Source organism: Rattus norvegicus, chromosome 1 (genome assembly GCF_036323735.1).
Source record: "Rattus norvegicus strain BN/NHsdMcwi chromosome 1, GRCr8, whole genome shotgun sequence".
NCBI classification, from domain to species: domain Eukaryota; kingdom Metazoa; phylum Chordata; class Mammalia; order Rodentia; family Muridae; genus Rattus; species Rattus norvegicus.
This window is the reverse complement of record NC_086019.1, coordinates 228,753,915-228,898,093: the sequence shown is the minus strand read 5'-3', so window position 1 is coordinate 228,898,093 and position 144,179 is coordinate 228,753,915. Positions and strand designations below refer to the sequence as shown.

The 144,179-nt window shown below is 43.2% G+C and overlaps 1 protein-coding gene and 1 pseudogene across 8 annotated transcripts; both read right to left on the bottom strand.

Annotated features, from left to right (window-relative positions):
* Window positions 1-63,780: 63,780 nt before the first annotated feature.
* On the bottom strand, window positions 63,781-141,268 carry Cemip2 (cell migration inducing hyaluronidase 2). Of its 8 annotated transcripts, none has more exons than XM_039080169.2 (25): window positions 140,195-140,334; window positions 133,143-133,280; window positions 125,340-125,682; window positions 120,748-120,888; window positions 119,799-120,360; window positions 116,014-116,183; window positions 112,095-112,283; window positions 109,766-109,935; window positions 109,070-109,279; window positions 108,607-108,812; window positions 108,404-108,473; window positions 105,217-105,345; window positions 101,981-102,069; window positions 96,274-96,405; window positions 95,087-95,122; window positions 93,977-94,132; window positions 90,400-90,577; window positions 88,414-88,629; window positions 84,941-85,149; window positions 79,274-79,456; window positions 76,701-76,920; window positions 73,877-73,975; window positions 70,014-70,168; window positions 66,743-66,846; window positions 64,180-66,335 (listed from the first exon to the last, which is right to left on the bottom strand). In XM_039080169.2, the coding sequence occupies exons 3-25, from the start codon at window positions 125,668-125,670 to the stop codon at window positions 66,139-66,141; spliced, it is 4,152 nt and encodes a 1,383-aa protein (XP_038936097.1). In that variant the 5' UTR covers window positions 125,671-125,682; window positions 133,143-133,280; window positions 140,195-140,334; the 3' UTR covers window positions 64,180-66,138. The 8 variants fall into 8 exon arrangements, with proteins under 8 accessions (NP_001101066.1, XP_038936097.1, XP_063120774.1 ...); XM_063264704.1 differs by lacking the exons at window positions 133,143-133,280; window positions 140,195-140,334 and adding exons at window positions 130,001-130,078; window positions 130,981-133,129; XM_006231166.5 differs by lacking the exons at window positions 133,143-133,280; window positions 140,195-140,334 and adding an exon at window positions 141,154-141,268.
* Window positions 79,463-84,934, bottom strand: Eif4a1-ps7 (eukaryotic translation initiation factor 4A1, pseudogene 7; annotated as a pseudogene).
* Window positions 141,269-144,179: the final 2,911 nt, after the last annotated feature.

The window sequence follows — 144,179 nt, the reverse complement described above, 5'->3', positions numbered from 1 at the left end:
CCCAATCATGACTTTACATATCATTTCAGCCATGGGGATGGGGGTTATGACAGACTTTCAGGTTCCTTGTTCAGGTCCCCTACTGTGGTTGACAGACACAGAGAAAATGTCTGACCAGAAATATTCTGAACTTCCCAACCAATGAGAACAGTATCTGTCACTGCTGCCACTACAGTGCCCCAGCTCAGGACAGAAAATTCCAGAGAACAGGCTAAGAGCTTGACACACATTATATCAAATGATATTCACAGAAACTCCATGATAGAAGCACAGTTTTTATTGTGTCATACAATGACATGTATGACGTAGGTATGACAGGTCCACACATCAACACAGATCTTCTTAAGACACAACATGAATTTTCTCATTTCACCTTAAGTAGGTCACCTGAATCCCCATGTTTAACTCCTAAAACTACCTGAACCAATTCAAGTTCAATTCAACTTCCCTGTGTTCTTGTAAAGTCACAGCCATGTAAGCACACAGGGGAGCTTGCATTTGCTCTTACTTCCTGTCCTGGGTGCCCTGCTTCCCTTTAGGCTCATCCTGACTTTAGCCAATGCTCTGTTAGGACAAACTCCTCCTTCATGTGTGAGCTCATCGCCTTGTCTGTGAGATGCTCCTCAGGAAACTACTCTTTCCACCTCAAGATAAGGGAAAACCAGACAATGTGGCTTAGCTACCCAACTCTTCTCTGGAAAAACACGATCCTCAAGCCAGGTCCTAGGCGTGCTCACAGTGAGCACCTTGGCACATGGCAGACCTTCAGTGTAAGTTCAGGAACAAATGACTGGAGGAACTGTGAGGGGTCTCTGTGAAAGGAGCAGAGTCAAACTAGAGTCCTCGTGACATGAAAATAAAGAAAAGCCAGCAGATTTCGAGTTGCTCCTTTCAGAGAGGATTTCTGTGACAAACTTACTTACCAAACCAATTTATCAAATAAAGAGGCCCTGGCTTTGCTCGACAGCAGAGGCTTGAGGTTGTTTGTCCTGTGGACCCCAGCATTGAAAAGTGAAGAGTGTGTGCTGGGCTATTCACACACAGCACTGTGCTAGCTGCTGCCAAGAGAGAAGGCTCAGTTTTTTTTATTAAGAGTGAAAAATACTCCGGGATCCAGTTTTATATGGCAGCCATTAAAGGGATAAAAAGCAGGAAAATGTCTCTTTCATCACAAAAGTTTGTGGTAATCACGGACATTACGTTTCTCTCTAGATTGGCTTCCTTTGGATGTGCCTATCATTTTCCTTCCTTTCCAGAAAGTACATCCACCCTCGTAGGAAAAGAAATGAAGAACCAGTGATGTGGAAGCCGCCAGGGCCACAAGTGCTAATGTTCTTTCTCATGGGCTGTTTTCTTTCTGTGAACTCCGAGACGCCACTAATGAGAATAGCCAATTATTACATCTGTTGACCAAAAGCGGGCTTTGCTGCCCAAAAACACAGCCTTCTCTGGCCGTTCACCCTAATGTGAAACTGGGTAATTGTGGGACTCTTTGTCAATAGTTGAGGACTTTCCAGCATAGGTTGAATTTACAGCTAGAAATGCATTTTTTTGATGTTTGAAGTCTAATTAGATTTATTTTATATATGAAGAAATTCTGGCTTTTTTCATGCCTTAAATTCTAATTATATTGTGTACATCAAAGAACCAGAGATCTAGATGGGGGCTCCATATATCATCTGCTTCAAGGCAGAAATAACTATATCCCACTCATTCTACAAAGTCAACCAGCCACCTTCTCTGGTGATTCTGAAATATTTCATCTCACTAATTCTTGGCACAGATTGTTTCCTGAGCCTCAGAAGCTATTGTCTTCCTTTCCTCTGTGCACAAAAAGAGGCTTAGCTTCTCCATCGTGGTCATTTCCCCTACAGTGGAAGGAGGATTTTAGTTGGTTTGCACTGTCTTCAGTTTCTGCATGGGCTTTTTCCAAGATTTTGTTTTGGTTTTTTTTATTATGTGTGTATGCAAGTGTGTATGTGTGTGTATGTGTGTGTGCATATATGCATATGTGTGTGAAAGTGCATGAGTGCTGGCTCTTAATTGCACACCCCACACTGCCTGTGTTGCTCTGTCTGCCTGGATCTCCTGCCCTTTCGCATGTTAGCTCCCAATACCTGAGGTCCTTTGTGATAACCTCCTTATCTCCACACTGACCACTCTCCTGAGGACCGCACATACCCCTCTAATGCTGTTTGGTGCATAAGGTGATCACGAGATAGAAGCACTCTCCATAAGTCGACTAAATATGAGCAACACAGGACCTCCTGCTGAACTACCTGAGACACAGCAATGGTCTGGCATCTGGGTTTTAATAAACATGAAGATACTGAGAAGTACTCCTCTAGCACAGTTTAATATTACACAAACCTTGAGTGCTGTGGGTGGGTTTAATACTCTTAGACCAGAAGAGATGTGATTTGATTTTATTGAATAGAATAGAACAGAATAGTGTGGAGGTGCAATCATAGGAGGGACAGCACCAGAGCCTTGTCTGTATCTAGCTATACCATAGGACTGTGCCAGAACATTGTCTGTATCTAGCTGTGCCATAGGACTGTGCCAGAGTCTTGTCTGAGTCTGGCTGAAATGGCCACCCTTCACTCCTAATTGCACTAGGGCTTGTAGAGCATAGGCAAGAAAGTTTTAAAGGTACAGGGACATCTCTGAAGACCAAGGTGAGCACTGCTGGTCTTTGTACATCATTTTGAAACTGCTTCTCTCTATGTTAGCTATGAAGTCAGGGTCTGTCTCTAATTCCCCTCAGAACTCTAGTATCAGGTCCAAACCCTGCAACATTCCGATCATTTTATATAGTTAAAATATAGGTAAATGTATGTTCACAATAGGCCACTTATTTCAGAAACTTCCCTGCCTATTGTAGATAATACAGTCATCAAAGTATTTTTTTTATTTGCTCGCTGAACTTGCTTTCAGAAGTGCTAATGTGTCTCAAAAATGCAGTTCTGAGCCAAACGGCCACACTGGTGTTACATTTAGTACACATGTGTGTGCATCCCATGTGTATCCAACAGATTTCTAGGCCTAGCCTACAAGATTTGGTTCTGATCTCTCATTTATGGGACTCAGGAGATTCTTAGGAAGGCCATGTAAGTAAAGTGTCTCATTATGCGATCACTGTATTTGACTTAACATTAGTCACTAACCACATAATAAGAAAAAAATTAATCCCTCTGCAAAAATTCAATGCTCAAAATTCAGTAGTGAAGGAGTTCTGGGGAGACATTGAAGCCACCACGCAACCCTAGGGAAATTTCATCATGCAAAGTTCCCAAGTCTTTGAGCGCCACTGGACATTTGAATGGAGATGCAGACATTTGCCCACAGTAGCCTTGGGGAACAGGGTAGAGGAGTCAGAGGGATTCTTCTATAAAACTACAACTTCCAGAAGGATCCAGCAAAGCCCACACCTGGGAATTCAAATCAAGGCATGAAAAGCAAGGAGAGGAAGGAAGGCCGACTGCTCCTGAGAAATCTATAAAGTAGAAAAAGGAGCTAACAATAGAGATACATATTCTTTCCCAAGCCTTTATCTCACTCCCTTTTTCCTGCTGCTAATGTGTCACCACCACCTAGAAGGTAAGTTATAAAGAGGTTCGTTTTAGACCAAACCGTGACCTAAAGCAGAGGGTCTGCACCTGACAATGGGCTTTTTTTTTCAGGTAGAGTCCTGGATTAGCACAGGGAATCATGACTTTGCAGGAGGCAGGGAATGCACAGGAAACCTAGTCAAAATGGCTTTTAAAATAATTAATAGCAAATTGTTCTTAAAATAATTCATTGGTCCAATGGCCACACTGTTATCCATTAATTAGTACACAAGGGCAGAGCTTTGATTACTTGCCCAAGGTTCCACCTAGTTCTACTTGAGGATGAATTACAGAAGCAACAAACCATACCAAAACCAATGCACTTCTTATCTTAAAGTGGGGTGAGGAAGGAAGGATAAATAATGCTAAAGATGATTGAGAAAAATCATAGGAAAATACTATTTTATGTTTACTTAAAAATAATTGTTATATATAAGTATATATGTATACATACATACATATGTATATGTATATATGTATATATATATCATTCTTTAAATGAAATAATACAATTTGAGGTGATGTCACTCAAAGGTTGCCATCTAATTGATATTAATAGGAGTGCTTGGTACTACCTAGCAACTGCAGTGCAGATAAATGCTATAGAAGAGGGAATCACAGAAAGGACTGAAAGAGCTTGAAGGGGCTCCAGACCCCATATGAACAACAACGCCAACCAACCAGAGCTTCCAGGGACTAAGCCACTACCCAAAGACTGTACACGGACTGACCCTGGGCTCCAACCTCATAGGTAGCAATGAATAGCCTAGTAAGGGCTAGTGGAAGGGGAAGCCCTTGGTCCTGCCAAGACTGAACCCCTAGTGAATGTGATTGTTGAGGGGAGGGCGGGAATGGGGGAAGGATGGGATGGGAAGCACCCATATAGAAGGGGAGAGGGAGGGGTTAGGGGGATGTTGGCCTGGAAAGGGGAATAACATTTAAAATGTAAATAAGAAATACCCAATTTAATAAAGATGGGAAAAAATTTTAAAAAAAGAAGAGGGAACCCACATGCTTCCAGGACACTTGCCTTGCCCTATATAAACCATAGATTAATTTAAAATAAGATTGGGGGTGAATATACTTAAAACATATTATTCATATATAAAACTGTCAAAGAATAAATGAAATGTATTCTTTTTAAAATAAATTTTTCTTGGAATAAATATTTCTTCCATATGCTATTAGTTTGGTGACACTGTAATGTTAATGGGAGGTTTGAAATGGGCAAAAGGCACATGCAGATGTATATAAAAACAGTTTTTATAACGATCTTTATAAAACCAGTGATCCTAAAACTGGGATTCTGGTAACTTAACATATATTATCATATTGAAACTATCAGCTAAAATAAGAAATATAAAGATTTATAAAGTAAATTGGAATTTAGAAAACTCAGAAATAATAACTTTTAATGTGATATTGAATGAGTATCTGAGACTTTTCTTGAATAAAACATTTTAAAAAGGAAGCCAAGGCAGTGGCGGCAGCTCCTCCGTGCTACATAGAAACGTCCAGAAACAGAGTTGGAACTAACTGGTCATCAAAAGGAAAGGAAGGCCCAGATAAACTAAGAAAAGCAATCTTCAAAATGAGTGACTGTGTTTAAAAACAATAAACAACAGATGGACAGAAACCGTGTTTAACCTACCTCTCCTTCCAAAAGTTAAGAGAAAGGAAATTCATATGAAAGTGAGTGTCAGAAGAGGGTTACGGTTGAATTCCACATAATGTTTTTGAAAGAAAATTAATAAGGCACAGGAAGTGCCCATAAATAATGAGAACATGCCCAGAATACACGAACCATAACCTGACTTTAATAATTTCCTTATTGAACAGCCATTCAGAGCCTGCCCCATATGTGCCCCATATATACACAGCCACCAAAACTAGATAAGATGGATGAAGCAAAGAAGTGCAGGCCGACAGGAACTGGATGTAGATCTCTCCTGAGAGACACAGCCAGAACATGTCAAATACAGAGGCGAATGCCAGCAGCAAACCACTGAACTGAGAACAGGACCCCCGTTGAAGGAATCAGAGAAAGAACTGGAAGAGTTTGAAGAGGCTTGAGACCCCATAAGAACAACAATGCCAAGCAACCAGAGCTTCCAGGGACTAAGTCACTACCTAAAGACTATATGTGGACTGACCCTGGGCTCTAGCTGCATATATAGCAGAGAATAGCCTTGTTGGGGCACCAATGGGAGGAGAAGCCTTGGTCCTGCCAAGGTTGGACCCCCAGTGTAGGGGGTTGTTGGTGAGGCAGTAATGGGGGGTGGATGGGGAGGGGAACACCCATATAGAAGGGGAAAGGGAGGGGTTAGGGGACTGATGGACAGGAAACCGGGAAAGGGGATAATATTTGAAATGTAAACAAGAAATACCCAATTTAATAAAAATGGAAGAAAAAATAAAAATAAAAATAAAAAATAGAAACCAAAAAAAAGAAAGAAAAAGAAAAAAATAATTTCCTTTTTCCCGTGTGTGTGCATGGACACCTGCATGCCATGGAGCACATGCGAGACTCAGAGGACAACTTTCCAGACTCAGTTCTTTCCTAACCACGGAGACTGGGAGTTGAACTCAGATCGCTCAGACTGTGCAGGAGTACTGGGCCATCGCTCCACTCCTGATTGGTATTTTAAAATAAATTAGTGAAAATTTTACACAGTACAGTATATGAAAAAAAAGATAAATCAGATATAGGGAAAAAAACTTGGGTATGAGATAGACTACAGTCAAAATTTGAAATCTTTTAAAAAATTTTTTTTCAAAAATCTAACATGAATCACTTCCCAGAAGAAAATATCTCTGTGTTCCAAAAACTCTGCAGACAGCTGCTCAGTGTCAACAGTCATCAGAGGCTAAAGGGAATATGTGGGTGGGTGGCTAGTAGCTATAATCCAACAATTGTCTACAGTCTAACAATTTGACCTCTAAACAGTTTTCTAGAGCAACATCACAAAGGTTTCCACATAAGCGTCTTAATCATAGCTTTAATTCACAACTGCCCAAACCTAGGAACAGCAGAAATGTCCACACAAAGAAGAAGACAAGTAATTTTGGTACACTTTCTAATTTCTGATACACTATATAATGGAATAATCTTGAAAAATATATGGAGAGAAAGAAACCAGATCTGCCCCATAGCTTTATGACCCTTTCGTTCTAAAGTTTTTAAATGGAGCAGAGGGTCGGGGGGACAACCTTGTGGACTGGTGATGTGGTTTAATGGTAAAATGCGTTAGCAAACATGAGACCAAGAATTTGAGCCCTGACACTAGATTTTTTTAAACAGATCTTTGAGCTAAATACAGTAGTGATTTCCTATGAACCCAGCACTCAGAAAGGAGAGTTATAAGGATGCATTTGAGTTCAGCCTGGGCTACATATTAAGACCCTGTCCTAATACCAGAAACTAAAACAAACTTCGAAAAATAAAGCAGAGTTTTAAGAAAAAAAAATCTATGCTAACACAATTCAAACTGATGGTTGATCTCTTGTGGAAGTAAGAAACTTTACTGGGACATAAAGGAACTTTCTAGAATGATGGAAATGTTCTCTATTAGATCTGCAAGGTGATCGCGCTGGTGTGTACTTGAACCAGTTGGGAGGTCACAGTAGTCCATTTTCTGTTGCCACATACCAGGTAAGTTTTGAAGAAATGAAGTTTATCCTAGCTCACAGATGAATCTAAGGTCAGGAGGCAACATCTTGTGATGGCCTCCTTGCTGGAGGATTCCTAGGTGGCACAGAATAACACATAGGGAAATGAAGGAACTTTGAGGGTAGAAATCTGTCCTTGTCCCATCTTCCAGTTCTAACAAAGCCACCAACAATTCACACTGGGGCTCCATGTTGACAATCTTACCTAAGCCGAGACACCTCCCAAGTCCTTACTTTCAAACGCTCTATTGGGATTATGTTTCTGCCCCTGTAATGTTTTGAAATGGCCACTGAATTCCAGCATGAGTTTCTGAAATGACAAACTACATTCAAACTATGTCAGGAATCATAAGACCACTGCTAGGTGTGGTATCTTACTAGGAAGACTCACAAGGTTCAATATACAGTCATACCAGAATACAGTCATACTAGTCACTATAATTTAGTACATCAAAAATACAAAGAAAATAAAGAGAAAAGTGAGTGAGCCAAATTTGCATAAACTAGATGAAAGGCTCTGAGTTTCTCGTCTCAGTGATGTATACAGGATGCTAATTCCTACAGCGAGGAATTGAAACATGCCTAGTGTGGGCTCCCCCAATACTAACGTTAGAATGCTGGCATAGTGAAACTCTAGATTGCCCTACATGCACACTTTATAACCTTACTGTAAGGAGGCTCTATATCAATTCTAAAAATTTAAGACTATACAATATGAATTGCCAATTCATAGGGTCTCGTTTATAACCAGGTTGCAGTAGGTAGATTACGAAGAAAGGCAAACTGACATTGAAAGCTGGCAGAGCAAATTAAAAGGGCTCTACTCTCCCAACATGTGCAGAATTCAGCCATCTCATGGCTATACCGCATCCTGTCCTCTGACAGTGTCACATAATAGAAAAAAGCAAGGGACTTGGCCTCTGACCAAATTGTCTTAGAGATGGCCATTAATCACTTGCTAGTTGGGTAATAGAATTAAGATCTTTGACAGCTTTGTGTTCCAGTTTCCTATCAAGATGCGGGTAGAAGTAACTCCTGGGGAGATTCTGTGTAAGTCAGGTGGAACGACGCAAACAGCAGCCACTCAAGAATGGCAAGTACTTTTCCTAAAGGAAGGACAGTCCCAGAAAATAAAATGTGCAAGCTTAGTCATGGAGCTAAACATGTGACATCCCAGCAATTCAGACGTGATGACAGGAGGAGCGGGAAGTCCAAGGCTAAGCTGGGCTACGTGTCACGTTCAAGGCCGACCTAAAGTAGACAGCTAGACCTTAACTCGGGGAGAAAAAATAATAAAGAAAACTGGCCCAGTGTCCCCACGAGACTACTGTGACCTGTGAGCCGAGCTACTGGACTACTACTATCTTAGCTGGCCATTGAATAGTTGTGAGGACTCACGATTTGGAGACGAAAAGAAGCAATTTAGGGCCAGGAAAGTTTAAGTAAGCTAGCTGGCTTTGACTTGGGTCTGTGCCTGCCTCTTTATACACTTAACACAGCTTGTCATAACTAGCCTGTTAGGGGCTTCGTCACAACCCCACACAAGTGGGTAACAGGCTGTTTATTCTCTTCCAGTCTAGACTTAAGGCAGATGCCATTTTTTCGCCACCTAGCAAAAAACAATGTGGCGCATGGGTGTGAGTCCCTAAGACAGAATCGAGGCTTCTACCATGAACAAGCACACATGCTTGCCTCTGCTCATTACAGTAAGTCAGACTCCCACACACCTCCCAGCTTCCGTCTATTCAACAGACCTTTCTTGAATACGTAGTCTCTGTCAGACCCTGTGCTACACCATAAATGAGAAATAAGGACTCTAAGCCTGAGGAGTTCACAGGCTGGTGAATGCGTAAACTGTGTGAATTACAGTGGCGAATAGTAACCCTGTAGGGTGAAAGGGAAACAGAGGGCTTCTGGATTACACAGGCAGGACTCAGTCTGAGTCTGGAGGGCCAGATTTCTATGTTGTGTACCCACTGCTGTCTGTAGAAACTAAAGGATGCTAGCTACTTTGTACAAGTGGCCAAATGCAAAACCACTAGGTTCTAGACTAGGTCAGAGTGCCCTCTACTGAAACAGGAAGCCAGAATTAGATGGGGAAAAACTAGTCTGAGCAGAAAAAAGAAAAACCTTCTATGTCATATTTGACTGTTTTTGTTTTAGTAGAAATTAACAACCAAAAAAAAAAAAAAAACCCTCCTCTTTCAACAACAATCCAGCAAAAACAAAATGGCATCATTAGATGCTTTTTTTAAAACTGGAAAGCAATAGAGGCGTATCCACCAAATGTGAATATCACATGACAAAACAGGTTCATAATGACGAGCATAAAAAATCATCCCAGGCACATCGGTAGACTGTCAACCTGACGTGTGTTAGCATGGGCCTGGGACAGCCTGCCCTCTTGGAAGCTAAGTTCTGTTTTCACTGTCTTCGAATAAGAAGAAATCCAGCCCTGAAAAGACCATGGGAGCTAAAAACCCATGTCACCGAGCAATGCACAGCTGCAAATGCTGTGTACACAGCTCCCAGTTCTATGACGCTCTGGAAACGGCAAAGGCAGGGACCTAAAGTGGGGCTGAGAGATGAGCAGGCAGAACACAGAGTCTTTATGGTGGTGAACTCTTCTATATGATACTATAATGGTGGCTGTGTTGTGTTTGCATATAGGATTTAAATGGTCGGAGGAGAGCAAAGGGAAAGTATTTTGGCTTTGGACAACCATGATGCATCACTGTAGGTCTGCCCTGGAGTAGAATGCTGACGAGGACTCCAGTGGTTGTGTTTGGGAATTTGGAACATGTGGGGACATTAAACCTTCTGCCCTGTTCTCCTATAAACTTTAACTCATCTGAAAAAAAAATCTACTTTTGAATGTTTTTAAATTCAAACCTAAGTTCATCATAAGCCAGGCTTAAATTTATTTTTTTAAAAAAGTTTGTCTTGACATCTAAAAAACATGGCTGTACATTAGACATGGTATTGATATAGACACAGTTGAGAGAGACACAGAAAGCCTATATGACAACACATACCCTCAGCCCAACCCTCCAAAAAGTAATGACCTAGACAGAAAGCCATCAAAAAGAACTCTTAACTTTGGGGAAAGGATGCTGACGTGTAGCTCTCCACAACTGATGGTTCCTGGTGGAGGTGAGGATGAGGGAGGAGTCAGTTTTCTTTAATGGGCTGGCCATGGGAAATTTGACCATGCTCCAGTGAGTACATGGGCAATACACATTGGACTTACATTTTTTCCTTTTCTTCTTTTGTTTTTTGAGAGTAGGGATGTCAGAAGTGTGGGGGTTGAGCCTAAGAGGACTGGGAAGTGAGTGATCAAGGTTCATGATGTGAAATACCTAAATAATCAATAAAAAATATTATGAAAAATAAAGAACATGAGTGCAAATGTGTGTGTATTTACACACATGTGCATGTGACTGCACACATACATGTGTATGTATATGTATGTGTGTGTGTGTGTGTGTGTGTGTGTGTGTGTGTGTGTGTGTGTGTGTGTGTGTACAACTCCAGGGCAAGGGGAGTCTTAGTGAAAGTCACTTTTTTTCCTTCTTCTTGCCAAATCTCTGTCTAAGCAACCATCTATGGAGATGGTGATGACTGTTCTTGTAGTAGCAACTGGTAGCTGAGATCTCAAGGAGATGGAAAGTCCCACTCCAAGTAGCAATGATCAAGCTCTTTTGGCTTGTTCATTTTTACTCATTAAGACAGGATCTCATCCTATATTCCTGGCTGGTCTGAAACTTGTGACGATTCTCTTGCTTCTGTCCATCCTCAGCTGCCGGGATATTAGCCATGACTCTTATTTTAACATGGCTCTTGAACTGCAGCACTCACACCATCATTAAAACTGAAGTAGGCCACAAAAGAGGTGATTTGCTTAAATTAAGTCTCTATCTCCCACAGCATGTGCTGTATCTGCTGATGGGCAATGATCAGAGGACAGGGACATTTCAGCTTTGGGAGAGGGAGAGGAGAAAGGAGTTTCATAGAAAGGTACTGAATTGGATCTCCCTTCAGAGAAGTTTTATGAACCCTGGGCAAGCAGACAGGCAACATGACAGAGCGGGTTTCTGAAGAAAGGGCTTCAGTTCTGCCAGGCACAGCCTTCAATCTATTCTGAAAGATTTCTGAGAGAAGGGGAGGTCCTGTACTGCAAGGAAGCAGGCTTAGTTAATCTGCGATCCATGCTATGTTGGGTAACAGGATACATGTAACCTAGACTAGAGGAATCACTTTTAATTGTATGATGATGGGGCTTGGTTAATGTGTGACCTATAATATGTGACCCAACTCGTAGGTGGTAAAAGAGCAGTTGAAGTGTATTTGCTGTGCTCATATAATCTATGATTAAAGTCAGGAAGACATGTATCTTCGTTAGGGTTTTACTGCTCTGAACAAAGTCCATGACCAAGGCAACTCTAAAAAGGACAACATTTAATTGGGCCTGGCTTATAGGTTCAGAGGTTCAGTTCATTATCATCAAGGCGGGAGGATGGCAGCATCCAGGCAGGCATGGTATAGGAGGAGCTGAGAGTTCTACATCTTCATTGGAAGGCTGCTAGGAAATGACTGGATTCCAGGCAGCCTGGAGGAGGATCTTAAATTACATGCCCATAGTGACACACCTACTCTCCATCAAGGCCACACCTCTTAATAGTGCCACTCCCTGGTCCAAGCATAGACCATCACGGTGAGGCTGTTCTACCAGAACAGTCTTCATGTGCTGTGTATAACAAACAAAAAAGCAATCCTTTGGTTTACATAAGCTGAGACTTTCCAGTAAACAAGTCTTTAGTAAATGAAGTTCATGGTAGTGATGAGGTTTACTTTGTTTTTTAAATGAAAACACCATGCAAAATGCTAGTATTTGTCCTTAGGATTGGGTTGTGGCATCGTAAGCCTTTTCCCCACTTTGAATTAGCTTCAAAGAATGGATCCCAGACTTTGAAACAATATATTTAATAAATCTCCAAAAACATCCCAGGAGGCACACTATAGGCATTTACTTCCTTAACCGGCTCTGAGAATAAAGTAATTAACAGTCTTGCATTCTTCCTAGCCCCTTTAATTATGAAGTGAGGCCTAAATATTTCATCATTCCTGCATGATTAGCATGCCAGGACGGACGCGAAGGGACGAGAGAGGTCTCTCGGGAACAGGTACTGAGCCGTTTACATGCACAATAAACATCCCCAGCCACCATGAGCCTGGACATCTGGCAGAAATTTTGTAGTCATGAACATCTGGAATGTAATTTGCTACGTGTAGTAGAAACTGCTTCCCTAAGACCATCTCTACTTTATTCAAAGCAATTTGCAGCCTTATAATCTGTTCACACCCTCCACCCAGAACCTTGGAAATTTCCACAATGCCTCTTGCAGCAACCCTTAGAAAGTCTCGGGTTTGAAAGATAACAAGTGGATGCATCGCAAACAGTTCCCCTCACCTCTTTCATCCCATGGATGAGCTCTGCCTTTATAATTCAAGAGGCCTTAGATGACTGTCCAGCTTCCCTAGTTAATGCTGTCATCTGTTCACAGCCTGTGGACCCCACAGATATAGGCAGGCACAGCAGGAAGCAGAGAGATGACCAAGCAGGGAGTTCACTTGTGTTCTGGGCACAGTGTTCCTTTCCTGAGTACATGTGCTTTTGTGATTACTTTTCTCACAGTTCCTGTGATTGTTGGGCCATTACGAATGGCTGCTATCAATAAATGCCCTAACCTTTCATTTGTGAGGCCCAGACTGCACTTTCAGGAGATAACAATGACTTAGATTTCAGCGCAATGAAAAACATATCCCAAGGCCCGTCTTGGTCAGTCAGGATATTTTAAAAAATGTGCAGTCAGACCTTAGATAAGATAGCATTTCCTTTTCTTTCTTTATTTATTTTCTCCATCCTTGAACACAGGGTTAGGAGGGAGCTATTAGATAATATCAATTCTTGGTTAGTCTAGGATGTGGCTATACTTGCTCTGTAAATGGTGGGGTACCCACAAGATGAGGCTGACATTTACCTCTGGGTGTGCCTTTCACAGTGCTTTCTAAGCTTGGGTTGAGTTTCATGGGTAATAGCAGGCCTCAAGCTCTTCTCAGAATGACTGTCTACCCTTGAAACATCCTGAGAGGAAATGTCAACTGGAACTACTCCGTCAGCATTTCCTACCATTGCCAGGACACATCTCAGTAAATGAAAACTCAGTCAGGACCTTTACGGTCACTTTACATCCCATTTTATTTCTTTCGTCTATTCTCTTTATAGCAAATTTCTCCTTTGGGTTTTATACTTTAGATTTAGCCTCCAAAAGCAGTTATTATTTGTCTAATAATTGAAATATACCTTTATTGCCTGTAAAAAACATGTTCATCCCAGAAAAAAAATACCTTTGTACGAGGACCTTCTGAAATGTAGAAGTTGCATATAGGGAGCATACAGTATGGAAATGGTTTTAGGGGTTGTCCTCAGTCAGAACCAGCTGAACTTCTGCTAATCATTGACCTCAGACAAATGAAACCTAAAGCTGAGGGAGCAAAAGAGGATGTGGAGTGGTCAGCATGGACGTATGCTTTTTCACAAGGAAGCTGGACACAGTGAATCCTTTGGACACAACAAAGGAAGGAAATCAATCTGGGTGTCCGTAACTTGTCACTTATCGTGACAGTGTCTCATCCACGCCTGATCTGGGTATCCTTGTTTGTATCAGGCCATTTCCTTTGATAGTACATTCCTATCTGACACACCATGCCTGGGAAATGACAGTATCCTTCACCCCCACCAGGCAGGCCCAAGATCAAGACGTCATCAGAAGCCTCTGTACTTCCGTTGCTGGGCATGGCGCCTACTGCAAGCTTTGCATTTTTCTCTGTTTACTTCCTGTCTCATTAAGGGAACTCTATAGAGTCCTAAGTTTTGGTTTCAAGATGAATTAACAAAGCTTAGAGAAAAGATAAGAATGAGAGAGAAATATGTTTCATAGCTCAATGCTTAGAATCAGAATTTTTAAAGCCTATAGAACTCACCTGTTCCTTGCCACCAGAAGAATGGAAAAAAGGCCTATGGTATGATTTACACTTTTAGACAATCAAATTGAGTCCTGTCTAGAAAGTGAAATGAGAGAAAAGATGATGCAGAAGGGTTGAAGTAGGAAGTCTGTTTAGGAGATGGCTATACAACAAGAGATGATGGTATCTTAAACTAGGCTCTCAACCCTCCTAATGCTGAGACCCTTTCAGAAAGTTCCTCATGTCGTAGTGACCCCAACAATAAAATTATTTTGTTGCTACTTCATAACTGTAGTTTTGCTACTGTTATGAATCAGCACATATTTATCTGGTATGCAACCCTCAAAGGAGTTGCAACCCAAACGTTGAGACTAGAAGAAAACAATGAGGGTATAGACAAATAGGAAACAGGGCATGCGTTGTGAGAGTGGATGGCATTTGCTAACAGACTAGAAGGGAGGGGTGAGGTGGGAAAACAACAGAAACATGAACAAATTCCAGCCTTTAGTTCACACAGTTGACTGGTTAGTTTTGTTCCATTCGAACAATAGAGTTAAAGTTAGCACAGCTTCCTGAGAGGGAGTGGGACGGAGGATCAGGCAAGTCGGATTTAAATGTCACATTAGAAGTATCTATTCAAAAGTCAGCATAGCAAAGTGTCTGTGTTTAGGCTAGAGTTCAGTGAGAAGATTTAGAAACATTCAGAAAAAATGAAGGCCAAGAATGGATGGGATCGCATAGAACAGTTAAGTCACCTTCAGGCCTCACTATGCCACCGTCACCCAAAAACCTTGAAGAAAAAATTATCATCAGCTCCCACCTCCAAAGCAAACCATCAAACATGAGGAAGAGTGTGGAATCAGAACAGTAGGAGAAGCGGACCTAGGGCTACATCTACGGATGTGTTGAAGCAGAGGTCAGAGAAAGAGTTCAATGAAGGAACTAGAGGCAGAAGTGGGAGAAAGGAAAGTCATGCTTGCTTTCCTAGAAGCTCAGACAGAAAGATCTTCTGATGGGTGGAGAGACCATTTAGCTGCTACACGACTAAGAAACATGAGGACCCCACCCTGGAACATCTAGCCTCAGCAGAACTAAGCTCATCCTCTCCCTTCCCTTCTCTGAGGAAAAGAAGAAGGGATAATGGGAGAGAAATTTGGAAGGGCGAGACTTGGAAGAGAGAAGGGAGGGCCTGCGATTGGGAAGTAAAGTGAGTAAAACAGTAAATGATGGAAAGAAAAAAAGATGAGAACCATGGAGGGGAAAGCTAAATCAGTTGCCATCTGTTTATTCTGACATAAGAAAGAAGTGATCATCTGGGTGAGCATAAGCATAGTAATGCTAAACGTCAGAGAAAAGTCGAAGATGTCATTTGTAGGAATCAGAGAGAAAATAGAACCTTTATTAACAGAGAAAAATAGAGACACCTCTACTTGCAATCATGAAAGCCCGTAGCCATCAGGGACTACCAGGTGAGTCTCCTAGCCCAATTTTCTGCCTGTCTGTGACCCCTCCAGGCAAACCTTGCAGCATCCAAGTCTTCCTGGTCCCCTCTGCATTCCATTCCTTGACCCACACCTCTGCCTGCATCCCTAGAGGCCTGCTGACATCCAGAAAGCCAGGTGAAAACCTCAAGCCCCAATCCCCTGCCCACTGGTCCCTGGCAAACCTTGCAGCCCTGAGGTCTGGTCTGTCCCCTCTGTGGTCCAGGTTCTGGCCCACTGCTCTACTTGCAATTCTTGAGGCCTGTAAATGTCAGGGTCCACCAGCTCTGCCTGAATATCCCTAGAGATCTGATGCCATCCAGGACATCCGGAGGCCTGAAGCCATCCAGGTCTATCAACTCTGCCTGCATCACTGGAAGCCTGATGTCACCAATGACAAACAGCTCTACCTGCAATCCCAGAGGCCTGCTGCCATGAGGATCTACAACTTTACTTGAAGTCCCAGAGGCCTGCTGCCAGCAGGAACTATTAGGCCTACCAACACCAGTGACAACCAAATGACTAAAGGCCAGCATAAGAACACAAGCAACAAAAGCCAGGGCAATATGACACCACCAGACCCCAGCTATCCTACTACAGCGAGCCCAAGCCCTGAGTATCCTAACATATCTGAAGAGCAAGAAAATGACCTTAAATATAATCTTATGAAAATGATAGAAGCCTTTAAAGAGGAAATGAGTAAACAAAGAAATACAGGAAAATTTTTACAATCAAACAAGTGAAGGAAATGAATAAAACTGTTCAAGTTCAAAAATTGCTTTCTTCTCCCTCCCAAGTGGAACTGAGGTGTCCTCACTTGGGTCCTTCAGCTTGTTAAACTTTTTAAATTCTGTGGACTGTATCTTGGGTATTCTGTCTTTTTTGGGGGGGGCTAATACCCACTTAATAGAAAGCAACCACAAGGAGGGAGGGAAGAACAGGAGAGGGAAAAGGGATGGGGGTGGGGGAGAGGGGAACATGATCTGGTATTAGGTGGGAGAAAAGAACTGAAGTCCTGAGAGCCAGCAGAAAGAATGGAAACAGGTGACCTCAGGAGGAAGGAAGTTGGGAAGACCCTTTAGAATGTACCAGAATCCTAGCAACTTAACAGCACACCTAAAAGCTCTAGAACAGAAAGAACAAACACACCCAAAACTTGGGGCTGAAATCAATAAATTAGAGACAAAAGGAACAATACAAAGAATCAATAACACCAGAAGCTGGTCCTTTGAGAAAATCAACAAGAAACCTGAACCAAACTAACTAAAAAGCAGAGACAATATCCAAAATAACAAAAATCAGAAATGAAAAACAGAGCATAACAAGAGACATTGAGGAAATTCAGAGAATCATTAGGTCTAACTTCAAAAGCTTGTATTCCACAAAATTGGAAAATCTAAATGAAACGGACAATTTTCTGGACAGATTCCTCTTATTAAAGTTAAAAAAAAGATCAAGTAAACCATCTAAATATTCCTACAACCCTGAGAAAGTAGAATCAGTTATTCAAATCTCTCAACCAAAAAGATCCCAGAGCCAGATGGTTTTAGTGCAGAATTCTACCAGACTCAAAGAAGAGTTACTATCAACACTCCTCAAGCTATTCCACAAAATAGATACAGAAGACACATAGCTAAATGTATTCTGTGAAGCCAGAGTCACCCTGATACCTAAACCACACAAAGACTAAACAAAGGAAAAGAATTTCAGACCCATTTCCCCTATGATTGATGGTAAGGTGGTCAATGATCACACTGATGCAAAAAGTCTCTATAAAATACTCCCAAACCAAATCCAAGAGCACATCAAAAACTTCATGTGACATGACCAAGTAGGCTTTATTCCTTGGCTGCAGGGATGGTTCAATATATGAAAATCCTGCAATACAATCCACCATATACACAAACTGAAAGAAAGAAACCACATCATAAATAACACTGAAATGAACATAGTGGAGCATGGGTCCTTGTATGTTAGAGCATCTTTTGGGTATATGCCCAGGAGTCGGTGACTGGGTCTTCAGGTAGTACTATGTCCAATTTTCTGAGGAACCACCAGACTGATTTCCAGAGTGGTTGTACCAGTTTGCAATCCCACCAACAATAGAAGAGTGTTCCTCTTTCTCCACATCCTTGCCAGCATTTGCTGTCACCTAAGTTTTCGATTTTAGCCATTCTGACTGAAAAGGTGGAATCTCAGGGTTGTTTTGATTCGCATTTCCTTGATGACTAAGGATGTTGAATATTTCTTTAGGGACTTCTTAGCCATTCGATATTCCTCAGCTAAGAATTCTTTGTTTAGCTCTGTACCCCATTTTAATAAGGCTATTTGGCTCTCTGAAGTGTAACTTCTTGAGTTCTTTATATATTTTAGATATTAGCCCTCTATCAGATGTAGGATTGGTAAAGTATTTTCCCAATCTGTTGGTTGCCAATTTGTCCTAATGGCAGTGTCCTTTAACTTGCAGAAGCTTTGCAGTTTTATGAGGTCCCATTTGTCTATTGTTGATCTTAGAGCATAAGAACCTAGAAGTCCTTCAACAGAGGAATAGACACAGATAATGTGGTACATTTACTTATCGGAGTACTACTCAGATGTTAAAAACAATGACTTCATGAAATTCTTAGGCAAATGGATGGAACTAGAAAATATCAACCTGAGTGTGGTAACCCAATCACAAAAGAACACACAGGATATGTACTCACTGACAAGTGGATATTAGCCCGAAAGCTCGGAATACCCAAGATACAATTTATAGACCACATGAAGCTCAAGAAGAAGGAAGACCAAAGTGTGGTTGCTTCACTCCTTCTTAGAAGGGGGAACAAAAAACTCACAGGAGGAAATTTAGAGACAATATGTGGAGCAGATACTGAAGGAAAGGCCATCCAGAAACTGCCCCACCTGGGGAATCCCTCCCATATACAGTCACCAAACCCAGACACTATTGTAAATGCCAAGAAGTGCACGCTGACAGGAGCCTGATATAGCTGTCACCTGAGAGGCTCTGGCAGAGCCTGACAAATACAGAGGCAGATGCTCATAGCCAACCATTGGAGTGAGAACAGGGCCCCCAATGGAGGAATTAGAGAAAGGTCTGAAGGAGCTGAAGGAGTTGGCAATCCCATAGGAAGAACAACAGTATCAACCAACCAGACACCCCAAAGCTCCCAGGGACTAAACTACCAACCAAAGAGTACACATGGAGGAACCCATAGCTCCAGTCACATATGTAGCAGAAGATGGTCTTGTTGGGCATCAATGGAAAGAGACTCCCCTGGTCATTCGAAGGCTCAATGCCCCTGTGTAGGTGAATGCCAGGGTGAGGAGGGAGGAATGAGTGAGTGGGTGGGGGAGCACCCTCATAGAAGCACAGGGGAGGGGGACAGGATGGGTGTTTCTGGAGGGAAAACTGGGAAAGTGGATAACATTTGAAAAGTAAATAAAGAAAGTATCCAATAAAAAAAGAAAGAAACCACATGATCATCTCATTAGATGCTGAAAAAGCCTTTGATAAAATCCAACAGCCCTTCATGTCAAAAGTCTTGGAAAGAACAGGAATTCCAGGAACATACCTAAACATAGTAAAAGCAAAATACAGGAAACCAATAGTTGACATGATATAAATGGGGAGAAACTTGAAGCAATCCCACTAAAATCAGGAATAAGACAAGGCTAACAGTTCTCTCCCTCTCTATTCAATATAGTACTTGAAGTTCTAGCTACAGCAATAAGACAACTAAAGGAGATTAAGGAAACTTGTGTCAGTTGGAAAGGAAGAAATCAGTCTCATTATTTGCAGATGATATGATATGAGCCCAAAAACTCTACTAGAGAACTCCTCCAACTGATAAACACCTTAGGCAAATTGTCTAGATACAAAATTAACTCAAAAAAATCAGTAGCCCTCCTTCATACACAAAATCTAATAAAAGAGAAAGTGTGAAATAGCCTTGAACTCATTGGTAAAGGAGACAACTTCCTGAACAGAACACCCCCGGCAGTGGGATCAACAACGAAGAAATGGGACCTCATGAAACTAAAAAGCTTCTGTAAGGCAAAGGACACAATCAATAGAACAAATAGGCAGTCTACAGATTGGGAATAGGTTTTCCCCAACCCTATATCTGACAGAGAGTTAATATCCAAAATATATAAAGAACCCAGAAAGTTAGTCACCAACAAATCCAATAACCCAATGAAAAATGGGGTACAGAGCTAAAGAAAATTTTCAACAGAGGAATCATGAATGGCCAAGAAGCACTTAAAGAAATGTTTCATGTCCTTAGTCATCAGGGAAATGCAAATCAAAACAACTCTGAGATTCTATCTCAGACCTATCAGAATGACTAAGATCAAAAACACAAACAACAGGACATGCTGTCAAGGATATTGAGCAAGGGGAATACTCCTCCATCACTGGTGGGAGTGCAAACATGTGCAACCACTCTGGAAATCAATTTGGTGGTTTCTCAGAAAACTGGAAATAGTTTTATCTGAAGACCCAGCTTTGCCACTCTTGGGCATATACCCAAAAGATGCTCAACTAATCCAAGGACACTTGCTCACCTATGTTCATATCAGCTTTATTCATAATAGCCAGAAACTGGAAACAACCCAGATAACCCTCAACTGGAGAATGGATAAATAAAATGTGGTTAATTTATACAATGAAATACTACTCAGCTATTAAAAACAAGTACATCATGAAATTTGTAGGCAAATGGAAACTATCATCCTGAGTGAGGTAACCCGGACTTAAAAGGGCATACATGATATGTGCTCACTTATAAGCAGATATTAGCCATAAAGTGTAGAATAACCCCACTACAATCCACAGACCCAAAGAAGCTAAATAATCACACTGAAGGGAGGTTGTGTGAGTCTCAGAAGGGGAAATAAAATAGTCATCAGAGATGAATGGAGGGAAGGAACTGAGACAGAGATGGGCTAGTGAGTGGGGGTGAAGAGGAAATCAGGTATAGGAAGAACTGAGGAGAAAGGGCCAGGAAAGTGAACAGAGATGGAAAACTGGCCAGGAGAGTGAATAGAAATCAGTGGCAGATTCAAGGACAGAGCACCTCTAGGCTGTGCCAGAGATTTGGGATGGAAGAGACTCCAGGGAGCCCATGACAATGACCCTATCTGAGACCCCTAACAGTGAGAAATAAGGAGCCTGAAGCCGCCACCTCCTATTTTGAGGCACGACTCTCAGTGGAGGCATAAGGACACCAACCCACCAACAAAATCTTCAACCCAAAATTTGTCCTGCCTACAAGAGGTTCAGAGACAAAGATGAAACAGAGACTGGGGAAATGGCAACCAACGACTTGCCCAGATTGAGACCCTGCCTATGGACAAGAACCAACCCCTGACACTATTAATGACACTCTGTTATGGTTACAGAGAGGAACCTAACATAACCATCCTCTGAGGGGCTCCACCCAGCAACTGACCAAAACAGATGCAGCAATCTACAGCCAAACATTAGATGGATCTTAGGGAGTCTTATAGAAGAGTTGGGGGAAGGTTTGAGGGACCCAGAGGTGATAGGGACTCAACTAGCCTGTACCCACGCGGGCTTCCAGAGAGCACACCAAAGAGCACACAGGGGCTGAACCTTGTTCTCCTACACATTTGTAGCAATTGTGAATCTTGATCCTCATGTGAGTTCTTTAACTATTGAAGCTGGGGCTGTCTCCGACTAGGTTGCCTCCCATTGAATTCACTTCCCCTACTTGGACTGCCTAGTTGGGCCTCAGTCCAACAGTATGGACTTGATCAAGCTGTGAGTGGATGTCCCAGGGCACAGTGGTACCCAAGGTGGGCTTCTGCTTCTCCTCCGGGTAGATGAGGGGAGGGATTTGTAAGGGTGGAACTGGGAGGAAAGAAGAGAGGGGGATGGGACCTGAATGTGGGGGAGAAAATAGAAAACCGAGAAGTATCAGTATCCCTTTAGTAATTGTGAACCTAAATTTCAAAGTGGGACTATTACATGGATTTGTATTGGTTCATCTGGCCCAGTTCAAACACTCTGAGAAAAGAGACTGTTGAACTTAATCTTAGTGGTGGTTTTGTTTAGGGATTTCTTTTTCTGGTTTTCCATTTGTTTGGTCAGTTAGGATGTGAAAAGGAGGCAGTAAACAAGGCCTCCCTGTTTTCCAGGAGACACCACAGAATGAAGTCTTCAGTAAGGACAGGCTCTCACCCTCTGCAGAGCACTGTCCTGACAAAAAGGCCCTTGTTCCAGGAGGTATAATGTGTAAATAAATAAACGAATAAATAATAAATACTAATCAGATTTTCACGATGAGGTTTCGTTTGAGGTGGACAGGAGAGAGTGAGGCCGAGCTCACCGAGCAGGAAATGAGGTAGTGCTCACATAATTGGGATCCAAGCAAGCACAGTGGTGACTGGAGTGGGCAGTCCAGTGGCCTGAGGCACTCCAGCTGAACGGCTTTCAACCTTCAGATTGTTCCTACATTCCCTGCGATTGCCACTAGCGGTTCCTCGGTGTAAATAATGTGAGCTTCAGCTGTGCGGGCCGTGCTTTTTGTTCTTTTTAATTTATGTTTCCAATTAAGTTTCCTAATGGCATTGTTTTGTTTAAGTTGTTCCCTCAGCTCTGAAAGCTCCTTTTTCATTTTGTTCCACAGTATATTTGGGGGTTTTGTTTTTAGCATCATCTCTTTGAATTCTTATTTTATACATTTTACTATTCTTTTTTTTTAACTTTTTTTTTATTAACTTGAGTATTTCTTATATACATTTCGAGTGTTATTCCCTTTCCCGGTATCCGGGCAAACATCCCCCTCCCCCCTCCCCTTCCTTATGGGTGTGCCCCTCCCAACCCTCCCCCCATTGCTGCCCTTCCCCCAACAGTCTAGTTCACTGGGGGTTCAGTCTTAGCAGGACCCAGGGCTTCCCCTTCCACTGGTGCTCTTACTAGGATATTCATTGCTACCTATGGGGTCAGAGTCCAGGGTCAGTCCATGTATAGTCTTTAGGTAGTGGCTTAGTCCCTGGAAGCTCTGGTTGCTTGGCATTGTTGTTCATGTGGGGTCTCGAGCCCCTTCAAGCTCTTCCAGTTCTTTCTCTGATTCCTTCAACGGGGGTCCTATTCTCAGTTCAGTGGTTTGCTGCTGGCATTCGCCTCTGTATTTGCTGTATTCTGGCTGTGTCTCTCAGGAGCGATCTACATCCGGCTCCTGTCAGTCTGCACTTCTTTGCTTCATCCATCTTGTCTAATTGGGTTGCTGTATATGTATGGGCCACATGTGGGGCAGACTCTGAATGGGTGTTCCTTCAGTCTCTGTTTTAATCTTTGCCTCTCTCTTCCCTGCCAAGGGTATTCTTGTTCCCCTTTTAAAGAAGGAGTGAAGCATTCACATTTTGATCATCCGTCTTGAGTTTCATTTGTTCTAGGCATCTAGAGTAATTCAAGCATTTGGGCTAATAGCCACTTATCAATGAGTGCATACCATATATGTCTTTCTGTGATTGGGTTACCTCACTCAGGATGATATTTTCCAGTTCCAACCATTTGCCTACGAATTTCATAAAGTCGTTGTTTTTGATAGCTGAGTAATATTCCATTGTGTAGATGTACCACATTTTCTGTATCCATTCCTCTGTTGAAGGGCATCTGGGTTCTTTCCAGCTTCTGGCTATTATAAATAAGGCTGCAATGAACATAGTGGAGCACGTGTCTTTTTTATATGTTGGGGCACCTTTTGGGTATATGCCCAAGAGAGGTATAGCTGGATCCTCAGGCAGTTCAATGTCCAATTCAAGGCCCATACCTGAACATAGTAAAAGCCATATACAGCAAACCAGTTGCTAACATTAAACTAAATGGAGAGAAACTTGAAGCAATCCCACTAAAATCAGGGACTAGACAAGGCTGCCCACTCTCTCCCTACTTATTCAATATAGTTCTTGAAGTTCTAGCCAGAGCAATCAGACAACAAAAGGAGGTCCAGGGGATACAGATCGGAAAAGAAGAAGTCAAAATATCACTATTTGCAGATGATATGATAGTATATTTAAATGATCCCAAAAGTTCCACCAGAGAACTACTAAAGCTGATAGACAACTTCAGCAAAGTGACTGGGTATAAAATTAACTCAAATAAATCAGTTGCCTTCCTCTATACAAAAGAGAAACAAGCCGAGAAAGAAATTAGGGAAACGACACCCTTCATAATAGACCCAAATAATATAAAGTACCTCGGTGTGACTTTAACAAAGCAAGTAAAAGATCTGTACAATAAGAACTTCAAGACACTGAAGAAGGAAATTGAAGAAGACCTCAGAAGATGGAAAGATCTCCCATGCTCATGGATTGGCAGGATTAATATAGTAAAAATGGCCATTTTACCAAAAGCAATCTACAGATTCAATGCAATCCCCATCAAAATACCAATCCAATTCTTCAAAGAGTTAGACAGAACAATTTGCAAATTCATCTGGAATAACAAAAAACCCAGGATAGCTAAAGCTATCCTCAACAATAAAAGGACTTCAGGGGGAATCACTATCCCTGAACTCAAGCAGTATTACAGAGCAATAGTGATAAAAACTGCACGGTATTGGTACAGAGACAGACAGATAGACCAATGGAATAGAATTGAAGATCCAGAAATGAACCCACACACCTATGGTCACTTGATTTTTGACAAAGGAGCCAAAACCATCCAATGGAAAAAAGATAGCATTTTCAGCAAATGGTGCTGGTTCAACTGGAGGGCAACATGTAGAAGAATGCAGATCGATCCATGCTTATCACCCTGTACAAAGCTTAAGTCCAAGTGGATCAAGGACCTCCACATCAAACCAGACACACTCAAACTAATAGAAGAAAAACTAGGGAAGCATCTGGAACACATGGGCACTGGAAAAAATTTCCTAAACAAAACACCAATGGCTTATGCTCTAAGATCAAGAATCGACAAATGGGATCTCATAAAACTGCAAAGCTTCTGTAAGGCAAAGGACACTGTGGTTAGGACAAAACGGCAACCAACAGATTGGGAAAAGATCTTTACCAATCCTACAACAGATAGAGGCCTTATATCCAAAATATACAAAGAACTCAAGAAGTTAGACCGCAGGGAAACAAATAACCCTATTAAAAAATGGGGTTCAGAGCTAAACAAAGAATTCACAGCTGAGGAATGCCGAATGGCTGAGAAACACCTAAAGAAATGTTCAACATCTTTAGTCATAAGGGAAATGCAAATCAAAACAACCCTGAGATTTCACCTCACACCAGTGAGAATGGCTAAGATCAAAAACTCAGGGGACAACAGATGCTGGCGAGGATGTGGAGAAAGAGGAACACTCCTCCATTGTTGGTGGGATTGCAGACTGGTACAACCATTCTGGAAATCAGTCTGGAGGATCCTCAGAAAATTGGACATTTTACTATTCTTTTTTTTTTTTTTTTTTTGGTTCTTTTTTTCGGAGCTGGGGACCGAACCCAGGGCCTTGCGCTTCCTAGGTAAGCGCTCTACCACTGAGCTAAATCCCCAGCCCCACTGAGCTAAATCCCCAGCCCCACATTTTACTATTCTTAACGAGAAATTCTTGTTCACAATTCATTTATGGCCAGAGGAGCCATGGACATGAACTAACTGTTTCTTTCCTGCTGTGCTCCCATGTCCTCCCTCTCTTCTTTAACTGCCCTTCTTCTCTCCCTATTCCTTCACCCCAACTCTCCTCTCCTTCTAGCCTTCCTTCCCCCTCCCTCCCTTCTCCAAACTTCTTTTCCAGATTCACTCCCCCATCACCCTCATCCCTCCCATTCTTTCTTCCATTTCCCTCCTTGTTCTCTGTTTACCCAGCACCATGATTCTTTTTTGCATATGCTAGAGACAGAAAATTCTGACCAGAAATTTTCCATGAGTAGGCAGGAGGCAAGTCAGTTGGGTCTTGTTGAAACTTCCACTAACTGGAACTGTACAATTTCAAGTGTCAATGATTTAAAAACCAGCTGGAAACTACTGGGTAATTTACAATGGGTTCTTTCTTATGAACCAGCAAAAGGGTAGCAAAGGCCATGCTCTTCGCCCAGGACCATTAGAGTTCTTACTCTGGAACTCAAGCTCTGCTTTTCATTTCCAGAGGCATATTAGGTGACTGAGCCTTTCTTGGTTTCCGTCTTTATGAGCAGATCAATAATCTCTAATGACACAAATTTGCTATAGCAAAATAAAATAATATTTAATTTATAAAAATCTTCTAAATTCACTAGGGACATCCATTTTGGAGGCAGTCCAAAAAAGCGAAGACAGATTGCTATACTTGACATGATGACATTCTGTTTCTCTACCTCCCTCTTGTGCGCACACACACGCACACACACACACACACACACACACACACACACACACACACATGCAGGAGGTAAGCTGCTTGAGTGTCTGATGGGAAACCTTCCATTTCTTGCTTTCACTCTATTCCTTGGGGCATTCTGACCAGTTATTCTGGCTCCTGGCCCTGCCACTTCCTCATTATGCAGAGGAAGTACATTCTTAGCACTCAAACCCACAAACCACGCAGGAAATGATAGGTGGGATTAAGTAAAAACCCTCCACAGCCTCTGGTCCACTATTGCATCTGCCCCTGTCATTCCTATTCCCCAAATACTCCTGATATAGAGAAACCATCAAAAAAAAAAAAAAAAAAACAGGAAGCCAGGGTGGAAGTGTACCTAAAGAGCCTATGTGGTACTATGGAGTTCACACACTGCCTGTGCATGGTCAGCAAAGTCAAGATCAGCATCCCACGAGAGAAGTGTCTTCATTGAAAGGAGAGAACATGCAGCTTCCATGGAGCTGATATGATAGACAGCTACAGTTTCCTCAGCAGCCAGATGTGCTCACTCTACATTTTCCACACCATTTATAGATTGAGATGATGCTTATGAAATACTCAGTTTTTCTCCTGAATGTTGGCTAAGCTACTCATTATGAAATATAGCTGCCTAAGGATTTCTTTCCAGATTTTTGAATCTTGACCTTCGGTGTTCTTAAAACATGTATCCTTCGGGAAACCTCAAGCTTAAATTTAAAGTTTGTCTCATCGAGAAGCTATTATTTGTTTATCAAAAACGTTTTTGTAATGCTCTACGCTACCTTACTCAATAGAAATGTTTTTTGTTCTTTACCCTTTTATTTTAGCTGTCAGTTTAGACCTTTACAAAAAGTCTTTATATGACATTCATGTGGTCAACAGACACTGAGTATTTGTTGAGAAATCTGTCTTCTTTCTACTACTTTCTTTCTCTTTATTTTTACTTGGGATGATAAGAAAGGAGTCTCAATTGCAGCCATCAACACAGTTCTTAGGGAAGTCTAGATGTATTCATTTACTCATGTGTGCGTGTGTGTGTGTGTGTGTGTATGTGAGTGTGTGTGTTGAGTGTATACTGTGTGCCTGGAAAGAAGCCCTACTCTGGAAGCTGAAAGTTAAAGTTTATACTCCCTGGCTAATAGATGTCAGCCACTACTGACAAGAATCAAATATATGGCAAGGCAAATTCTAGATCCAATTGTTTCTCTGATGCTCTGGGAACCTATGGGTCAGCAGAAACTATGTTAAGAAAAAAAGAAAACAGGGAAGCTGATTAAAAGTAACAGCTGAGTGACTGAGTCATTCAAGTACAGAGAAGAAAACAAATAAACAAAAAAACTCCATCCACTGAGATAATATAACCATAACCTTAGCCACTAGGGACATAGTCATGAGCACAAAACCCAAGAGAACCTGATCTGCTAGGAATTGTGTATGGTGTCATTGGTCAGAAACTGGGAAGAAGGAAGAAAGGTTACAAAGAAGAAGCCAAATGACAGTCAATCCGTTGATATGACATCCTGAAGTCAAAGAAGAAATGAGAGGATTTTAGATGAAGGAGTGAGGAGACTGGACTTGTGCTTTAAGAAGTCGATGGAGTGGTAGCATGGGAAAAGATTGAAGGGAGAACAAGCTTGAATGAAGAGGGGCCATTGGGGATGACAGCTGAATGCAAACACCGAGATGGCCCTAACTAAGAACACAGCAGCAGGAATTCAGGTGAGTAGATGCTTGTGAGAGTGGTGGAGTAGCAAAAATTATGACTTCCAGCTAGCACACAGATAGACCATGGACTATGCCTATAGCTTATAGACAAGGGGAAAAAAAGAGTCACTGACAACTCTCCAGTACTTGGATTGAGCATTTAGCGAGACCATGGTAGCATTCAATGACAGAACAAATAGGAGACAGAATAGATTTTATAATAAATATTATGATGGTTTGAATAAGAAGTGTTCCCTGTAGGCTCAGGTATTTGAGCACTTGGTTCCCAACTGGTGGCGCTGACTGGAGAAGTTATGGGGCAGTACACCCTTGTTGGAAGATGCCCCTCACTGGGGTCGGCTTTGAGCATTTAAAACCTTGACCCACACTCAGTTCCTTATCTGCTTCATGCTTTCAGATAGTGATGTGATCTCTCAACTTCTCATCATTGTTGCCATGCCTTCGTGCCAGATTCCTATCCCATTGGAACTACAAGCCAAGATAAATTCTTCCTTTTATAAGTTACCTTGGATGTGATATTTTATCATAAAAGTAACTAATTGGGATGTGTATCCATTTCAGATGTCTCAAATCAAATTGCTTTTGCAAAGTCTAGACAAAATGTTCAAGGGTGGTACAATAAATCTAGCCAGGGCTTGTATAGTCCATCAGAATGGGACACAGGGGGAGTCAACACCACTTACAGATGAAGAGAAAGAAGAGGTGAGAGAATAGAAAGAGGAAATACCACAGTGAACTGACTTTTTCACCTAAAACATTACTCTATGAAAATGACACTTTGATGTCATAATTCCAGGAGAAATCACGCTGAGCAATACTTGACCTAGTAGCTTCTTCATAGAACATAGCATAGAAGCTTGTGCTGCATTCGTGTGTTTACTTAAATCCATATAACTTGCCTTGAATATTCCATGAAAGAGGCTGAGGAGATGGAGCCTTGCGGACCCCTCTGTCATCTGCCTTCTGCATTATTTCTGCATTTCTACACACTCTCTTGCCTTTACTTGGTGCTAAATATGCTCTCGTGGTGAGCCTTTACCTCAGGTGCACTTCAGTTGACGTTAACGTGCGTCTGCAGCAGGCTAGAAACAGTGGAGGACAATCACACAAAAGACACTGTTGAACTAACAAATATTTGCTATATTAGCCACTTACTGACTCTCAACAGATCTTGCATTGCTTGAGTATGTTTGCTCTGAGGACTGGCAAATGGAGATCCGTGATAGACTCTTTGCTTTTCACGCGTGAGGCCTGGGTTCAACCCCTGGCACTACAAAAACAAAACTCATATATATTGATACATTCAAAATGAATTTACTACGGATGAGAACTGGCTGTCCTGAGTTCAAGTAGAATCCATTACGATTTTTCCATTTATGGAGACATATTTTCTTTACTTTAGAAACTCTTCTCTTAGCAACGGAATCGAGTGGGAACAGTTATGAGAGGGAAAGATGCAGTGAAATTTGGAGGATGGTCGATCGTGAAGAGTGGCTTCCCTGACAATGGATGCTCTGAGAAAGTAAGGAAAAGGAGACTCTGGAACACAGATTGCTGGATTAAGTGAACTGCAGGCCACTGCTTTATAGAAACTAAAGGGAATGGTAAGAATCTAGCAGGTTCCAGCTGATGAGTTGGGAGGAAGAAGGTACATCAACGTCTAAATTGGTAAATTAATTTGGCTATTATTTAATTATTTATCAAACAACAGCCTCAGTGATTCCATGACAGTATTTTTTTACATCTAGTAAACACTTAAAGGCAGCTGTAAATAAGGTCGGCTTCAAGTGGGTGAAGTCTTTTAGACTAAGGTGTCCAAAAAATGGTATCTCCCTCCATACCTTCAGGCATCACCACAACCCATAGGGATGTCCACACTGCCAGCCTGTTCTGCAAAACTAACACACACACACACACACACACACACACACACACACACACACACACACACACGAGAGAGAGAGAGAGAGAGAGAGAGAGAGAGAGAGAGAGGGAGAGGGAGAGAGAGAGAGAGAGAGAGAGAGAGAGAGAGAGAGAGAGAGAGAGAGAGGGAGAGAGAGAGAGTGACTATTGGTTCTGTTTCTCTGAAGCTGTTGCATTGGGCTTGGTAAGGAACGCCTATTAATCTCATACCATCAGCTGAATGTTTTGGGTGTTGCTGAGGGAGCATCAGAGGATTGGTCATGGTTTGTGGGATCATCACAGACAAGCAAGAAGTCACTAGAAATGTTCAGATATTTCTGGGACAGCAATATGCCACTGCTTCACTGCTATCACAGCACCACACTGCACATCCCTGTGTTTCCTATGGAAGCACAGTATTTGCATGATGATATAGGAGCAGCTTTGGTGTGGAAAATAAGGAGAGGGTCTGCTGTGATGAATATATATATATGAAATGAATATAGTTTTACAGATTTATTTATGCATCTTCCATAACCTCGTAAAGCTCTAATGATCTTCTGAAAATCTCAGTACCCATGCTAAATTCAACAAATAGCATTTGCATCCTATCGCCATTGGATCATGTGTTTTCAAAATTTGTCACATACCATCTAAGCCCCTTCCTTTCTCCTAATATCATCAGTATCACTTGCATTTCATAATCTATCACCGAACTATATTGTGCATAATAGACATTTATACTCACTAGACAATTCAGTTTCTGGCAAAAGAGTGAAGTGTGGAGTATCTTCAGGATGGTCTTCGTGGAATCCATTGTTTACATAAACAGCATCTTATTACACATAGTCTAGAAGTTGTGATTTATGGTCTAATTTTGACTATCTCATCATGTTACCACACATTCCCAGAAAATTAGTATATTCATTATAGTTTTTAAGTTACTGATTTTTCTTGTTAAACATTCCTAATTTCAGAGAACAGTTTTTAATCTTCTGGTTGAAACAAAAACAGAACAGATACCACTGTTAATTTTTCCAAGCAAATCTCAAACTCCCCCCCTCAGTAATTTGAGTAATTTCCTAAAATAAAGTACATATCACAAGCTTCACAAGTCATCAGCATTAAGACAATAAATAACTACTATAAAAATGCCTTCTGGTGATAAAGAAATGTCTTTGCATTTTAAGTAAACAGGCTTATAGAGATAATTCTGTGATGACAACAAACACAAAAAAGATGTATAGATTAATTTTAAAGTCATGATAACAGGAAGGAAAATATCCTCTAAGCTCTTGCATGGTTTTCCAAGTTAAACAATAGATCTTATCTAACCCAAATCCTGGATTCTCAAAGTCATCTATGACAAGATTTCACTAAAGGTTCATAGTAAATACCATTTCAAGAGAAGAGTATATTAAATATCCTATTTAAAGATTTTTATTGATTTTTATTTTATGTGCATTGGTGTTTTGCCTGCATTTACATCTGTGTGAGGGTGTCAGATCCCCTGGAAATAGAGTTACAGAGAGTTGTCAGCTGCCATGAGGGTGCCAGGAATTAAACTTGGCTCTTCTGGAAGAGCAGCCAGTGCTTTTAACTACTGAACCATCTCTTCAGCCCCTATATAAGTATCTTAAGACAGGTGGTTTATAGTTTCAATTATAGTTTTAACTAAATTGAGTTGATGTATTAGGAGTTGGGCCTGTAAAATTCTTCAGTAAGTAAAGTCAACCCAAACCTGACTACCTTAGTTCCATTCCAGGGACTCACATGGTATAGAGAGAAAAGTGATTCCTTCAAACACACACAGATACACAGACACAGACACATAGATACACACACACACACACACACACACACACACACCATATATATATATATACTTATATATAAGTATATATATATATATATATAACTTAAGCTTTTGTTTTATATATAAAACAAAATATATATAACTTAAACTTTTGTTTTATATATAAAACAAAATAAAAAGCTACAGTGAATAATCTTATATGATACAGAACATTAAAGAAACTATACATAGACTCTAGTCACTTTTCTTTTCTTTTCAATGTATAGTACTTTGAGTGAAAGTCCTGGATTAAATTCACTGCTTGGTTTAGGGGCAGATCAATGCATTTTTTTTCTAATCTTAACCAATGCTGTGGACAGTTACAGACAAACCTGACAGAACAGGTTTCTATAGCTTCCTCATAAGTGGGTTTGGGATGCTGGATAAACAAAATAGGTGTCTTTACTATGACAAGATACAAAGCCCATCTTTACAAAAGATCGTTGTATACTCACTGAGGAGCTCCAGCAGTCTACTCCTCAGGGCTTCTGTATGAGATTCCTATCTCGTCCCATTCACACGTTTCTCTTGAATGTGGTACAGTTTATACAGACATTCTTTTCCTCCTTGATTTGATTTATATAGTTTTGTATATTTTTTAAATATTTATCTTAATGTGTATGTGCGTTGCTCCAAATGTATGTTCGTATACTACATGTTAGGCTGGTACCTACAGTCACAAGAAAAGAACATCATGTCTCCTGGAACTGGAGTTAAGGCAGTTATGAGCTGCCATGCAGGAGATGGAAATTGAACCTCGGTCGTGCAGAACAGTCAATGGCCTTAACAACTGGGCCGTCTCTTCATCCCCTGGAGTTTGATTCCTTAGTGTTCACTCTTAGCTTTCTGACCTGATCCTTAGTTACATTGATTTCCTAACAGAGGGAGTAGATAGACCTCTGAGTGCAGACCCCTGAGCAGCAGTGCTGATCTCTTTGGGAATGGTGAAATTTGAATACTTCGAAGCATTTCCAAACCCAATGACTCAAACATTCTGAGGGTGAGGCCATACCTATGTGTTCTCAGTGACTCTAAAGCATGCCAGTTTGGGCAGGGCTCCTGTAGAATTACTCAGTCTACCACATAAACAAAAAGCCCGAGTTCCTAGCCAATGAAAAGACCCCACGCCACTCCACCTACCTTGACATCCTCATCTAGAACATTGCATTGTGTGGAAGGGGAAGGGGCAGGGAATGTTGTCAATAGTGAGTGAAACATCACAGCTTCTGGGGACCACTGGGCTCTTGGTTTTGTTCTTTTGCTTCTCAATTCCTGCCTATCGTTAATGGTTCTTTTATTAAAGGCGGTGATTTTTGCTTATGTTAGTTTGAACCCCTGATGTTTGCATCATCGTTATCTGGGTTCAGAGCTCAGGGTTTGCAGCTCCTTCCTGTCACCAGCTTGAAGCAGTGACTTTGCTGTCCTCTGGCATCTAGGACAGACATGATGTCTGTTGTTTGTCTAATGAGCACTTGTTAACAGGAATTCTGTCTTTCTCTATGTGGCTTTGAGAATTTTTTCCCCTTTGTGCAAAGTTACCATCTCCTCCACAACATGTACGTTTCTCACTACCCTTTTCCTTTTTGGTTATGTACTTTAAAAATGTAAGGATTTGTGAAATCCTTAAACTTTGCTTTTACAAAGCTGGCTCTAGAGATTTGAACCTGGGCATTCACACGTGTGTGTGAAGCCATTACCTGTTGAGCCATGCCACCCAGACTAAATCATCTGTCTTACAGGCAATACTTGAGCAGAACAGAGCATTCTGGCATGTTTAATAATAGATCTGTTACAAGGAAACTTTTTATGGAGGAAGCACTAGCAAAAGTGTTTGGTTGCAGCATAGATGCATCGCTGCAGGAATTTTAACTCCCAGATATTTCTACAACAAAGCGGCCTGTCAACTACATTTCTGGCTTTCCTACCCTTCCCCTTGGAGGCTGCTGCTCTCTGATTCCCATTCTTGCAAGGTGTTATTCTCTGTAACCACCCATCTGTATCTTCCGTTTCAGAGGCAGTAGTTGGCCCTGTATCCTCATTTCTCACTTTATTCACTTTCATTTTACTCATTCTTTTGGTTATTAGAATGGGGTAATAACCACCCATCTTATACATGCAACTAGAAACTAGGAATCAACAAAAACTCTTTATCCCTCTGGGGCTTTGAGTACAAATGAAAGACTTTTGCCAGATTGTGTGAGAGAGAAAATGTTATAAAGTTTTTCTTTGAGAGACGGGGATGAAGCCTGGTGATACAGGACTTGTCTGGCATATACAAGCCTCTGGGTTTGATTCCTAGCACCACATAGTGCTGTGACCTACATGGCTTTAGACTTGACCTCACTGGGGAGAAGAAAGAACTAAGAAATGACAGACACTCAGACACATGTTCAGAAAAGTTGGGATTGAATGGGATGTTCACTTTGATGGAGAAGCACTTCTGCAGAAGCCCCCAAACTCAATTCATTTGTTATGTACTGCTGAGTGAGGAGGTAGGATTGTTGTATATAGCTGAAGGGGGAGGGGACTAATGGTCCTAGTAGGTGGGCACTTTCAGATTGCAGTTATGGAGAAGGAAGATGTGATTGTTTCTGCATGCACTAGTTTGAGATAAAGATCAACTATTCTTAATATCCATATGTGGCTGCAAAATTTGTGAAGTCCTCCTTTTTAATAACTGAGTAGTATTCCATTGTGATAATATACCACATTTTCTGTATCCATTCTTCCATTGAGAGACATCTGGTTTTTTCCAGCTTCTGGCTATTATAAATAGGGCTGCTATGAACATAATAGAGCATATTGTGATATGGTGGAGCCTCTTTTGCTTATATGCCCAAGAGTGACATAGCTGATTCTTCAGGTAGAAATATTTCCAATTTTCTGAGAAACTGTGAGATTGATTTCTAAAGTGATTGTACCAGCTTGCAATCCCACTAGCAATGGAGGAGTGTGTCTCTTTCTCTATATCTGCTGTTGCCTGAGTTTTTGGCCTTAGCCATTTTAATTGGTGCAAGGTGGAATCTCAGAGTTGTTTCGATTTGATTTCACTGATGACTAAGGATGTTGAACATTTCTTTAGGTGCTTCTCAGCCATTTGGGGGTGGGTAACGGAGGGAAACCACTAGAAAGTCCCAGACACCAGGGAAGTGAGAGGCTCCCAGGACCCAATGGGGATGACATTAGCCAAAATGCCCAACAGTGGAGAGAGAGACCCCGAAGAGACCACCTCCAATAGATAGGCATGGCCTCTAGTTGAGGGTTGAGGCCACCCACCCATCTCAAAATTTTAATCCAGAATTGTTACTGTCTAAAGGAAATGCAGGAACAAAAAATGGAGCAGAGACTGAAGAAAAGACCAACCAGAGACCGGCCCAACTTGGGATCCATCTCAACCCTAGACACCAAACCCTGATACTATTGCTGATACCAAGATATGTTTGCAGACAGGAGTCTGATATGGCTGTCCTATGACAGGCTCCACCAGCATCTGACTAAGACAGATGCAGATACTCACAGCCAACCATTAGACTAAGCCTAGGGACCCCAATGGAAGAGTTAGGAGAAGTACTGAAGGAACTGAAGGGGATTGCAATCCCATAGGAAGAACAATAGTATCAACTAACTGGGCCCCTCAGAGCTCCCAGGGACTAAGCCACCAACCAAAGAATATATATGGACTAGTCCGTGGCTCCCACTACATATGTAGCAGAAGACTGACTTATCTGGCATCAGTGGGAGGGGATGTGCTTTGTCCTGTGGATGCTTCATGCCCTGGAGAAGGGGGGATGCTGGAGGGGTGAGGTGGAAGTGGGTGAGTGGGTGAGGGAGCACCCTCTTAGAGACAAAGGGGAGGGAGGAAGTGGTGGGAGGCTCACAGAGGGGTGACCAAGAAAGGGGACATTTGAAAAGTAAATAAATAAAATAATTAATAAAAATAAAATAAAACTCAATGTGTGGTCCAGAGGAAGGCTTTGCCAGTCTCTTGAGCCTGACCTGGAGAAGGCTCTGCCATTCCCAGCCTAAGGCATTGGGGTCCATGACTTGACTGTGCTCATGTAACAGCACAAAATCACTCAGGACTCTATCTTCTCCCTCCACCTTCCCATTTCTTATTTCTTAAATGCCCTGGTGATCCTGACTTCCAGTCCAGTAGTAGATCAGCATTGTCTTTGGAACATAACTGAAGAACAAAACACTGTACAGCCTCTGGCCTGGGTTATTCAGGTCATCCTGCTCAAAAAACGGGAAAAGCTAACAAACCAATACAGCCCTCCCCATGTAACGCGCATCTCTCAGGGATGCTGGTAAAGAACTGGGCCTCAGTGTCTGAGCGCAACTCTTTTGGGACCTTGTAAATTTCAGTTACAAGGTTTATTTATTTATTTATGTCCCATAGTGAGCAATTTTCTACATGTCTTTAAGGTGGCTATATAGGTTTGTTTGTAAGCTCTCAAAGGATGGAGTAATTTGTTGCTGGCCTCTTTATAATCCGGGGGGGGGGATGACTATAAGGCCAAACTCTCTCAGGATCCAAATTGACAGCTGCACATTTAGTGAAGAAACGGCCAAGGATCTATAGAATTATATACAAGACTCCTCAGGAGGCCTTAAGCAAAAATGGGAATGAATTCAGATTCCTAAACCTTTCTTCTGTTTCCTCTCAAGCACAAAAGCCATTGTCCCTTCTTCTGGAGACCGAGGACATATCTCCCAAACCTAGTCTAAAGGCAGCTAATGAGGCTACAAACTTCTCACCTCACCTTTGTGACTCCTCCAAATCTCCCCCAGACTACCGACACATAATTATCTATTTCCAGATTCTTCTTGTCCCGCGTAGAAATTTTCCTTCCCTTATCTTAAACTGCTGCTTCTGAACAGATTTTAAAATACACCATGCTCTGGACAAACTCAAAGAGCCAAAGACAAAAAGAATGTTTGGAAGTACTAAGTTAGAATTTTCCGAAAGTGGAGAAGAGGCACTGTTAAGAGGCAAAAGATAAGAGAGGCAAACATGGGAAAGTACAATACAGAGACGGCAAGATGCAGACACCCGGGTGCATTCATCAGGACGCTCGAAAGATAGGAAACAAAACAGATGAAGGCACTGTTCACCAAAAATAAAGACCCAAACCTCGCAGAGTTTTTAAAAAGATCCATAAATCTATGCACTTAAAAAGACACAAAACTGAAAATGGTAGACAAAAAGAAATGTCCGTGCGGAAGAGATGGTAGCTTTGCACAAAGGGAAAGATTCTCAAAGCCACATAGAGAAAGACAGAATTCCTGTTAACAAGTGCTCATTAGACAAACAACAGACATCATGTCTGTCCCAGATGCCAGAGCACAGCAAAGTCACTGCTTCAAGCTGCTGACAGGAAGGAGCTGCAAACCCTGAGCTCTGAACCCAGATAACAATGTTGCAAACATCAAGACTCTGGGAAGAAGGGTTCAAACTAACATAAGCAAAAATCACCGCCTTTAACAAAAGAACCATTAACGATAGGCAGGAATTGAGAAGCAAAAGAACAAAACCAAGAGCCCAGTGGTCCCCAGATGCTGTGATGTTTCACTCACTATTGACAACATTCCCTGCCCCTTCCCCTTACACACAATGCAGTGTTCTAGATGGGGATGTCAAGGAAGGTGGAGTGGCATGGGGTCTTTTCATTGGCTAGGAACTCTGGCTTTTTGTTTATGTGGTAGACTGAGTAATTCTACAGGAGCCCTGCCCAAACTCTTGCATGCTTTAGAGTTACTAAGAGCACATGAGCATAGCCAGTGACTAATATGCAAAGGTTTTCCACCAAAAAAAAAAAAAAATTAAAGCATGCAAGAACAAATGGCTAATGTGAACAAAGAAACATGAGGTCTAAGAATGAAAGGAAAATACTAGAAGCTAAGAGCTCTGTAGCAGAAACAAAGAATTCTTTTGATGGACATAGTCCTGGGCTTGGGGGATATGTCATGAGAACTTTTTTAAGTTCCACGAGAATGGAAGAGGTGTGGTAGACTATCCAAGACTGTGAGATAACCGCAAAAGGCCTATGGCAGGGAATGAGACCTAAGAAGAAGAATATTATATTAGCTACTGTTATTGCTACTGTAAGCAAATGCCTCACAAAAGTAGCTTATAGCAGGAGATGTTTATCTCGGGCCACAGTGTTGGAGGGATTTCAGTCAGCCATAGCAGGGTGCTCATAACAGGAACATGAGGCCATCTATGTCCATATGGCACAGACCAAGAATCAGAATAAGCAGACCAGCAAGGGGCCAATTGTTCAAACACATGATCCTGTGAGAGACATTGTAGACTCAAACATAACCGATACATAGTAATCAGGGAAGACAAAACAAATACTGCCATACATAACCCACACAGAGCAGTATCCTGAAAGTACCCCTGTGTGAGAGCAATATGGACATACTATATGCATTCAATATAGAGTGCTTTGAATAAAATTTAAAGAACTATTAGAGAACTGACAGCATATATGCCATGATTGATTGGTGTAAGTACCTGATGTTTACTTTCCACCCTGTTACATGAGAAGGGCTCATGAGCCTTCTCAGCATGATACATTTGGCACTTCCAATCTTTTGTAAATGGTGTAAGAAACAAAAGGAAATTCTGTTTAGCAATGTTTCTAAAGGTGTTTCTGGGGTAAATTTCTTCTGTTGAACATGAAAAAAAAAAGTGTCAAATAAATAGCAAAATTATATCAATTCTTGATCCAAACACAATGGAACACATCTATAATCCTTTCACATGGGAAGGAAAACAGAAGAATTATGAGTTCAAAGCCAGCCTGAACTGCGAAGTAAGTTTGAAGTTAACCACTGCAAACCAATGTGGCCACAGTTTGAACAATGGAGACTGTTGAATATCTCAGAATCTTGGCCTACCTTCTCTCCAGGATGGGTAGGGCAGACAGCAAAGAGGCAACAAGGGTTTCTTTTATTTGCCAGAATGGATAGTTTAAATGGTAGAGTAGAACACTGACTGTCCCAAGAAGAAGGATGCTGGCCAGTCAGGAGAGGTTGGCATTGTTACAAAATACTGCCATATTCTTAGCAGGCATCAGCTGCCCAGCCGAGAGAGTTGTTAGTAAACGTTACGGGATGCCAATCATGAACAGTCCCCGGCAGAGCTGTCTATCGAGAGAAGGCCACCCACAAATTGCAGCAGGAGCAGCACATCTTCTATCTTTGGCAGACCGGGAAGAGCCCCCTGCTTGCAGCTTAAGTAACAGATCTCATAGGCCAAGGCAGGAACAGAAAGGTGGCTCTCCAATTGGAACCAGAGGCCCCTTAAGGTGGAAACAAACACTTTGCCTGGGAAGCAGGAGCAGTGGGATCCAGAGTGCGTTTGCTTGTGTATGCTGAGTTTGTCTCGAGATATGTCTTCCTTCTCCCTAGAGCCTCTAGGAGCAAAGCCCCTAGCCAGAGCTGGGATCTAGCTGAGGACCCAACTCCAGCCGAAAACCTGACTGCAAGGCCTTGTCTTCAGGATTCGCCCTCCTAAAGAGTGCAGGGGGGTGGTGAGATTGGGAACGAACCCTGCATGAGACATGGGGCTAGACTGGCAAAAATTCTGTGTGCACTATGTTTACACAGAGCCAGATAGACCCTGACTGGGTAGTCATGTATTCAAATGAGATAGAGAATGGGACCAATCAGGAGCAAACTATCGACCCTGAGCGGTGACAGAGAAAGCCTGTCAAAACCTGAGTGTTCTTAATTCAGGCTGCTTTTCTGTGTCACCCCAACCCACCCACCACCCAAGTGTTAGAGCATATGTGGGGGAAGTGGAAAGAGAAAGCAAGAAAAGCTCTCTGTCGACCCATTCGGGCTCTACTTGCCACCAGGCCAAAAAAAACCAAACAAACAAACAAGCAAAAAACAGGCTTTTTAACTAGGCTCAGCATTAGGGAACCATCCACCATAGCCTTGATGATGGTCAGAAAAAGGGGGCTGGGGAGAGTACTTTATCACTAGCTTTTAAAAAATCAAAAATAAGTATTATAAATTATTTAACTAACAAAATAATATTCATGACAAGTCTATATTTTTTTCTAGACTTCTTAACATAAGAAAGGGAAACTCATAGAAAAATCGTACCTTGAAAAATGTACTCGGTATTTTCCAGGCTACATAGTTCACAGGAAGGCCAAGGGTCTGGGAAAGTGTGCCCAACAAAGCAATTAGCTTTAGTCAATGCTACAGGGTTGATGTGGTCCAAGATGGGGAGGGTTCTCCAGTTACTCCGAGATGGATCACATCTCCAAATTCAACTCACCAGTCCTCTCGCTGAACTTAAAACTTGGCCAGCAGAAAGGAAAGAAAGATGCTCTGTTTGTTTGAGAGCTTTTTTTTCTTCTTCGGTATTTTGTTTTGAAACTCTGGTGGAAAAGCTTTCTTGACACCTGGCCAGCCTTTACCCTGAGAAACTTTCCAAACAAAGGCTACAGGCCTTGGGGGTTTTCTCTCGATTCCTGTAAACTTTGTTCACATCAGGCTTTGTTCACATCACCTAAGCTTCCATTTCCACCCCTGCTCCCTGTGCCAGCTCTCTAGACCACAGCTTCTTGTTATCTGCTTCCCAGGTATATGCCCCTCTCTATCTGGAATTCGAGAGACACAAGAAGCGGTCATTGTCACTAGGCAACATCTGACAGAGACAGAAATGCAAAAGGGACATGATTGTCAGGAAAGGGAAAGCGAGCCGTTTATCCTCTCTCGTTCTTTCTACCATCCTTCTTTACTGCAACCCTGTGTCTGACAAAAAGAAAAAGAAAAAAAGAAAAAAGAAAAAGCCAGTGGAGGCCCCTAGCATCAAATACCAAGTTTCCCTTGAGGAACTATTAGCATTGTGGCCAGACATGGAGCTCCAATTCAAAGACTGCCAACATTCCTTAGGTTTGGCTGCGCTGCTAGCCACAGAACCAGCGACTGGAACACTCAATGGCTACCCCGCTAGCCACAGAATCAGCCGACACTCAACAGCTCCGATGTCACTCTCTGCCTCTGTCGTTTGTTCCTCTTCCTAGAATTCCTATGGACATTTTCCTATGAAATAGATCAGAGAAGATGCTTCCCCTTGAGCAATCATCTTCCACTCACTAGCCAAATCAAATGGAAAAAAAAATCGCTCTTAGATTGCACAACAAAATTTCGTTCTAAGGCTTATAAAAGCCAAGAGACGTGGGCAAGTATTCTTTGATTGGTTCAACTGTCTGATCTAAATGAAAGCGAATTCTTAGGATCCCCCCTTCAGCTAGCATCATGGAGCAAAGCCAGCCCTCAAACAAAAGCACTGCACAACCGGCCAACAGGGATTGTCACCAGGAATAAACATCTGTAGACTTAACTCACCCCAGAGCTCTGGGGAGCAGGAAATCCAGGCATTTGTTATTTTCATGGATCAAACCAACCTTGACACAACAAGAGACAATAACAAAGCAAAGTGACTGAAGGGAAGAGAAAGAAGTGTGACTGATGGAAGGCAGAGTGGAAATGGGACAAGGGCTTGCCCCTCAGGAATGTGAGGGGAAAGGAACACAGGACTGGCATTTACAACCACATCTTCTAAGCACCGGGTTTCACTTACTAGCAATCCCAGTGTGCTTACTTAACCCGGGTTTGATATTTTTCCCCCTTCCCAATGGAGAATAACTTGGGAAAGCTTGTTTGTCACAGTGTGGTTTTTATACGCTGACTGTTCAATCTGTAAGCATGCTATTCTAGAACTAGGCAATTTCTGGTCCTCCAGCCTTACAGATTTATGAACGATTGGGACCTACAGGATTTCACAAACTCATTCCTTTTCCTTTCTCTAGGGATTAAGAAATTAAGACTAGATAGCCCAAAGATCTAGGGTTAAACCAAATACCACAGGTCAAAACAAAGCAGAAGCAAAAAGAACAACAACAAACAAAACAAACAACAACCAAAAATAATAAAATTATTCCTAATAGAATTCTGCTGTACTTACAGGTCAGGGCCTTATTCAGACATCATCAGAGAAGCTTTCTCTAGCAGCAGATAGGAACAAATACAGAGACCCACAGTCAGACATTATGTGGAAAGAGTCTAAATTGGAGGTCTCCATCAAATCCTCCCCTCAGAAGAGGAGGCAGAAAGGTTGCATGAGTCCGAGGGGGTAGAGGACACCAGGAGAACACAGCAATCTGAATGGACTAAGCAAAGTGCATATGAGCTCACAGAGACAGAAGCAACAAGCACACAGGTCTGCCCCAGGTTCTATGCCCATGTTAGAGCTATGAGCTTAGGAGTTTTATGGGACTCCTGACTGTGAAAATGAGGGATCTCTGACTCTTCGGACAGCTCTTGGGACTCTTTTCCTCCTGTTGGGTTGCCATGTCCACGCTCAATATGAAAGCTTTTGCCTCATCTCATTATATTTTCTCATGTTTGGTTATTATCTCTTGGAAGCCTGTTCTTTTCTAATGAGAGACAGAAAGGGAATGGTCCAGCAGGGACGGAGGTAGGGGGGAACTGAGAGGAACAGAGGGAGGGAAAACTATAATCAGGATATAGTGTATGAAAAAAAGAACCTATTTTCAATTAAAAATAAATACTCTCGTGAAAAATAATAGGAAGTTAAACTTACAGGAATTAAATCAAATCCACTTTTGCCTAGGTGTAGGGATCTCCACTGCTTGCAGAGGAGACATATACCTGTGCAAAGCTAATTGGGGTCAAGAGATAAAGTGTTTATTTTCTCCCTTTCCCAGAGCATTATTCTCTTGGGTATTTCATGCTTCCTTTGGGAAAGATGAAAAAAAGTAAGAACATAAGATGAAAGAATATAAGAACATAAGAAAAGTTTAGACGCCTGTCAACCTTAATATGCCATGTATCAGAATCGTGAAGTAGAAAGTAGGACCTTGTCAAAATTATGATTTGGAGTTTATCAATTTCAATGACCACGTTTACATAAAAACTGTTTCGTATTTCAGCACTTCTAAAACACACATGTTTTTTGTTCAGAGATTTTAGTATCTCTGAATTTGGAGTTATTTTACAACTGGGGCTGTATTTTACCGTCTCTGTCCTCACGACGTGGTGAGAAAGTTGCCACCGATAGCGTGTGCAGACTATACTGAGCCATAGCCACTCACATGATGTCCCGAATGATAACCACTCAGACACAGTTTATAGCCAACTGGGACTCTTTATTCCAGCCAGCTGGGACTATATCCAAGTGTTCAGGGACCTAGGTGGAGCCCCGAGAGTCCAGAGCTCAAGGGTTTTGAAGGTCAAAATCATATCCCAGTATCTCACATCACAGAAGTGAGCAGTTTAACAGAATCTGAGGTGAGCAGTTAGCTGGAGAGTCTGCACAAACAGGCGGTTAAAAAAAGCTAAGTTAGCTAGGCCATCCGGACCTTGGGTTCCTAGAAAAAGTTGGATCGTTTTCCCTGGAATTCTCCATCAAGGAGATAAACTTCTAGTCAGCCCAGAAATGGCCTCAGCTAGAATACAAGATGGAGGGGCCTCTGTACCCTTGCCTGGTCACACTGAAGGTCAACGTCTCTTTGGAGGTTTTTCAAACTAATTCTTTGGTATTGACATTAACTGTTGCTTAGGTGTTTATGAAAATATTTCACTATGGTCTGGCATTTAATCAAAAGGTTCTGAATGTGTAGAAAGTCACAGAAATGGGGCAGAGAGTGATAATGTAATCTGGGAGGAAGGAACAGTCCAGCGTATATAGCAGAAGATCTGACACTGAGCAAAAAGGTAAGCAGTGTGGAAGAAAAAAGGAACTCACCTGCATGTTTTCTCATAACAGTCAGGAGCTTTACATGTAGGAAGTAGGAAACATGCGCACAAGTTTTCTGATTGAGGTATATGAAAAATGGCTGCCCATTACAAGCCTAGGCATCATTACCACACCACCAGCTCCGTAGTTGCAGACAAAGCTCCAAGTCCAGAGCTCAAGAACTGACTTTGCCTGGTGAGTTCCTGAAGTGGAAACTTAAGGGTTCTTTGGAATGTCATTTGAATGGTGTTTTGTTTGGGAAAAAAATTGAAGGAGCACACTCAGCTGATGTGGACATGGTTGAAAGGATGTCCTGCTAAAGCTAGCACACGAAGGGACACATGAAGGATTCTTTGCTGATGACACACATGCATTGCTCTGTCTTACATTGCATAGTCGAGCTGTATTTATTGAGACTCCAAAGAGAGAAATGCATCAAAAGAACTTCTGGTGGTATACTGCAGTTTCTCGCCACTTCTACAGACTGGGGCTGATTGGCAGAGTGATGTCAATTGAGACAGACACACATGCTGAGGCAAGATCCATAGAGAACACATGATGTTGGAGACAGGATAAATGGGACTCAGTAGACAGTGATGAAGGCTGAGTTTAGCTTGCTTATAGAGCTGGCTGTACAATGCTTAAGAGTTTGTGTCTTCACTGATCTTCCCTTTGCTGAGAGAGACACAGCCTAGAACTTTTTCTAGTGTTTCCGTTGGCCCTGGTCCCTCCTGCTGACTTGCACCAAGGCTGAGGCCTGGCTGTTCCTGCTAGGTCATGCCACTGCTGCTGATGACCTGAGTACCGAACTGGACTGCTGCTGTATGTGTGAAGTGTTTGCAAGTGGTTTGAGCTGCTGCTGCTAACCTGCAAACTGATCTGCCAATTTCCAGTCAACACAGATAGGACTTGATCCAAAGAACCTTTCTAATCAGGTCCAAGTCCTCCATATCCTTTCTTTTCTACTACCTCTAGTGAGTGATGGGCTACAAAAGAGGTTAAAGTTTTTAAGAACCACCATTAAAAATAGGCACTTGAAAAAATTAAAGTTGCAAGTTCCTCCTCCCTCCTCCCTTCTGCCATTTCTGCCATCTCCACATCCACAGGCTGGGATTCAAATATTTAATACCGGCTTTGCTTGGCCCATGTCCACCCAAGCAGCTTATGTACCAGCTTTCCTTGACCTTGCTACAGACTTGTGGTTCCTGCACTGACCCAATCTAAGTCAGACTAAAATACAACCAAAAACAAGTCCGTATGCCAAGGCCACATCATAGCAAAAACAAAAACAATGTTAAAGGTTAAGATGGCATATCTTCCATCAAATCTACCAGTTCTTTAGAAATGTTCTTTAACAAGAATTATCTAGAACCAAAAAGGAAACTCCCCGTGGCATATTATAGTTAAAATACCAAATATACACAACAAAGAAAGTATATTGCAGGACAGAAAAAGTACATACACCATATATAAAGAAAACCTACAAGAACAATAGCTGGGTTCCTAATGATCAGCCGGAAGAGCCTGAAATGATGCACTTCAAATTCTAAAAGATTATAAAAGCCAACACAGACCACAATACCCAGCAAAACTATCATAGTGGATGAAGATAGAAACATCCCTATGAAATAAACAAGCTATAAGAATTATATCCAATAAGTCATCCCTAAAAAGAATGCTGGAAGCAACACTGGACTGAAGGGAAGATTAAGTATAGCCAATGTTGCCACCTCTACCCACCACCTAATCCTAAATTCTCTCCTCTGGGCAAACTCTCCCTCCCCTATCCCACAAACGTCACCAATCGCATTCGTACTCAAGGGTCCCTGCTGTCAAAAACATTAATCTCCTCTCTAGGAAGCTAGGAAGAACTTCTAGAAGACAGGATTTTAATCTTGCTCCTGTTCTCACCACCTACTCAAAACTGCCTTTTGTGTGAATAAATCACAGTGGGGAAGCCATATTGGAATCTTCCGACCTCTGTTGAATTCTAATTCTGTTGGCTCGCTCAGCAGCGTTAGACATTACTGAAGACTCATGTGGAGCCCCTCTCCTTCCTGACATCCAAACACTGGTTTTTACTTGGTTTACTTCTGATAAACCAGAAAGGTTTTACTTATCTTCCTATAACCTTTGCCTAGATTCAGCCTTACATTTAAAATGGTCCTCTCTGCGCATACGTATTTTCCGTTGATCTTGTTTGGTTGTTTGATCGACACAGTATTTCACATATTTATGAAGTGTAAGGTGATGTTTTGTAACATGCACAGAACAGGTAATGAATGATCAAATCATCATATTAACACATCCATCACATCAAATGTTTATCACTTCTTTGTGTTAGGACACGTGGATGCTCTGGTTGTTTTGAAGTAAACACCACACAATTATTAACTGTGGTGTTTACTCTGTTGAGCTACAAAACATTCACACCTACGCTTCCTATCTGGCTCTAAGTTTCTCTTCATTGACTTACCTCTCACAGTCATTCCTGTCCTGCCTTCCCAGCCTATAGAAACCACTCGTCTATTCTACACTTCTCGGAAAACAGCTGTATCATTTGGCACACAGGTCAAATCAGTTTTTCAGTACCTGGCTTGTGTCATTTTATATAATATCTTCTAGACTCACTCATGGTGGTATAAAAGATAGATCGTTCTTTTATGACTGAGTAGCTGTCTATTGGGAATTGCAACAATGTATCTTCCTCATCTATTTACACATTCGTGGACATCTGCTTTGATTTCCCATCTTGGCTACTGTGAATATAGGATACAGCACTACAGTAAACATAGGCGTACAGATACCTTGGCATGTTTCTTCATTTCCTTGGATAGATGTTCATGGTGAGACTGCTAGATCACATGCTAGGTCTACTTCTCTTGTTTGAGGAAACTCCATAATGGCCATACTAATTTACATCCCCAGCAAGAGCATATAAATAAACCTCCCTATTTCCCCATACCCGTGCCAGCACTCTTGATTTTAGGTCTTATTTTTGTGCTCATCATCCTAATTGAGGTGAAGTAATTGCGTTCTTGTTGTGGTTTTAATTTGCATCGATGACCTGCCTCTTACATGTACTTGTTGGCTGTGTGCATTCATTTGATGTCCACTCAAGTTTTTTGCCTGTGTTTTAAATTCATTATTCATTGGCTTTGTTACTAAATTATTTTTTCTACATATTAATTACTTGCCAGAGACTTAGGTTGTAAATATTTCTCACCGATTTTGTAAGTTATATCTTCATTCTATTAATTATGTTCTTTAGTGTGCAAAAGACTTTTAGTTTAACGCAACTCAATGCAAGTAATTTTTTGCTGTTGTTACCTGTGCTTTTGAGTTCTTGCCTAGGAAAAATAGTATTGTGAAGTGTTTTGCAATTTCTACTAATTTCATTGTTGTAAATCTTACATGCGAATTTTCAGCCCATCTCATGCGTGTTTGCGTGTGTGCAGGTGTGTGTGTGTCTGTCTGTCTGTCTGTCTAGAGGAAGAGGTTCTCAATACAAAATGGAGTTCTTGCTTCAAAGAGAATAATGCTAGTTTATTCTTAAGCCAACTATGGGGGAAATGGCTTAGGAATTGCAGATTGCACCAGAAGACATGTTTCACTGTGGGCATCATATGTGATCTTCTTAGTCATGTTGCTCCTCTAGCAAATATCAACTGGAAATTTTATTTGTTACAGAACAAAGTAAGTCATCAATCACACTGACGAAATATATTTATTATGAGCAAGTGGGGAAACTTCTGTAGGTCCCAGGCATTGTGCCTGATCACATTCTGAGCTTTTGCCTTGGTGCAAAGCTGGTGCTCCAGGGGAATTCATTTTAAAAGTTTTCATAGTCACAAGGATGTGAGTTCACACAAGTGTGGGCAATGATTAGCTCTTAAGGGGACTGAAATAGCTCAAGATCATTTGGCCTTGGTCTACAGCGCCATAACTTTCCATAATCAAATAATTCCTTTGGCCTTATAAAATCTCTAACCCAGGCATGGCTTTTGTGTTTTCTGGGAAGTTCAGTTTCTAGGACCTGTTTTACTTTTGTTTTACGAGGAAGGATCCAATTTTCGCTGGAACTGTTTGTTGGCAAGTCAGCCTTTTCTTCAGCTTTAATCCTTGGTGCTTCCATTGAGAGATGATCACATACAAGTGAACAGACTGACTCTTGTTTGCTATGCTCAATTCAGTGAGGCTGTCTGGGAAGGGCAGTACCACACTGGTTGCTCTCCCGAAGTTTTGTGATATATTTTCAAGTCAGATAAGTGATTTCCCCCCCAGCTTTGTTATTTTTTCTTTCAAGATTGCTATTTCAGGGGTTGGGGGTGGGGAGAGTCTTTTGTTTCACATGAACTTTAGCACTGTTTTTTTTTTTCTGTTTCTGGGAAGAGCATTACCCATATTTGATAGGGATTACCTAAAACATGTAGATCATTTTGGACAATATGGACATTTTAATATTTATTCTTCTAATCTATGAGCATAGAAAGTAATCTTTTCATTTATTTATGTCCTCTTTTATTTCTCTCCCATGTGTTTGGTTTGGTTTGATCTTTGTTTGGGGACAGATGAAGAGCCTTGTGCGTGCTGAAGTTCTGAAGCCCTGCTTTACAGTTCTCTATGCACTAATCATTTACACTGTTGGTCACATTATTCCCAATTAAAATGTTTGTACCTATTTTAAATAGGATTAATTTCCTGATGAATTTTCAGATAGTGGCTTTTCTATACAGAACAGTAACAAAGTATTTCTAATTTTATCTATTTCTATTCATGTGTATATGTAGTGTCGGTGTGAATATAGATACCCCCAACATCCCACGGAGGGGTCAGATGCTCTGGAACTGGAGTTACAGGCAGCATTGAGCTCCCCGATACTGGTGCTGGGCACTGAACTCCAGGCCTCCGGAAGAACATCAGGTGCTCTTAACTGCTAAGTTCTCTCTCTACCCTTAAGGAAGGGATTTTTCAACAACCCACAGAATTTGTTTATTAGTCTGGATAGTTTTTGATGTAATCTAAATCTTTTATATCTATGATCATGTTATCTACAAATAGGGACAATTTGACACCCTACATTCCTATCTGATGTCCTCTATCTTAGCTAATGACTCTAGCCAGAACATCCAGTCCATTTAACATAGAAGTGGTAAAAGGGGCAATCTTGTTTTGTTCCGTCTCACAGCAGAGAGCGTCAGTTTCTCCTGCTCGATATGTTATTAAGTATGGTCGGCAGAGATTGAGATTTCCTAATCCTTCTCCCTCTACCTTGCCATGTCATTCCTTCTAGGTTTACCAATATGTTAACATATATGATAAAATTTAATAATCCTTTGTAATTCCTGTGGTTTCCGTTGTAATTGTTTTTTTCATTCCTGATTTGGGGCCTACTTTAGTTTATTGGGCTAGAGATTTAGTTTGGTTTGTTTTTTGTTTTGTTGGCTTTGTTTTTGATCCAGGGTCCTATATAACACAGGTTGCCCATCAACTCATTACGTAGCCTAGTCACTTCAACTTCTGGTTCCTATGTTCCTACCTCCAGGAGAGCTCAAAGAACATACCATGCCACTATGGCTGACTTATGTGGTATAGGCATCAAACTTAGGGCCTTATACATGCTAAGCAAGCGAGCTACATCCCCAACCCAGCATGTTGATTAAAAACAAAAACAAAACAAAAACAAAAACAAAAACAAAAACCAGTGTGATGTTGTAGTGCTATGTCCGAAGGATTACAAAGTTCCAAGCAAGTCTGACAGGACCCTGTCTCATTTCACATATTTTTGTTTTAAATGTCTATTTTATTTCATTTTATTCCAATCATGGACAGGGGTGTGGAGAGGTATATAAAGTCCTAAGTGAAGGGGGCCTTATTCACAAGGCCATGGCCATGTTAAGAACCCCAGTATCTTGGACCCATGGGAATGTCAAGTTATTCCCCAGGACAGTCTGGCAAATGACTTCCCCAAGTCAGGCTCAAGAGAATGGCAAAGCCTTCCCATGGTGACATGTGGATGTTGACAGTGTATATAGAAAATATCAGCTGCAGCTTCCTCCTCTCCAGTGTTTATACCCTGAGACTGTCCCCCATTAGAGACTTCCTACCAACGTTAGCTAAACCTACCTACCTCCTTACCGAGCTGTAACCAACAAACTCAACCCCTCCATTCAGATGTACGAAATACATGCGTTGAGTATCCTGGCTGCTGCTAGTATGACTTTATCAGAGCGTATAACTTACTTGATCCCAGCTTTTCTGTATGGGTGGCTACATATGTCTGTCATTTCCTTATTCCCTGTCACCCAGTTAGGTCTATCCCTAAGCTGTTCCAGTCATAGCACAAATGTTAGGAATGGCTAACAGAAAAGTCATATACCTTCCTTCCAAGTTTGAAACTGAGGCATAGACGTGAGAAAATATGATTTAGTTCTGCAACCCAATGAAGTTCCCCATTGACTACACATACACTCATGTGTATTCATAAGCATTAGCCTCATAAGAATTCAGCTTCATGATCCATCTAAAAGGAGTCTGCAAAGCAAGTGTGTTCATCTAGCAACATAAGTAACAGCATGCCGCCTTACAGCCAGCAAGCCTAAGAACATCGGGAGCATAAGTACCACTGACTAGGCTTCCGTGCCTAATGGAAAGGGACAATGGCTGCACACATCTGTAACCCAGCACTTGGCAAGTGAAAGCAGGAAGATCACGAGCTCAGAGTCATCTTCAGTTATGTAGTAAGGCCTGTGCCAATGTGACCTATGTAAGATAGAATCTCAAAAACAAAGAAGCAGAACAAGCTAAAAATACACCGTGAATGGTTCCAATGGACCCTGTGTTTAAACAAGGGGGTGTGTATCCCTGTCTGTAGATTAAAGTTTACACTGAATGTGGCATTCTTGGCCTCATTTATGACCCCAAATCTCCACCTTCAGCTTCATTTTTCCCTTCTTCCTTGCCGCGGGAACTCTAGCTGTACTGTATTTGACTAAGCAAAATGCTGCATCATGACCAAGCATCACACCCATGGTGTAGTGCAACTCGAAACCCTCAGAGATGCTTCCTTTTGCAGTATTTGATGACCAACACAGAGACCCACAGAGACCCACAGAGACCGGTACAGAGAACAGGAGACTTTGGAATGATCAGTCCAAATCTAAACTCTATATCATGTCCGCTCCCTCTAAGTCTCGGGGATCATTGCAGAAGAAAGGGTGAAGGATTGGAAGAGCTAGGGGTGGTGGATGACTACAAGGGAACAATGTCTTCTGGTCATAGCAGGCCAGCTGCACCTTTGAGTTCACAGCGGGAGTGACAGCACGCCCAAGAACTGCACAAGCTCAAGCCAGATAAAATTCCAACATAGAAAGGAGAGGGGGTCACGAAGCACTACCCAGGTGAGGAGTCACTGGTGATTGATAGCTGTGGGGAGAGGGAAAGCCGGTTTTCTTTCAGGGTGAGGACCCAGGACAGGTGACCATGTTCAGCAAAAGGCTACACATCCAAGAATATAAAAGCAGTACAAACTACTTGATGGGTTCAAAAAGTAAAAAAGACAACCAGGACATAAATTTAGGGGGCTAGAGAATGGGGGGTGTGGATGTAAGAGGAGTTGGGGGATGGGTGAATATGATCAAAACACACTGTGCAAAATCCTCAACAAACTAACAAAAAGATGGAGAAAATAAAATCTACCCTGCCATGCAATCCTCTTCCAGCTCACATTACTTCTGCCTGAAAAACCGCTCCTCCTCATTCTTCCAGTTTTTGCTTAAAGGTCGCTTCCTCTTTGAAGGCATTCCCTCGGTAGTATTAATCCCACCATCTGTGAGCACACAGCATTTTATGTAACTCAGTCCTTCTGGGATGGATTACCTCCAAAGCACACCAACTGCCTGTGATTGTGGGGCAGTGAGGGGCTCTGCGCAGCCCCTCACCCCCATCCTAAGAAGCACATGGAGGAGAGAGAGACAAGAGACAGGACTGCAGACGCCGCTGCAGGAGAAATGGGGTACTGTGGGAGTCCACAGCCCTGTGACAACTACCCAAGGATATAATCCAGTGTAGAGCTGAAGCCTGAGACAAGAAGAAAAAAATCAAAAAGCAAGCATGGGGACAAACGTGGCGTGCATGTAAATAAACTGATGACTCACTGATGACTGCTTTCCATAGTCACGATACTTCATCTGACAACATCAATGGAGAGTCTCTGCAAAGTGCGTTTGTGTCTGATGCATTCTCCTATGGCCAGGTTGCGCTTCACTATTCTCTAGGGATGCTATTCAAGTTGGCATTATGTAATATTGTTGTATCAATATTTATAGTTTATAATATTTATAACTGTATATATAACATATATAACTGTATATAACTGTAATATTTATAATATTATAATATATTAAATACTTTTTCTTTTTTTTCGGAGCTGGGGACTGAACCCAGGGCCTTGTGCTTCCTAGGCAAGCGCAATATATTAAATATTATAACATTTTTAATAATATAAATATAACTGTAGTAATTTTTATAGGTTGATTGAATCATTCTATATAATTTTATGGATAGAAGGAACGCAGACAATATTTTACTTCTCAATAGCACTCGAGGGTTTCATAACCAGTATTAGAAATTAATTTAACCCTTACCCATTTTCATAATTACTACTGTCTACCCTCTTCGTATTTTATCCTCTGCTTTTCTTGTTTCTAACACTATTGTGCGTTAGACAGATTGATTTCTTTTTTCCCAATATAGAAATTATGCAACTGATTTTATTCTTAGAATATACCCTTAGCTTTGTAATAAACTGGCAGAGTCAGATTAGTCACATCTTCTCTTCTGAAAAGGGCAGGGCCTTTAGCATGCTGTAAGTTCCTCCACACCTCTTCCTCCTGACTGCCCTGCTATTGTGGAGTATTTTGTTTCCAGTTTCCCTTGAACCATAATTAGCTCCGCCATCGTCTCTGTTCCTTCTCCTCAGCATTCTTTTACTTCATTGCTTCACCCTGAAGTCACTTTCCTTCCTACTCAGGAGTGAGCCGTCCTCACAGCGAGGTAGCATGCCATTCTCAAGCATCAGCATGCAGGGTCCCCGATTGATGACCCAGCATCCAATGATAACTGTAGCTGCCTCTCCATCTGTCTGTGATGTGAATAACCAAGCCCAGGCCCTTGCAAATGTTAGAAATGTGCTTGGCATTGTATCCCCAGTGTGTTACAGGATCTAAGCACCATGCCTGCTCCAAGGAATCAAGAGAGCTGAGATCCTTAAAAAGCATAGCAGCTGGGCGTGGACTTTTTCTTATTACGTTCCCAAGACTCTGAGAACTTCCTGCCCGGATGGCAAATGCTCTGGAAAGACTCTGGGTAAAGTTTTCTGGTTCCCATGGAGAGTCATCTCCTCATTACTACTTGGTAGTGGTTCCGTCCTACTTTCTAGTGTGCACAATGTTTCCTTTGCTCATTCTGAGGTCAGCTCTGTGAAAATGGGAGAACATATGTTAATATTAAAAATATCATAGCTAATAAATCTAGGCCCTAGACCGAACAATAGAAGGGTTGTTGAGAAGAAAAGTGATTTTTTTAATTCAGTACATTCACTGCCTTAATTTGACATGTAAACTATATATAAAATTAAATGTAATAAAAGTATTTGAATTATAATGATTGTCAAATTAAGATTACCTCATTATGGATTAAGTTACTCCTCTATGGTCTAAATCATACCTTGGACTACGATTAACTCTGACCTGGGACAAATCACTGTTCTTTTACTAGAAAATTTTTCTTTTATACAGTAGATTGGTATCGGTTGCACAGTGATTTCCTTCCAAAGACTTTAGCTCAGGAAAGGGAGAAGGGTTTGCCAAAACAGTGGCGTTGCCCTTGAGATCTGACTGGGTGTCCTCCACTAGCTGACATCATCAGGATATCATCTTAACCATCTATACACTTTGCCACGTGATGAGGCTGGCACTCTACTTCTTCCCTTCTCCAACCCAGTGGGGAACACTTGAAAAGCATCAGATGTCCATGAGGAACATTCTTACAGAATCACAACAGAGTATCTTCTAAACAGTCAAAGTTATAAGGAAACAAAATAAATTTAAAAATAATGCAGAGGAAAGCCTGACAAATTATTATAATTGAGAGACTCCTACATGAGTAAGAAGTTAGAAGTAGTTTCTTAGATGGAATCTAAGCAAAAGTCCATGAAACGCAGATAACGGGGCAGCCGATTGGGCAGTAGGTAGAGCACTTGTCTGGCGTGAGTGAGGCTCCGGGTTCCACTCCCAGAACTACACACATCAATGTGCTGGCACCACAGGCTGTTAATCCCAGCAGGGGTACTTCTAAGGGGTCCAGGAGCTGCCCTGTGCCTTCCATCACGTAAGAATGCAGTGAAGAGCTGCTTGCTGTCTATGTGCGCTGATGTGGATAATCCATCAGTACTTTGAGCTCAGACTTCCCAATCTCAGAACTCTGAGAAATAAGCTTCTCCCCCACTTAAGTTACCCAGTGCATTGTATCATATTATAGGAGCTCCTATAAATGGAGGCAGACTAGACCCTAGCAGAACTACCCTGTGTATAATTGATTATTTGTTTTATTTGAAATCTATTTTTAATTGTTGTATGTTTGTGTGTATGTCTGTGTGTGGGTATGTGAATGCATTGCCCATGGAGACCAAACAGGGCACTGGATCTCTCAGGGGCTGGAGTTACAGGACACTCAAGCCTCCCAGTGGTACTGGGAATTGAACTCAGGCCCTCTGTCAGAGCAGTACACTCTCTCAGTGTCTGAGTCATGTCTCCTCTGACTTGATTTTGAAGTATTTGAAACTGTTCTTCTCTGTCTCAATGTCCCAATGATATTCTCCTATATTATTTCCTGAAAGGCTTACAGTCCTAAATTTAATCTATATGGAGGCTATTTTTCCTCTGTGGTTTGAGACAAGGATTCATTTGTAAGAACCCAGTTGTTCTTACATCATTTACTGAACTGATCCACTCATTCACAAGGTCTTCCTCCTTACATCTGAAGGTTCTGTGAAACCTTTACTAGATAAGTTGTTTGTGTGAACACACACCACAGTTTTAACCCAAGATGCGAATACAATCCATCTAGAATATAGACTATTTCAGCTATAAACCTATGGATCTGGTGGAAATGGCACATAAACTTTACTTTAAGAAACAGGATACTGCACTGGGGCAATTTTTCTGAACAAAACACCAATGGTTTATGCTCTAACATCAAGAATTGACAAATGGGACCTCATAAAACTGCAAAGCTTCTGTAAGGCAAAGTACACTGTCAATAAGAAAAAATGACAACCAACAGATTGGGAAAAGATCTTTACCAATCCTATATCTGATAGAGGGCTAATATCCAATATATACAAAGAACTCAATAAGTTAGACTCCAGAGAACCAAATAACCCTATTAAAAATGGGGTACAGAGCTAAACAAAGAATTCTCAGCTGAGGAATATGGAATGTCTAAGAAGTACCTAAAGAAATGTTCAACATCCTTAGTCATCAGGGAAATGCAAATCAAAACAACCCTGAGATTCCACCTCATACCAGTCAAAATAGCTAAGATCAAAAACTCAGGTGACAGCAGATGCTGGCAAGGATGTGGAGAAAGAGGAACACTCTTTCATTGTTGGTGGGATTGCAGACAACCATTCTGGAAATCAGTCTGGAGGTTCCTCAGAAAATTGGACATTGAACTACCTGAGGACCCAGCTATACCTCTCCTGGGCATATACCCAAAAGATGCCCCAACATATAACAAACACATGTGCTCCACTATGTTCATAGCAGCCTTATTTATAATAGCCAGAAGCTGGAGAGAACCCAGATGTCCTTCAACAGAGGAATGGATACAGAAAATGTGGTACATCTACACAATGGAGTACTACTCAGCTATCAAAAACAATGACTTCATGAAATTCATAAGCAAATGGATGGAACTAGAAAATATCATGCTGAGTGAGGTAACCCAATCACAGAAAAACATACATGGTATGCACTCATTGATAAGTGGATATTAGCCCAAAAGCTTGAATTACCCAAGACACAATCCACAGACCACATGAAGGTCAAGAAGGATAACCAAAGTGCAGATGCTTCACTCCTTCTTAAAAGGGGGAACAAAAATATTCATAGGAGAGGATATGGAGGAAAAGTTTGGAGCAGAGAATTAAGGAACAGCCATTCAAAGCCTGCCCCACATGTGGCCCATATATATACAGCTACCAAAACTAGATAAGATTGATGAAGCTAAGAAGTGCAGGCTGACAGGAACCAGATATAGCTCTCCTGAGACACACAGCCAGAGCATGACAAATACAGAGGTCAATGCCAGCAGCAAAGCATTGAACTGAGAACAGGACCCCTGTTGGAGGAATTAGAGAAAGGATTGAAAGAGCTGAAGGGGCTTGAAACCCCATAAGAACAACAATGCCAACCAACCAGAGCTCCCAGGGACTAAGCCACTACCCAAAGACTATACATGGACTGACCCACAGCTCCAGCTGCTTATGTAGCAAAGAATGGCCTTATTGGGCACCAATGGAAGGAGAACCCGTTGGCCCTGCCAAGGTTGGACCCCCAGTGTAGGGGAATTTCAGAAGGGGGCAGGAAAGAGGAGGTGGATGGGGAGGGGAACAACCTTATAGAAGAAGGGGAAAGGTATAGGATAGGAGGCTTATGTCCAGGAAACTGGGAAAAAGAATAACATTTGAAATTTAAGTAAAATAAATAACCAATAAAAAATAGCTTAGGAAAGTTCAAATAATATGAGAAAAAGAAAGAAAGAAACATGATACTGGGTCTATGAGATGACTCAGCCAGGAAAGCACTTAATATGCCAACATGAAGAGACCAGTTAGGATCCTCAGTGCTTGTGTAAACACTGGAAGGCCCAGTGTCACCCAGGAAGCAGAGACGAGACCCCTGGAGCTAACTAAGGTTAAATAGACAACTTCAGAGAGCTATGGGTTCAAGTGAGAGACCTAAGATAATTAGCAATAGAAGAAGACACCTGACATCAACCTCTGTCATACACACGAGCACACACATGTGTGTGCATACCTGCATATGTAAACACACATACACATGCACATACCACATGCTGGGAAGAAACATCATCCCAGGCATTGGTAAACACTCTGCACTAAGAGTCCGGAGGAAAGTATTCTAGACTACAGAGATCAGAGATCGTTCCCCTTAGCAGCCCATTCTCTCCTATGCGGTGCCTGGCAATTTACTACCCCCTAGTCAACAGCTCATTTCTAGATGATTTGACTCATAGAAATCTAACCAAAGAGGCTAAACCAGCCTTCGCTCTAAACTTAGAACCTCACACTAAGTGGGTGGGTATATCTGAACAGGTAACTTTAGCATAGTAATTAACAACAGACTTGACTCTGCCCTTAAAACAGGACTCCCACACACAACAGTATACCCTGACCTCTGTGTTCCTCAACAAGCTAATGATATTGGAATAAGAAATAAATTGTTAGACATATGACCAACACACACACACACACACACACACACACACACACACACACACACACACACACAGAGGTTGGTGATCACAGGAGGCAGAATTTGCTCTTAAAAGACTCCTGTCACACTCTGCAAACTCCGAAATTAAACAATTAGTCCACTGGCTCCCACTTGCTAATTTAAAAGTAAAAATAACACCTACGAAGAAACTCCTTTTGCTAGAAAGGACTGACTCATTTGGGCCCCCAGGTGACAAAAAGCATGGTACTATCCTGGCACAAAGATAAAGTAATGAAGGTATATGTTACTGTCACCTTTTACCGTGTCCTTTTCCAGACATACAAAAGGTATTTGAAAGTCTCTAGTCACTGTCCTAAACGTTTAGTCACCTCGGATTCTGGGAACAGCAAATCCTTGTGATCGCCCTTGTGCCGGAGGAAAGGTCTCATGCAGACCAGCTTGCCCCACAAGCAGTGGTTTCTTCCTACTACCTTTCAAACCTAGAACTGAGATAATGCTCAACCAGACCACACCTTGACCAAGCTTGGTAATGTCCCCCACAGCCCAGTTCTTCCTTCTTCTATCTAAAGTTCATTCCAGTGGCTGCCTGAGACCCTAAACCTTGTGTTGCCAACACAGCCTTGTTGATTTCAATCCTGTCCTGAGATTCATTGTTATTTTTAGTTATGTGCATGTGAGCATGTGCACCTGAGTGCCGGTGCCTGCAGAGGCGGACGAGGGTGTCAGGATGCCTGCAGCTGGAGCTACAGCAGTTGTGAGTCCTCTCTACCCACATCACACATCACATGGGTGCTGGGAACCCAATTTGAGTCCTCTGCAAGAGCAGCAGGTAGCTTTAACCTAAGCCATGTCTATAGCCCCTCTATTTGCTTTCTTTGGGGCAAGTGGGACCCCATACTGTGGAACACCCTCCCTCTCCCCAGCAAAAGCTAAGAGTCATTGTTCTTTCGGTCATTCTTTACGCCCAATATTATGATTGGCTGGGGAGATGGCTCTGTGGGCAAAACACTTGCTGTGGAAGGATAGAGACCAGAGATTTGGTCCCCAGAACCCATGTTTAACTGAGCAGATTGAAGTCTGCAATTTGAATGCTTCTAAAATGAGATGGGAGGCAGAGACAGGATAATCCCTGGAATCTTGCAGACCAAGTAGCTTGGAGTACACACCACAATTTCAAACAACAAAAAGATCCTTTCTCAAAAAAGTTGAGAGGAAATAAACAATATGGAAGCTGTCTACTGATCTCTACCGCAGCACACCACACACACACACACCACACACCACACACATACACATGCAAATACCCCACACACATATACACACATATATGCACCGCACACACACTTACACATGCATACATACACACACACATGCACATGCACAAATATAAAAACATATACACCATACCATACATACCACACACATACATACCACACACATACATATCACACACACACATATCACACACACACACACACACACACACACACCTTATACACAAACACATCACACACATGTGAGGGCAGTTGGGAGGGAGGGAGATAGGGGAGAAGGAGAGAAAGAGAGAATATGAAAGAGTTAAAAGTTATTATCTTTTAACTCTTCAATTGGCTTGCTCTGTGTTACCCAAAGTGGCCAAGTGAAAGCAAGTAATCCTGTGTCATTTCCATCATGTAGGACACAACAACATATGCATTGAAGGGATCACTGAGAAGATCACTATCTAACATAGTTATCCAGAGACTTTGGGCTCAGTTCTTTTTACACTACATCGTTAATTGAATTAACAGCAAGCTGTTTCAAAGAATTTACAAGAGATGGAAAGCACAGATCATCAGTAAAGCAAACTCTCCTCTGGGATCATGTCATGTTTGTAACTGATCTCCCTCCACCCATGGGTAAAGTGAACAGGAGGTCCCTGGTTCTGCTGAGTCTCATCTTGCCTGTGTAGCATTTCTGCACTTGGATCCTTACTTAGCCTTATGTGTGTGTCTCCAAAGTGATGCTGCAACAGGGGAAAGATATAATTGCCAAATCTCTTCCTTTTAGCTATTGAAATATGGTGAGCTACAGACATGAAAGACACAACAAAGAAGACTTCCAGAAATATAACTAGGCAAATATGCTTGCTTGTGGCTAAATCCCTGGGCTCAAATTCAAAAGGAGTACACGCTTCAGAGCCTCACGGTGTTACTTGTCTGGTCTGTGTTCTGGGAACATTACCTAAAACAGGAGGAAAGCCGGCTATTATCTATACACGCCTGGCCAACAGAAAGGACTCCTTTCAAAGCCAAGTACTCACTTCCTGTTGCTGAGATTGACGCAATTACTCAGTGACTCATTCTGTAAGTCGTGGCTCTTCCACAATTATAATTCTCTCCACACTGAGATGGCTACACTTTTCACATTTAGGTCAGAACGTGGGTGGGTAAAATTGCCTTACAAATCAACCAGAGTTAGATCGTTAAAACCTTCAGGTACGCATTCTTTTTAGCACAGTAGGTACTGTGGCAGACATTTAAATGAAATTATTGCCCAAATGAGAATGCATTTGAGACACGAAACCTACTTCTGAATTAGGTTAGCAAGGACTCAAGATCCTCAGTGTTGAACAGGGAACTCATAAACAGGATGAGGAGTTACAGGAGGTCTGGGGATTCAGTCTTGCCAATAACACACACACACACACACACACACACACACACACACACCTTGGAACCTTGAGCAGAGAGCAAGAGGTGTTGGTGTAATGTGTGTCCATAAAGAAATGTGCAGAAACATGGGCAGGTTTGTTACCAACAGCATTGCTTCCAAGTCTACAATTCAGCTTCAGATTGTTATGTAAAAGCCAGCTCAAAACCACTCTGCTGTGTACTTGTGACTTTTCTCCTTGGGTAGGGAGTGAAAACATGGGTGGTTGAAAAGCTGAGGCTACTAGCCAAAAGTTGTTGTGTGGTTCCTAACCTTACTAATGCTACAACCCTTTAAGACAGTTCCTCATATTGTAGTAATACCCAACCATGAAACTATTTCCCTGGCTACTTCATAACTGTAATTTTGCTTTTGTTGTGAGTCATAGTGTAAATATCCATATTTTTCAAATGGTCTTAGGCAACCCCTGTGAACGGGTTGTCTGACTCTAAAGGGGTCGGCGGGTCCCATAGGTTGAGAAACCTGCTTCATGGTCAAGGGGGTTGGAAGAGACAGACTATTAGCTGGACTCAAGTTTCCCCTCAGGAGAATATCAAGAGCAGAACCCTATACAGCCCAACTGTAAAGTGGGTGTGGCCACTTTTTCACTGACGAAGAGTCATTTCCACATTTCAGAGTTCTGCTCTGTAACACCTGGGTCACTGAGCTTCTGCACCCTCGCAACCACCAGCAAAAATGCAATCCTCCTGTGGGTGTTCAAAGTGGTCCCCTAGGCAGGTGCTGCCTGACTCCAGGTGCTGTTGCCCAGAAACAAGACAGGGGCTGAGGCCTAGCGGCACCGGGCAATCTCAACATGCCCTCCGCCATCTTGGAAATGTGTTTAAAAACTGAGTTCCTAATTTGTTAACTGTTATAGAATACTAAAGAATTTACAAGTACGTGAAGCCCACCAGGTGTTTCAGATTGCCAGCTGTCGTGAACCAAGGCCACTTTCATTCAATACCTCCTATAATTACACAATGTGTTTATAGTCCTCCTTGATACCATTAAATTGCCTTTACTGGCATCAGACCAAAGTTGCTCTCCAAAATATCCATCATATCTGTAGCAAATAATTACCAAGTATTTCACTGCCTCCACCTATAACAGCTAAGAGCTATCTTCCTTCAAAGGTATATGTAGTATGTGTATATATGTATGTGTTTGTGTGTATGTATATATGCATTTTATATAAAATATTTTATTTAAAAAGTATTCTATATACTTAATACACATATATACATATATGTGTATGTAATATATATACATATATATAAAGTAATCAAAAAGATTTCTCTTCTCATGAGCCTTCGTTTACATCGGAACTTTCTTCTTTCCCATGTAGGGAGCTACTACTGACTCTCCCTACCTTCTGATACTAGTCCTCCTTCAGAAGCCTTCCTAGTCTAGGTGTCTCCCCCAGTAAGTAGGTGCTGATGGGCCAACACAAGAGAAACTTTGAGTATGCCCACGCAGGATCCACCCTTTCCTCGACAAGATCAATGTCCTTATCCCCAGTCACCTCCTGCCAACGTCCATGGAGGTCATGGAGTGGAAGGCATTGGCTCACAAAGCAAACGCTTGTCTCTGATCATTTGTCCAGCTTGAAATAACACATCTGGATTAAAGGAGCTTTGATACGTACAAAATAATTTTATTTCCAAAGCCGAGACACCTGTGCTGTCATTGTGCAGTCTAATCATAGCTAACGTATACTTTTCTTTCAAGTGACAGAAAAAAAAAAACCAAAAAAATTTAAAAAAGCAAAACCCAAAGGATGCCTAAGAGTTCTAAGTAGACAGTAACCATAGCCAAAGGAATAATCTTAACAGTGACAATTGCAGACATCATTAAGGGAAAGGGGAAACCTGATCCTGGGCTTCACATACAAGTTTGCCTCAGTGACTGCCACATACTCTGGAGGGCAGCAAATCTGCCTAGCAGTAATCTATCCTTGGAGGGGGGGAGACGATGGAGAAAGATGAAACCAGTAAGCTAAGAACATACAGTTCTCCAAGTGCAGCTGGATGTGGTCCTACTGGAGGAAGTGTGGAGAAGGAATAAGTGCCTTACTGGGTCCTGTGGGGCTTTCAAACTGCAGCCTTCCTAAGCTGCAGACGCCCCGAGAGCCCATGATGCAATGCTATTTCACTGCTGGCTCCACTGCTGGAGATGCCCCTGGGGTGGGGGAAGGGCAGAGCCTGTGCTTTCAAGTGGCTCATGTGACTGCTGCAGGGTTTTTTCATTATACTTTTTAAGTTCTCCAAATGTCCACGCATTCGCATTCCAGGAACAAGACCAGGAACCTGACCAGAGGGCCTTTCCCCAAGACCGAGGCTCAGCAAACTTTTCCAGTAAAGAGTTTAATAGTAGGAATCTGGGGTCCTTGTGGGCCAAAGGCTCCTTCAACATTACCAAGGCACACAACAGAACTCACTCCTCCACCCACAATGATGTATTAAATACCTCAAGGTAATGAGGAATTTGAATGTATTCTCCATAATGAAGGATGAACCTTCAAGGAGTAGATATGGTCTTAACTAATGGATACATGGGTATATTAAAACTTTCCAGTGTACCTTGTATGTGCAATTAGGACATTGGAAAAAAACTAGAAAATAAAAAAGCAAAAAGTCCCCATCCTTAACTCAAAATTGTAGGGAGGAGCTACCATTTCAATTCGGAAACTTTGATTATAAAACCATGACCAAAGCTACTGCCTTTTCTGGGGGAACCTTTAAATGCTTATGTAAGGCAATCATTCTGTCTACAAAGAACATTTTTTTAAAAAAAATCAGCCATGCACACTTCCTAACCTTCATAGCATTTTCAGCTAAAACATTTTCATCATGTAGCTCATGTTTGTAGAGCTCCTCTAGGGCACAGTGGCTCATTCAAAAGGCCCCAAGTGAGTATCTTTAAATCAGCTAGCTGCTTCCCACTGAAGCTAAAGAAAAGTGAAAAGAACCTTCTTTGCTGAATGGCTCCAATCGCCCACCCAGCAAACTGTGAGTAACATCACCTGTGAACAAGGAACCTGGGGTGGGATCTCCAGGACTTTTCTAAGGTTGAAATACATGGGGTCTAGACTCACATTTAGAGCATCTGCCTTGCATGTGTGAGGCCTGTATTCAACCCCCAGTATGGAGGGGGAAAGGACAAGATATGGTAAGAGGGAAACAGGTGGGAGAGGGAAAGGGGAGAGGGAGAGAGAAAAAGGAGGGGGTAGAGAGGAGAGAGAGAACACAGATTAGCTTCAGCCCAGTGTCTACTCCCATTTGTAGCAACCTGACATGGCTCATTACGAAGTCAGACTGACAGTACCATTACAATCTGCTACCCTAGTAAATGTCTTCACCCTAGAATTCTTCCGAGTTATTAAACATGGCTAAGTAAATACCTGAACCCTCAACAAGAATTCCAGAGGTCTGGCTTGAACAAGGCCCTAGAAGAAGCTGGGTGTTGGAACTACTGGTAACTACAGTACTTGGGAAGCTTCCTGAGCAAGAAGCTAGCCTGGGTCACCTCAAAACAATAAAGAAAAAGAATGGTAGAAGATGAAGTCCAATTCTGCGGAAAGGAGCTAATGAGTAAGTGTGGTACACTTGGTGAACAGAGGAGCCTGTCTCCACCCCAGAGTGAAAGCATCAGCTTGGAGGAAGCTTGAGAATTATCTGTCATGAGGCCATGCACCTGTCTTTCATCTTCTCCGACACGAAGTCTTCACCTTTCAAAATAATCTATGCAACACAGGCTCGGGTAGCCACTCATAGGCAGGACCTTCTGTCAGATAGAAAACAGCCATCGGTTGACATCTGAGAGCCGCTGTATTTCTCCTTAGCTGATGAGTGGAAACCCACATTTCTGGAACCCAGCCAAGTCCCTCACCTGAGAGAAAATGTCCCCCTTGCCCAGTTGTAAATTACCTTGGAATACAATTTCTCAGCACAAAGAGAATACAGTGAAACCTAGGCATTAGCTTGTGTGCCTAAAAGGCAAAGATTACAGACTGAAAGCTATCTTTAAAAAAGCCTTTTAAAAAGTACCAGCTAGTAAGATACTTTCAGACTGAGAATCCTGGGAGCCATGGAGGGGTCTCAAAAGAACATATGGATTCATGAAGGTGTTTTTTAATCACAACGATTTTGCAGATGAAAGCTGAACAGTGGGGTTATATGTCCAGTGTTTCCAACATGGCTGCATGTTGGAATCACCCAAGGAGTTTAAAAAATTAAATTAAATTAATAAAATATTAAAATGAAAGAAGACCTCACATGTTCCAGCTACACCCAAAATCAATGAACTCACAGCTGGGAGTAAGCCAGTAGCACCCAGACCTCTGTGGTTTTAAAGGACTGTAGGTGATTCCAACATGGAAACCTGGTATCTTCCTCGTGGTAAAACTTGTTCCCTTTTAAGTCGGCCTTACAAAATCTGCTGTGTGGACGTCAACCTTTACTTCTGCCAAGAACGTCTTTAAAGCTAGAATCGGAGACCTCAGCAATTGCAGAGATTCACAAATGCACATACACAGATTACATGCACACACATTTTTATTTATTTAACTTAGGCCCTAATTATTAGTACATAAAATCAGAAAAACTGAGTGCTTTGAAACTTGCATCCATTCTCCAAATATATATATATATATATATATATAAAAGGAACTCCAAAACAGCACACACCAAATATATTTAAGTCAAAACACACACACATATTCGTACACACAATCAATTCAATCACCTTCAGGAACCATGACCCACTAAATATATTTAATAGGTAAGATCTCACTGTACAAAAAAAAAAAAAAAAAACAGGACGAAAGAAAGAAAAAAGAAACAAACAAAAACACCCACATCTAAAAAACCCAGATAAACAAATAACCAAACTTTGATTGAGACACGTGCCCGTCCTGTGAGCACTACAGTCCGCATGGTTTGTCACAGCACTTTGAGGTAGCATGTTCTGTAAAGTATCACAAGTCACAGAGCTGTTCTAGAATGTCTCCTGGACACAACGCACAGGCATCAGCCTCGGCCCTCCATGGAGGAAGATGAACTTTTCTATACTCAGTTGCTACTGTTAGCCAGGAAGTGCCTGGCTACTCATCCACCTGCCTTCGCGCCCCACAGCAGCATTCTGATCCATCTTCCCTCTTGGCTGCAGAGCCAGCCTCCTTTGCCACATGTGTCCGCACTAGCTGAGGAAAAGCCCAGGGGAAGCAGAGCTGGGCGACCCGGAGTTCTTTCTCCTTGTCTTTGAAAGCTATATTCACTGAGAGAGACTCCCTCTTTTAAAGGCTACAAAGAAGCTCATATCCACAGACTCCATGATCCCTTTCCTTGGGTACAATATTTATGGAGTAGCAAGCAGTGAGCTCTCTGGGATTTTCTGGTAGGACAATGAGCAGAGACGCTTAAAAAAAAAAATTCCACACAACAAAACACAGGTACAAAACCAAAACCAAGGACAGGTTTCCTTTTGCAAGTTAATTTTTGTTGCAGGGCGATTTTGTTTTGTTTTGTTTTTGTTTTGTTTGTTTTGAGACAGGGTTTCTCTACTTAGCCCTGGCTGTCCCGGAACTCACTGTGTAGACCAGGCTAGCCTCAAACTCACAGAGATCCTCCTGCTTCTGGAGAGCTGTGATCAAAGGCGAGCACCACTACACCTAGCTTTCCTGTGCAAGTTCAAATGACAGGAGTTTACGGTTTTGGAAGTGGCTTGCTTCTTTTAAAGGAAAGTAAATCACTTCAGCTCTGCATTTTAAAGGTCAAGACAGGTTAAGGATTAAAGCTGCAGAAAAAGTCCCACCAACCTCAGACCTGGAAGCAAGTAATAGTTTTGTGCTGTTTCTTCCTTTCTTTCCTTTTCCTCAATGGTCACAGATCAAAAAGATTTCAAAAACTCTTTTGTCCCAATATGGTTCCCTCTTTGAAAGGTGAACCCTCTAAAGTAATCAGTATACAAGTGAATAAAAAGGGCACATGACCAGGCAAGGAGGACATGTGCTGGGCCTGAGTTGTTACTTAAAACCGGATCTGGCATCACACAAAACCCTTGTGGGCTGTACAGAAATGAGCCCCAGACATCACTGAACAGGGCAGCCAGTGGAGTTGGCTGCAGGACTGAGCATTCGACTTCAAGTATCTGAAATGCCACAGCAGCCCGTCCTCTGAGGAGCTCGGGGAGCCCTTGGGCTCCCTGCATCCTACTATACAGAAAGCACCCGTGATGGGCTTATCAAAGAAGGGGCATGAGAACTGCTCTCCGAACTCAGCAGCCTCACAAAGACAAAAGGGTTCTTTCCCACCTGCACAACGCCACAGTGCACAAACCGGCACTCAAGCAACTGCTTTGAGTTCTTTCTCTCCCTTCTGTATCAAAACAAGAAAATGGTTCCATCGGGTTAACAGTGTTGTCTTAAAATGCCATAAATTAAATAAGTTAGTTCACATTTTCTTTTCTTTCCCAGCACTTAAATTACAGGCAAGTCTTTAAAGCCCTTTCAAAGCCTGCTGTAACAGTTCAAGGTCCCTTCTGTGGACACTGCTGGTCCTGGAGCACCCATATTCCTCCATCTGCAGGGGGAGATACTGCTCGAGCACCCCGAGGCCCTGCACATCAGGACTGGTGAACAGCCTAGTCCACGATGGGGTGAAGTTTCCGCTGAATCCCAAAAATACAGTACTACCTACAAAGAGAAAGAGAGGGAGAGAGACATGTTTAAGTGTATAGCTACCATTTCCAACAAGATAATGAGGGAAATGAGTCAGACTTGAACAAATCAAAGACAGTTTTTTATATTTATATATGCATGCATATATAAATATAAGTGTAAATTATATATATAAATTATATATATAAGTATAGATAAAACGCCTGTACTTCCTTACATCAGCAATGAACTCTTGCCTCCCAAATGACAAGTCATATCCCATCATACTTCCTCTGACACGGTCCTTTATGAAGAAACTATTTCAATGGTGCTCACTCAGGGCAGAGCTCATGAGAACAGTCTAGCAGACAAACACCGCCATAAGAACACAGTCACCGTACTGTGGCACTGTAAGAACGTTCCAGGGTTCTGCCAACACAAACCTTTGTTGTACAGATGTGCTGGCTTGGCCAGTCCCAGAAGCACGAATGAATCCGAGATATTCATCTGCTTGATTTCTCCTCTTGTGCTCAAGAGAACGATTGACCTGTGGGTCCAAGTCAGACAATCAGCATCGATGCCGGTCAGTCAGCATAGATTTACTGAGAATCTTTCTGGTCTCAGGACAGCGGAGGCATACCAGATAAAAGCAAATTTACCAAGGAAAATAGGTCAGTTGCTTTTCACCCTGACACAAGTCCCAACTCCCTCCTGCAAAGGGAAGTTCTCAAACGTAACACAGGGAAACCCCTGAGGGTCACGTACACATGAGGGCAGCCTTTGGGATTAGTCTACTCAGTGGAGAGTGGCCTCAGTTTCTCCTGGGTGCTCTACCACTCTCTGTGTCAATAACTCTATGATGAATAGGTGAACACAAACTCAGAATGTAAAGCTAAAGGCAGGGGTGCTGCTCAGCGTTGGTCTAGCAGGCCAATCAGTGGTGCAGTGTTGGTGTAGCATAGGGAGGCCCTAGACTCCCCAGTGCTACGATGACAGCAACAAGGAAATAAAAACAAATATACGCCGCTCTCCATGGTTTAAGACAGTTTTTATTTGTCTTGGTTTTAACTGCCATCTTTGGGGTTGCTGAGATGGGCCAGCAGTTGAGAGCAGTTGCTGTTCCACCAGAGGACCAGGGTTTGATACCCAGCACCTACATGGCAGCTCATAACCACTTGCAACTCCAGTTCTAACGTATCTGATGCCCTCTTTGGGTCTCCGAAGGCACCAGGCCCACACGTACGTATAAAAAAAATAGTAAAAAATTGTCATCCTCAATGTACAATAAATCGACACACTACTTTAGAGCTCTTCATGGATTCCTGCCTCTCTTCCTGATACAGACACTATGGCCTCAAGGTTTATTTTAGCATCTGACCAACAAGCCCACTGTATTAGTGTAATCTCTTTAGAAAGAACTTAGCATTCTCGGACGTGAACTGCAGTACAAGTTGCCAAGTACAACAGGAAAGCAAGCTGTTTACTCCCACTTATAGAAAATGTGAGACCTTTAATAATTTAGTCAGGGGCCTCTTAGAGTATTAATTTCCATTCAGAAAAAGAATGCCTTCTTTGAACTCTGGCTGTAATTCCTTTAGCAATGTAGATCTTCCTGTGGGACTTGTCAAGTCCTGAAGACTGGGGCTACGCTGTGGGCTCTTGGTTGCAGTCTTCCTAAAGCAGTGGTGACTGGACTCAGAATTACTACACAGGACTGGCCACAGCAGTCCTGTAGATCTGAACTTCATAGGATGGAATTATCCAGCTTGTCTGGAAAAGTGTTTAACACACACACACACACACACACACACACACACACACACACACACGTGCACGCACGCATGCACATCAACGAGCTGTCAAAAAGTCACGTCAGCTACGCTCTAACATAACTTCCGCTTCTTTGGTTTTGAGAAAGGGCCCCATTCTGAAGCCTGTCTGACTGGGACTTGCTAGGTAGACCTTAGAGTGATCCTCCTGTCTCTGGCTCCAGAACGCTGAGATTTATAAGTATGCTGCACCACCCCTGGTCTGCCCTCTAACTTCTCAACACTGTGTTACAGTGCAGTATACACACACGGCAATCCCGGATCCAACACAAAAGCTTCTGCAGACTAAACAGTAATATAGCCAGCAGCCAGACAGAGAAGAGCTCTCTAAAAGCCTCTTGTTGGGTAGAGAACTGTGATCTCTAATATTTACGGTAAGTTTTACATCCTGGGTTGTTTGAGGAAAAGTGAGTATATAGATTTTTTAAACACTAAGAAAAAGCTTTAAAGAGCACTGGAACCTCAGAAAGGAATTCTCTGAAATTATTCTGAACCACGAGACAGAACTATAGCTGCTCCTCTTATCCACGAGGTCTGGGCCACAAATTCAATGGGTTACTTATCAGAACTATTAGGGAACACGCACCACCCCAATGGTGCAGTGGGCAAAGGTGCTTGCCAGCCCCATAGCCTGAGTTCAAGTCCCAGGACCCACCAGGTGGAAAGAGAAAACAATCCTGCAGGATACTCTCTGGTCTTCGCGTGCGCCTCGGCACGCCTGGCCCACATTCTGTCCTATGCAAAGTTAAACATAATGAAAAATGGGGGGAGGGGAGGATCTGCACATGCTCTGTATAAACAGACTCCTCCCCTTATTGCTGATCCCTAAACAATACAATGCAACAAGTATTTAAAAAGCATTTACATGGATCTTGCCATTATGTAGAGAGATGATGTAAAGTGGATAGAAGGGCTGTGGAGAATATATGCAAATATGATTCCATCTTAAACAAGGGACATGGGCATCTGCAGGGGGAATTCTATGGCTACTGAGGGGAGACTACCGAGGAATGACCCCTCTCTCCACACACACAGCACCCCCTACACACATGCATACACACAAATAGTATGAACGTATGTACACAAAGGTTATGCCAAAATAACCCAAAGGCTTCATAGGACTTATTGGGAGGTGGTTCTGCAGGCTACATATAGTGTCCGATCAATGGAAATGACTAGAAAGCCAGCAAGGCTCACGATACAGGAAGCATTAACCTTAAAAGCTGCACTTAACATCTACCACAGAGCAGCAGGGTCTGAGAACTCATCTCCTTGCCCTCATGCATGGTCTGGTCAGCCCCAAACAACAACGACAAAATCAGACCCTGCTCTTAAAAGAGAGCTGGGACACACAACCACTTAAAAATTAAGTTATTCTTGGGGTTGGGGATTTAGCTCAGTGGTAGAGCGCTTGCCTAGGAAGCGCAAGGTCCTGGGTTCGGTCCCCAGCTCCGAAAAAAAAAAAAAAAAAAAAATTAAGTTATTCTTTTCCAGATACCATGTGACTTGGGTGGTGACTTCCTGAATAGTCACTGTACAAGGCTGTGTGAGAGTCCATCAGTGGGACCAATGAAGAAAACTACTAGAAAATTACTTTAAAATTATAAGCCCGTGAGCCAATTGGGTGGGAAGTAGATTCTTAAAAGCAGCATTGATAAGCACCGAGCAATGACATTTTTCTCTTCCCAGGAGCCTTCTGATCAGCCACAAAATCTAGGATCCAGGCTCCACCACTGGCCCAGGGATCAGCCTGAGGTGGGAAGGGATCGCAGGGAGCCTGGGATACTCAGGGAGTAAACAGAGATCAGGAGTAAGCATGTGAAATGGTAGTGAGGGGTCACATCTTAAGGTAGATTTTCTCTGGTGCAGGGCAAGCTAGACCTACCTTGGAGGGATGCTAGCCTTTAGATATTCTTCCAAGTGACTGATGTCTGCAGAAAGGAACATCCGCTTTTCCGTCAACCGGAAGGGCACACTGCAGGCATCCACAATGAGGAGGAAGGCACCTGCACTCCGGAAGGTAAAGTCAGTACCATTGACCTGAGGATACAGAAAGGCCTTAGTGTCATCTCCATTTCAAAATATCCCCAAGAGGGTTGAATTTTCCTGAGCTCGTTCTAAACCCAGGATTCAAATTCTATTGTGTTTGGTTTACTGTCTCCCTGAGACAGAGGTACCCATATTCTTCTAGATTTCAGTTTCTTCAACTGTAGGTCATAGCCCCAGGTAGAATCCCATGGTTGAAAGGTTCTGAGTGCACAAAACCCAAAAATCCATATAAAAAATAAAACACATACAAATCCAGAGTGTTTGGCTGTGCTCAGCCATGGTGCATCATGGGCCTTTCTAGGTTCTGAACTCACAGCACATGTACTTTACACTGTACATGCTACCACCCACAGCCCAGTAAACGCTGCTTCAAACACCCCAGCTGAGTGAAGGACACTGCACACTATGGTCTGCCGTATGTTAAATGCACAGTTTTCTGCCCAGGTAGAAAACTAATGGCTGAATTATGGAAACCAAAGCCATTACTATTTTCCTACCACCTTTCTTATGCATGTAAGCACCAACTTAGGCTATCTTTGGAATGTACTGTTGCAATGTTTGATTTTTAAAAATTTGTTTAAGATGCTGACTTGTGTTTCATTAGAAAAAAAAAAAAACACCCAATAAATTTTGGCCCAGGATTAGGATAGAATTCTCAATAATTTCTAAAATGGCCCTAAAAATCCTTTTGCCACTTTGTGCTATGTATTTATGTGAGAGAGAATTCTCAGCATTGGTGATTATAATGTCAAAATATGGATAAACTCAAACACACACACACACACACACACACACACACACACACACACACACACACACACACACAAGATGCTCTGTACCTTAAGTTAAATTTAACTCTTTTTGTGAAAACAAACAAAGAAATCCACCTCACTATTCAAATTCACTTTAATCTTTGACGATATTTAGTAAAATTATATGCAGACCAAAGAATTGCCTTGAAATGGGTCTCTTTATGGTTTGTCTGGAGCAAGTGTTTGACTTGTGTAGGTATTTTATATATTTATATCCTCACATTTCTACAAAAATTCTTCTGCAGAAAGGAGGCTATGGATGGGAAAAGGTTAAGAGGTTCCCCTGGTCTCTCCTGGGTCAGGGGTACGGGGGGGGGGGGGCGGGGGGGGGGAGGGAAGTCCTTGTTGGCCAGATAACATTCTCTCAGCAAGAGAGGGCAGCCTCCTCCACCTCGAGGGTGACTCTGAAGTGTCCAGATCTCAGCATGAGCACTCAGGATGTCCCTGAGGTCTGGAAGTCAGAGCTCAGGTGCTGATACCCATCACATATAACCCATAACCTGTGGAAGGCCCCATCAGCATCTGGTCCAGAATATCAAATCCACAGAATGAACCTTTCTCCTACAAATACAAATGTCTCTCTGACATCAAAATGGCGAAATGGGACTTTCACTGACACTTAAGCTATGAGCTACTGGGGCAAAAGTGGAATGGCAGGGAGCAGAGGAAATGTGGGAAGAGAAAGACACCCTCACGGGAACCTGGCTGAGAGTCAAGACACTGCAAGACAACTGAGAGACCAAACTCGCCCACCAAGATAATACTTGTCTTCCTTAAAGAAGAAAAGGAAACAAGCCACAAGTACTCACGATCAGAATGCACAGGACCTTGAGCCTCCATCATGTTAGCACCCTACGACCCTAAGTCCCCAAAACACACCTCACAAAGCCACCCGACAGGCTTATTTACAAAGAGAATGCCAACCTGTACGTTTCCTTCCAATCTTAGACTTAATCTTTGAGCACTGCCACAAACGATTTTTTTCCTTTTTAGAAAGTTATGTTAGAAAGCCATGGTAATTGGAGGAAAAAAACTCCCATTGTAGGCATGGAGGCACAACTCCCTTGTGTCTTGGGCTGAGTTTGTCCCCTCCACCCTCCACTACACACCCTCGTTCTCCTGTTTTCTTTCTTTCCTGTGCTCACTCTGACATCTAAGACATGGATTCTCCCCTACCTATCCCTATTTGGCAGTTTGAAAGACAAGCCTCGATAACCGCATGTCTTTGAATGCTTGGTCCCCAGTGGGCAGAATTCTTTGGTAGGAATTAGGAGATATGGCCATGTTGAGGGAGGTGTGTCACATGGGGTGGGCTTGCACACGAGAGCAAGTGCCTTCAGTCACTTAGCCATCTTGTCTACCCACTGAAGTGAATCTTATATGAAAAAAATACAAATGCTCCAATATTATAAATATCAGAATATTTACATTTCATGTAAGACAAGAAAATCTAGATTCTCAGCAATTCAAACTGTGCTTGCAAAAGGCACCTCATCTCCCCTGCAAACACCCCCCCCCCCCACACACACACACGTTAATGAACAGAGGGAGAAAGAAGCTTTCAGAGGGACTAACACCAAGCCAAGGCCTCAGAAGTGGGTCACGATGTGAAAGTTCTGGAGATAAATGTGGCACAGGGGCAGGGCAACTGTTGGTAAGGAGTGTGGCAATCAGAGCTAGGTGGTGGCCAACAGTACTTCATATAACCAGGCATAAGACTGGGTGAGATGGGAAATTTCATATTACATGTATCTTATTAGCTTAAAAATCATGGAGCTGGTGTAAACCCAATTCTGTTCACATATACATGGATCTGTGGCTACCTTCTTCATTGCTTTAGCAAACTGAACTCCTGTAGAAACCACAGGAGACTGTTGCAAGTATGGACAGACACTGGTTAGCAAAGAACTCCTTGCACAGGGGTCCCCAGACCACACCAACTTTGGACAGACCCTACCTGAGTCCTAGTTCCTAGTTGCTGACTGGGCTTTGAGCCCAAATCCTAGTGCTGACCCTGTGACTTACATCTACACCTCACTGACACTCTCAGAAAAGATGATGCTCTCTCTTTGCTTTTTTTAAAAATTATGTTCCTAAAAGAGACCTTCAAAGAAAAGGACGAAGGAATTTAGAAGCCATCATTTCACATATTTTAAAACAACTGGGAAGTTTATTTTAACTCCCAAAACAAAATTAACCATGATTTTCTTCATTTCTAATGAACATGAGAATTATTCCCTAATGAAAGGTGCCTTTCCCTCTGTGATGGTGAATGGAAAGAAAGTAATGTAAACAGATTTTTAACATTAGCCCAAGAGTAATCGATAAACAATCCACTTGAAAAAAACAAAACAAAACCTACACACAACTGTTAAAGAGGCATTTCTACTTCAGTTGCATCTCTGCCATCAGTAAATCAAAGGGGATGACAAACCCATGACTGGTCCAAGAAATAATGACTATCATCACTAGGATTAAAGATCAAAGCCAGAAGCCACCGCAGTTCACAGGTGTGTGGGCTGTACTTGGCCAAAAGGCCATGAAGCAATGCTGTGATTTGATATCTGTGCTCCTACAAATTCCTATTTTGAGAATCTGGTCCCCTATGTGAGGGCATTAGGAGGTAGACTGAGCTTTGTGGAATAACAGGGAAGCCTCTAGGAATGAGTCTAAGCTACAACCAAGAAGGGATGGGCCACAGAGAAGACACGCAGTCTAAGAGCCAGCAAACCAGCCCTCCCTCCATGTCACTCCTAACACTGCCTCGGTCTAGGACTTCCCAGTTCTAAAACTGTGAGCAGTAGGTTTCTTTCCCCTCTAAACTACCTAGTCTGTGGCAACATGGTACAGCCTCGAAAGGACTGAGGCCACACCAGACTGTACTTACGGAAATAACAGATGGTTCTCCACGTTGAATTTCTGCTTTCCCAGGGGACTGGAATCGAACAGGGAGGTAGCTCTTGTGAGGGTCACTGCTGAACACCATCTAGACAAGAACACATTGCATCCGTAAAGGCTACTGCATGCATTCCCACAGGTCCCTCAAAACACACTCAAGTGTAGCAATGGCACATCACATACTTAGCATACATTTCCACACACAATCAAGTCAATACAATTAACTCAGTAATACGTGTAAGCATAAGTCACTGTAAACATTTCACGGAAAATCGGGCGTACATCTTTTTTAAAAATTTATTTTTAATTTTATGTATTTATTATATCTATCTGTCTCTCCCTGCCTATGTATGCATGTGTGTGCAAGTATATGTATGTCCATGGAGGCTTAGAAAGAGCATCAAATCCCCTAGGACCAAGGAGCTACAAATTGTTATGAACCAAGCTATCCTGTATCAGTTCCAGGAATCACACTCCTATGTTTTGCAAGAACAGGAAGTGATCTTAACAGCCGAGCCAGCTCTCCAGTCCTAGAACACGTCTTTTTAAGAGACCTTTGTCAGATCAATTATCCTGAAATGAGGTTCATCAATCTGGGACCAAGAAAAGTCTCTACATAAGGAGGGCTATAGTGTTAACCAACGTCTAGTGTCCTGAACAGGGCCAGGTCTCAGCCCCCTCACACAGAGCCAGCCAGCCATTCCATTCAGGCTCCCATTTCCCTCTTCTTTTACGCCTAATAGTCAAGAGTCGTCCTCCGCTTCCCAACAGGACCTCCCATTCTTTCCTGCTTCCCTCCTTCCTCTGATGCTGTCCCTCCCACTTTCTCCTTTCCCTTTCACTCCTCCAATTCACTCTTGGTCCTTAAGGTCCACCTCCCTGACCAACCTGTCTAATTCACAGTTCCTAGGCAGAGGAACAGCATATGGTTCTTATAAATCACCATCAACAGTTTCACCAAGCGATATTTGGGGAGTTGGGTATTTCTTCTGAGTCCTAATTTGGGGCAGAGTTCTGGGAGTTTTTCTAATTATTTCTAACACACATGTGTTTGCTCTGAGATACAAACACTTTCCTCAAATTTCCAAGTAAACACAACGCTCCCAAACACTTCCAATGCACCACAGCTGTGCGGCCAGCCTGCACTGACGTCTGTGTCCCGTTTTCGTTGTGAGATGTCTCTACTGTAGACTAGGCTGGCCTCAAACTTGAAGTCCTCATGTCTCGACTTCACGAGTTTGCAGATATAGGTATATATAGCCACATATGGCATCAATATTCTTGTAATGAACTCTTCTATGTGTCTATGAAATAGCAACTAAGAATGCTAAAAGTAGAAGAGAAAGCCTTTGGGGACTTTGGGGGGAATAGCCCAGGGCACCAATGATGATCAAGTCATTTTGAAAAGTTATCAAGTGTCTTTAGTAAGGAAGGACATTCCGAACAATGGGCTACAGAATTCAGTATCCCTCAATATTACCTAAAGGTAAAAATATTACATGGGTCTCTGGAGCCCAGGCTGGCTTTGAAATTGACACCCAGCAGTTTTTTAATAATTTACTATTACCACCTCACTTTCTCATATTTGTTAATGATCTTTGCTCTCCCGGAAGCCAGTCAACAAGTGCCAAACCCTGTCTGCATGAAGGGTGCTTGCATGAGGGTGTATGTATGTAGATATGGGTCTTACAAGGCTCACATAAATTTTTATTTTCTTTGCTATGCCTCGGCCAGAATGTAGGGCCTTGAATACACTAAACATATACTCTTCCACAACACACGCTCTACCATGCCAGCTCTCTTTTTGGTGTGTGTGTGTCTGTGTGCACGCTCATTCTCTTGCAAAGCTCTTGCTTGCTCACTGTGCCCAGAATCAGCATCCTCCCGGCTGTGGGGGCTGCTGGTTCGGGCTGGAGCACTAACTCAGTAGAATTACCATACAGTAGGAATTCCCAGTGACAGACAGGTTCCCAGGGGAGGCTGGGCCAGAAGCACAATGTCAGAACCATCTCTCCCTTCGCCTATATTTGTTTCTATATTAAGTGTGTCAGGTACTTATTAGTTCTCAATTTCTTTTTCCTTTGGAACTGGTCTGACTTTCCTTAGGACCCCATCTGTGTGCAATTCTAGCAATTTACTTCAACTGCCATTTTTTTTTTCGAGCTAACTGGAACATATTCGAAGAAAGAGCATATCAAGAGGAGCATTTTACTTCTAGTCAAAGTCAGTCTGCATTTTCATTTACAAGAAAATAGCATGGGCTTCAAAATAGTGACCGTATGCCTTAAAAAAGAAAAGTTTTGACATGAGATGGAATTGAAAACAAAGCATTATGGGGCACGGTGGCACAGGTCTATAATCCCGTACTGAAGAGGTAGAGGCAGGAAGATCAGGCATTCACGTCATCCTAAGCTTTATAGTAAGTTCAAGATCATCCTTCACTTGATGAGTCCACATAACTCCAAAAACCATTAAATACGCATGGATGAATAGCTTCACAATACGTTTCGACATATACACCCAATAGTGCTATTGAAACAGAATTCTAAACCTAGGAAATAAAGAATTTTAACCAGCACTGTAACCTTTAATCAACTTATCATCAATAAATTAATCAAGAGGAAAGATACTTTTGCTAAAAATGGGGAGTGTTCTGCTTCTTATGAGCAACACATTGTATTAAAACCCTAAATTCAAGGGGTGTCAGCATGTATTTTTAAAGTTGCAAGGTAGATGCTTCAAAGTCAAGTGTTCCTGGTGCCAAGACAAGAAACTCTGACTTTCCCAAAGGCCCTCTCGTGTTCCCTGCTTACCTGGTGGGTGCCACAGCCTTGACAGAACCCGGTGAGCATGGCTGGCATGCGCTTGACTGCCGAGGGTTTCTTGTAATACTGTGGGTACGCTTTGGCCATGCAGTTACTCATATCTTTGGAGTCTGTGGCTGCCTGAATCTTGACTCTTTCACATCCCTGAGATGAACAGTAACTGTGGCCATCTCTGTGGCTGTGGGCTCTGAGATACAGAAACAATAACCTGTAAAACAGAAACCAATTAATGTTAGTCCCTCTCAGAAGCGTAACATTTCTCAACTTGACTCATGGCCAAGGGGATATTTCTCCAATAAAGTAACTCTTCCTTAAAAGAAAAATAAATTGCAAAGCTAATAAAATGTCTCGGTCTCCTCTTTATCCCCCTAGTGCAACAAGTCAAATTTGTGACTGCCTTGGGGAGCATGGTGGAGGTTGCATTCAGCTGTCCTGAAAGACATCAGAGTTGATTTCTTGTTTAAATTAGTTCAAGGGATCATCTGAGAGGATGGAATTTAGTGTGTCTCAAAAACTCCATGAAAACTATATTTATATTGAGCTTAGAATATAGGGCATTCATATCAGCTGTTTCCTTTGTTGCTATTGCTCATAAGTCACTGTGGAAAGAGGAATAATAAAACAGTGACTATACTATAACTTGTTTAACGAAGGCTAAGACAGTCAAAGCCCCATGGTGCTTTCCAAGAGCACATGGGCCTGTAGCCTATTCTCCTTAACTGGGCCAAAACCAGGCTAAGGGAACAGTTTCAACAGTCCTGAATTATAGTCTCCCTACCAAGATGATTAGAAAACCCAAATTCTAAAACATGCTACAGCATTGTCTGAAAACCGAGTGTTTCCAAACCGAAGAAGTCAAGCCAGATTCAAAGGACTATCTGATAAAATGTGGCTGATTACCAGAAACCAAGAGTTCACGTTCTAAGATGAGGCCCATGGCCAAGGAAGTTACAACTCAAAGGTAAGAATACAATCAAAATGGACTGTACAAAATTCTCAAAGAAGAAACAAAACACGCCTTTAATTCTAGCACTCAGGGGACAGGACAGGTTGATCTCTGTGAATTCAAAGGTCGTCTACACAGAGAAAGTTCCAGGCCAGACGAGTGCAAAATGAGACCCCGTCTTTCCCCCAACCCCCAAAAAGGTAAGGAAATTGATAACTGTCCCAACATCTAGTAATTCTAGCACAAATAGTTAAAGAATAATAGAGACCTAAATAGGCAAAAGCCTTTTAATATATAATTTAAATTGTCAAAATGAATAGAATTAAAAAGAAATAGGTCTTCAGAAACTGGATTTTTTTTTAATACCCAAACCAGAAAATAATGTCGTGTCTTTGTGCATGCGTAATCACTAATTTATGGCCACTGGAATGCCCTTTCAAATTTGGGTGCTCCACTCATTTTGTAAAAATTAAACTGAGAATGTGAAAATTCTGTCACCAGAAAAAATAAAGGTCCAGTTAAGACTATTCATATTTAATTAGAGGTTGGAAATTGGAGACTCTTAAGATGACCCCACTGACTGCTGGGGAAGACAGTACTAGAGGACAATGAGTTGCTTCATCAACAGAGGTTAACCAAATAATTAACAAACGAATCCCAGCTTCCCCCAGCAACCTTGCTCCCAGTTCTTCCCCATCTGAGCCTTTTGTCTTTCCCAAGCATGCCATGCTAAAGTTAGCTCATGCCTCCATGCATCTGTGGAGTTTCCTCTGCCTGAGACTCCTCGCCCAGCTGTTTCTCCCTTCTCCCAATTGCCCAAGGATTAGCTAGTGTGATACCCAATTCCCTGGTTACTCTAGGTAAACCTGTTAGTTACCCACCAAGGCACATTAACTACACCGCTGTCGGACTCACAGCATTTAGGGTTTTCACTCTCTAACACCTTCCTTCGGTAACTGAGTTTACTGGAGACATGAACCCATCTTCCTTGGTGTCTTTACACCTAGATGGTGGACTGTTGGCCTAGGAGAGTCAGAAGGAGCATGCTACTTGCTGGAGAGAAGAGAAGATCAAGCCTACCATAGCCCACAGGCTGAGAGACTGTAACTGGACAAAAGCAGACAAAGCCACCAGGACCCCAGGAGAGCAGGATAAGAATTAAAAAGTAGAAAGATGCACGCAGCCTAGAGAAAGTTGGAAGCAAACAGGCCATGGTTACACAGTGATGTTTAAAAACTCATGGTCAGCTTGAGAAATAACCTTAGGTTAGAAGGGGGGAAAAGGGCTTTCAGTGGAGTACAATCAATATCCTACATAAATAATTATCACAGAGTTGTTGTGGAGGAGCGAATTAATCTTACTTTCAGTTGGGCCTAGCGATGGCTCCTGACAATGATAATCTCTTCCCCTAAATTGCCGTAATAAGTGAACAGCAAACGTCTTCCGTTGAGTCCTACTGCCAGCTACAATCACCAGTCACTTCAGCTTCGCTCCTAACCCCTAACGGTGACGCGCAGAAATGCCCACTAGCGCCCTGCTGAACACATCAACACCCGGGATTCTGAGCTCTGCTACAGAGCCAGCGATGTTCTCATTCAGTGCTCCCACGAATTACCCTGTGCCAGAGTCAAAGTAGAATTTTCTCTCAGACGGCTTCTTCTGCAGCTCCTCCATCGACTGCGCAGGCTCGTACTCCTCGATTCTGGATAAGGAGCCGTTCTGCCGCTGCAGAAAGCCCACGGTCACCTGAAAGCTCGTGTTGGACGGGTAACAGAGGCCGACCCGGATCCAGTCATCCCTTTAAGAGAGAGAGAATTCACACTCGAGTCGCTCTCTTCCGAACACCGCAGCATACGGGACTTTGAGGCTGATTTCTCTCGGCCTTTCAAGTTCCGAGCCTAGTATACATATCTAGTCCCCAAATACCTTGTAGTAATATGTGGACAACAGAGATAGGATCTAACAAAAGTACGATACGAATACCAAAACTTGGTTTCAAGAGAAGCTGGAACTTATTTGAGAACTAAAATTAGGTAACAAACGGTCTAAACAGATAAAGTTCACGCTGGATATGGGAACGCTAACATGAAACCACCAACAATGGTTTTGCCAGCTAGTTAAACTATTTGAGAGAATGTCTGAATACACGCGCACGCGCGCACACACCCCTTTTAAAACTACAGTTCAGTGATTGTCTAACGGCATAAATGAGAAAAATGAAGGCATAACCATGTATCCATACTTCCAAACTACTCCAGTATCCCTCCTGAATGTCCTTAGAGATAAAACTATTTCTTTAAAAAAATTATAATATTTTCTTTGAGTATTTTCTTTTGTGACATTTTTTATTGTGGTGACCTGCATAGACCCTAAAATGTGTCCCTTTGAGCGTTTTGGCTTGTGCAGTTCAGTGCATTACTTATATAGCCAAGGCTGTGCAGCCGCCACCACTGGCCATGTCACAACCGTCCCTATCAGTGTACAGAGCTTTAATATGGAGCAAGAATTTAGTACTGGTTCACACAGTGTACCAAGTAGTTTCACTAAGGAATACATATGGATGCAGACAAAAAGCTTTTAAAGCAAAGGTGTCCTATGAAGTGTTGTTAGTGACAGCAGAAGGGGTTAGAAAACCTCAATGGTCATAGTTGTTTAAACAGCTACAGCCTCAGCTCAGAGCTCAGACAAACCTGAGGGTGAAGGGAAATGGGGCCACCATGCTTGTGTGCCTCGCTTTAGTCAGGATTAAGGACTGGCTCCATTTTCTTTTTGTTTGTCTCTATTTTCCTTATTTTGCTTAATAAGTACAGCATTTAAATGTTTAGTGTTATTTGCAGGAGTAGAGCAATGGCCTTTCTGTAATTACACTAAATTCAGAAAATTATTCATCTCTTCCTCTTGCCTCTGCCCACCATATAATTTTTATGAACTTTCAGCTAATTAGGCTCGGAAAAGATGACTTTATTTCAAGCTCATGTTGATTTTTCAAACTCTGGGCTCACCCTTTTCCCTTTAAAAGCCTTTTTTTTTTTTAATGCAGAATTGAATGGAAAGTTTCATTGTACTTTCTAGAACTGGCCCATCATTTCACTGAACTCTCTCACCTCAAACTCCTGACCCAATTTAACAGAACTTCCCAGAACAGGGCGCGGACGACTCTGATCTTTCCTCATTGGCCTCTCTGACTCACTGGGAAGTCAGGCGGGGCCTGAGGAAATCGTACCAGGAGCGCTACAGACCGAAGGTGAGGAGACTGCAAGGGGCTGCTGCGGGGATCTGGGCAGAGACGTGGGTGGCCTAGATTCAGCCACAACCTGTGAAGGCTGCACTGGAACTACGCAAATGACACTGAGGAGCAGAAATGACAGTTTGCCACGTGGGAAGAAAACCACAGGGTGAGCATAGGAGTAAGTGCCGGGCATTGAACAGAGAGGAAACCGAGGGTTCATTCAGACCAACCTCCCAGGAAGGCTTCACCACCGTGAGTACACAGCCTTGGAAGCGAGCTACTTGTGCCCCAAATCCCAGCCCTCTCTTTATTTCAACTGCTTCGTAAGCAAATTCCAACAAGTCGAAAAATAAACAGGGAAACCAATTTTCAGGTATAGGTTTGAGCAACTGCATGGAATCCCATGAGCTACCGCACAATTCCATCAGCTTCCACATTTAATCAAATCCAATTAACTAAAACAAAATCAAAAACAAACACTATAATTGTTCTGAAATATACTTTTCCTTTCCACGCTTCTTAAATAATGAAGTATAAAACTGCTTACAATGCTTTAACATCGAAAGTAATCGGATGATCAAAGCATACAGAGGCGTTGAAATGTGAATCACGTGCAACTATCATGTCATTTCATCTAAGGATGTGAACATCTATAGAGTTTAATATTTGGAAGGCGTCTCGCACCAGCTCCCCAGAGACATGGGGAAATCACTCCCCCTCCTTTCTAGTCTAAACTTTCCCCCTTTCTCTGATGTTCCCCAAATCCCATTCATCAAATCTACCATTCTGAGCCCAACAGGCACTTTCTCAACTCTGGAGTTTGAACAAGACCGACAAGTGAGAGAATAACAACCCCTCCCTCTGTCCAGGCTCTGCCCCCCAAGGCAGAGCGTGAGATTAGTACTCCTATCCACTGTCCGCCAAGGAAGACTTGAAAGACGAAAGGAGGGGGGGGGGGAGGGAGGAGGGGAGGGGGAAGGAGAGGGGGAGGAGGAGGGGAGGGAAGGGAGGAGAGGGGGAGGAGGAGGGGGAGGGGAGGGAGAGGAGGAGGGAGAGGAGGGGGAGGGAGGGGGAGGAGGAGGGGGAGGAGGAATCTATTTACTCACTATTTTTCCCATCTCTCTAATGTGAAATCATTCATCTTTATATCAACTGACACACAGTAAACAAATAACTTAGTAAAAAACACAGTCCTGGATTAAATGTGACATTATGAAGACAGACAACTGTTTAGTTGAGACAGTGTGGCGAGACATTATTATGAAAATCTCTCTTACAATCTAAGTCTCTAAGAGATTGGATTTCTTTTTTTTTTTTTCCTGAGAAGTGATACCTATTCTAAGAGATAAAATGAAAAACAAGGCATTCATCCCTTGGCTCCCTTTCCTCCTTACTCCAAGTGTTCTTCAGCTCCCCAGGACTGACCCCTGGTCAGGGCCAGGTAGCAGGACAGCCACTCAAATGAAGTCCACGAGACTGAGGGGCTTCTCTTCAATGGAGCTCCAGTAGAGAACCTCAATGTCTGCAAGTCTTCCTGCCTTTTGCTGTCACCATGTTAGTAGCCACCCCCTTATGATCAAACTGACCACCATGCCCAATTCTGTGGGCATAGCTTGCCTTGTTAGTAAGACAGTCAGAATTGATAGCTTCTGGTCAGTAGGTCAGTAGTAATTAATACTCTCCTAGAACTAGACTGAAACTCCCTCAGGGTCATGTCTTGTGCCTTTTAGTCCCTATCTCCATCCATGGCAGAAACTATGAACTCCCAGCCATGCATCTTCTCAGTGAGCAATCCAACTTCCTTTGGGTATTGATAAAGATTTCTGCCTGGATGACAGAGTTTCATAGTGTGACGAGCTTGCACTCCTCTCCTTCCACATTGATGGATATTGCAGATACCCTCCAGGGTCGATTCTTCCTTCTTGACAAGAATCTGAACTTCTCAGGGACCCTGAGGACGTTAGAAAGCATTGTAGCCGACAACAATAATGATAGTGCTGAGCTTTTAGAATATATCATAGATGTTGTCCTTGACCGCATAGCTTAACATCTCACCAGCTTCATACATACAAACACTTTGATGTATTTGGGGGCATCTCCAGTTAAGCTTGTCCACCTGGCCAGGAGTACTCATGATGATATTGGGGGTGATAAGCATGTATTGGTACCCCCTCACCAAATATGCAAGACAAGAGGCACCCATGCAGTCCCCTAGTGTTGTAACTATATTTTATGTCAGCTGAGTCAACTCATGAGCGGGTGCCAGAACTGTGGCACGGAACAGCCCTTAGATCCAGTTCAATCTGCTGGAGAATGATAAGGCAAATGTAACTGTTTCCCCAGCCCCAGACTAGGCTTCAGAAGATACCCACTTGGCACGGTGAAGAATGGCTCCCCGCTGGATGGCAGAAGGCTTCTCAAAACCATAGGCATTAATCCCACAGAGGAGGGATTCTGAGAGTTTCATATCGTCAAAGCTGTCACAGTCTCATTCCAGTGACTCCTGACCATGCCTTCAGGCGCCACCCTACCAGGGATGGACCAAGAATCCTGACTTGATCCTTAGTGAGACTGGAACTTTGACTGGACCTCACAGGCAAGCTAAGAATCAAGGTCACTTAAGACCGAAGACTTCCATGGTACTGTGTACTCAACTTGTCTGATCAACCTGCCTTTAAGAGGACAGTGTACAAACAACCTTACTGGAACTTTCTATGTCATCAGTTTCTACAAACTAATACACAGCTGTAACCTTAAGTTATGTACTCTTCCGTGTGCTGACCCAGAGTGTGTATTTAGTTAACGTAATAAATGCTGCAGAAAGCAAATAGGTTGAAAGCAACCGTGTAAAACAAATGTCCACCACAGAGGCCAGAAGCCACGTGGACACAGGTTGGTAAAACTGTCTGCAACTTGCAGTTGTTTGTTATCTGGGGCAGCTGGGCTCAGTGAGTCAGGAAAGCTTCATTCCTTGTGGAACTCCAAGATTTCTGGAAAGTGTCCCTCATTCCCTCCCCATGTGATGCTTTCTGTGCTGTTCAACATTAAGAGTGAAGCCCTTTGTTAAGGACACAGACACAGATGCAGACACAGGACAGAGACAGACAGACAGCATTCAGGGAGGCAGGTCCAGACTCATACAATGAACAGATTGCTGACAGTAGACAGGGAAAGAGAGGAGGAGAGAATCCACAGCAGGGCTTGGTACACCTACTAGAAGGAAAGATGCTTTGATTCTTCTGTGTAGTGTAAAACCTACACATTTTAGGGACTCAGATTACTACAAATGTACTTCAACTGACACAGACAGGACAGAATCCTTAAGGCAGGGTAGGAAATATCTGGTATGGGTGCCCACCACTCCTTCTTCTTGCCCTAACAGCTATTACCAACCAATCACATCACCTTCCTCTGTCCAGTCTCTGCTTAGAGTACAAATTCTTTCAATTTTTGTCAGCTATTATGATTCGTACCATAATTCCAGCACTTTCGAAGCTGTGGCAGAAGGACTGTCACAATGTCAAGGCCAGCATGAACTACATAGCAAGGTTGTGGTGTTCCTCTTCCCCACAGGGAAAGGGGGCGTGGAGGGAGGCAGTGAAAGAAAAGAGAAAAGAAAAAAGGCCAGCCTTTTAATTTAATTGAATTTTCCGCAGGCTTACTCAGAAAACCACATAAAACTGGGGCCAGCTTTCGGAAACTGCAGCACTCAGCAGATGGTATTAAAACCTATCTTTTGAGCAGATGACATAGCTTAGAGTAGAACTCTTGCTAACATGCTTGAAGTCCTGGATCCTATCCCAACTACCTCAGGAAACAAAGAACAGAGCAAAGCAGACTCCACTGTGGGACAGCCTTTCTGTACACAATACCCTGACGACAGAGAGAGGAAACATTTAAAAGGCCAAATCAATTTGCATAATCAGTATCACAATCATACTTCCATCTACACAGCCTAGAAAGCTTCTCCACAAGAGTAAAGTGCATGAAATGGCTTTAAGTCGTTACTGTTTTCTCTGCAGTGACGCGCAACGACAGAAAGGGAAACATTACTTGTTGAAGTTCACGAGGTACAAGAAAGTGGTACGTGGCGCTGGGCCACTCCAGTGGATGGTGTAGCCCTTCTCCAGCATGACGACAGGCTGGTACTGTGGGGAGATGGCCCGCTGGTTAATGCCCCGAAGCACCATTGGGTGGGATGGGTATTCGTCTCGCGTGATGATCATGCTAAGATTCGGCGTGTTCCACGTCTGAACATACACCTGTAAGAAAAAGAAAAGAAAGGAAGTGAATAGAAGACTAAGCTGCTCCAAGAACTTACCAGAACACATCAAAGGTCTCTCTATTTTGAAAAGAGAGACTCTGTGGTAAGTGCCAGACCAAATAAGCAGTGTAAGCCAAGTGGTGTAAGCCACACTTACAATGCAGCCTGCGTACGCTAGACACGGCTAAAACCAGATCCTCACTCTGCTAGCCAGTATCGTCATCATGTCCACCACCACAGGCCAGCTTAGTCATCCAAACAGAGAAGGTCTGTGGCTCGTCAGAGAAGCCCCTCCATCTCAAGAGCTCACAGCCAGAGCAAATCAGCAAATGCCAGGGAAAACTGATATGGCCCAGGCAAGTCTAAGACTTCCCTCTGATCCACGGGATGGAAAATTCATATCTGAGAGCTCTGGCTTTACTCTTCCATGACCTCTACTTGCCCAAGAAGTCATTTATCACCTATTCAAAAGTAACAGTTAAGAAGCTCACTACTGCATCTGGAAAAACATGTTAAGTTTAGATAAACTGGAAAGTCCTGAATCTTTTCCAGTAGCATTTGAACCACGGTCCAGGCCAAACTAAAGCCTTCCACCAAGGCATCCTCCACCACACAGCCTCAGAACAATTTCCTAAAACAAATTGATAGCCAGCAACACATTCTCCAGGAGAGTAAAATCATATGCAGAACACTGACATTTACCAAAAATTCACTGGTCTCCTCTGCGTCCTTGTTCACGCTGGAAACAAACAACAGGAATTCTGTCTCCTGTTGCTTCCCCCTTCTGCCACAAATGCATACTATACTTACTCCTAAATAAAAGCAAACAGCTATATATCTGGGCTTCTGCCCAAATTTCAAATCTTCAGGAAAGAATTTCTGACCCATGGTTCTCCCACTCCTAGTCTCCCAGGAAGCATAAATGACTCAAGGCTTCCTTCAGCTACAAATAGAAATAAATCGAATGATTACGTTCCTATCCCAAACAGCATTACCAATCCAAAGGGCCAAGGGGTTGACTGAGCTATGAATGAGAACATGCAGTGTTTAGCTAAAAACTAGAACTTATGAAAATTATGAGCTATTATAACCATACACCACATACTTTACAGACATACAATATCTTCATTAGTGAACATTCATCATCTTCAGTCAGCCTGGCTTGCACAGCACACATGCACCACACACACACACACACACACACACACACACACACACAAACACACACACATATACATATACATACATACACACACACATATGCATACATACATACACATATGCACAAACACACATTCATATGCACACATACACACACACAAATACAAACATACACACACACACACACACACACATAGATAGCAAAAAAAAATTTTCATAAAAACTGCAGCCACTCTAAAAAAGAGCAAAGGTTCCTTATTTTTGTTCTGGTTTTAATGTTATAGTATCTGTAGAGTCTAAGTATTGATGGGGGACATTTAATGTGGACCAGGGCAATTCCAAAATGAAACTCAGGGACCCCCTTTTAAAGCCCCTCTTTCCTTCCTTGTTTTGCTGTAGGTAACTCTCCATCCACTCCTTGACCTTCAGCGACTTGTTCCTCTGTGTCTGTTCTTTTCCCCATCCGTTCACAGGAATGAGAATTCCCACAACAAAGGCACTAATGAAATAAACAGGAAACGCTGTCCAGTCTTCATCCCTCTTCAACCCTTGTCTACAGAGAACAAGTTTTTTTCTACAGAGACACTTTTTTTCTTAACTTTAGAGTAACACTCTTGTACAATCATTTCAAAGTCGGGAGAATAATGAGGAATTCTGTTCTAAGGAATGTCAGCCACAGAAGGCTAAGAAGATGAAAACCACATCAAACTTGGGGTACTCAGGGAAGCACTGAGGCAAGAACCCACAAACACATGCACTTGGCTGCTAAGCCTCGGTCAGTGGCAGGGAGAAACCACACAATAAAAGAGGCATCTGGTGTCGGCTATCGCAAGCCAGTGTGACTTAAGAGTATCCCTTGTTCTTCCTCCAATTCCCTTCTTTGTGCTCAAATCAGCCCCTTCTTTTATTCTTTGTTCCCCTCTGATTTTTTTTCTTTTTTACTTTTTGAGATGCTGTCTTACTATGTAGCCCGAGTTACATGAAGTAGCGCTCTATCTGCATTGGTCTCCCAAATGCTAAAATCACAGCCATGCACCACCACGCCTAGCTTAGCAATCTGTCATTAAATCCCACACTTTTCCTGCCCTAAATATGGGGCTAAGGAGTCTGCCCGCCCTCCTCCTCCAAATGGGTAATTGATGCCTCGGCTCTGTAAGATCGTCCTCCATCATCTCACTATTAAAACCAGCCTTCTGGCTTTCAGCCCTGCTCTTCAAATGGCAGCAGCATCCCCAATGGCGGCCGGACTACAAGCTGAGTGTATTCCATGAAAGTGTCCTGTCCTGTCATTGTCCTCCTTGTGCACGGCCAGAATACCTTTTAATTTACCTAACTCACATTTCAGCACGTAACAGAATCCAGGCAGTCTGACTCCAGAGTCTATGCTGTTAACTGTGCATACTTTCCAAGTAAGCCTCTCCTCTGTTAAAATATACACTAGCCTAATGATTTCAAAGAAGTATTTCCCCATATATCTGTGCTATCCCTTTCTATCTCTGCAGACTATCATAACACAATTAGGGTTTCCCAGGACTCCTTCCTGTCTATTTATTTCCAAACCTCAGTTCCTTCCTTGGAACCTTATTCTTTCTCGGTTACTCACTGATAGTCTATCTCAAAGTCAGACATCACAGAGATTAGGACCAGGAAAACAAAAGAGAAAATTCCCTCGAGGAGACACACTTGGAACGCAGTAAGAAAAACCCTAAGGGTTAAGAAGCACCAGACCTACCTATCTGTTACGGTGCCTGCCTGCAGTCTCAGGATACAGGAAGTGGAGACAGAGCCAGGAGAATTACCACATATTCCAAGCCAGCCTGGGCTGCAGGGGGACCTTGCCTCAGAAAAGGGAACGTGGTTTCTCTTGTCCTGGCAGCATCTCAACTGTATCACAAAGTACATTAACCATACCCCTGCGGCTGACTTGCTTCTTTGACTTAACTAGTTTCAGAGAGCTTTTAACAAAATGTTCTTCTTTTCTCTTCCAGGGCCACTTGCTTTCCTCCCCTCTATCTCTATCAAGTCTTGCTTGGGACACCCCCAGTCACCCTGCAGTCACCACTGCCAGGAGCTGCAGGTCTGGACCACCTGCCGGGCCTACCTGGGCATAGGTCCCACTGCAGACCACTGCATTCCACTTAGTAACGCTGACACAGTTTGGATGGCGGATCAGGTAGTTGTCCATCCTTCCTACATAGGTGTCCTTGTATCCTGTCACAGAGCCATCAATGTCGTGGAAGATGGAGTTCTTATCACCATCCAGCTCACAATCCTCAAACCAGGGGCCAGGCTTTCCAAAGAAGACGTTCAGAGAGACCTGGCGGCAGAGAGGACCAGAAGCATCACAACGGAGCCTGCCATAGAGCCCACGGTACTTTTACAGCTTTCCTGATGAGGCATAGACGTCACACGCCATTGATGTCAACCATGGTAGCCAGTTGATCTGAGTTCTACAAAATGACATGCTTGAGCAAAAACATTTCTAAAGCCTAACTGGGAAGCATTAAACTACAACTTCATCTTTATTCTTTTTTTCCACTTAAATGATAAAGCTGGGGGGAGAGAAAAGTAAAACCAGCCATACTGCTTTGTAAACTATTATTAATTCCACATATAGCTGGGTGTGGAGGTACACGTCTTTAATCCTAGCACTTGTCAGGCATCAGATCTCTGTGAATTCCAGGCCAGCCTGGTCTAGAAACCAAATTCCAGGATGGCCAGGACTTATATACAGAAAAGTCCTGCCTCAAAAAAAATAAAATAAATAAACTCCATGGGTAAGATTCTGTGCATTCCCTGTTTTCGAATTAAAGCTGAACTAAAGAAAAACCTATTCAAATACACCAATAATCATTTTACTTCACCCTGAATCATCCAGGGTGACCTCACTAGAATCTGCTGAAAGCAGGTGCTGTCACATCCCTGATCATAAAACATGCCCGCTTGGTAACATCATGGCAGGCATTTACTGCGAAGCCTTTCCTAAGAGGCCAGGGACGTCGCTCAGTTGGGGGAACTCTGGCCAGAGTATGCTAGACCCTGGTTTGAATTCCTAGCACAGTAGATAAAGATGAAATAAATCCTTCACTAAACACATAGGGTCCAGTTAGAAAGCAGGCGTTCTATTTATAGCTTTTAGCTACTTCCTGTTAGGAGAAAACCATGAACGTTTTTCGAGGCACACAAAAGCACTTATACTCACTCTGTGCGCTCGCCAACCAGGGACGCCTGTGCATCAACAACACATCTAAACGATAAGCACCTCAAAGGAAAATAACGTTGCTCGGAGTTGAGTGGCGCTGGGTTCTTGGTGCTATTGTTGCTTTATCTCCCACTTTCACCAACTGTTCCCAAGGCATCCCCACCACAGTGAGGATGGAGGAGACCACTACAGATTCTCTTAGGCTATGGCTTTTGAAAAACCCACCACAAGCCCTACTTTAAACCAAGCCACTCCGAGTTTTGTGTGGATGTGATGAAAAAGAACAGTAAGCTTTGTTCTAGTTTTGGCTGTCTGTGAGTCAGAGAGCTGGAGGCTCAGTCTCTCTTACGTCACTGCTGTGGATTATGGGTAATGGTGAAATGGCTAGGAAAAATATTCTGGGGCAACTGGCAGTTGCCATATGAATTCTAGGTCTTCTTTACATTCTTCAGTCTAAACCCGATTTCTACCACACTGCCCCAGTATGCCTCCTTATACCAACTTTTTGTCCCTGAGTACACTACAAGACACAGAAAAATGTTATCACCAGGCAGAAACCAAATCTCTTAGTGGAGATGGGTTTACTGTCCAGCTTACCACTCAGTATCCCCAAAACTCTTAAGCCATCTTGTTCCTATGAACCTGGACACTCTACCCATATCTCCACTCTAAGTCATTACTGATCTTGTTGAAGACATCATCTCATGTCAGAAATAGTCCAAGTCACACCACTGTGTTCCCACCTGAACCCAATGGGATCCAGCATGTGAGTTAGGAATGGCTACTACTGCTTGTACTTTTCTCTCTGTCATTCGGACTCAGTGCAAATCCTTTGTTGACATCTCCGCCACAGTCCCTGTGGAGAAGCCATGGGAGTATTCTTACCTGTGGACCAAACTTCACAAGAGAGACGTTATTCCTGGGTGTTGTCTGCCAGGAATTCTTCATGAGGAAGCCGATTGCGCTGCTGTACCTGTCTGGAGTTGGCACATATTTTTTGAACGTGCTCTTTGTGAGATGAATAGGCCCGTCATAAATCTGAAAGCCTCGGATTGGGAATGTCCTACAAAAATGCAAGATATGTTTAATAAACGTGGGCCTGACTCTTTCATGGCATTTATGTTTTTTTGAATACTGCTAAGTCTTCAGTAAGCAGCAGATAAAATTTCAAGAGACCCAGTAAGCGAGACACAAGCCCTAATATCATGAAAATACAGGATCTAGGAGAGACTTAAAGAAAAGGTGCAGATAATTAGTGCTTTGGAGACAACGTGCTAGAGCAGACTGGGTAGGAACAGACCTGCTGCTCTGGTACAAGAGAGGTCTCTCCAAAGAACTGACTTAAATTTCCTGAATCAACTCAGTGGTGATGCTTTACTCAGAGCTGGGGGATGAAGCTCAGTGTTTGTCTTACATGACCAAGGTCCTGGGTACCATTAAAAAGAAATGAGGACAATGAGGAAAAGAAGGAAGAAGAGAGAAGGAGGTTTTACTTGGTAACTCTTTGTGGTTTTGTTCTAAAAGATAAATCCGTGAGCAGAGAACGCCTCCTGTCCAGTCATGGAACCAAGGTAAATAGGCAAAACCTAAAAGTTTGTGAGGATGTGAAGTCCCAGGCCTCGAGGCCTGTGCTGTCAGAGGGACGAGCTACATTAAAACTCTTAGTGTGCCACTCTTCTTCCTCTCTTATTCTCATAATCACTAACCAGAATTAACGTATAACAGAAATGTTTTAATTTGTGACTTCATTACAAGAAAGTGATCTTATTTAAACCATAATATATAATATTCTGAACTCCTTGGGTTTCTTCCCCTATCAAAGCTTTTAAAGTATTTGTTAAAGGATAACTCAGAGGGTTTCTACGGCAGCTGACCTGTACCTTGGCAGAGTTTGAAACAAGAATGTTTAGACTAGCGAGAAAAATGAACTGTCTGATTAAAACTATACTTTATACATAGACTCTGGGCACATAAACCAACAAGACTATAACATAAACCAGACAAGACTATAAACACAGTCAAATAAAGCCTGAGTTCTTCATTAATCCAGGAGCGAGTTTTTGCTTTTTTTTTTTAATCCTCTTTAACAAAGATACAAAAAGCATTTTTGAAATAAAACTAGCTGTCAAAATTTAAAAAAAACAAAAAACAAGAAAACATAAATAAGCTAGTCATGGGGACTGGAGAGATGGCTCAGTGGTTAAGAGCACTGACTGCTCTTCTAGAGGTCCTGAGTTCAAATCCCAGCAACCACGTGGTGGCTCACAATCATCTATAATGGGATCTGATGCCCTCTTCTGGTGTGTCTGAAGACAATGACAGTGTACTCCCACACATGAAATAAATAAATAAACCTTTAAAAGAAAATAAGCTAGTCAGAATCTCACTACAGCCCATACAGCTAACAGCCTGTGCTTCTGTAAAACGCACAGGCAGAGGCAAGTACAGAATAATCATAAAGTGTCCGAGCTGCAGCCAAACTCAATGGGTTCAAATCCCACCTCCACTACTTAACAAGCTCTCATTTACAAAGCAGGAGGATGCAGGATGTACCTGCCTGTGTTTTGAGAGGGTCAAGTGATGGTGAGCTGCCTAGCACAGGCCTTGGCAAGCACTGATAAATATTAGCTATGGGAGATTCTTGAAGTACGGCTGAGGATACATTTAGGCCCCAAGAGCATCTCCTCAAGTGTACGAAGATTTGGGTTTAGGCTGCAGCGCCATAACATACAAAACAGGAAGATCTTTTTATAGCCGTACTCAGGATCCAACAGGAAAGCCACACAGAATGGCCTGCTCCTCACTACCTCACAGATCCAGCACAGCACACCAGGAAAACCGATGGTCTGTCTTTCCCACTCCCCTGCCTCATCCTGACCCACATCAGAGAGAACAGTCCCACAGTGGGCTGATTCTCAATGGGCCAGGGCAGCAGCTTGGAACTGAGGTCTTGAGATTACGACTGAAGTTATTCTCTACCTGGTTTTCACACACATACAATAAAGACAGCTCCAAGCCTCAGACCTGGTGCTGGGTTAACAAGCTTTAAAGGTGGGTCTAATCCAAATGCTACCGAGTGTCAATATGGCAGTCCCTCACAAACTGGGACTAACTATACCTAAGACCCAAGTATACCTCTCTTGGGCACATATCCATCCAAAGGACATTCCATCCCATCACAGAGACACTTGCTCAAATACAGTCATAGCAGCTTTATTCATAATAACCAGAAACTATGAATAATCTAGATGTCCCCCAACTGAGGAAAAGAAATTGTGGTACATCTACACAAGGGAGTGGTTTAAAAAAAAATGACATCATGAAATTTTCAGGCAAATGGACCCATACCCAGAAAGACAAACATGGTATGATTTCACTTGTAAATCGACATTAGCTATTAAGACATACAGATAATCAAGCTTCAGTCCACAGACCGAGAGAAAGAGGTTAGGTAAAGAGGAGGGTTTTAAGGGGACACATGTGCAGGGAAAGAGAATAGATTTTTCGGGTGGCTAGGAGTGGTAGAAGGACACCAGGAGGACATGGTCCACTGAAGAATCAACCAAGCAGGGGTCACGAGAGCTCAGAAAGCCTGACAGTGGGAGCAGGTGTATCTCTAACTCTTTGGCCTGCTCTTCAGATTCTTTTCCTCTTTTTGGGTTGCCTTGTCCAGCCTCGATAGAAGGCTTTTGCCTTGTCTTACTGTATCTTGTTTTGTCCTGTTTAGCTGCCATCTCTTGGAGAGAGACTTGCTCCTTTCTAAAGAGGAAATGGAGTTGGAGTGGATCTGGGTAGGAGAGCAAGGAATGGAGGGAAGGGAAACTGTGGCTGGGATGTATTGTATGAGAGAAGAATCTATTTTCAAGAAAAAAGTTCACACACACACACATACACACAGGCACGCACACACATCACACGCATGCACGCACACACTCAGATTCTGACTGTAATGGGAGGACACCTGCCCGTTTTGCCCGACCCCCTCACATCTCAGACACATTTAATTGCATGGCCTCAGCTGGATTCTGGGGCAGTTTTGGCATCCACCAGCTCTCATTTTCTAAGGCTCTCTTCAGAGGTAATTTCCCTTTTCCAGTGGCTATTTCTGAAAAACCAGCATCAGGAATTTCAGGAAAGCTGACCTCATGTCATAGTTTATGGTTTGGCAACTTTCTCTGTCTCAAGAAAGAAAAAAACATTAAGAGGGAAAAAGAATCCACTTATATAATAAGGTCTTATGTAAGGGATAAGAAACAAGAACAGTTCCTTCATAAAACCAATAATAAAACCTATGACATGGGTAATAATTAATGCTCTAACATCCTGTGGGGATAATAGACAAAGATAATAACGGTGACAGTGAGTGTTGGTAACAAGGCAGGGAAGAGCTGAAGGGAGGCCATCTATCCAGGCTCACTACAGAAAAGACAGGTTAATTCTCCACAGTCGAAGTCCTACTCACCTGTTCCTAGGTAGCGTCCGAGGCTTCTGGTCTATTCCCCCTGTGCCCATGTACTTGTTCTGGCCACCCTGAGAGCCGTAATTCTTACTCTCCCCGACAAAGAGGGACTCCGACACTTCCTGGCTGGACCCTTCATCGCTTGGGAAGCTCCCATCACTGGTGAAAATGGGAGAGTAGTTACAGACATTGTCAGGGAAGTTTAAACGCCGCCCCCCTCCCCAAAAGAAGTCAGGCTATAATTTAAAAAGCTAAACCATAAAAACTTGAGCTAATATCTTTTTTCCGATGTATATTATAAAATCCTCAGAAGTTGCTTTTATGCTATGAAAAATGCCTTTTATAAATTAGTGGGTAATTTGAAAATTATATACAAATGCATGAAGTTTAATTTATTAGCAACAGCTGATTAGCCTTAAGCAACCAAGAATTTGCCCAGAAGATAGCAATTAAGTGACAAGCATGTATAACTTGGCCAGTAGAATAATCATTGTCTACGGAAAAACGAGTTACATAAAGGCTAGAGGTGTAGGTCAGTGGCACAGTGCATAGGCAGTGTGGACTGATGTGATCTCCAGCGCTGTGGAAAATACACAAAGACCACACAGACACCCATGCATGCGCACCCACACACACGTGTACACGCACACGCACAGAAAGTTTAGTTCCCAACACTTAGCTTATTTGTACGTTAAATCACGTTCTGAGAGGAAAGGTATGATTTTTAATCTTCACCCTGTTTCATACTTTATTTTTAAAGACTTTTAGCTTGAAGTTCAAGAGTTTTTCTTCTAAGCACAGTTAATGACTACCCAACCCTTCTGTGGAATTTCAGCTAAATTCATCTACAACTTTGGCATAAATGCAATTAGTCTGTTTTTTTTAAAAAAAAAAAAAAAAAAGTGTGTGTGTTTTGGCCCTCTAGTGGTACCAAGGAGAGTGGATTTTTTTGTTTTGTTTTGTTTTGTTTTGTTTTTTTCTTTTTTCTTTATGCTAATAAATTATACAACTTCCCTGGGTTAATTCCCCCACCCCCTAAAACACACAGGCAAAAATACTAAGGGTGATTTTACCTTAAAGCTTTAAAATAATCAAGTTAGAACCGTTACAAACCTGGCAAAGGTCAACCCCTTCCCGTTATCTGCAAATCTGTAAGAGGAAAATGATGAGAGTTCGTCTAAGTGATCAGGAAACACGGAAGAGGCAACTCCCTCAGGCTGTGACCATGAAACCCCGCAGTCCTGGTACTAAGCCTGCAACCATGCAGCAGTCCACCCTCCCAGTATCAACTCCATGCTGAAGGTGCCCAGTTCAAATCCTGACATTGCCAGCTGTGACCTGTTCCTCAGCTCCTTCCCCTCAATTTCCTCATCCATGGGTTAAAATAATAATACATTTCTCATAGGATTCTTGAGAGAATTAAATATACTAAACCATTGTAAGTACTTGAATGGTGTCTGAAACTTTGTAAACACCATATAAAGGTATTAGCTAAAATATGTTTTTAATCTTTATTTTTAGAAAGAATTATATCATACTCTTTGCTTCACAATTTTTCAGTCTGAGAAGTAGGACATCCCTATAAATTTGATACAGTGCTAAATTTGGGGGTGAAAATGGTCAGAGAAAATCAAAACTTTTCTTCGCTAGACTGTTGAACACTAAAACTTAACTCAGAATGCAACAGGTCTCTCTTAAAATCATGCAAGCGGAAAAAAACCAAGCGAGGTGCTTCCTGCCTCCAGTAACACACAAGTCAGCAGGCGGATTAAGTCTGAATTGGACAGCTTTCATTTTGAGAAGAGTGGCAAGAAGGCCGGACAAAACTTTAAAGGGTTTCCGAAAAGAACAACAATAAAAATCAAAACCTCCAAGTAGTTTCAAAAGCTCTATTTAGCTCTCTGACATGAACAGTGTTTGGTTATAGAAAGCTAAATTTGGGGGTTCTGGTCGACCTACTGAAGGCCTCTCGTGACACCAGACAAGTTCATTTCCAACAAAAGCTCCAGAATGAGTGGGTTCCAAATCTTAACAGTAGTGTTCGTCCTCAGGGCCCCATCCAGCCCGTTAATAATTATAATAAAATAATTCCAGGAACTACAACTATACCTTCACTCTACTCAGTTAAAGAAAAAAATCCAACTGGTTGTGTTGGCACTCACTGCTAACAGTACTTGGAAAGATCCAGGGTTCAAGGTCTTGCTACATATCAAGTTCAAGGCCTGCCTGTGATACCTGAGGCCCTGTCTTTCAAAAAATAAAAAATAAGAAATTTAAAAATAGCCGTAGACAACACTCACGCTGAATTCTGAACAATAATGTCTCCTCCTCGGACCCAGGCACCATTGTCATTGTTTTTAAAAGCAATGAGTCTGTCGATGACAGCCGCAACTCGTGGCTTTTCAGGGTCTGCATCCTGATGGGGCCGAAACCTGTGTGTGCGGTTAAAAGAGTGCTTTGTTTAGAACGGAGATAAGCAAAAGAAATAGAAACTATGTATATATGTGCTATGGTCAAGAGAAAGGATTAAAATTGGGCCAACAAAAAAAAATAAAATAAAAAAAAAAAAACCCAAAGTCAAGATACAACTTAATTAGTTATAGTTCAAATAGTCAAAGCAGTCACATTTATTTACATGTAAGTTTCCAGAAAAGCATCCTTTTGTGTATTCTTAGACAATCAATGTATACAGTAGGTCCACCTGAAGCACAGCCAGCAGAGACAAGAGCTTACCATAACTGTCCTCTGAGAGCTCCACCCAGTAGCTGACCAAAACATTTGCAAAGACTCACAGCAAAACCTTAGACAGAGCTCAGGAGGTCTTGTGGAAGAGTTAGGGGAAGGATTGAGGGACCCAAAGAAGATAGGAACTCTACAGGAAGGCTTGGGGGCTCTGAGAGATTGAACCACCAACCAAGAACATACACAGGCTGGACCCAGCCCCCCAACTCAGACATACACATATGCAGCAGAAGTACATCTTAGTCTTCACATCAGTCCCCCAATAACTGGAGTGGAAGTGTACCCTAACTCTGTTGCCCACCTGTCAATCCTATTCTCCTACTGTGCCACCCTGACTGGCCTCAGTGGGAAAGGATATGCCTAGTCCTGCAATAACTTGAGGTACCAAGGTCAATTGGTACCCAGAGGGGACCTCCCCCTTCTCAAGGGTAAAGGGAAGTGGGGAGGGGCTCTGTGAAGGGGGACTGGGAAAAGGAGGGGTTGCGATCAGGATGTAAAGTAAATAAGTTAATGGAGAAAAAAGTCACTGTGTAGAAGGCTTCTGTAAGAACGTGCACACAGAAAGATATGTACTTCAGTGTGTCTTCTCCAATTCTTAAGTCACATATTCCGTGTCTTCTCCAATTCTTAAGTCACATATTCCTAATATAAACTCACTAAAAAAAAATTAACCGTATATTTCAACATAAATCTATATGAATTATGTTGTTGAATTAATGCTGTTTAGATATTTTTAGCTTGAGAGAAAAATCTAAGCTCAGTAGATAAATTGGAAATGCCTAAACCTAAAAGACCAACTGAATTATTTATTACAACGACCAAACTTCTCATATTCTTCACTCAACATTTACAAGGACCTTAGTGAAAAAGTCAAAAACTGGCCACGTAACTCAACCCCACGAAGATAGGATAAAGACCTGAAAACCAAAATTTTAAAAATGATAACTGCAAGTTTCAAAAATGGTTCGTTACACTAAGTTTTTCAATAACACAGGCAGGATCCTTTGCAGGATGCTGTGGGCCCACAGTCAGTGCTCAAAAATGGCCGTGAGAGAATCATCTTTGTGAAGAGAGAACCCAGCATCTTTGTGAAAAGAGAACCCAGTGCAAGTGCCTTGGGCACGGGAGCTGCACAGCCATGCCCAACCACTACACTCTGTACCAAGCAAGTCACTGGAGAACAGGAAATGGGGTGGGAAGGAGGGAAATGGAATGGTCCAAGGCACGCATCCCCCTTTGCTCAATAAGCACTGGGAGGTCAGCAAAAGCAGGAAACCATGTGATCAGATCTCCCCATTCCACGCCCAACTTCCCACCCCTCCCAGCATTTCCCAGGACGACATTGGTGAATGGACTCTAAGACCCTATGGCGGCCCCTTGTGTGCTCCTGATAGATGCTGCTGGTACAGGCCAGAATGGAGCATCCGGGATGAAGAGGATGATGTCTACCCAAGCTGACTAGCTCAGACTGGAGAGGTAAAAAGCCTCACACCGAGTATTTCTGGTGTTGCACTTACACAACTTTGCATAAAGTTGTTACATCAAGTCAAACTCGGAGAGCCATGGAAAGGAGCTATGGAATGTTCTAAATTAGTGGGCTTCCCAACGTTCCTACTGCTGTGATCCTTTAATACAGTTCCTCATCTTGTACTGACCCTCAACCACAAAATTATTTCATTGCTACTCCATAATTTTTAAATTATTACAAATTTCAATGTAAATATCTGATATGTAGAATTTCAGTTATGTGACCCCCCCCCCCCAAAAGGGTCACGGCCCATAGGTTGAGACCTGCTAAGCTAAATGAAGACACAGGTATTACAAAGCAACGAGTGATCCCCCTGCTGCAGCTGCCTCATCTCTTCTGAGTGTCTCTATACAGCCCGATCACTGATCATTTACACCAAAGCAGTGTCCCTGACTTCAGCTTTTTTATTTGGTATTTAGAAAATACAGTCAGAGGTTAGCGAGATGGCTTAGCAGTTAAGAGCACTGTCTATTCTTCCAGAGGACCTGAGTTCAATTCCCAGCCCCGACATGGCAGCTCACAACTATCTGTAACTCCAGCCCCAGGGGATCTAATAGCCTCTCTTTGGGGCATGAAGGTGGTACCTTAACACACTAACACACATGTAGACAAAACACCCATGCACAAATACTAATAAAATAATTTTTTAATTCTAAAAAAGAAAGAAAATAATTACACCAATTTGTCATCATCATCATGGTTAAATGTTTTAAGATTTATTTTATTTTTATTTATGTGTATGGGTGGCTCTGTGTCTTTGTATGTATGGACACATAAGTGCAGGTGCCATAAAGGCCAGAAGCTTTAGGTACAGGTGGTTTGAGCCACCCAACCTAGGCTATGAATGAAACTCCTAAAGGCTAAGCCATCTCTCCATTCTCTTGGCTGTTAATACTGATGACAACTTGATGGGGTTTAAACCTTTACAGAAGTACATCTGTAGGCAGGTCTATGAGGAAGTTTCCAGACTGGGTAAACTGAAGTAGGATGACCCAGCCTAAATGCCAGGGGTACCAGTCCGTGGGATGGAAAGAACCAGCTGACCACAGTGTTCCTCTCTCTCTGATTGATCCCTGCAGATGTGCTGTGCTCAGCTGCCTCACAATCTGGCTGCTCACTAAGCTTCCTCCCGGCAGTGATGTCCCTTCTCAAACTGTGAGCAAACATAACCCCTCCCCCCTTAAGCTGGTCACAGCAATGACAAAAGTAACGAATACAATCACCTCCCCTAGTTGGAATGTACTAATCAGTTACAATGCACTGATAGGCTACAGTGCCCCACCCTACCTGCCCCTTTTAAAAACTTTGTAAAATTCTCCAACTTCAAACAAAGTTTCCCAATCTTTGAATTCCCACTATTTCCCATCTTCAGGACTCTGATAACTGGTGAGTCAGCTTCCTCTCTGAGGAACAGGATTCCTACTACTTCCCATCTTCAGGATTCTGATAACTGGTGAGTCAGCCTCCTCTCTGAGAAGCAGGATGAGTGTATCTGCTGCGTCCCACGAGCCTGGTGTTCAGGTCACAGCCTAATCTATTACTCATTTGTGTCCTGTCATTTTTACTTGCTTCTGGTTTACATGAACACATGTGGGCAGTCTACACATCAGTTTACACAAAACTACACATACACACAACTGCCAAGTGTCTTGTCATTCTCCTATAATTAGCTCTTCACAGTGACAGTCTCCTAACAGAGTCTAATTCCTTAGTATGTGTTTGAAAACTGGTACAAGATATCAGAGTACAGAGGAAGGAACAATGACCATTTTCATAGTATCACAGGTTCATCTAGTAACGAACTTCTGAAGGGGTAGTCCAGTTACAATGGCCAAAACCTCTTAAATATATGTATCCCTCCACCCCATGTATATGCATGTACACAAACACATACAAAGTACACAGTGTGTCTTTGCCCACATGCACACAAATGTGGAGGAACAAACACGTGTGGAGCCAGAGGCTCCTGTCAGCTGGTTTCCTCACTCACAATTCACAGTAGTTTTCAAGGCAGGGTCTCTGGGTAGACCCAGTGCTTCATGACTCAGCTAGACTCTGTCCAGCAATCCCCAGAGCTCCTCTTGTCTCTCCTTCGACCTCGCCTGCCTTTAATGTGCAGGCGGTTGAACCGACATCTAATGCTTGGGGAGCAAGCACTGAGCCAGCAGGAATATATAAATTCTTTCAAGGCAGGAAAAGAAGCCAATCGTTTAACGATTTTTCTGGCAACACCAAATTGACACAGCACACCTCACTTAAACTACCAATTATAAAAGGCTTTGTAAAAGCTGGTGTGAGCAGGTTTGGTGGGTCCTGCCTGTAATCCCAGCCTTGGGAGGCAGAGGCAGGCAGGTCCCTGTGAGTTCTACACCAGACTGAATTCCATATTGAGTCTAGTCTCATAACATACATAAATATATATATCAAGGAAAATTTTCCAATAGCAGCTTTGATTTTTTTTTTGGTGTTTTGTTTTGTTTTGTTTTGGCTCAGCCAGTGTGTTAATTGGTTTTATTGTAAACTTAATAAAAAGTAGAGTCACCTGGGAAGAGGTAACCTCAGCTGAGGAATTTCCTAGATCAGATGATTAGCCTGTCTGTGGGGCGTTTTCTTGATTGCTAAATGATATAGAAGGGCTCAGCCCTCTGTGGGTGGCAGTATCCACAGGTAGGCAAGGGGGAGATCCCCTCAGGGTCTCTGCTTCAGGCTCCTGCTGTGAGGTCCTGCCCAAGTTGCTTTTAGTCATGGTGTTTTTATCATAGCAACAGGAAGCAAACTAGGACAGCCAATATTTTATATTGGCTCATATTTTTATCCTCATCTCACTGGTCCTCCTTAAGTTTTTGTCCTTTTTTGGTACTTCAGGTTGATCACCTTGGGGCCTTCTTAAATGTTCCGTGAGCATCGCTCTCAGAGGTTTCAGGCTTAACTTGACCTTCAGAATCCTGACGTCCAACTCACCAAGTGGACTTTGCCCAGCTTCTCCTGACCTCACACCTTAGCAGTGTGAGGCAAGAGTCCACCTTTAGTCTGGCTCTCCCTTTATTCCCTTAACAACCGGGGCAGTCATGCTTCTTTCAAATGGACAGCAAAAGTCTATAATCTATCACCCATTCGACCTCATAATCAATAAACTTGAAGTATAGAAAAACAGTACACTCCTGGTTTCTACTGAGTGTGACTTCAGGGTGCCACATTGTCCAGAACACTTTCCATGCACCTGAGATGCTTTGTTTACTTTGGCTGTCAGGGATGGGGGGAGGGGGGCGAGACACTGACCCACATTCCAAACACATTATGTGGTTACATGGAAGAGTGACACAGCCTGCAGGAGGTTAACCGAGGCTACCAATGAAAACAGAGCCAGCTTACGATTGAATCTGGGATCATTCCCTTGAAACAAATCCAGTGCTCTACCACATTTGAGAACTCACTGTAGTTCTATATGCTTAGGTTTCAAGGTTGATGTGTATTTCAGGGAGTAAGTCATTGTTCTGAAATCTGGAACCTATGCTAACCTTTTTCTCTCTGTTACCCCTTCTCACAGGAATCTCCACTGTGAAAGAGGAACAAGGCTTCAACTTCCTTGGCACTTCGGAAAGACAAACGTCTTTTATCTGAGCTTTCAAAACTTCACCTACACATGTTGCCATCAAAAAGAACACCCCGTGCTTGAATGTGAATGGCCCTCCCTTTATCAGGTCAAGCCTAGGGGAACACTGAGAAGGTGGCCCTACCTTGCACTGTTATCCAGACACAGGTACTCCCTTGGGTCAGAGGCACTGGAGTTGGTCGTTTTGACACCTTTGTCAACAAATAAACCAGCCTGAAATACACAACAATGGGCTACAATGAATATGGATCCTAAGGTACAACCGCATGCGTAGGGAGGCGCGAAAACACTTTTCAGCTTCTCATTTCACCTGGAACTGGAAATTGGGAGGGAACGAGGAGAGGGGAGCAAAGGTGCCATGAAAAGCAATAGTGTTCCTGGATATTTTTAGCTCATCCATCTGGTCATTCAACAACCATTTAGTGTGAGCTTAACATTTTACATGTTAATTAGCCAAAAAAAAATAAATAAATAATACACACTCACACGCACACACAAACACATTCCCTGGCAAAATGGCACTGAGATGAAGGTTAGGAGAGGACTCCAGACCCATCTTCTACATGATGCCAAATCCTTAAGACAAGGAGGAACTGACTGAACAGAATGGCTGGGGGTGAACATGAAGCAGCTCTGAAGATGCCAGGGAAAAGTACTCACAGGAAGAGTCTATACAAACAACTCTAGAGAGAAGAGATGGCATGGAATATTCAAGAACAAGTCCTGGATGGACTGACAAGACCAAGGGTGGGAGGAGAGAAGGGAAAAGCCCACGTCGAGCGATGCAGATTTAATTCCTCAGATTTAATTCCCTTAGAACTAATGAGGTAAGTGCATGCTGTCCTGCGTATGACACCAAGAATTAATTAAGGATAGTTTTCATATAATGAATGTAACTTTTAAAAATGGTATGCTGAAGATGTGAAACAATAGGGATTGAAGAAAAGCATCAAAGGTAATAGTACACACAGGAAGCAGATACTCCAACTGAAAGTGGAGAAAAACGGCCAGAAGAGATGAATTGGGGAACACCGTCCGTCATTCAGGAGGAAATCGAAATGATTCGGGTCCCTCACAAGCTGAGAGGTAACAGTTCAGTGTAACTGATGAGCTATCGGGGGCCAAGAACTTCTCTTAGATTGTTTTGATGATGTCAAACACAGAATTAACTAGTTGTTTAATTCACTGAAATAGAAATAGAGAAATCAGGCAAGCATAAAGTGAAGAAATTCCATTTTGAATGTTTTTAATGTGTTCATGGAACACTGGAGTGTAACCCTGTAAGCAGCCATCTAGCTGTGGTGGCTAACCTGGGTTAAGGTTCAGGAAGCCTAGCACGCAAAGCTGCAGGGGATGGCCAAGGTTCGCACATGCGTGATGATGATCCCAACATGGCACACTTCTTTTTTATGACTCCAAAGGTTTGATTTCCTTCGGTTAGAAAATAGTCTGCATAATCATTCCCAAATCTAACAAATTAAAACCTAATTATGCCCTCAGATTTAATACTCTTACAATTAATGAGATAAGTGAGTGTTGTCACGGCACATGACACCAAGAATTAGAGATAGTTTCCACATCACAAATACAATTTTGAAAAATTAGGGTTTTTTTTCCCTTTGAGATGCTACTTTCTAAATATTAGCCTTAGTCAATTTCCCATCTCACAGCAATAACAGCAGGTTTTTCTTGTCTCAGTTCAAGTAATTCAAAGTTTCTTGTAACACATAGATTCACATGTTGTATATGCTTGTGTGTGTGTGTGTGTGTGTGTGTGGGTGTGTGTGTGTGTGTGTGTGTTGGAGGGGGGAAGGTATGAATGCACAAGTCCAAAGGTCAGAGGTACAGAGTCTCTCTCTGAACCTGGAACTAGGCTGGTAGCCAGCAAGCACCAGCCACTCCTGACTCTGCCTGCACGAGCTCTAGTGTTATAGGGGCACAGAGCCTCAGCAGTATATAGAGCTTTATGCTGGGGTGCCTGGATCCTAACTCAGGTGCTGCTGTGTGCACAGCAAGCACCTTGCCTACTAAACCATCTCTGTAACTCCAACACACTGGCTTTTAAAGGATTCTCTGATAGTTAGCCATGGAAATGTTTACTGGACTCTGATTTGAGTTGGATCACAGAAAAGGATCTAACAGTCCATATACAATAAAGAGATTAAAGTGACCTGAGAACAGGAAATGAATCAAGGGTATTCATCACGATGGAAGGGAAGCGCACGACGACAAATGCCACAGAAACTGGAGTTTCTGAATGCCCTTTCTGTGACTTAAATTAAGTGCAGAGTTCTTAAATAGTATTTCACCATTGTAGTAAATGGCTGAAGGACACCCAGCCAGGACTGTGGAGAGGAGAAGGAAGTAAAGCAGGAAGAAAAGTCCAAAGTCCCAGATATGTGTCCTATTGTTGGGGTTTGCCTGAGAGTTATCTGTATTTTGATGCTAATTCCACTGCTCCAAGGACAGCGGCCTACTCATTTACTCAGGAATCACATGACTTCATCAGAAACTTCTCCCCATTGGATTTGTAAAGTACAGGTGAGGGGCAGGTACAGGATAGAAGGAGGCCTGTCATTGGAGGAGAAGGAAGGAAGGGTGGAGAGAAGTTTGAAGGAAGAGGAGGAGACTGGAAGGGAGAGGAGAAGAGAGGGAGAGAAGCCGTGGCAGGACAATATGGCAGGTGATGTTAAGATTCCACGGTGTACCTTTACAGGCTGTTACAAATGTTCTTAGGGGACGGATGGTACCGGGCTTTGTATGTTTATGTGGGCAATTATATCTTACCAATTGGGTCAAAGATTATTGTGTTGTGTGTTCTTTTATGTGACGATTTGACTATAGCAAAGTGTGTGGCGGCAGGAGACACTGGGCCGCCGAGGAGCTGGGAGTTTCTGCCAAGATGTCTAGCAGATATCTTGGGGTACTGAGGTGCTAGACCTAGAGGGATAAAAGACAACTATACTTTTTTTATTTTTATATTTTTACAACAACATCCTGTAACACACATGATCCTGGAAACTTGACATTGAAGACAGGAAGGAGAGAAAGAGGGACGGAGGGGGAAAAAGGAAGGAAGGCAGGTGGGCGGGCAAACAGCAAGGGCAAGAGAGAAGATGAGGACTGACCATCAAGCCTATGACAGAGTTAAACAGATCATACATGCAAGTGATGGTGAGACTGTACCAGACCTTTCCAGATGCTGGCTGAAGACTAGAAGAATCAGCCACCAGAACCCTGAGCCAGGTGACGATCTGCTCATTATAAATTGCTACTCTGTCACTGCACCCCAGAGAGGATGAAGGGATCACAGCAGGGAAATCCACCTGTGATCACTCGCACTTCAATTCAGAAGCCTACCTTAAAATTTGAATGAACCCTGTTGTTATAAAATATTCCCAGTGGCGTGAGTTCTGGCTTCTCCAGGAGCTGCATTCCACTGGATTCCCCAGTTGGTTCCTTGTGGAATAAATACCATATTCCAGCATCCTACAAATAAAAAGGCAAGGCCATTAAAAACACCATTTAAAAAAATTTTATGTACAAAAAATGGGTTCCGTTATGACATTTTTATACATACATACATACATACATACATACATACATACATACATATGCCTCACACACATTCATTCCATCTGATACCTCTGGCCTTCCTCTAAACTCCTCCTCTTCCCCCACAAACAGTTCCCCTCTGCTTGGATATCATATATACAGACACACATATACATACGTACAATCCAGATTCTTTAAATGAAAAAACTCTGTGGTATTTGTCTTCCCTGTTTCCCCTCCTTGTCCCACTTCCTTCCTCCCATAATAGACTCCCTCTTCCCAAGCCCTTAGAGTCCCCTCCTGTAATTTCATGTCATATATACATATATTTGTATTATATCCGGATTCTGAATATGAGAGAAAATATGCAACACTGACCTTCCACATATATAAAGCCTCAGTTTTTATGAAGTCACCATGTGAAACACCCTCATGAGCTACGATAAATGTTTTTCATTGTTTAAGGTTCAGAACTGAATGCACATAAGTTGTCCACATTATATAGCATCCCCAAGCCGGTTGTTTTTTCAAAGCAAATAAGATTTTGCTTGCAGGATGGGACAAAAGACATAGTTGGCAAATACCCAAACGTGGTTTTCCCATCATTATAAAGTCCAAAATGTTCTGCAGAGGAGTGTCCTGTTTGCCGTCTGCACGACCAGGACAGCACAGCCTTCAAGCAATGTGGTTTTTCATGTTTACCTCCAAACCTGATCAATAGATGAGTCATGTCTATTAAACAACTGTCTGCTGGCAGACAGAGCTCACTGGCTTCTTTCAAACAACTCCAATGCCCTTCCTGTTCTCGGGCAAGTTTGTGCCAGAGGGAGGGGGGGTGTGGGGGACGCCACATGTATGAATCAGGGTGCTGTCTCTCAGTGTGGACCCTGTCTGTTCCACGGCAGGACTACTGGCCCTTACAGGAACAGAACAGTCTAGAAGTTTCTGATATAAAGTGAGCCATAAAAACAAAAATAAAAGTTCTTAACCCAGTCCCGGGTTGTAGTTTGTAACTGAATTAATGATTAGCTCAGGGTGAAGGAACATATTATGGAGCATTAACAAGGCATTTTTTAATTTAAACATACAGTGTAAAAGGATAAATTGGTACAAATTCAGCATGTCTTTTTTTTTTTTTTTTTTTTTTTGAGCTGGGGACCGAACCCAGGGCCTTGTGCTTCCTAGGCAAGCACTCTACCACTGAGCTAAATCCCCAACCCTCAGCATGTCTTTATTTAGTGCCCACTGTTTACTCATGTGTAGTAAGACTATTGTAAAGTAGTTTGTAATGCGGGGGGTGGGGGGGAGATCATTAAAATAAAACACACATAGTTTCCTGTTAGCTGTTACTAAAGTCCTTTAGGGACACAGAGGAGACATGAAGTGTGGAAGCTGTACATGCCTACACACCCAAATAACTGTAATGTCAACATTTCTCCATGACCCAAGTTTACAAATGGGTCTTAATAAAATGAACTGTTCTGAAAAAAAAACATTGGCCACCTCAAAACCTTGGATGCAATTCAGACAGCAAAAGGAAACATAAAGGAACTGGAGAAAAGGTTTGAGATTGCACCCCTGCAAGCAGAGGGCAGAGCCAGCCTTCCCAAGATGCCAAGGGCTTGGGGGCGGAGGACGTACAAGACTGCAGCAGCTCCTTGCTGCTATGCTCAGTCATGTCTAAACAGGTAATAGCAACTTTACAAAAGGAAATGGCGAGGTGGGATGAAACCGCTTTGTCTACTCTGAGGGAACACCCTCCCAAATGCTGGCTCTACTGAAGCAGCTTTTCTAGAGAGAAAACTGTGAGAATGACCACTCGTGAGACACAGTCATTATTCTTGCTCAAGATCGGAGGACTTCTCACAGCTTTCCCCAGGCTTTTAAGGACTTTTTGGAACTGCTCTCCTCTGTGGTCCTAGGTTCTGGCAAAGCTAAGAGGAAGCAGTTCTGACAGCCTAACTTTCCAATATGAAATAGTGAAAAGAAACCCACACAAGCTCCTTAGATTCTCAATGGAGAACGAATGAATGAAAGTCTATATCATCCACTGTCCATGCCTGCCCAGTCAAACGACAATCTTCAAGTCAAATGACAATCTTCAAACGTTGAATCCTTCGTGTTTAAGGACAATTGCTGGTGTAGGTACAGCAGTTACACGGTGATGCCTGTGAGCTGGTTTGCTCGAGGCAGGTCACCTCTTTCTCAGAAATGATGCTCCTTATTAACATGCTGAATGACTGTAATGTGTACTCATGCTATGTACAGTAACTATTTAAGTTACTGCATGTTCACAGACTGGCACTGTAATTTTTCAGCACAGTTACAATCTAGATAATATCATAAAAAATTCATTTATATATATCAGCACTTTTGAACTACACTCAACAGTAAGGATAAATTACCCCATGTTTATCCATGGAGCTATTTCTACCATTTAAAAATGTTTTCTTAGAAATTGTTCTCCTGTGTGTTTTTGTGCCTATTTGTCTTAAACAAATCATAGCTGAGGTTTTAGGCTTCTTTATCAAGATGTCCCTAAATGTAACTAATTCTGCAAAAAGATGTGGTCCCTGGCCAGAATGACACAGTATTCTACACACTGACTCTTTCCCATAAAGACATGAAAAGGCTTTCCTTGATCATCACCTCCACAGATGGGAAGTGATGCAGTGCTTCTCCACCAAAGATGTAAACATGAGACGCCAAAGCGGTCACACATCACACCCTACCAGTCCATCCTGGGGAAGGCATCATCCTGGAGACCGCTCACCTCTGTTTCTTCGTTTGCTGTCTGTCTCTAATTTCATAGCTCCTAACTGGCAAGGATTTAGAAGAAGGGGAAGAACCATCCCAGTTACCTCCTGCTCTCAATGAGACAAGCAGTAGCAGAAAACGGTATCCTGCCTGGGTTTGAGAGCCTCCATGATATCATACCTGTATAAACCAGAGCTGTCACAAGCTCGAGGAGAACCAAGAAACTGTGACTTACCTGTGAGCCTGCAGCTGCGTTATTGATCAGATGGTTGTTGGGGTGGGCAATCCAGAAAGTTGAAACAGCCCTGCAAGACATTGTTGAGGGTGACTTAAAATATTCTTCACAAAACCCCTGTCCATTAGAATCTCCCCAGCAAGAGATTTCCAAACAGTTGAAGGCCTTGACACCACACAACAGCCTGTCCACTAAATACTCACATACAATCTGTGGTAGGCACGGGGATGTAGTTTCCAAACACTCCATCACGCATGACGGTGCACATGGAGCTGTTCCTGTCGGTGGGGAGGAGAGTGCCCGGCTTGGTAAGAAGCCCCAGGTTATGGAACAAAATGTTTCTCTGTTCAACACCATCTTCCAAAAAGAAGCAATGACCTAGGGTGTCGAATCCAATGGTGTCTTTGATCTGCAGAAATGTAGGTGCATAATGTCATTGGACACAAGGCTGCTTGGGGTTTCTGTGATAAGTGATCATAAGATAATTCAGGTGATTAAACAAAGACTAGGCTTCTTCAGACAGAAAAAGCAGTATCTTAGTAAAAGAAGGTTTAATAAAAAAACGGCATGAGGACAGTTATATAAAGTGGAAGAGTGGTGAGTATCAAGGAGATCAAGCATTCCAATGGAAACTGTCGCATGTCAGCACAATGGGAGGCTACTTACGAGCAAGCCACTGGACCCGTGCACAGTGATGCACCTTGAAAAGCTGTGATGAATAGACAGGCCGTTCACAGACGTTGGCACTCGGTACCCTCCTTTAGAATCCACATCTCCACACAGGTGAAAATGCACAGGATAGCGTCCCAGATGCTGCTGGCCCATGTGCTTCAACTCCACATAAGACAGATGGACTGAAGTAAAATTCTTCTCTATCTACAAGACAAAAATGAATCCTTTTTAGGAGAGGAAAGAAGCCAGGAGTGTGCATACATATTATTTCAAAAGAAGGTATCTATGGAGAACATGTGGTATGACGTTTTGGGAGCTGGGGAGATGGATCCGTTGGTAAAATGTCTGCTATGCAAATATAAGAATCTAAATCCAATCCCCAGCCCTATGCAAAGAGATAAGGGAGGGAGGCAGAGGTCTGTGGTACTGAGGAGGCAGATACAGGCAGATTCATGGAGCCTGCTAACCAGCAGTCTAGCCTAACTGCTGAGTCCTAGGTCCCAGTCAGACAACTCCTGAGGGAGAACCCTCAGGATGACTTCTGGCCTCCACACATATGCAACACACACACACACACACACACACACACACACACACGCACTACCTAATTCCACCACTCAGAAGTTCCAAGGCAACTTAAAAACTTCCAACTAGATTTCAAAGAAGACATTATTAAATCCTTTTACCCACCATGACATGTCCCCCAAAGGTGTCATAATCAAAGAACTGGCAGTGATTATCAGCGTAGCATGAGTCCTCCGTTTCTCCTTGGATCACAATGTTCCGGGTGAGAAGTCCAACCTCCGCTCTCATGTCTATCCCGTCTATGATCTCACCAACGTGCAGGTACTGGGGGATCTCTAGTGATGCGGATAAAGGAAGGACAATGTGACAATAAATAAAGGAAAATATGAAGCCATCCAAAAGGGTATTCTTCCTCATTGGGCAAGCTCTAGACATTTCCGAACGCCTCTAGCATCTTAAGGTGACAGCCTCCTAGAAGCAGGGATCTTAAGGACAGTCTCCTCCAATGGCCCACCCAAAGCCTGAAGCTCGGGCTGCTGCTCTCCTCCCCGGGCAGGTCAGAGAGCTTGCTCAGTCCTGTGTAGCATCCTTCGGTTGTCAGCACTAAAGACCTGGGGCCAGCCTAACTCTCCCCCTGCTTCTTCCCGTCATTCTGCAGCCACTTCATGGACGTAGAAGAACCAAATGGCAGAGGTCTTAGAAACAAGCGCGTTTGCAGCCCCAGTTGTGGCCAGTCACACTGGGCTTCTACTTCACACTGACTGATTGCACACTAATCAATGGAAATTCCATCTTTTCCTTCCCCTTACTGTCTCCTTGTTGTCATTGCTGTCGCTGCTGCTGCTGCTGGTGTGTGTGTGTGTGTGTGTGTGTGTGTGTGTGTGTGTGTATCTACAGGGCGCGCGCGCACGTACGTGTGTGTGTGTGTGCGCGCACGTGTATCTACAGGGTGTGTGTGTGTGTGTGCGTGTATCTACAGGGCCCGAGAGCGTGTGTGTGTGGTGTGTGTGTGTGTGTGTGTGTGTGTGTGTGTGTGGTGTGTGTGTGTGTGGTATGTGTGTGTGTGTGTGGTATGTGTGTGCGTGTGTGTGTGGTGTGTGTGTGTGGTGTGTGTGGTGTGTGTGGTGTGTGTGGTGTGTGTGTGTGGTGTGTGTGGTGTGTGTGTGTGTGTGTGGTGTGTGTGTGTGTGGTGTGTGTGTGTGTGTGTGGTATGTGTGTGCGTGTGTGTGTGGTGTGTGTGTGGTGTGTGTGGTGTGTGTGGTGTGTGTGGTGTGTGTGTGTGTGTGTGTGTGTGTGTGGTGTGTTTATTTTTCAAGATAGGGTTTTCTCTGTGGAGTCCTGGATACACTGAAACTCACTCTGTAACCAGGCTGACCTCGAACTCACAGAGATCTGTCTGCCTCCGCCTCGCCAGGACAGGGATTAAAGGTGTGTGCCCCCACTGCCGGGAGACTGCTTACAGTCTTTTAAATATCTACCTTCCCTGGAAGTTTACAAGAAATTTAAAAGAAGTTTGTTTTCTCTCTCTCAAGCTTTTCTCTTAAACTCAGGAAGGAAAGAGGGACTTTCCACAGACGGCATGATGAATGGTGTGGTAGCACTGGAACTCGGGATTTTCCTTGCCTTTCTTTTCTCTTGGCATGTGCTCGGTATTATCAAAAGAAAGAAAACAAGAAAACTGAATGCTACTTAGAGCTAAAGTATATGCCAACTCTAAGCCAGGCATTCCACTTAACATTCTACCAAAGCCCTAGAACGTCAAGCTTCAAGGTTCTTTACTCAAGACCAGCAAGTGCTTTTGGACGAGTGTCTGTAGCTTTCAATTCTTGGCGGCAGCGTTTAAGTGTGCAGAAGCCAGAAAGCCATGTTAACGAAACCTACAGTGTGTGCCAAAGCCCCCAAGCAAAACACGTCCCACGTGGCTTTGGGCAGGGCCAGTGGAGCAGGGCAGGAGGAGAAATGAGTGCCTGGTACATGGTAGCCTCTCTTCGCCCTCACAGCTCCTAGTAAGAATCTCTTTGTGAACTGCTGCTCCCTTCCAACAGCTGGTAATTCACCATTACGGTGGGGCATCAAGTCTCATCGAACTATTGGCTCGGACTTTAAACATGACTAAATTAAGTATGACAAAGCCAAACAAGTAGGAACTCAAAAAACCACTTTCTTTACTTATGAAAGACTAATATTAAAAAATTAGTTGGTAGTTAGGCCAGCTTACTACTATCTGACAGTAAAAAGTTAGTAAAAACCTAGAATGGACTTTAGAACACCAGTTTGCCTAGTCCTCGTCTCTACCCGCTACGGCTCACAAGTGACACAACACTGCCTATAGGGGCAGCATTCCCTGCACCACCCTGGGATCTAGCTATCTGCACCCTCACCAGTAAGACCGCCAGCAGTGTCCATGCTGACTTAGGGGGTGATGGGAGAAAAGACTACAGGAATCGGATGCCAAGCAAAGTGTGCTTCCCAGGATCAGTAAGGAGTCCTGTACCTTTAACTTTGACCTGAAAACGGCTGCACTCGGGGCAGGGCAGAAGCGTCAGCTCCTCTGCCTGGTACATGGAATAGTCGGTGCTCGCAACCACAATCCGGTCTCCGGCTCCCCAACTGCTGACATCGTCCAACAGGTGAAGCTTCACTCCATCCGCAATGTCCACCCGGAAACCCGAAAGGGAAATTCCTAAACAGACAGATGAGCAGGCATTAACACACGTGTTCTCTTAAATAAATTATAAACGCACGTTTACAATCCAAAGCTAAAGTAAACACTTTAGCACTTTTCTTCCTAATGCTAACCACGTGCGAGTCATTTGTCTCCAAATGACAAAAACAAGAAAATAGGGATTCTGACCCCTAAAGAAAGACAGCCTATATACTACTATGTATGATACAAATTGTTACATTAGTAAACTATTCTTCAAAATTCTGAAGATTCTCAATGCTGACATCATTTGCTTAGTTCGTCTCAGTCAAAGAACTGGAATATTGTGCCCCCATTCCCCCCATATGTACCAGGAACAGGTCAGACTTTAACAGAAGTGGTCAGACCCAGAACAGCTTTGAAATAAATTTGTCCAGTGGTTTTACTTGGTGCAAGTCATCAGGAGTGACAGGACTTTAGTGTACAGACCACTTCTGTGCTAGGAATGAAAGTATACTGCAAAACATGCCTCATTTTTGTGCCTTTGTGCATGCTGAATTCACTTCCATTTTGAATTTGTAATTAATGGAAATCTATTTTTCAGAGTTCTGGAGACTGGGAGGTCCAAGGTTGAGGGACCAGCAAAGTCACTGTGTTGGACAAGCTGGCCGCCTTCCTTCTTCCCTCTCGGTTCTACACAGTGGAAGGGCAAACATCTTCTGTGTTCTTTACCTGGGATGTGTTTCCACTTTTGTTCACCAAATAAATGACTACGTAAGTGTTTATAAAATGTTGGGAGACTGCTGGGAGAAAGCAGGTCAGCACATGACAATGCCTGGGTTTGGTCCCCCAGCACCTCAATCTGAGGTCACAAGAAGTCTTTAAAGACGTCCACAACATCCTTGCTGGAAGTAAGTAACCTCCCCTCTGGGCCTGAGCAGAGGCCGGTAGGATTTAAATCTTCACCCTTGCAAGGGTTAAAAGTGAAGGCATCATCATCCTATTAAACACAAGTACACTACTTATTTAAAATAACACTAGTTAATACCCCCTGTGTACTCACTACTCTTTCCCTTCTTCACAGTGCTGGTTACTGGTGTCTGTTGAGTGGATAATTAACCATTTTGATACACTGTGACCTATAAGTACATGATTGAAATCTGTCTACCTTAGCTCCTGTGGACGATGATGTAATATAAATTATGGAAAGTTCTGACTACTGATAGGTGGTACAGTGGTTTGATTGAGAATGGCCCCATGTGCTCATATTTCCGAATACTTGGTTCCTATCCTAGTTGGTAGAACTGTTTGGGAAGGATTAGATGTGGCGAGGTATCACAGACTTTGAGGTTTAAAAGCCTATGCTATTTATTACCAGTAAGCTCTCTGCCTTGGGGTTGTATCAAGATGTGAGCTCTCAGCTCCTGTTCCAGCCTGCCTGCCTGCCCACTGTGATGGTCATGGCCTCTAACCCTCTGAAACAGTGAGCCCAGAGTAAATGCTTCGCTGTTTATAAGTTACCTGGCCCACAGCATTTTATCATAACAATAAAAAAGTGATGAAGGCAGGCGGTCTCTCCAAATACTGCCTATGAAAGATCATAATCAGGAAGAGAAGAACTGAATTGCTAATCCAGCTTCTCTCTAGCTCACACTTGTTTGTCTTTTGCATTCAAATCAATGTTGAAACACATACTGCTCCTACAATATCTGTGGCTAAGAAAAGAGTCAGGAACACAAACTAATGTGAGGGAAATGGGAAGAGAAGAGGAGAATGCTCCTTTATAAAAGCAGTACAAGTGGGAAGCCCTCCTCTTCAAAGATCCGTGTTGAATAAATATTCCTCCAGCATCAGCCTGATTCCCATGATGCCACTGACTCAACTGAACTGAAGAACACGTCACTTGGGTTGGGAGAGTAAAAAGACAACATTTGGACAAGGAACAGGAGGAATATGGATGATTCAGTCCTAGTCAATTCCTAGATAAAACCTAACCTGGCCGAGCCATAGCCTGTCGCTGGAGACTAGTTCGCTCTGCCTGTGTGTTTCCTGCACAGAATGTGTGCGCGCACACACATGCAAACACAAACACACACAGAAGTACTTAGTAAAGTTTCCACATCACCTCAGTGTGTTCCCCGGAGTCATATTGATGACCACAAATAACTCCAGCAATTATAACAGATTCTTCTTTATAAATATATTTTTGTTGTTTAGAGTGAAATTATAAATCACCCTCCAAAGAAATAAAAACAGGAAATTTAAGAACAAAGGTCATCAGAAATCCTAGGACAACAAATCATTACCACGAATTTGAGGTTTTATAAAATTAAATACTCCCTAAATGGAAGCAAGGGGGAAATATTCAATTTTTTTCACATTAAATTTCAATCCTTTTCTCCTAAGATATGATACTAAATAAATAAATTTTGATTTGAAAGGACATTTGAATTTATTTCTCTTAAAAAAAAAAGTCAGAAAGGACTTGGGAACACTTTAGTGTCTAATAATTTCTCAGGTTTTTTCTAGGTTTAGGTGAAATTCCTGCTTACTATGATAATCTCCTAGCACCCCTCACTCAAGTAAGAAAGGAAGTAAGTTTAGTCTCCTGCTTCCGACTGAGAATTTCCACCCCGTCTAGAAAGCAGGAAGCCCATGGCAGAAGGCAGGCGTTCCCCTCTTCGAGAAGCGAGCAGCCAGTGTGATGTGGAAATGAAGGTCCTCACACAGGAAAAGCTGACTCAAAGCCCAGCTGCAGTCACATCTAGCCTGGAACTTTCCTGGAGACAGGACCATTGAATACGTACTGGACCAAACTCCAGCTAGGAGTTTGCTTACCACCAGTATCTGACAGGGCTGTGGGAGCCGGAAGCAGGGCTTGGCCAGCTTCTCCACCCACCATGGACAGCACTTCCTCTCATGGAAACTTCCTGTCACATCTCAGAGATTCCTTTTATTTGGGTTTTGTTTTTAATATTTTAGTTGTTTTTATTTTATGTGAATGGGTGTTTTGCCTGCAGGTATGACGGTATGCCGTATGCGTGCAGTGCCCACACAGGCCAGAAGAGAGCATCAGATCCTCGGGAACTGGAATTACAGACAGTTGTACCTTGCCATGCAGGTCCCGGGAACTGAACCAGGGTCTATTGGAAGAGCACCAGTGCTTTAATCACTGAGCCATCGCTCCAGCCCCTCATTGACTTGTTTTAAGGCAGAACATTGTGTTTAATCATAGCCACACAAAAGATTTTATTATAATCCAGGTCGCGTTTGTGGCAGCATTAGCCTGTCTTCAGGGTCTACACACACTGCTGAAAACCTCACACTTGATACATGCGACGTCCCTATCTGGTGTTTTTCTTCTTATCCTCATTCTCCAAATGAGAAGACTGGGGTTTAGTTAGTAAATCCCAAGCCACCCACAGTGGGTAGGACTTCCCACCTCAGTAAACCTTGCAAGACAATCCTCACTCTCCCGAAGGAGAACTCACCAAGCTGACAACCAAGATCGCCCATCATCCTACTTAGACACTGACTCAGCGCTGAGAACACAGTCCAAGTATCATCGTGTGGACTAAAATAGTTCAGTAGCTAGTCTAGATTTCCTGAGTCTACAAAACTTAAGTTTAGTAAGGAAATCAGTTTTAACTCCAACAAGCTAACAAATCCACTGAGACAGACAGACTGATGTTTGGACAGAGTGATACCCTACAGCCATCTGTCACAGCACTTTCCTGTGTCTCGCAGAGTTTAAACGACCTTTGCCTACCTTCAATCCATTCACTGTAAGCTGTCACAGAGAACTTCTGACCATCCAGGGTGTAGAATTCTCCTTGTGCTAGGGCCTTGCCACCAGTGCTGTGGTTTTCATAGTTTCTCACAGATTCATTGCAGGAAGAACTTCCACCATCGATGACACCAACTAAAGCCCAAGCTTGCCTATGAGGGGAAAACAGCAAGCACATCTGGTTATTTGTCATAGAAATGACCCAAACCCCAGACATGGGTATGGTGGGAGGCTGGTATTGGACATCTGTATTTCACCTTTCCCTTTTCCCATGAGGCTGCACTTCTTCTAGGCTTTTGCTAAAGTAGCTGACGGCACAGAAGCAAATGCCCCTGATTTTCAGAACCTTGTTTTTCCAACTCTCACAGGTGAAACAGTGATCACCATGGCTTCCGTTAACCATGGACTTCCTGGACACAGGAGCATGTGCCATTCTCGCTATAAATCCTTGTCCTACAATGACCGTCATGTGCACTCTTGTAGGGTCTGATGGTTATTGTTTTTGAGATGTGGTCTTGGGTAACCCACGCTACCCTTGAACACATTATATAGATGAGAGTATGACCTTACATTCCTGACCCTCTTGCCTCTGCAGCCACACTGATGGGACTGTCATCACACCTAGCTTCTCCTTTTGTTTGGTTGCTTTCTTTTTTCTTAATTAGATATTTTTTATTTACATTTCAACCAACCACCCCTTCCTACCTCCCTGCCCTGACATTCTCCTACACTGGGGGGTCCAGCCTTAGCAGAACCAAGGGCTTCTCCTCCCTTTGGTGCCCAAGAAGGCCATCCTCTGCTATGTATGCAGCTGGAGCCATGGGTCTGTCCGTGTGTACTCTTTGGATGGTGGTTTAGTCCTTGGGAGCTCTGGGTGGTTGGTATTATTTTTCTTATGGGGTTGCAAACCCGTTTAGCTTCTTCAATCCTTTCTCTAATTCCTCCAATGGGGACTCAACTCTCATTATATTACTAGGGCTAGAACTTATGGCCTGAAAACTAGAAAAGCTTACTCTGTACCTGAATGTGCACATGGATAACTCAACCCTGAGTTGAACAGTGTCTCTCACACCTTAGCATCAGAAGGATGGAGGGAAGAACTGTTAAGCCAGACCTCTTCCCCACTCCCCTGCCACCAAAGCCTGAGAACCAGAGGATCAAAGCATCTGCACGTCTAGCTCATTGCCCAGTGATGCTAAATGATGCTACTAACCATACCACAAGAACCCTCAGGGTTTAGGGAGAAGGCTCAGTCAGTGGAGATTTGGAGGAACATAGAGACCTGAGTACTGATTCCCAGCACCTCACCAGTGGCACACATCTGCGATCCTGGTGCCCAGGGGCAGACAAGAGGCGGATCACTATAGCTTACTGGCTAGCTAGCCTAGGCAAATCTATGAGCTCCAGGTTCAGTAGAATATCCTGTCCCTAAAAAATGAGATAAAAAACAGTTGAGGGAGACATTAAAGATTGTCGAAGAGACTACACACACACACACAACACACACACACACACACACACACACCCCTCTAATTTAGAGATCACTATTTACAGTAGTAATTATTACTCTTGTGACTGAAGTCCTATCCTTTGAAAACCTGATCAAGACACTGTAGGCATTAGCATTTTTTAATGTCATTATTTGAAAACCACTGAGTTAAAAGTTTCTAATCATCTTAAATCCACGGAATTACAATCCAACAAATTTTCAATTTTACAATGAACCTGCAGAAAGCAATGTGCTTAAAAATGTCCTCTGACTACCACAATAACAAATACCCAACAGACTCGCCCAAGCTTGTGTCCAAAGTTAGTCAAAGAAAAAAACATAGCAACAAAAGCCAGGAAATTTGCCTTAAGCCTCCTGGTTCAAAACATGAAAAGAAAAATGTGGACTTCCTACTCTGGGGGGCGAGGAAAAATACTAAATGTAATCTGTGCCAGACAGATGGCTAGATACTCAGAGATAAAAGTTCACTAAAGCAAGCCGACGTACAGCCTTCCAAGTCTCGCAGCTGCTCCTGTGAGGATTAGAGACTGAGAACCAGTCAGAGCTGTTTATATCCCTTGATGCAGCAGAAAGGATCAAGCAAAGAGCGTCTCTACTATTATCTGCCAGCAGAGAGGAGAGGAAGACTGTTAGAGCCCCCTTTACTGACTAGAGCTGCCTCAGCAACCATGAAACAATGTTCTGTTCTATTAACACTATGTCAAGAAGACTCCTACTTCCGGCCTCCACTTGCAAGAAATTTCAATGCACTCCAACAGTCCTCAAAGGGGGTAACTGTTTATGAGCCCTGGAGATAATGTCAGAGGCCAGTAGACACCCTTCTCCATTGAATGGGTGGTGATATTTTGAAGAGAATTTAGAAAGAAACAAAGTAGGTGCTCACAATGTCCCCATGAAGGCCCCACATATTGAAGGCTTGCTTCCCAGCCTATGGTGTTACTACTGAACAGTACTAGAACCTTTAAGAGGTGGTGGGTAGAGCTGGGTTGGGACAGCCAGTTAAAAAGTTAATAGTACTGGCTGCTCTTCCAGAGGACTAGTTTTCGGTACCCTGCACCTAAGTGAGGTGGCTCAGAACATAGCTCTATGGGATCTGACACCCTCTTCTGTCTTCTGTGGGCACACTCATTCACGGTATCCTGTATCTCCCTTTGCTACCGATGCAGCACAGTCCTCAAGTTCCTGCAGGCCTCTTGTCTCTGGGACACCTGCCTTTTTTATTTCCCCATGTCAGTTCTTAGCTATTGCTCTCCCCTTTTGTACTTTGACATAATAATAAATCACAATCCAAGAGCCTAGCCAACCTTTTTCCTTCACTAACATTATCTTCAAGAATGTCTATAGATAATATGCCCCAAAGGAAAATCTAAGTGTGTCATTTCAGCATGCAGTAAAGCCCTGTTCTGTCACTGCAGGCATTTCCCAATGACCCTAAGAATATTCAGCAGAATTACAATGTTGGGTTTCTATTTTCTTCTTCTTCTTCTTTTGTTTTGTTTTGTTTGTCTGTTTGTTTTAAATGGTGAGCCAGTAACATTTGCTTGTTTGTTTGTTTGTTTTAATTAAATGGTGAGCCAGTAACTTCCCTCAGCCAGCAGACAGCATTAGGAAATCAAGGTTGATTGTAGAGAAACTAGAAGCAGAAGTGACTTCTGTAGGCTTAGCTCTCTAACTTTTGGCTGCCTCTCCTGGGCCAGCATTCAACAGACCTGAGCCAATAAAGCAAGTGGAATCAAGCTAGCATGTAAAGGACTCCAATCGAATTAGCATGCAAGAGATTCCAAAATGAAAAAGAAACCCTTGTAAGCCTGCCCCTTAGGGCTCTTGTGACAGGCTTTCCATGGAACATTGCCCTAACCTTTCAGCTCCTCAGCCGTCTCCATTAGCCCAGCCTTCAGTATGTCCTCCTTCATTACGCTCAGAAGATAATGGGGAGAGGAAGGCTCTGCAGAGGCAATAATCTTTACTCTGCCCATCCTTCTGCAGAACCACATCCCTGTGCTTTCCACTGGTCTTACAGACAACTCAGAGGGCTTCATCAACCGAAGCCAAGACCTTCTGTGTACATCTAGCAGCTAAATCCCAGGTTCGGACAAGAAGCAATCTGATGCACCAATGGAAAAGACCTTTAGTGGGGCGGCCATGCAGCCAGCTAAATTAGCATCAGCTGCCTGGGGTTCTTTGCTCACCTTTCTCTGCTTGCACAGGATGTCGGCTCTAACACAGAGATGGAAAGAGATGAACGAGGTCTACCTACCTGTAGCCCAGGCCTTGGATCAGCTTACTTCCCAACCGGTCCTGGATCATCTGGATGGTTCCCTGTAACAGGCTCTTGACGGCTGAATCTCCAACAGCAATAGCAACAATGCGGCCGGGATCCTGAGCTCTCAAAAATTCCTGAAGTCTCCTGCTCTCGTTGTGGTACTCATGGGTGTCAAACTTCTCGTGTTCTAAAACTCTAGCTGTGTCTTGGTCAATGACCCTCACATTAAGGCCCCGGGAGAAGTCCTTTTCGAAGGCGTAGGAGCCAAAGGGCAAGCCCGAGGAATGCAGAGTCCTCGCCAGCATCGTCCATGATGTCCTCCGAGCCCCATGTAACTCCAGTGTCCCGCCAGCCTCCACGCCAATAAACTTCTTGCCAAATGTTGGCATACTTTCATGTTCGTCTGACTTGCCGTACAAGGTAATTGTCGCTTTGGATCGATAGCGGCATTTTTCTGCTCCAATATGAAGCGCCCCACCATCCTGTATCAGGATGTATCGAGTCCTCAAAGTTATATTCCTGGATCCGTCTTTGTCATCCCCAAACACAAGCAGTCCTGCAAGAAACAACACCACCTAAGCCTTTGGAACTGGGTTCTAGCTACCAAACGTGGGTCCCTGGGGATGGACCGTAAGGGTGATAGGCCCCCTGGTTCCAATCCCAGCTGCTTCCTGGCTACCACCATGACGTGCCCAGCTGAGAAAGACACATCAGTGACCATGCTTCCCCTGCCACCTCGGACTGTTCCCTCCCGAACTCCGGTCAAAAGAAACTGCTCCCTTAAGCTATTCTGTAATCCCAGCAACGTGAAAATAATTAGGCATTCCTTTCTTTGTCTTATATCTTTCTTAAGCATACTACAGATATTCCATATGGGGAATAGCAATGTCCCCCACATTACAGAACATCCATGTGGCTCCCACAGACAGAGACTATTACCTACCTCCATCCTGAATGACTATAGAATTCACTGTAGCATCTGAGGTCAGGCGAAGCATATCCCCCTCCTTGATAACAATGTGTTTCGCAGAATCTTGTCCTGGATCCCAGTTCCTGAGACGAGGGTTTTGATCTGGACAATTCTCTACAAAACAGCACAACCTTGATATAGAATACAAACCAACAGCTTGAAAGAAAACCAGAAGGCCAGCCAAGCCTAAGAATCACTGTCACTGAACACAGATGCATGCAAGGTGTAGAGACAGGGACTTCTTGCCCAGAGTGGTACCCCTTCTTAAACACCAGCGGTATCAACTTTTTACTTCAATAAATTTTTAAAATAAATACATTTAATATATCTAATATTTATATTGTTATATTAAATAAAGATATTTTTAAACTTTTTAAATAAAAATAAATATTAGTAAAAAATTGTCATCAGCACCTGGTTCAGGTCAAACTTCACAAGACAAAAATGAAGTTCCCTTGACTACCCACTTTGGAAATTGTAGGATGATGTCATTATGCAGCAAGGCGGGTCCAGGATAAGACATAGCCTATCATTGGACAAGAAGGAATGGTAGGCGGGAAAAGTCTAGGAAGGAGGGAGGAGGAGGGGGAGCGGGAGGAGTCAAGATAGAGACAGCGGAAGATGATTCCAATCCAGGTGGTCTACGTCAATTTTATCTTGTCTAGGTGGGTGTTTCCTATCTTTGTTAACTGGAAGTGAATTTATTCTGTGGATGTATTATGGGTTTGGAATTTAACATATAAATCTAATTGTTAAACTACAAGTTTCTAGAGTTTTACTCCTACCAGGCTATAGGGGATGTGAGCAAAGTTCCTGGCTATGGAGCAAACCGCTCCCACGGTTCTGCATGGAGTGGGAATGCTTTATTTAATTTTTACCACAACAGGAAATAAACAACAGTAATTATCAGTTGGAACCACACTATAGAGATGGCTTTAAAAGGGAAATAATAAGCTGGCAATGTAACTCACAGGTATAGTACTAGCTTCTCGTGCCTGAGGTCCTGGATTTGACTCCCAACCCCCCACCCCTCAAGACTTTGACTAATGGAAACAGAAATTGTAGAAATCTCTAACCTGTACATTACATATTCACAAGCGCCCTCCTAAACACAAGGAATCAGGAAGTAGGCAGTGACGGCAGCTCTTTTGCCACAAGCACACTTTCCCAACACAGCTGCGGAATGCGAGTGGCCAAAGCCATGACTTCTCATTTTCAGAGGTGAGGAAATTAAGAGTAGAGAAGCCACCGCAAACACTGCTTAGTGAGTTGAGAGGCACGGAAGTGCCACATGAAGAAACGAGGTCCGTTGCTTGCAATCTTCCTTTAACAGAATTGAAACTCGCCTCTTAAATCGTAGATAACCAAATGACGGATGTCCGTGTGGGAAATATTAATAGGGGAAAGAAAAATCACTGCTTCCCTTTTGATCTGATAACTCAAATTTGTCAAAGGTCATCTGTACACTCTGTAAAAGATACTACGAATTATTTTATAGACGGGATGAGGGATGGGAGGAGGGTGGGGAAAACAGACAGGACGTATTCCTTCAGGTCTATAAATTAGCCTGGGGGGGGGGAGGAGCCATCATGTATGAAATAATTAAATGATAAATTATCTGGTCCTTAATTTAGGTCAAGTATCCTCAGACAGAGGAAGAGAAAGCTGGAGTTACTGAGACAGCTTCACAGACTCAGAACCCAAAGGACAGACAGTATTTAAATCAGAGGAGCTTGAAGAGGAGGTAAGAATACAAGAAATGTTGGGGCTGGAGACAGAACAATGGTTAAGGGCATTAAGAGCTCTTACAAAGGACCTAAATGTGGTTCCCACCTCACATCCAGCTCCCAAGTGCCTGTAAGCACAGCTCCAAGGAATCCATTAATCTCTTCCAGCTTCTGTGATCAACCCCTTCAGGGGGCATGCACTCACACATATACAAACACACACATAAACATTAAAAAAAAAAACAATAAAAGTACCTATTTTAAAAAGAATAGAAGAAATATATCCCCCACCCCCATACCATCCTGGTCCAATTGTTACTCAAGTCACCTGTATTTAAGTTAAGGAAAGAGTGGCATATGCTTAGGACAAGAAGAAGATACTGTGTTTAGGGCGAAGGCTCCTGTGTGAAAGTAGAGAGCTGGTAAGGAAGAAGAGCATGTAAGTTTGAACCTGCACACCCTTCCTGTTTCTAAGCACCTAAGTGGCTTATGTTGTCACTCTGAAGTGGGAGCAACTGGAGTTAAATTGACCTCACTAAGGCCTTGGTAACTGTTTGATGGCATTGTTCTTCACATACTAGATCCATCCTTAATATTTATCTCTTCAGATTCTCCAGTGACCACCACCATTATATTAAAGGCAGTATCCTTGGGGCTGACCGTTTATCTCACTGGCAGAATCCTGCTTAGCGTAAAGCCCAGGGTTCAGTCCCTAGTACTACCAGAAATAAAATGACTTTTCTTCAAGCTTCCAATTCTTTCATAAAACATACGGCTGGAATTCTCCATAGTGTCCGATAAGAAGCAAATGTGTGTCCCATGTCACAAGCTACTGAGAAGGAACTCCTGTCTGTGGAGACCGGAAGTCCATTGTAATTGTGATGTGTATTCTCTTAACTGTGAAATCAGTTCCTACAGAGCACCCTTCGTTAGAGCCATCACCCCCGTATCACGGTTCCTGCCAGTGAAATATACTTAAATGAGAAAATGTATGATGTGCAAAAACCATTAAAAGTCAACTCAGTCAGCCCCACCTTCCAGGGTAGCCCAATTGTTGAGTGAGCACATTGATAACAGGGAAAGCCACAGTGAGGCTGACCATAAAACATTTCAGCACACGAGATGTTTCCAGCCATCATTTGCACTTGCATGGCCAACATGGGAAATTGAAGAACACCAACTCAAGGAACTGTATCTGCAGCCCAGTGTCTCAGATGGACTAAGAAAATACCAAAGAAAGCCACAGGCTTCGGTTCTGATTTCCCAGTAGTCTGGCTTCCCTCTCCTGAAGATTATTTGGAAAATGTGAATCAGAACTTGGTTATTATGTTTGGAACTGGGAATCGAAATTCAGCTCTCCATGTAAGGGAAATCAAATAAATTCACGGTGTGGCCAACTGGCTCGGTCAACAAAGATGACTGTGGAGAGGTTCATCTCTCTTACTCCCTGTGCATTCTCCTAGAAATGTTGGTAACTACTTCCTGCAGGACCTTAAAATTTACAAAATCCTTAAAGCACCCTGAAAACCAAAATAAAATAATAACTTGTAAGCTTTATAAAAGGCCAAAGGGGCTTCAACTGCTAACTTTATTATATCCAGTTAAGGAGATCTGTCATAGACTTTGTTCAAAAAAGATACAAGACAATGGACCAGACAGTCCTCTATGTCACAGCCCCAGGCACTCTGAGTTTTAGAATGTTCCACAGGCACTTCTATGAAGCTACTGTTGGCTGAAACATATTGAAGCTGCAGGCAACAAGATTCTCCAACACACACACACACACACACACACACACACACACACACACAGAGAGAGAGAGAGAGAGAGAGAGAGAGAGAGAGAGACATACACACTCATTCTCTCCCTCCCTTAGTGTGTCTGTGTGTGTATTTGAGTGAGGAACCCATGCATGTGGAGATAAGAGAGCAACCCAGAGAGTGAGTCAGTCCTCTGTCAGGCTAGGCTGGCTCCATTATGACTCAGGAATCTCCTGGTCCCACCTTCCCAGCACTGAGATTACAAGCACATGCCACACACCCAGTTTTGGTTTTGTTTTTTTTTTTTTTTTAAGATCTTTTTTTTAAAATTTTCACCCAGATCTGTTTGTGAATGAATGCATGGCGGGTGTGCAAATGTCCAAGGGAAGCAGAAGAGGGTGTTGGAGCCCCTAGAATTCCAGGTGGCTGTGACGAACCCCACATAGGTTGTGGGCACTAAACTGGGATCCTCACCAACTGAATTATCTCCTCAGCACTGATCATTAAGTGTCTGGCCTGGCTCCTTGAAAAGCAAATATCACTTGAGGAATTAAAGATCCCTACCTGAACTTCAGCTATGAACAGAATGGGTGGACTGGAAAAAACGTATCAACTTAGACACCTGGAGGCCAGTTTCTTTTAAGGATACAGTCCGTAACTCAGCTTTTTTGCACTGCTTATCACACCATTTCAAAGCACTAAAAAAGATCTTTAGTCATGTCCGTTTTATCACTATGTGGATAACCGAGTACACTTTTTGTGGTCCAAAACTCACAGTTCCCACAAAGTAACGATCCTGCACACTCCCACGGGGATTTGTAAAGAACACTTAAAGAGATGCGCCAAGAACAGCTTGAGCCCTGAGACAAACCTTCCCACTTACGATTTCCCACAGATGCTCTCATTCGTAAGAACTCACACCTCATCCTACCTGTGCATTAGGCAGTCAAGGCCAGCCTCAGCAACAAAAGGCCCTTTTCTTTAAAGTGTGCTATGTCCTCCCCTTATCGCTTCTTTTGGACTATGCGCGATGTGCGCATGCGCACTCACGCCATTCACACACAGATGCGCCACATACCATCTGGAGCATATTTGGAGGATATTCCCAAAATGACTGCGAGCGTCACAAAAAACGAGAAGCTGGTTATGGCAAAGCAGATGAAGGTGTTCTTGTGTCTCTTCTGCTTTCGGTCCTCCCTCGGAGTTCGCTGCTCCTCGGGGGAGAAAGCAAAGGTTGCTGGGGCTTCTTGGCTCCTGGAGGTCAGTTTGGCTGAGGCGTGGTTCTTTGGAGGAGGAGCAGGCCGAAAGGGAACCACTTTCCCGGGAACATAACCAGGTGAGCGGTGGCCGTTTCCGTTTTGAGGTTGCAGGAAAGCAGGGGAGTGTCCCCTGGAACCAGCCGCATACATGATACCCTGTCACTGTGAAAGGAAAAGAAGGGTTTGAACCTGTACATTGTAATAGCATTAAAACTTTGTTTTGAGACAGGGTCCTGTAGACCAAACTGGGCTAGAACTTACTACATAACCCAGGCTAGCTTCAAATGCGGGACAACGTTCCTGCCTCAGCCTCCCAAATACTAGGAACAGAGGTATGATCCCAGCTTATTAAAAAAGTTTCAGTGCTGGAGATCAAACCTAGTACCTTGTGTATTGGAGACAATCACTCTACCACTAAGCTACATCCCCAGTCGTCAAACATGTCATATGCTAGGACGAGCATAAGTCGCCATCTTATTATTGTATCCAGTGACATTAAGTATATTGATAAAGTTGTGTGACCATCAGCATCATCCTTTTTCGGGAATTCTTCAATGCCCTGGCTGCAGCTGCACACCATTAGCACACTTCTCCATTTGCCCTTCAGCCTGATACTGACTGAAAATACCAAGCCAGGTAACTGGGGACCGCCACCTCCAGTTTAGGTTGTCTCCACTCCACCTCAGAGCACATAATCGCATCCTACAGCTGCCCAGGCCACGCTCCAGAACAATTCAGTTAGGGTGGTGAGGTGGTCAAAGCTGCTGGAAAATTAACATTCCCAAGGGACTCTAAGAGCAAGCGCCTGAAGCCGCCTGCTCCACCAATGGTCCTGAGTGTTCAGAGTGGATAAGGCGTCGAAAGCCTGTTAGAAATGGAGATTGCCAGACTCTCTTAGTCCCTGTGATTCTGGCCCAACTACTACAAAGAGAACTCCAGATTTACTTGTTTTGAAAACATACGTTGAAAGGAAGGGGCAAATGATGTAATAAAACACACTCTGGTGATACTGAATCAAGTGATCAATCACACTTTTAGCGTCACAATCCAGGTATCGCGTGAGAAGCCAACAGATGCCCTAGGAAGTTCCAACAGGCAGACATTCATGTGTGGATGCTCAGTTCCCCGACTGGGGCTATCTCGTGGTTAAGCAGTTTAGCCCATTACCTCACTTAGGTCCAGACTCTGAATGCACTCGGTATGAACCTTTAGCCTGGTGTGGTAATGCCCATAATACAGCACTGGAAAGTGGAGGCAGGAGGATCAGGACTCCAGTGCTAACCACAGCCACATCACAAGTTCAAAACCAACATGAACCACAGTGGGCCGTGACCTCCTGTCCATCTCCAACACCCACCAAACATGAAGGTAAAAAAGAATCTAAAGGGCTTTTTTTCTTTTCTAAAATATTCAAAGTTCCGATGATTCTTCTAGACTGAAATGCATTTAAACCAACAAATCTACAAGTAGGTACCGCTATCCCCATTTTGTTCATGAAGAAACTGAACCCTAGAAAGAGATCTACACTTAACAGCTCGGGAGCACGACTCTACAGAACGGGCTCTTAACAGTTTGCAAGGTCATAATCTGAACCCGGCTGGCCTCAGACAGTATGTTAATTTCTGGAACTTTCCATGAATAAGTTCACTGGACTCATGATATACGTGATTCGTTTCGATATTCACAGAGGTGGTCCTCCTCTCTATGTTCATCACAACATGAGGAAGAACAAGTTCTGAATGAAACTGTCAATTTAGTAGAAAGCAGAGAGGGAAAGAATAAAGAAGAGAAGGAGGGGAGGGAGGGAGGGAGGGAGGGAGGGAGGGAGGGAGGGAGGGAGGGAGGGAGGGAGGAGCCAGCTGCTAGCTAGCACTAAGGTAATGCCTTACTACTCTGACTGCTGATAACTAGGATGTACTCAACAGCTTCAAACAACATGGCATTCATTACATCACTTCCTTAACAACCAGAGCAGCCCGAGTGGCCTGACTTTATCTAACACCCTCAGAGTAAAATTCCTAGTCTACTACCAAATAAAGAACAAGAATCCAGTTGTACGACGAACCTCCAAACCATTCTGAACAATCGGCAAACCCATTAAACTTAAACTCTGGTTGGCAAATAAGTACTTCCAGGAACCAAACGACATGGGATCATGGAAATGAATAGGGATGGAAGGGGAAGTCTAAGCAGGAATTGATCAAGAGTTTACAGGAGGCAAAGGCCGCGGTCTGAGTTGATGTGTCTGTCAAAATGACTAGATCCAAGAGGCTTGATGTGTGAATAAAAGCCATTGTTTAGAAGAAGCTTAAGGTCATTATTTAAATGAAGCTTACACTTCAGACAAAAACACCAGCCTCCAAGGTGCTATTGAGGAAACTCCAGCTCTGTGTCCCTAGCAGCAGATCCAAACAAGTGTGACAAAGAAAAACTGCCCTTTAACAAAGAAAGGGGTAGAGGGGATGTTCCTGGGGCCAGGCTCTCTGGGGGGGACACAACTGTCAAGATCGGATGAGAAAGGGGGTGCCAGTGATGCCTCTGGAGCTGCAATCTGTCTGTTCCCTTGTCTCAGGGTGAGAAGGGCTGGTGTTATTCATCAGGCTGAAAGGCCTTTCTTCAGGAGATAATATGTCACACCAGATGTAGCCACACACAGAGAAGAAAATAAAAAAATAAAAAGCAGAGAGGCTCCAGGGAATCACCAACCCACTGGAAATAACAATAGCATGTCCTCGGTGTCACAAAATGGTAACTTGACACGAAAATTTAGAAGGAATCCACCATAAATGAGTCCTTCTGAGTCCACTAGACTGCTGACAAAAAAACACAAATGAGCCACCATTCTTGTCCTTGAAAGTAAAATGCACTTCTACCATATTTTAGAATAAACAATAAAAAAATAACTTATTTTTAATGCATGAAAATTGTTAAAATTATAAAACAGACACCTACCTCCTTCGTGTTTCATTTAACATGGATGGATTCCCTTCAGAGATGGTACTATGAATACATTACTTCAAAAAATATCGATTGCCACTTAGAGATCCAAATTATTCATGAAAAGAGATGTGTCACAAATTCAGAAAGCAGCAGCACTCAAACCATTAGAGAGAGGGTCATTAGAGAGCGGTGACAGAAACCACGAGGGTCAGACAAAAGAGTGGTGGCGGCGGCGGCCTCAAGAAATCTAGCTTCCAAACTCAGTTTAAGTCTTTTGTTTGAAAGAAAGGGTAGAATTCACCCAGGAAATACCCCCAAAATGATGTTCCGCCTCCCAAGCTCCCAACAATAACTGCTTAAGCCTGAAAATCCAGTAACAGAAGGGCACTGGTGTTTCCTCCGGTGTTCTGGCTTCAGTGTGGGCATCAGGCACAATCAGGTTTTACTGGGGGCTCATGTTTCACTTTAATGGTGTGAGCTGGCATCACCAGTCCCTTTTTAAAGGTCACTCTTGTAGTGAAAATCAGATTACAAAGAAGGGGCTCATCCATTTTATATATATTTTAAAGACCAATACGGCATGGCACTACCCCTGAAATAAACAAGCTATCTACAATGGGAATACCCAGGTCATTTGTGTAGAGATCAGAAAAGCATTCCACAGTTTTTAAAGCATAATTTTTGGTGTTTGATTATATTTCAGAAGTCCTTGAAACAATTAAACAATTATCTTTTTTATTTATTTTTATTTTATGTGCACTGGTATTTTGCCAGCATGTATGTCTATGTGAGGTGTCCATTGTGGAATTACAGATAGTTGTAAGCTGCCATGTGGGTGCTGAGGATTGAACCCCAGTCCTCTGGAAGAGTAGTCAGTGCTTTTAAAACACTAAGCCATCTCTCCAGCCCCCTGAAACAATTATGAGTATAAACCTGGTAACGTAAAAATATTAGCTCAAGACTTGGTTATAAACCAAACAAGCGAACAATTAGAAATACTTACATGAGCAATATAAGTAAATATTTAAGGAAGATAACTAAAGCAATTTCTAAGACCATAAAAGCCTGACTTACAAATGCTGATGTTAGGAAAAATAGGCGTTCAAGGAAGTATGCAATATGTTATTTTATTTTTCAGTTATTAGTCCCTCCTCACCCACCCACCCACCCACCCCTGAAAACAATCGTAAAACCTCACCATTATTTAAATAGATTTTCCTTGGGAAACAGGCATGCGCAAGCTCCTAGTAACAGCAAAGCTGGAGGAACACACACAGCTGAGAACGAGCCACAGATTAATTTGTGTGGTGTAAGTACAGACAGTTGTCACAGAAAGCAGTTATTTCTAATGCTGATAATGTTAAAGGGAGCTGTGAGTTTTAACCTTTAAGAAGGGGTGGGACTTGGAGAGGACTGTTTTGGGGTTTTAAACAAGAGTCTCTGAGTTCCCATTGTGTTTGCTCTTCCTATACTGTTTAAAGAAAGCCTTGCTTTGACCCTTATGTTTCGATTAATTTATACAGTTATCCATCTGTCTCACCTTGGGGTTTTGTTTGCACAGGGTCTTGTGGACAGTAGGTGCTCAACTAAGTGGTTGCTGTAGTTAGACTACAAATTCCTACAAAGGAATTCATCATAAATGTTAGGAGAGGTGTGTGTGTGTGTGTGCGCGCGCATGCATGCATGTGTGCGTGTGTGTTCCAAGTATAATAGGGCATATATTTACACTCTCTCTCTCTCTCTCTCTCTCTCTCTATATATATATATATATATATATATATATATACACACACACATATATATATACATATATATGTATATATATATGCACACACACACATAGTAGAAGGAACACGAAGTGGGTGAAAATCTGTCTAATTTTGTGTTAATTATAGTCCCAAAGAATCTGTTAAACCACAGATTTCTGGTTTTCTCTTCCCATCTCTTCTCTCTGTCGATAAGCTGCTCTCCACACCTTTTCTCCCTACCCAACCCCACAGGAATTTTCCATTTATGCCTTCAATAGTGTTTAAATTTATTTGTATTTTATGTTCATTGGTGCTTTGCCTGTATGTACATCTGTGTGGGGCCATCAGATTCCCTGGAACTGGAGTTGCAGACAGATGTGGGTGCTGGGAATTGAACTCCCATCCTCTGGAAGAGCAGTCAGTGCTCTTAGCCCATGCGCCATCTCTCCAGCCCCACCTTTAATATTTTTTGAGGCTCTGAGAAATGTAACTAGAAAGTCAGCTCTTGTTCGACTACTACAAAACACAGTTCTAGCCTGAATTCTGCTGACCGATAGGTTGAGTCGCATCTGCAAGAAGGGCTCCTACAGAGAGGGTAGCAAACTGGCTGGCTAACCTTCCCCTTCCGCAGTGTGCTATCATGGCTTCAACCACACAGTATAATGGAAAAACCTTCCCCTCTACACTGCTGGCAGACATGATGGGGCGGATGAAAGGGAGGGTCTCTGTATGTGGAGACGCCAGATGTACACCACAGGTGCTTATTACTCACAGAGTGATGGCGGACGCTCGCTCTCCTTCTGCAGCGTAAGTTTTCCAAATGAGTAGACCCACTACCCACTGCAGAGGCGCCCACTGTGCTCCATCAGACTCACGCAGCTCCCAATCCTGCAGAGCACTCAAGAGTCCAATCCTTTCGCCTTGTTTATACTCTTCCACACGAGGATCTATTTTTAATACAAACTCAGGCTCGTAGAAGCAGCCAAGATAGCAGCATAACCTGGTCAAAGACTCCTTAGCAAGGTTGTAAGTTTTGAAAGAACCAACGGAATAGTTAAGTCAACAATCTTTGCTTCTGAGAATGCCTGTCCAGCTGGTTAAAATTTGGCTAACTTTCTCTTTTGTTGTGATCTTAGAAAATCTTTACAGTGTGATCGTTATGGTATCTAAAATGTAAAACCATGCAATAAAAAGTAAAATATTCCAGAAAAAAGAGGCACGCAAACTATGAAAACACAGACTATAAAATATAATATATCTGAATCTCTGACCCAATCAATCCATTAGCTCCTAGCTGCTTTGAATTTTCGATTAAGGTTCTCCTTAGAGAGAGACCTGACAGAGTTGGTTTGGCTTAAAGAGATAAATGTTAGTTGTCTCATACAGGTGTCTGGTTTACATAGAGATTGTGTGCACTACTAAAGAATAAGCAGGGGCTTGAACTCGAAAACCTGCTCAATGAGAAACAACCTTAGCACCTGGGGATTTTCTAAGCACTTTAAGTTTTCAAAACTTTCAAGTACATATTTAAATTTGATCAGTGTCAAGAAAATTGTGTACTTAAACACATATAGATTTCTGTGGGACAAAGAGATGTTGGGAAGTTTTATGTGAGTGTGAGTGCCCGTGCATGTGTATGTGTGTTTTAGGGAAAAATAAAATACTACACACTGTATTCCCAAAGCACATAGTATAAAGTATGTTTTCCTAAAATAACCACTGTGGGGAATTCAGCATGAATCCTACGTCTGTACACGCACTGGTTGCGGGAGCAGACAGCAGGTTGGGAGAACATGGTGCCCTTTCACTCAGAGCTGAGATATGAATAAGCAATGTCCCCAGAAAACTGAAAGCCCTACAGCCCATATACACTGGGCTATAAGGCACACACTCCATCAGGACACCACGCCTCTTTCCTTTCAGTCTCACCCTCAGGGGATGCCACGTTCCCCGAAACCGTCTGGCTTTGAAATGTTGGCTGATTTCACTGCAACTGCTTTACTTACACAGAGCCCACTTCGCTCTCGTGAAGCACCATGTACCCGAGCCAACGTTCCCGGGTGCGAGAAAAGATAAGCCAAACCTCCCCCAACAAAGGAAAGGATAGGGATAAAGAAATGAATTATTAGCCAGGCAGTGATGTCATACGCCTTTAACTCCCAGCACTGAGAAGGCAGAAGCAGGTGGACCTCTGAGTTCTACAGAGTGAGTTTCAGGACAGCCAAGGCTACACAGAGAAAACTTGTCTCTCAAAAACCAAAATCGGAATATTTACAAATGTCTGAGACCAAAAGCCAGTCAAGTGAATACTTTCTATTATTCTTAGGTAAGTGGCTTTAAGCATTTGAATTTATTCTTATATCCAGTCCTTCACATTGTATGTCTGGCAATAAATATTCTGAAGAGCGCTGCCCTTTCAACTCTGCTAAAGAAGTCCAGGAAAAGCAGTGGTTGGCGACTCCTAAGTCCTCAACTGCTGAACGAAACCAAAGGTATCCATTACACTGGGAAAAGCTCTGCCTATCTATAGCCTGAGGAGCTGAGGCACCAAGGACAATAGCTAACACTGGTCTGGCCCAAGCAGAAATAAAAGCAAAAGGAGGCAGAGTACACAGGCCTGGGGAGGCGAGGGGGTGGGGCTGGGGGGTGGGGCGACACAGGGATTGTGTGGGAACTGTCAATTTTGAATAGCTTTCCTCTAGAATGAGCAATAGGTCCAAGAGATCAGACCAATTCAGTCACTTGTGCCCAATGCCACATAATCAAACTGTAAGTAAAACAAAGAAAAAGATCTCAAAAAAAAAAAATTTCCCCTGAATACCGGAACGTCAGTCTACCTGAGCCCTTGCTGTTTGCAGTGGCACAGAGAAAATAGAGCCTCGGGAGGGTGCTAACCAGTCAGCTTTTAGGGATAGTTCCATTTTGTGTTCCTACCTTATGGAGCCCACTGTCCTGCCACGGCCTTTCTGCAGAGTAAGAGCTGCCCCCAGTCACAAACCCCAAATAAAAGCCAAGCAGGTCCACAACTGTACTCAGTGCGGTTCCTCCTTCAGATCTCAAAGGCTCCTTAATCTGAAGAATCAGACAAAGAGAGGAAAGAGTCATTTGCATCTCGGCCCATGGCTGTTTCTTTTTACCCCAGAACTCTTCCTCAGATCCCTTCCCACTCCCCTCATTCAGTCTCTTAGGAAGCTCCTCCCCAGTCCCTTCCAAGACTTCTTAAGCCACCCCCACCCACCCAACCCTCCTTCCCCATTGGCTAGAAAGACACAAGAGAGGTTTCCAACCTGCTGACAATGACAGATGGCTGTGCAGAGGCCCACAATGGAGGCTCCTGCACCTCATAGCCTTGCAGCTGACCTTCCAAAGCAAGCCCCAAAGCCGGGCTCTGACCTGAAGGAGGCTGATTTCATTAACACAGGAGAGGGCAAGGCTGCCAGCGGCCTGCACTGGTTGGCTGCGTTCTCTACACAATGCCAGGGACAACCCTTTAAAACGTTGCTCAAGAAGAAAGAACCAGGAAGTTATGTTGCTAGAAGTCAAAGGTAGGGGAAAGGCTGAAACAGGAGGAATGTCTGACTAACAAGCCCACATTCACCACAAAGTCATAATCTAGTGATACACTAACAAGGAAATGCTGGGACTCACAGGACAAAGACAAGTTGAAATGATCTAGGGTATCCGATCACAGGACCAGGACCCACGTATACTACTGCCCTTCCCCTAAACAGGAAGCTTCTAATCTGAGAATGCAAGAACAAAGTCCAGTTTGTGTTTGTTCTTTGAGACAGGGTCTTTCTATGTAGTTTGGCCATCTTGGAACTTAACTATGGAGACTAGATGGTCTCAAAATCAGAAATCCACCTGCCTCTTTCCTGCGATTAAAGGTGTGTACCACCATCTCTTAACACAAAGGTCCTGCCTCACCATAGAAACACGGTAGTCAATAGAGACATGATAGTTACGATACATACATGCGCACAGGCACACACATCGCATACATATACAGGGCACACCCGTGTGTGGACGGCCCTCCAGTCAAGAAGCTCTAAGTTCTGTGATAAAGGCAGTGGGAGTAATGCATCAACAAAGACCTGCAGCACATGGTACAACAAAGAAAACTGGCTTGGTGGCTCTGAATGCATGTGATCTTATTCAGTCTCTGCGAATACAACATACTTCTCATTTCCTAAACACTCCCTCAAGCTGGCTCACCCAAATGTAGAGCACTGGACCACTCCCGTGCCAATTCCCCTACCTTGTGAGTGCTTGCCAACACCTGAATGACAGTGCCCTGCCCAGCAACAACCAAGGTGGCTGGGGAAACCCAAGAAGTCTTTGGATCTTGAGGGCATGATGTCACCTGCAGGTGAGCTCTAAGTCAAGCTACAAGTCATTCTCTCCAGAGCATGTAAAACCTCAGCCAAGCAAAATGGCCATATTACACCTTGTCAGCAATTGCCCTGACCGAGGGGTACTGGACTTGAAAGACAGGTCCTCCCACGAGCAAGCATTGCCAGCACTAGGACGGTGACTGCACTTCACACGACCAAACCAGGGAGAACTAAAAACCTGAGACACATGACCAGCAAGTGTCCCAGACTCAGTAACTCTGGCAACAAAACTGAAAGAGACCAGAAGGATTCCAGATCACAATAAGACCACGTGCTCACTGGGCAGCTAGGTGGAGTTAGCAACTGGCTGACCCGGATGGAAATGGCTGTGGGTCAGGCATGCTCTAAACAAACACGGATGCTGTGAAATCAGCGGCTGCTGTTAGTAAGTAAAAGGATGCTAAGAACCTTGCCGAGAAGACTTCACACCCTTCATTTCACCTTGTGAGCTAGACCACCTTCAAATACACCCTACTAACAGCACTTACTTATCTTTGATTACCACTGGGGAGTGGTTATCCATGCATTCCCATGGAGCGATTAAGGCCACATCTTTTACTTCAAGGGTACAAGAGTTTAAGGTTCATATGAAGACTTCATAGTCAACAAAATTGATTCTATAGTATTATTGTATTGGCTTTTTGAAAAAAAAAAACCCACAATGAATTTTTCTCATTTCTTCTGAAATGGGATGCAGGGGGTTTTTTGTTTTGTTTTGTTGTTGTGGTAGTGGTGATGATAGTTTTTTTCTGGGGGTGGGGGGTTGTTTGTTTATTTTGTTTTTTTTGCTACTTATCAAACTTGCCAAACTACTTGTTCCTCAGGAAAGAGTAGCAATAGAGAACCCATAGCTGAAACCATCTGATGCAGAAGTTTGCAGTCTCCAAAACGAAGGCCAAGAATTAGATAAAAGCTTCCAAATTGATAACTGGTTCACTCAAGACACTCAGTCTCCAGACCTGATTTGTGATGAGGCAATAAGGACTCTTTTCTTGGCAGCTCAATCTAGACTGTCTTAAGCTACAAGTCTTTTCAGCAACAATGTCCCAGTAGCATTTCTACACAAAGCTGCATTTAACATGGTAAGGCTAAGACTACAATCTCCCCTCAGCAAGTGCCTATCAAAGAACGCCCAGACCCAGAAGGAAAGTGGCAGACGAGGAGTTCGAGGTCATCCTGGGCTGTTCAAGGCCAGCCTAAGCTCCATGGGACAGCATGTCAACCAAGAGAACAACAACAAACAACAAAAATTATTATTAAATGCGGCATAACTTTTCCTGGTAGGCCTCATATAAAAACCTCACTTTTTTCCACCTTGTAAAAAGAATGTCTTGTTACCAATCTGTCAACAGAGGGAATCTACTAATAACTTCAAAACAGATTTGTCTTATAATACAACGGGCTAACTTGTAAAGAGACAGTCAGTACCTTCTCTAGGTCTGTTTTACGTTTTTTTAGAGGTGTTTTACTAAAGACTCTGGGCCTCGTTTATCTAACTGATGTCATGTGCCTTGCCTAGTCTAGAAGTTCAATAAAATACTTGCTGGATATGGTTCTCCACGACCAGCATTAAAGTTCTCCAAAGGAGCAAAGAGGAAACAAAAGAACACACTAACTATCCCTAACATGTTTTTATCCCTATGATTCACAAAGGAAAAAAAAAAGTCTGCATGTTTCCAGGAACTTCTCAGGGGGGAAAATGCCCTTCCACAATACTGCAACTCTGCATCCTGTTTACAGAAAATGCAAGCAAAGCTAACACTTTTCCTCAGAGTTCCTTATTTGACAGAAATTTCCCACAAAGATCACCCTACTATGCGCTGCATATCATGGCCAACAAATGTGGGAGGGGAAAAGCCATGGGTCTGCCTTTTAAACTTAAGTACAATGGGTTTCTAAGCTCAAGGGAAAACCAAACACTTAAGTAACTGCCAATGAAAGCAAAGTGGAATAAACGAATAAATAGGGAAGGAGTGGGAAATTACCGTCTGGAAAGAAGGACAAAGGGGTACTTGTCCCTGCTCAGCCGTTAATTTACTACATGACCTTACCTAATTAGTGAACCTCTCAGGGTCTCCACTTCCTTACTTTATCAGTATTTTTAGGATCCCCTATAGGCCAGTACTCGGCAATGTACAGCAGTGTCCACCACCCTGACTCGCATTCTTGTCACCCACAAAAGCCACATTTAACTTGATAACTTTAAATATCTGAGCCTAGTCTATTCCCATCAGCCGTGATTTATAAAACATCAGCTGACCTTACGTGTGTTTCCAGTCGGGGAACTAAAGCAGTTTCAGGTTTCACCCCCAACAGCTGCTGTTCTGAGAGCACTTAAGTCTCCTTGAAAATTATGCCTCTTTACAAATGGAGACAGGAAGAGTGACTTTTCATAGTCTCAGACATGCAGATGCCCCACCCCCACCCCATTCCTATGTTGATCTGGTTGGGACAGCAGAGTTAATAGAGAAGCTGGCTTGAAAGACAAACTCAGACAAGGCCATCCTGAGTGATGCCCTGCCCCAGACAGCTCATCCCTCCCTCCGGCAATGCTCACAAACCAAAGCCAGGGAAAAGATTCCCTTTGAGGGGGAGGGGCAGATGCCTGGACAAGGGAGGTATAGCACAGAACAGCAGGCAGCCTGCGGTCCCACACACCTGCTTCCATTCTGACAGGAGCCAAAAAACAGAAGTCTATGGCGGAAGCCAGCTTGATTAAGCTGTAATTTATATCTAGTTACAGCTCGTTTCAAACTACAGTATAAAATACCTTTGGGTTGGCAGTGTTAATTCAATAATTTGCATATCAATTGGAAACTTAGTTGACTCCGGTATATTCATTAAGCATTTTAAACCTTATCTCACGGATGAAAAAAAAATTTAGCAAGTAGCCCAGCAGCAAACTGTTTTCGACGGCCAAAGTTGCCTTCTTTCAAATCCATGCCTGACGTGCCGCCTTCGGCGTTGCTGGGTAGAATGGTCAGCCAGTAACTGGGAGAACCATGGTGGCTTAGCAGTTGGAGCCAGCCCTGGCTATTCAGTGAGACCCTACCTCAAAAAAATAAAGAAGAATAAAGGTGATACCTCTTAGGCCAGTTTTCAGTCTCTACTATTTTGCCTGGTTTAACAAATAATGTCCGAAACTATTCTGCTGCCCATCCTCCAGTAAGAGCTTCCTCTGCCCTCCTAAAGAAACGCAGGCACCATGGATCTCCCATTCACAGGCTGATATGATCTCAGTATTCTTAGTTGCTTGGGTCCCCAGCAACACTCATTTCCTCAGCTGCAGCCTTACTCATCTTTGTCAATGGAAAGCACACAGGGATCTCCTGCCCTCTGGCTTCCCCATCTGCTGCCACTCCTCCACTTCCCTCTCCTGCTAACAGAAAGTGCCACAGAGTATGCTGAGAGTCCTTCCAGAATGCCTGGCCCGTGATGAGTGGATTTATTAAGTACGCAGTTAATGGATCCATGGCAGATGGATGGATGGGTGTGTCACTAATAAATAATCCAGAGTACTTTATAGTGTATAGACATTTACAAATGTAGGACTCAAACGATCCATTCAATAGGGATTATGGTTTTCTCCTCCTGAAATGTGGCTCATTTATCTCCATTTCAGAAGCTTGCTCAGAGGCACACACAGCTACTAAGTGGTACTCTCTGGATTACATAATGGCCCACTAGTCTGCTCTGTCCATTTTCTTGGTATCTTACTGCGTCCCCTACAGCATAACAGAGGTGATGCCACATTCAACTTTCCTGTGATTCTAACACTTCAGGAAATCCACTGGCTATAGGCTAAACGAAGAGAGAGACCTTCCTCAAACAACTGACCACGGACCTGCTATCCCAATTACACAGAATTTCCTAGGAGCTGGGGGTTGGGGGGAGAAGAATTTAGATGCTGATGTCTTGTGCACACAATAACACACAGAGAGGTGCACACTCACCACGCCTCAGTTTACTCTCACCTACAGGCTGACAGAGGACAGGTGACGGCTCGGAGTGCACTTCTAACCTTAACTTTCTAGAAGGACAAAAGTTAGATAAACAGTATGGGAGAGGGTTGGGGATTTAGCTCAGTGGTAAAGTGCTTGCCTAGCAAGTGCAAGGCCCTGGGTTCGGTACCCAGCTCCAAAAAAAGAAAAAGGGAAAAAAAAAAAAAAACAGTATGGGAGAGAGTGAACTTGAGGTCAGAAGACAAATTTCCAGCTCCAACCCACCACTCTACACATAAATAGGGAGAGTGATTTCAAAACAGAAGACACCGTCACACTAAATGAACAGTCCTGGTGCACATTCTGCATTGCCCAGAAATGCAAACTCAAAAGAACCCTTTGAAAGACAATGAGGGACACACCAGAGTAGGATCCCCAGACCGGTGCTAACTGGTCAAGTTTTCTTAATCTTGAGGGGTATATACAATTTGTACGTTATTTGGGTTTGGTGGCCATTTACAACAGATATGCCTGCTTGCAGTGGGAATTCGGGCCTCCCTCAGCTTTGATGAAACTCTTCTCCCACCTCCTCTCCCTCTAAATTTTCTTTTTTACTGGTAAGAGCCCTCAAGATTTCTGCACGCCTTCGACTCAACTGCAACTGGGCGGCATCACACTAGTCGCCAGCACAGTGGAGTCAGTCCCAGACACTGTGTGGTTCAGGAGCTGAATGGACCTTCCTAAAAGGCTAGGCACTCTACCTTTAACCCCAACTGCTGATGAAAGGAGACATGTCAAAGTCTGTTTTCTTAACCTTCAGCGGAGGATTTAAGGCAAGTGTTTCTGCTCCACAGGAGGGTCTGGTGACAAACATCAACCCCCAGCAGAGATCTTGGTTACATTGCTGGAGGTCGGTAAGTAATATTAACTGCAGCACCTCAGGGCACTCACAGTGCGAACCCCATTCTTTGCCAGGACCTCCCAACTCTGCCGGGAACTGTTAGGAGTGGGATCCTGTGCTAAAACTGGTCCCCAGCTTTAAGGATGCCCAGATTTTGAAGCCGCGCCTTACCCTCAAGGAACAGGGTCACACTAACTCAGGGCAACAGTAGGAGACAAAGATTCCCCACCACCACCAAACTTTACACAAGCGCGCTCTTGTAGACGCCAAGGCTCCACAATGCACATTCCATCAACCTTTCACAGAGGTCCGCGTCCCCCACGCAGCCTTTCCAGAAAGTTTAGGGCTGTTCACACCGACTTTAAAAGATCCATTGTTACCCTCCCCGTGGTGAAAAGGTGGGTGAAAGACGGATCAAACCCATATTCCTAAGGACCCCTTTGCGTGGAAGAAGGTTAAGTCTCGGGGCGCATTGGGAGAACCCCGGCGGGAAGGCGCCGGCGAAGGCGGACGCTGGGATACACAGGATGTTGTGCTTCTCGGAAAAACAAAAACAAAAACAAAAACAAAAAACAAAAAAAAACAAAAACAAAAACAAAAAACAAAAAAAAACAAAAAAACAAAAAAACGCCAGCACCAGGACCGCCAGGCCTCCAAGACGCCAAGGTGCGCAGGTCGGGTCTGAGCCCTCCCGGCCCCTGGGACCGCCAAGGAGGCGGGGCTGGGCACCCAGGACCAGAGGAGCCTTACCTTCCCCTCCCCCTCCTAGCGTCGGTCTACTCAGGTGTCTAAGCGATGGCCAGAGGAGCGGGAGCGGGAGCGGAGCTCCTGGAGTCCCCGCGTGCAGATCTCCTCTCCATGACCAGGAACCCGCGACCCGCTGCCGGTCTGAATTCAGCGGCAGCCTACGCCGTAGGAGAAGCAGTTCGGGCCGGGGAGTAACGCTCCTCCCTCCGCCTTCCCGGCCACCTCCTCCAGCCAGCCCGGCTTGGCGCTCTTGGATCCTTCCCTCCCGGAGGAAGAGGAGGGGAATCGCCGTCCGGGCGGCGCGAGCTTGTGCGGCCCCGAGACAATAGCGGCAGGGCGCGTTCCCGAGCCGCGCAGGTCCCGGTCCGGCGGGCGCCGCGGCTCGATAGGGTCCCCTAAGCAGCCTCCGGCCACACAAGCGCCGGCTCGGCTGGGCCGAGAGTGCTGCGGATTGGGCAGGCGGCCGGGAGCTGGGAGGCGTGTCAATGGCGGGCTGGGCGGAGCTTTCTGTCAGAGGGAAGAGCCCTGTGGAGGCTCCGCCCACCACAAGTTGCAGACGAAGACTCAGCGCCTCCAACTGCCCTCGGCAGGAAGAACGCCCGCCAACACAGTCGGCGGCCAGAGTTCCCCAGAGGCGCCTTGACCTTCGGCTGTAGATGACTACCTGGGAGTTCGCGAAAACCCGTGGGACTGAACCTAAGTCTGTGTTCCTCATCACCCCAGCTGAGTCTGATACTGAGTTTTTTGTCACCTCTTCACACACACACACACACACACACACACACACACACACACACACACACACAGAGGGTTGAGATCTATTCTCCTCTGTTGACATCCTTCATCGCTCCAGAATGTAGCTGACTCGGCATAGCAGTATTCCCCCAATAATACCCCGCAAGCCCCCCACCTCACTCAAAAACTTTCTGAGCCTCGGGTCCTGGCAGCTCGACTGCCCCCACCTGACCAGCAAGGGAGAGCTGGAGTCGTAGCCCTCTCCGCAGAGGCAGTGTGTTCTTGCAGACCGTCCCTGTTGGAAGCTTGGAGCAGCCCCAGCGTCTCACACTAAGGCCGGAATAATATACCTAGGTCTGGTCACGCCTTCTGCCCACGCTACTCCAGAGTGGCTGAATCTTGCAGGGGGCGGAGATGCAACACTGAAAGCCAATCCTCAGCCCACCCTACTCCATCAGAATATACTGACCGGGTGGCTTGAGTAGCCCTGCCACCACCCGGTCCCCAGGAGGAAGTTGCTCTGGCAGAGGAAAAGCCTTTCCTGCAGCAAAGGGCGCGACCTGACTTGGTCTGTCAGACCCACCAGGTCAGGAGCTAACTAACGGACAGCTGCCAGATTGCCCAATCCGGACAGTCATCATCCTCTAATTCGGAGCTGGAAGTGTCCCCGCTGGGGAACTGTTTCAGTGAATACTGTACAGACAGGATTGTACATTTTCCAGGCTCACTGCTGCTGTTGTTTGTTTGCCTGTTTTCTCCAGCCTTCCAGTAAAAATTCAACCGTGTGACCATGACCCACCAGCAGACGGGAAGGGGGATACCCTATTTCCAAGGTTTGGTCCAGGACTTCGTAGAACTGAATCAATGTTTCCAGACTGGAACCAATAAGAATCCCCTGAGATCCTGAAAAACTTGGGATTGCCTCAACAAAGCTTTATGGACTGAGTCAGAGGAGTCTGCAAATGTAAATTTTGGAACCACTTCTAGATCCAGCCCACGGTGCACTAAAGCCTTGGAAAGATGCACCCAAGGAGCAGCTCTACATAGCCATACTTCTGAGAAGTCACAGAATCCTTAGCCATCTGCCATCTCTAGCCCCAGTCCCTTTTTAGAAGAGAAAAAGGGACGACTTAAAATAATAGAGCAGATGGTTTTCTATGACAAATTGTAGACCAAGGACTTTTTTGGTAGCCTCAACAGGAAATGTTTAGAACATAAGAAGGGAGTGTGGGGGACTGGAGATGTGGCTCTGACCCCTCTTCTAGAGAATCCAGGTTCGATTCCCAGCAACCTACATAACTATCTCTAATTCCAGTTCCAGGGGATCCAATGCCCTTTTCTGACCTCAATGGTAGGTGCAAATACATGCAGGCAAAATATTCATACACATACAATACTAAAAAAATATTTTTTAAAAAAAGAGAGGCAGGCCACCCTTACATATGTGCACCCCCATATATCGAGATTCTAATCCTGGAAACTACTGGGTAAGGAGATGTGGTTAAGGTAAGGGTCTTGACTGAGAGATTTTTATGAGTTGCCCGGGTAAGCCCTAACTACAATCACGCAAGAGGAAGAGAGAGAGAAATGTAAAACACAAAGGTGTGGAAGGTATATGACCAAGGAAGCAATGGCTGGAGTGACAAAACCAACCAGAAGTCAAGGAGACAAGCAGCCACCTGAAGTTGGAAGGGTCCAGGGAGAAACCTCCCTAGAAGCTGACTACACTAGTGTAACCGAGTTCAAATGTCAGACCTCTAGAAAGACGGGAATCCATTTGTTGTTTTGATCTATCGATGGTGTTGATGCGATTTGAGGCAATCTGCATCCCAACTTGTGCCAAATTTATACAAAATCGCTCTTTTGGATCTTTATGAAGCACCAGACACAGAATTCAGACATATTATATTAATCCTCCTGAAAGTGATTATACCACTACACCAGGAATGATTAAATAGCTCTGCAAGAACATATTAGAAATAAGGCGGTCAACTACTCCGTAGCTATAAATAGTCATCACAAATGCATGTAAACTATTTTAAAAGAGGTTTTGATTGTAAAGAGCTCTTCCGCCATCTGTGTTCCTTGTCAAACAAAGGGAAATGGTTGCTGAGAGTTGGGAAGATTAGGGAGACAAACCTCCCTTCTGCTCCGTTTTCAGGCGAAACTAAAACTACACTTAAAAACTGAACTCTGTTAACAAGGAGTTTTGAGGCATTTTTTTTCATAGACTACCTTTGAGAATTTTTACAAACTTTGCTTTAGATGTTCACGTCAAACATGAAAGCAAATCAAAAGAAACTGATAAGAAAGCTGCAAAGGAGACAGAGTGATAGCACGTGCCCATGCGCGCGCGTGCGCGCGCGCACACACACACACACACACACACACACACACACACACACACACATACACACACACACATACACACACAGCATCATCAATTGTGGTTCCCAGGGTCGCAGGCTCTGAGGCAGAGTAGCAGAATGTTTGTTAGGCCCGTCCATCAAGTGGTACCGGTAAATGGAGGGGGTCCAGAATGAGGTGGGAAAGGAAAAGCTATGCACCAATGCACTCCCAATGCCAGCCACCAACTCCACTGGAGGTATTCTGACTAGCATGGCTGAGCAAAATGGGTCTAAAGAGCTAGGTATTTGGACACTCTTCTGAAGCAGCCATTGGACCTGGTCCATCCTGGGAATACCATACACTTACATGGTATTTGATGTCCTCACTGCTATGTTCAAAGCATCAGGGAGATAGGGATGCTCAGAACATGCCTTGTCATGACTATATCTTCACTGTCTTCAGGCAGGATAGCCCGAAGTCTGAGAGTTAAAACTCTTTAGTCAGATTGTCTGGATTAGAACCAAGATTCACAGCTCACTACTATAACTCTGGACAAGATACCCTACCTCTCTGAGTTGCATATTTGCATTTTTAAAGCAATAGTACCTAGCTAGCAGAATCATTATGAGAATTAAATACAGTGATGCTGTAAGCAGCTTAACTATGGTACTCTTAAGTACCCATCCATTTGTGCTACTGGTGTCTAAGATTTGCTCTTCTTTAACTCCCCAAGATTAAGCTAAACTGAAATATTCAATCAGGTAACTTTCATGGTGATTTTTTTTTGGAGGGGGGGTCAGGCATGGAAACTGGCTACTCTTAGAACCCAGGCCATACCTGAAGGTCACAGATTAATTAAAAACAAAACAAAACAAAACAAAAACACTATCCATACAAAGTTAGA

Excerpts from the sequence above, each read along its gene's own strand:
- Cemip2 (XM_006231166.5), bottom strand. The coding sequence starts at position 125,670 with ATGTATGCGGCTGGTTCCAGGGGACACTCCCCTGCTTTCCTGCAACCT. Across the intron at positions 105,346-108,403 it reads ACGCAGCTGCAGGCTCACAG|GATGCTGGAATATGGTATTT; the intron begins GTAAGTCACAGT and ends TTTTATTTGTAG. Across the intron at positions 73,976-76,700 it reads AAGGCTGTGGCACCCACCAG|ATGGTGTTCAGCAGTGACCC; the intron begins GTAAGCAGGGAA and ends GTTCTTGTCTAG.